Consider the following 121,896-nt stretch of genomic DNA (forward strand, 5'->3'; position numbering starts at 1 on the left):
TGTTCCACTCGTCCTGGAAGAAGGTTCCAAGGAGAACCGAGCCATCAGGCAAGTCACCCGGTGAGGAAGGGTCAGTGCTGAAGTTTCTGCAGGTACCTTGAAGGCCTGGAAACCCAGAGCGAGCCTGATGGATCTAACACAAAGCTCACAAGAGATCCTCAGACTCTGAAAGCACCCACACTTGCCCTTGACCTCCCTTCCACCACCCTGGGAGCCACTGTGGGCCAAGAGGCAAATATTATCCCCACTTCCCAGAGGGGAAACTGACTCCCGGAGGGGCTAAGTGATGTGCCTGACATCCCGCAGGGAGTAGGTAGTGAAGCAGGGGACGAGCCTCTGCTTTCAAAACCAGAGCCGTGGTTTTCAAGATTTGGTAAGTGGGAGGTTGTGCATAAAATGCAGATTCCTAGGCCCCGCCCAGTGATTTTGATTCCGAGGGTCTGGCCGAGTTTCAGGAACAGCTGAATCTGTTGCAGCCAGTCCACGGCCCACATCTGGGGAAGGGCTGTGCTAAATGCTTGTCTCCACAAGGGCGTTCCGTCCGCACCTGGCCGCCTTCTCCAAGCGGCTTGCTGGCAGGAATTTCTCCCTCTGCACATTCCAGTAGTGCATTCTGGGTGAGCCCCCTTTTGTTGAAAGTGGTTCAAATCCCACCTCCTCTACTTATCAGCTCTGCGATATTGTCCTGATTTTCTAATTTGTAAAATGGGAAAAATACCATGACCTGTCTCAGAGTTGTTATAAGCATGAAATGAGTTCATATAGAGAAAATGCTTGGAACAGCACCCAGCACATAATAAGCTCTCAATAAATATTAGCTGTCATTATCATTGCAAACATTTCTGTGGTTATTATTACTACGGAACTATTTCAAGTGTATCTGTCTTGCCTACACAATAAGATTCTAAACTGCTGAAGGGCACAGGGCTTAGCACAGGCTGGGATATACAGCATATACTCAATAAATACTCATTGAGTGCATAAAGTAATCATTAAATGCCTAAGTAATCAAATCTTATCATTAATGTATGGGGGAATATCATTAATGTATGGGGGAATAATAATGATCATGGTAACAATATTATGAAGAATAATATTATTGATCACTTGTTGATCATTTAATACATACAAGGATTCCCACTAAGCACTTTACATGAATATCTCATTTAATCATCCCATTAAGCATGAGGCGGGCACTACTTGCAATGAGAAAACGGAGGCACAAAGACGTTAAGCAATTTGAGCTACTGAGTAGTTGGGCTGGTATTTTACACCAGATTTTCCTAAGCTAAGAGCTCATTAATGCAAGAGCACAACATCGTGTGTTCCTTTTTTCTTGCTAGACTGGAAGCTTCTCCAGGGGAGTAACTGAATCTTGTTCATCTTGTTTCCCTAGGGCAGGCAAAGGACTTCATATAAAGTAGGTGCTCAAGGAAACGTCTGCTGGCTATGTTTGCATGGATGGATGGGTGCATAGATGGATGGGGGGTTGGATGGGTGGGTGGGTGATGGATGGGTGAATGGGTGGGTTCATGGATAGATGGGTGAATGGATGTGTGGGTGATGGATGGGTGAATGGATGGGTGCATGGGTGTATGGGTGGATGGATGGGTGGGTGGATGGATGGGTGAATGGATGGGTGCATGGGTGGATGGGTGCAGGGATAGATGGTTGGATGGATGGGTGAATGGATAGGTGCATGGATAGCTGGGGGGATGGGGGGATGGATGGGGGCATGGATAGATGGGTGGGTGGATGCGTGGATGCGTGGATGCATGGGTGGAATTATGGGTGGATAGCTGGGTAGATACTTGGGTGGGTTGGATGATTGGGTAGATACGTCTTTGGGAGAGCAGGTGGGTAAATGAATGAATGTTCAGACAGAAGGGTGAATGAATGGATGAATATGTGGGCAGATCAGAGAATGAATAAGTGCAAGAATGAGAAGGTGGGTGATTAGATGCATAAGTGAAAGAACACCCTCCCCATATTACTCTGCAGAGTAATACTCATAGAATCATGAGATAGAGAAATGTAGGAAGCAGATGTGTATTTTTGGATAAAAGAAGCTGAGAAATAGTTGTTGGCAATGCTGTTCCTGGAAGGAAGACGGGGACGGGGAAGGCACATCTGGGTTACAGGAAGAGGTGTCCCCTAGTTCGGCATCTTTAGTCTGAAAGGGCCAGGGCTCCACAGCGAAGGCGCTAATTGGATTTCATTGAAGTGAAATAGATTTCCTAGCACTGGAAAAACTAGTTCATTAATTTAATACATGCTCTGCTGGCAGAAGGCACGGGGAGGGGCAGCCAGCCCCAGCTCATCTGGGCTAAGGTCAGAGCTGGGAATGCTGCAGTTTGATGCCACACTGGGGTTCTGAGCACCTGCTCTATGCCAGTGCCTGGGCTGGCCATTGGGTATGCAATGACAAATCCGGCACAATCACTACCTCCAGAAACTCCCAGTATCGGGAGAAGGCAAACACACAACAAGGTGGTTCGTGCACAGTGGCAGGGCACTGGACGAGGGCAAGCAACATAGAATGTCTGGTCTGTGCCCCTGGGGGTCCCGGCAGTTGGATGGAGGTATGGAGTGGAGAAGGATGAAGCTGGCACAGCTGGTATAAGCGTCATGGGTCATGGTTCGCAAGAGGAAAGCTGTTTGCCCAAAGTGGTGATGATGGTACAAAACCAGTGGAAAGGAGAAGTGGGGTGGGGGTGGGACTTCTGTTCATCCAATTGTTCAAAAATATTTACTGAACACCCACTTTGTATCAGACATGCTGTAGATAGTACTGGACATTCGATGGGAAAAACTGACTTGATACCGGAGATAAGGAGAGTGGTCTTGGTTGGAATTTAAAATTGGGGAGTTTTGAACATATGAAAGGTGGTTAATGCCCCAGCCCAGGTGCAGTCACCTGGGGAAAGAGTAGGAGGAGTGGTTCGTCTGAGTTCATTCTTCCTCCCAGAGCGAGAATTACTTCCACAGCATCGCTGACAGGTGGCCGCCCAGCCTCTGTTTGCATGCTCCAGTGACAGGGAGCTCACTACCAGCCAAGGCAGTCCTGCCTACCTTTGGAAGTTCTGGTCGTTAGTAACTTCTTTCGCATATGAGCCCAAGCCTCCCTCCTGATTTTATTCCTAGTTGTCTGAGGATCTACCCCAGCTTGCTTTTTTTCTCTGGGTTGGAGATCAGCTCACATGCAACAGTGGCCATGCCAGGGGCCAAGGATGGCTAGCTGTGCCGTCCACCTCAGCCCCGTCCTGGTTGCCCTTCTTCTTACACAGCATCTTTATAACAACATTTGACCCAGTTGAACATCCCTCCCTGAATGGAGGCGCTTTGGTCCTCCTGAGTGCTTTCTTTTTTTTTTTAACATCTTTATTGGGGTATAATTGCTTTCCAATGGCATGTTAGTTTCTGCTTTATAACAAAGTGAATCAGTTATACATATACATATGTTCCCATATCTCTTCCCTCTTGCGTCTTCCCCGAGTGCTTTCTTGCTCTCAATCCTCCCTTGGGCTAATGCAGCCGCAGGTCTGGGTAAGCAGTTTTCTCCTGCCAGCTGTGGCCCAGCAGGGCCAGCTTCTCTCCTGCCCTCTCTCTCCACCCAGTCTTACCCAGCAGGGAAAAGAAATCAGGCTCTGAGTTCTCTCTGAGTTCTGCTGGCAAAGGCTGACTTGCAGCAGATCAGGGTTGTCCTCACCCTGAGAGGTGTGGCCATGGACCAGCTCCTGGGAGATAACCCGTTCACCCTTGAAATATTCTTCCTGATGAGAGTGTTTTTGGGCCATGCCAGGTAGTCTACACAAACAATATGATTTATGCTGGGGGCTTTGGGCCACGGGGTACCAGTTTGACCTCTGGAGGGGCTGGAGACTAAGGTCAGCCATGCCCACACAACTGATGCGGACACCAAAGCTCAGGTGAGCATCTTTGGTTGCCACACGTTGCTACATGAATTAGCTCTGTCTGTAGGACTCTGCTGGGAGAGGACAAGTGGAAGCTCGTGCCTGGTCTCTCCTGACTCTACCCTGTGCCTCTTAACCCATTCATCTGTGTCCTTTCACTGTTGTAAACCATAACCATGAATAAAATAGCTCTCTGAGTCATGTGAGTCCTAACCCTAAACCCAAGCCTGGCCTTGGGGACCCTTGAATGCTTCTGCCACCACAGCACTCATATCTGCTTTGTTACATGTCTGTACCCCACTCCCACCCCCGCAGCCCATGAGCTAGGACCCCAGGCATCCAGATCTTCATCCCAAGGTCCCACCATCCACGCTGCTCCCTCGTACCTCAAGCTGGACTCCACAGGCAAGGCTCTAGCTTACCAAAGATTTTCCCTAAACTGCCTTCTGATTTTTGCTCGACAAATGATAAACCTGGGTTTCTCAGGCCAACGCTGTATGTGAGGGGCAGTTACACGCAAGCACTGGTCTGAGGTTCTGGATGGAAATCCACAGTGAGCTACGCTGTGCAAGCTCAGCAGAGCCTTGGGGCCTCCATCACCATCCCCATCCCCACTGCTGATTGTGCCGTCTCCCTTCACCTCACAGCTCTGATCCCTGAGAAAGTCAGAGGGCCCTGGGGGCTCTGAGAGGCGCTTCCGCTCACACCCCGAGCCATCGAAGTCCAGAGATGACCATGGCCCTGTCAGCAGGGGGGCCCTTGGGTACCCCCAAAAGGAAGACCGGAACTCCCCTCTGTAGGATGGAAAGAGTGCAGAATCTTCCAAGAGCTGGTTTCCTTGGTAAGACGTAAAAAAAAAATGGAAAAGAGCCAAGTCTGAGCGCAAAGAAAATCTTATTTGGTGACTTCATAGCTGGGCCCGAGCCTGGCCTGGCCCCAACACAGGCTAGCTGGAAAGGACAGCTGTCCTCACGACGCATGGCTGTGATGAGGCTGTGCCCTCCCTGCCTCACCCCCACCCCTTCTCCCCTGCATCCCTAACCTCTCAGGAAGGAGACGGCCTGAAATGGTTTTGCCTGTCCCTGGTTAATGGGGGTCTGGGGATATGAGAGGGGCATATTCAGCTTCTCCTTCTTTCATTTAATTTTTCTGTTTAGGCAACTAGCTCAGCTTCTAGAAGCAAGACTGGAATCTAAATAATATTGGTGTTTTATGAAACGCTTTTCCAACCATTATCCCACTTGATCTTCATCACAATCCTGGAAATTTGACAGGAATTAACACCTGCCTCCCACCCCCGCTTTCCGCCTTTTTCCAGACAAGAAACAGGATCAGAGAGATTATGTGACTGAGAGGGCAGAGTCAGACTAGAATCTGGTGTCTTCATACAGGTGCCATGGTGGACACTGCCATCAGATGCATTGGCTCCAGGAGAAAGGGAGCTGGAGGGGAAAACGGGTCCCAGCCTCCTGGAGAATGCCCCTGGGCTCTGCAGCTCTGCAGCGTTTGCTCATGCTGTCCCCTCTGCCGGGACCCTTCTCCCTGTCTGCAAGTTGGGCTCCTACTCATTCTGCAGAGCCCCAACTAAATGTTAACCTCTTAATAAAAATTCCAGGGTACTTGCGGGCCAGCTGGATTATCTGATTCCCTGGGCCATCACAACTCCTAGGATGACTTTATCACCCTGGACTGTCATTCTTTGACATTTACCTTCCTCATTGGATCCTAAGCTCCATCTTTCATCTCTGCAGCTCCTGCCCCTAGACAGGGCCTGTCCCAAAGGATACACACTCTTTAATGTTTATTGGCTGAATGAGTGAACGAATGAATGAATCAATCAAACATATCAAGCTGCCACGCCCTGTGTTTATTATCCACAAAGCAGATTTGCCATTTTTTGTTATTATCTTATGCATTTATTTTTAATTATTCAAGAAGAACATAATTATATTTTTGCTGTAAGCAATTCAAACTCCACAGAGAAATCCCAATTCCCCCTTGTCAACCCCCCCTCCAGCCATCACCCTATGCCCCCCTTCATTCCAGTCCTTTCCCTAGAGAACGCCATCATCACTTTGGGGTGTCTCTTTCCAGACTTCTTACTATGCGTTGACACACATTTATAACTACATACAGAAACCTAAGGCTTTGTGTGTCTTTTAATCTAAATGACATCCCATTTTACATCATATTCTGCAACTTGCTTTCATCACACAATGATATGTCTTGGACTTCTCTCCTTGTCAGTTTCAGAGAGCTCCCTAAGCCTTTGTAGTTGCTGATCTATTGCTTATTTATCTAGACTCTTCTTGATGGGCACTGAGGCTTTCCCCAATTCTTCGCTCTGGTAAACAAAGTGGCAGTACCACGTTCAAGTCTTATAATTTCCTTTCCCAGGTGAGTGCCTTCCAGATCGACGCTGGAGCCCCAGGTAAACTCTGGTCCTCCTCCATCCCATATGCGCAGCAAAGGCCTGGGCTCCGGCCACACTGGTGGTCTAAGGATGGTCAGAATCAAGTTCCTGAGACCAAAGGCGTTTAGCGCAACCCTCCTCTGAGGTTTGTTGCCATTTATACAACAGCCTGAGTCATGGCTTCCACAGCCCGGGAACGAAGCCCTCGTCACCCCTCAAGGGAAAGTCGCTTCACTGCAGGACCAACAGGGTTTGCATTCAGACACGGTTGGTTTGGGGGACTTGGAGGCCTGGGGGCTCAGCCTCAGATCCCTGCTCTAAAGATGGAGGACGGCAGCCCCTGCCTGCAGGGCTGCTCTGAGGGTTAAGGGAGATGAGACGTCCACCGCGCCTCGCGCTGGACCAGCTCTTCCCAGCTGCTCAGCGCCATCAGCTACTGGATGCATACCCGCCTTCTGCGGCTGCCCATCTGAGAGCCAGCTTAGCCCCACCCTGGGACCCCCGCTTTCCCGGCCCATCCTGCCCCACCCACTCATCCTCATCTTGTCCCTAATGAGGGCAGGTCATAGCTAAGGAACGGTCTTCTGGGATGTTTGGGAATATGAACTTTGTGTTTCCTTATGTAAGACAGGATTGGAAATTCACCTGCCACCAAAGTCGCTGACGGTCAGTGTTCCAGGATCCAGAAAGATCTGTACAGGGGCCAGCTCCTCCTGGCGTAATCGAGCCAAGGCTGGAGAAAAAGAAGATGGGTCAGCAAAGCACCTGCCAGGGCCAGGGTGCGGACTCCCATCCCCACGGCCTGGGCCCCACTCAGCGCAGGGGGCTCTGGAGCCATCTGAGTGTTTGTCCGGAGTCACCAAGATAGGAGTACTGGGACCAGGACGAGGATGAGAGAAGTGACGTTTTCCTCCTAGAGTGAAAGTCCCCTCCCCGGAGGAGGCCACAGGTGCCCCGGGGCGGGGGGAGCTGGTCGGGTTGGCTGACTTGAGCTTCTCTTGTTTACTGAGTGATGTTGGGCAAGTCACTCACTCTCTCTGGGTCTCGGTTTTCTCGTCTGTGAAATGGGAGCAGGGCTGCTCTCTCACTGGGTTGTTGCAACAACGTGTGTAAAGTTCTTGGTGACATCTAAAGTCTAAAGCATCAGGTAGGTGCCAGGCCTTCCTGCTAGGGCACTCTCAGAGGGCAGAGACACGTGAACCGCTTGCAAAAGACCAAGGTAAAGGAAGTAGGGCCTCAGGCGGAAAATAAGGAGAGGAGTTATAGGGTAAGTTACAGGAGAGAGGGGAAAGGACAATGTGGACAGCAAGAAGAAACAGCAATGTGCTTTCCAAAGCCCATTTTCACTCTTCCCCCGTTTTACCGCTGTTCGTGTTACTCCTCGGCCCCTGTGGCCCGGGTTGATCTCTGGCGGTGTCTGTGGAAGCCAGCGGGGCTGGGCACCTCCCCAGTCCTGCGGCAGGCGAGCTGACCCCACGTGCTTCCCACTGCGCTTGCCGCTCGGGACTTGGAAGCACACGCGGTGGCCGCAGCATCGTGATCCTCTGGCTCTCAGTCCTCCGCTGGAGACTCCCCTCCACTTGGCCTCACCCTGACCCACGTGCTCACCACGTCTCCCTCCCAGCCCCCTGGCTTCTGGGAGAGGCCAAGGAACCCCCATCCCACAGCCAAGGCTGTCCCGAGGAGTAGGGGACAAGAGACCGAGAGAAAAAGAGAGAGAGAGACAGAGAGATGGGAGTGGGCTGGGGGAAGGGCAGGTACTGAAGAAAGAAAGAAACAGAGACACAGAGACTCAGAAAGGAAAAGGGAGAACTGGAAAGGCAGAAATATCAATGAGCAGGGCCAGGGCACGGAGCAGAAAGTCTAAGCTTATTCTGCGGGTTGTTCGTAGGTGTTTGCGGGTGGGGATGTGGTTCTGTTTCCAAACAAGTCAGGTGGAAAGCACAGGGTAAAACAGGAACCAGAAAGGCTTCTCTTCTGCAGGGCAATACTGTGCTCTTGACGTGCTAATGTGGGTGTCCTGAATCTCCAAGAGGGGGCTCTAGGGTTTCCCGATACAAGTCACCACCGGGGACAACAACGACCAAAATCCGGCACGTGACATACGCTGACACAGAGATTCAGAGGAAGACATGGACCCAGAGAGCCGGAGGCTTTAAAGGTAAAGGGACAGGCAGACAGACAGAAGGACACAGAGAGACAGACATAAAGGGAGCGGGGACAGGGAGAGACAGAGACAGAGAAACGCACGCACAGGGATTCAGATTTCAATGCAGAGAGAGAGGCAGGGCCAAGACAAATGTGAAGGCACGTGAAGAAAGAGAGGGGCAGCATCGCAGGGACAGAGGAGTCATAGAGAGAGACAGGGACCCAAAGAGAGAGAAGTGATGGGCTGTGCTGCCCTGAATTTAAACCCAGAAGGGCTCTCGCTTGTTCTGAAACGTAACGCCCAGCAGGTCGGGCCCCTCCTGTAGCTGGCCCAAACACTTCTCCTCTCTCAGCGGGCAGCGCAGAGTCTGCGAGACCAGAGGACACACTCCCTGGGGAAAGTCACTTGACCTGCCACAAATTCAGCCACCCCTACGGAGAAGGCCTGAAAAAGAAATCAACCACGCAGCGGACTGAAGACCGTCCCCTGCTTCTGGAAAACTAAGACAATGATCACAGTTACCACCGCAGCTGCGGCTTGGCTTCCGGAGGGCAAGGCTGAGATAAAGCTCCGAGAGTTAACTGAACCGATCGTAAACGATTTGCCATTAATTTTATGGGTTTGCAAGAGCTTTCGAGATGAGAGGTGGACTGCGAGACTTCAGAGACTATATTTCACGGGTGTTAATGCCAATTCAACTCAACAGGCCACCAGCTCTTTTGATCCCTTGAATTCGTGCCTGTTCTGATGAAGAGCGGTCCTAGGGGATTTCTGTGGACACAAGTCCCCGTCACGTCAGATCTATGTGGATCTCTCTCCCCAGCAGCCCCACCTGTCTCAATCTGTGCTCCAGGCAAGGTGTACCAGTAGTCTGCTGCCCTGGGGTGATGGTGCATGGTGGTCACACAGCTGCTCCCTTCCCCTCGTGAGATCTTTCCAAAGCACAAATGTAAATGGGCTTCTCCCCTGCTCCAATGCCTTCCAAGGCTCCCAGTTACCACTCTGGACGCCTGATCGATCACCCGTCAGCCCTGGAGAGACGTTAGGCAGAATTCTTCACTGCCTACTGTTCTCTCACCTACTCTGAGGCCAGCGCCTCCCTTGTGCTCAATAAACTCTGGATCTTTCTTCTGCACTGGCTTCATGTTCTGTGTTATGGATTGACTTGTGGTCCTCTCTTCCTTGTCTCCTGGCCCTCTCAGGCTGGCCCCCTGTTTCTGGCCCCACTAGCCTCTTGGACACAGTGATGGGCACGGTGATGAGGTCGAGCTTCTCTGGCTCTGGCCTGCAGGCTCACCCTTCAGTGCTCCCCGATGCCGGCTGCTCTGGCGGGTATACACTTGGTCTTGTATTAGGCTACAGGCCAAACTACTGTAACACGGCATCCAAAGAGACAGTGGCATCCAAAAAGACATGTGAAAGAGGCTTCATTGTTTCTCACATAATCGTCTAAATGTAGGCGAACACAGTAAATTATTGGCCTATCTGATCACCCCTTCCTGTATTTGTCCTCTTTGCTGTGTGTCTTTACACTTTCCCCACTAGAGGTGCCAGGTATTTTACTGCCTTGCACCGTGACTTAATAATACTCAGTGAGCTGACTTGTCATGACCAATGGCATGTGGGTGGAAGCCACAACGTGAAACAAGCCAGTGAAACAAGCTCATAAGAGGCCTTGCGTGACTCTCAGCCAGCCTGCAGACACATGAATGGAATAAATGCTGATTGCTGAGGGCCACGCAGATTTTGTCGTTATTACAGTGACGATCCAGGATGGGCAGACGGCTGTGCTTCATGGAGTTGTCCGTGGGCCCAGGTTAGCGGTGAGCTCCGCCATCCTAACGTGTGACTTCCATCTGTGTCCAAGGCAGCTGCTCCAGAGCCACTGGGAGGGGAAAAACCGAAGACAGGCAGCTGCGTGGCTTACCTTTAGGGAATTGACCCGGAAGCTGTAGGCAGCTGTGCACAGCACTTCTGTGCACAGCTCATAGGACTGAATTCAGTTACGTGGCTTGCAAGGGGGCTGGGAAATGTAGGCTTGTTATGGGCTGAATTATGTCCCCTTAAATTCATATGTTGACGTCCCAACCCCCAGTACCTCACAATGTGACTGTATTTGGAGGTAGGGCCTTTAAAGAGGTGATTAAGTTAAAATGAGGCCACTGGTGTGGGCCCTAATCCAGAATGACTGGTGTCCTTATATAAGAGGAGATTAGGACACAGACACACACAGAGAAGACCCTGTGAAGACACAGGGAGAAGACGGCCGTCTGCAAGCCAAGCGGAGAGCCGTCAGAGGAAATCAACCCTGCAAAGACCTTGATCTCACACTTCCAGCTTCCAGAATTGTGAGAAAACAAGTTTCTGTTATTGAAGCCTCCCAGTGTGTGGTGCTTTGGGATGGCAGCCCAAGCGAACGAATGCAGGCCACAACTGGGTGGCTGTGCTCCTCACTTAAACTTAGGGGAGCGTGGTGATTCTACTAGAAAGAAGAGAAAAGAGGATGCTGGGAGCAGTTAACAGTCGCCACCAGTCTCCCTCGTGTGTCGGATCTGACACGTCACCCCCACCTTCTCAGCTCTAGGCCCTAATGACATGGGGGTCTACCATGTATCCACTGGCCGTTTACCCAAAGCCAAAGTCATAATTCTCTGCACTTTGCTGTGTGCATTTACAAACGCTATTCTGAGAAGGGGTCCGTAGGCGTCACCAGATTATGGTCAAGTGTCCATTGTTTGTGATGCCCTTCCCGGGTCACAGACAGGCCGTGCGCTTGTGCGTTACTGACATCATCTTTAATTTGGTGACATACGTGGCTTGGGGACCCCTCAGTCATTCCACCTCCATTAGCCAGCCCCAGGATTAGGCAGAAAGAGAAGTTGAACTCTGATCAAGACGCAACAGAGGCCCCAACTGGTCCCACAGGAGCTCCGGAGCTGGGGAGGCCCTCAGAGTGTTCCATATTGAGGCAAGGGGCTGGGCCTTCCTACCCCTACAGGGACAGTCATTGGATGCAGGCTGCCCAGAGGTGAGGAGTGGCCTTAGGGGAGTCACCTCCCTCCAGCTGAAGGCAGTGCCTGGCGAGAGACTCAGCTGTGAGCCCCCAGCATTCGGAGGTCCCGGCAGCCAGGAGAATGAGGGAATGCCTGGGTCCTGCAGGGGCAACTGGGTGGTGCACTGCACAAGCTCTTATTCTAGGCGCTGATTCCAGCTCTGACTACCTGAGCCAAATGTGCTTTCTGTCTCTGTGCCCTTTTCGGCAGACCTGGGGCAAGCTTTGGCCCATGGCTCCAAGAGACACAAAAATACCTAGTCATTAGCCTCTTGGGCCTAGGAGGAAGCGTTCTCTTCTGAATGTCAGAACCCTCGAAGTGTCCACCTAAAGGACTCTTGCTGTTGGAGCTGCCACTGGCCCGGGTGCGGGTGCTGAGAAGGGAGCCTGGCCCAGCTCGGGGCTCTCGGTGATGGGCTCTCCTCTCCTTCCACATCCCGTGAGACTCGACTTCTGTGCGCTGGGCTCAGAGGAGCAGTGGGTGAGAGCGGCCAAGCCAGCCGGGGCTGTCTAACCAGAGCTTAGCTCTCTTCCTGGGCTTCCGGACACTCTGGGGCTGCCCTTGTAGGCATTCGTAACCATCTCTGTCCGTGGACCCCTGAGTAAAATGTGATGGAACCGATTGACCCCTTCTCTGAGTAATATTTGTAAGTGCCGACAGTAAAATACACAGAATTACCAAAAAAAACCCCTACAACAATGATATTGGAATAAACTCATCAAAATATTGTAAAAACCAGTTTTGTGATCTAGTACTATATATGTTTTTTCAGTGCATTAATGGTAAGACTGGACAAGAGTAATCTATATCTCACACTATCTAATAACAATCATAATATTAAAGTAGTGTGGAGCATAAATGATATTTTAAGATACCTGTGACAACTATAATATGATTCAAAGGTATCTGTGATTTTTCTTGGTTTCAGAGTAGCACTAACATTACCGTGGTTCGTTGCCTATGATGTAATTTTTCCCACCAAGTTCATGGACACCCCTGAATTCTATCTTCAGACCACTTGGGGGTCGAGAGAGCCCAGACTGAGAACCCCTGTTCACTAGTGAGTTAATAGCTAGAAGAAGCTGAGCCCAGCCTTGGAGCCAGGAGCTGGATTCTGCAGCTTAGCCGCAGTTCCCTTCTCCTCTTGCAAGGCTCATGACTTGCACAGCAGTCGTTTAGCATGCCTCTACGTGCTGCCTGGGACTGACCGTTACTTGTGCATCCATCCATCCATCTGTGAGTCATTCAACAAATATTCATAGAGATGGACTCTGGGCTGATATCTCTACCCCCAACATGCTGGGGCAAAAAGAGGAGATGTGAGAAGAGAGAAAAGGATGACAAATCCAAACGTTGTTGGATTCCTCAACGGCAGCAACAGAAGCCAGGAATAATGGAGGAAGAGCCTCAAGATTCTGAAGAAAAGTGACCTCCAGTGTAGAAATATGTAGCCAGTAGACTATCACTTAAGTTTACTGCCAGTTACACTATCCGAAATGCCAAGTCTCAAATTGTTTGCCTCCTGTGGTAGCCAGTGCCCAAGATGACCCCCGTGATCCCTGCTTCTTGCTATTCCACCCCCTGCGGGAAGCCAGCTGCTCTGTTGTGAGGGCACTCATGCAGCACTGAGGAGAGGCTCATGTGATGGGCAAATCAGAGGACTTCTGCCGACAGCCAGCAAAGAACTCAGGTCTCCTTCCACAGCCGTGTGAGCGGGCCTCTTGGCAATGCACCCCCGACCCCATGTCAAGCCTTCAGATGACTGCAGCTCTGCCCGACAGCTTTACTGCAACCTCATGAGAGACTGATCCAGAAGCACCCATCTAAGACACTCCTAGATTCCTGAAATGTAGAAACTGTATGAGATGATGCATTGCGGTAATCTGTATTTTATGTATCTATATTTATGATAAAGAATTAGCTCACACAATTAAGGATGAGCCAGTCCCAAGAACTGCAGGGTAAATTGGCAAGCTGGAGACCAAGGAAAGCTGATGGTTTAGTTTCCATCCAAAGGCCAGCAGGCTCAAGACCCAGTCAAGTGTGAAGGCAGGAAAAAATCCAGTGTCCCAGCTCAAAGGCAGTTGGGCAGAAGGAGTGCCTTCTAACTCAGCCTTTTTGTTGTATTCAGGCCTTCAGCTGATTGGATGAGGCCCACCCCACACACCAGGGAGGGCAATCTGCTTTACTTAGCCTACGAAGTTTTTTTTTATATATAATTATATTTATTTATTTTTGGCTGCATTGGGTCTTCGTTGCTGCGCGCGGGCTTTCTCTAGTTGCAGCGAGCGGGGGCTGCTCTTCGTTGTGGTGCGCGGGCTTCTCACTGCGGTGGCTTCTCTTGTTGCGGAGCACGGGCTCTAGGCATGTGGGCTTCAGCAGTTGTGGTGCGTGGGCTCTAGAGCGCAGACTCAGTAGTTGTGGCACATGGGCTTAGTTGCTCCGCGGCATGTGGGATCTTCCCAGACCAGGGATTGAACCCGTGTCCCCTGCATTAGCAGGCAGATTCTAAACCACTGCACCACCTGGGAATCCCCTAGCGTACCAATTTAAATACTAGTCTCATCCAGTTATACCCTCACAGACACACCCAGAACAATGCTGGCCCAAATATCTGGGCACCTTGTAGCCTAGTCATGTTAACACAAAATTAACCATCACAGATACCAATGGGGGGAAAGTCAGCTGAAAGAGTTGAAAGTGCTTGATTCAGGGCATTTGAAAATGGTGGTGAGAGGCCTCAGGGGACTGCCATTTCCATAGCAAGCTTTTTAGAACTACTTTATTTCATAGATTCTAAGACATCTTTTTCACAAGTTAACATCTCTGAAACTAAGATTCTGTTTAACCATCAATGGCATCGGACAGTTACAACTGGTAGCATTATTTTCTTTCTCACTGGTATATAAAATTAGAATTCACCTTGCAATCAATATCATCCTAGATTCAATGAGATACAGCATTTGACTCTTTATGTTCAAGGTATAAATTTAGTATCAAAACAGAAACTAAGGAAAAGAAAAGATTGTGTCCATGAGACAATTCCCTCACGGACACATGCCTAGGCCAGCCTGGACCAGGATGGAGTAAAAGTGACAACACACTACCAGTATAATGTAGAAGAATCGTGACTTCTTTTTAAACCACTGAACTTTGTTCATATTTCTCTCATTATTAAGGGGATCATGTAATTAGCAATCAAACCAGAACCCTTTTGAGAGTAAAGGAGGGCCACTATTAATGATTCACTCCAGGACAACAGGCATAAAGTGAGACTGTCCCAAGCAAACTGGGACTTACGATCACCACTCAGAGTGCTTACCCCACTCTAGCAGTTACCAGCCAGTTACAGATCTGCCTCCCAATCTCTGAAGCCTGTAATCTTTTGTAACTTTCATCTTTGTACTTCTCAGTATCTAGCATGGTGTCAGGTACACGGTTGGTGCTCAATAAATAGTCATGGGATGAATGAACAAATGACAGGGTTAATGGACTCTGGTTAAAGAATTAATGGTGGACCACAGAATCAGACTCTAGCTATTACTTTGCATCAGTTATTACTATGTCGTTCACTACTTAATATTCATGCTCAAATGAAGTCTCTCTGAAAGCATGTATAAATACAGGTACACTCAGTTCTTGTGGAAGTTCAGTTTTTCTCAACTAATTTTCCATGGGTTTCTTTTTCTTTTCCCTTCCTTCCTTCCTTCCTTCCTTCCTTCCTTTCTTTCTTTCTTTCTCCAATTAAAAGAATTGCTCCAGGCCCCGATAAGGCCAGGTACTTCCCTACAGTGGAAACAATACCTCCTACAGATGCCAATACATCTGGATTGCACACCAGCTCTGCCACTAGAAGCCATGTGTCCTTGACAAGGCAGAAGCTCTCTGAGCCTCAGTCTTCCCTTCTGTAAAGTGGTCAGAGAACAGTGCTGGAGCAGGTCATAGGGTGAGGTTGGTGGTGGGTGAGTCGGGGGGCAGCACCCTGCACATCCCCTGTTCCAGGTGAGGAAAGTCCTCAGGCACACGGTTTCTCTGGGCCTCAGATGCCCACAACAGCCGAGCAGTGGCTGCTGGTACCAGGAGTCTTCCTCCACTGTGACACTCTGATGTGATAGAGCTGGGGGAAGTAAGACAAGCCTGGAGTATTTCAGCCTTGGAAACTGTGTCCCAGTTGACCTCGATAATTTGAGAAACAGGAGCATGTCTTTTCCTTGATCTACCCATGAAATTGCCACAGCTTCATTCTTCAAAGACAGGCACTGTCTGAAACCCAGGCTTTACGAAGAGGAAAACCCCAGAGCATTCTCCCAGTGAGAGTCCCTGGTCACCCCTGTGTGAGAAATCTCTGTTCCTCCATCTTCCTTTCCTGCTTTGGGCTATCTTCACCCCCAGGGACTTACCTGCTTAAATACTTTGTGTTAATAGCTCTCAGAATGTATCCTTAACGTGTCTGTGAGCCAGTGTGCCCTATCTTCAGTCTTAATGAAGACTCTGATTTAAACATGACCACAGACCTGGGGGAAGTCTGGGGGAAAGATGAGGAGGAAAACTTCCTTAAATTGTTTAGGCTCTGAGGCCCCTCTGAATTGTATTTGAAAATCTCTTACACTTAAATCCATCTTAATTAGAATGGATTTGGCTTCAAGTAATCACCCAAACTCCCATTCCTTTAGTGAAGCTGTTAGCATATTTGTATCTCACAGCAGGAAGCCCAGAGGTGGGCGGCTCTGGGTTAGTTAATCAGTGGTTCTGATGCTCCCAACAACAGCAGCAAGAACTGGATTCTTCCCAACCTTCCCCTGGGCCATCCTCAGGGCACAGCTTTTGTCCTCAAGCTGCTGCCCTCTGGACACAGATGAGGAAGAGCAGACAGTGGATCTAAGGACAAACAGACAAATCACTGGCTTGGATTACTTTCTGCACTTGGCAGAAGAAGAAACTGAAGCACAGAGCAGTTAAGTAACACGCTCAAGGTCACACAGCAGAGCCAGATCATTCTTCTTTTGAAGACCTCTTTCTACCGGATTATGTTGCCTCCCATCTCCTACCTGTCCTGTCTCCAACCAGAGCTCATCACCCTGCTCCTTGCCCAGGAAGAAGCAATAGAACAGGACAAGAATCTCCGAGGTTTGGGAAATAGGACCCTCTCGTATCATATGACTATGGGTTTAATGCTGAATGTTTTAAAGTATCTCTACAGTTGCTGCCTCCTTTGTGTCTGAGAATACAGTGAGCCCAAATAAGGCCTCAGAGAAATGTAAATACGAACTGAATAGCAGGCTCTGTTGATGAATTATAGTTCATGTTATTAGATGAAACACCAAGGTTACGTAAGAAAATGTCCACACACCCCCCTTTGCTGAGATGCAAATGCAAGTATTCATGAGTGAAATGAAGTTTGCAATCGGCTTTAAAATACTCCAGGGAAAGGTGAGGTGGGACAAAGCTATGGTGGCAAAGTTCTGACGGCTGTTGAAGCTGGGTGCTGGGCACATGGCAGCTCACTGTTGTCTCTACTTTTGAATGTCTGGAAATTTCACAATAAAAATTAAAAATAAATTAAACATAAATTTCTAAATCAATAACAAAAGGGCCTCCCAGTCAAGCTAGGAATTAGTCCTGTGGAGTTAGTCAATGGAAACAGAGGGGCTAAAAATAGCAGAGAGATTTATTTGGTCTCTCCGCATGACATCTTTGATAATTTATCATCCACGTTCACATTTACCACATTTGTTCTCTAGATGTCCTGGATGGAGCTGGGTTTCAAGGAGAGAAAGAAATATTCCCCTATCCCCGCTTAAGTAAGTGCTCCTGCAACTTCTGATGGTGGGATGGAGGGAAGTGCCTTTCTCTGCCCCCCACTACTGTGAGCCTCAGTTTCCCCAAAGAACATTAAGCATGAGGGTACCTGCTTTGACTCTCCAGTAGGGTCCTTGAAAGGAGCAGAGGAAATGCTATAACTGACAATACTTTTTTAAAAAGCCTTAATTTTCTTGTTCATAAGTGAGACATGGCTCATTGTAGAATATTTAGGAAGCAAGATAATCAAAATAAAGAAAATATAAACGACTCACAATACCACCTCCCAAATATAACCAGTATTATTTTAGCATATTACCTTACAGGTTGTTGTTTGCCATGCATATGTGTTTTTGTTGCTGTTAATTCACAAACAGGCTCAAAGTATGTAACATTTTATTTTCTAACTTAACACATTGGGGACATCTTTTCATATTGTTACAAATTCTTCCACAATATTATTTTACATTTTAATCATTGCTATGTTTTCCATTATGTGCCTATACCATAATTTATTTAACCAGTCTCATTATATTAGTTTCCTAGGGCTGCCATTACAAAGTGCCCAAAACATGGTGGCTTAAAACAAAAGACATATATTTTCTCACAATTTTGGAGGCCAGAAGCCTGAAGCAGAGGGTTGATTCCTTCTTGGGTATTCAAAGGGAGAATCTGTTCCATGCATGCCTCTCTCCTAGATTCTGGTGGTTGCAGGCAATCCCTGGGATTCCTTGGCTTGTGGCAGGGTAACTCCACTCTCTGCCTCTGTCATCACATGACTTTCTTGCCTGTGTGTCTCTGTGTTTCTTCTTCTTTTCTTGTAAGGACACCAGTCATACAGGATTAAGGATCTATACTGCTTCTATATCATCTTAACTTAGCTAATTACATCTGCAGTGACATTAATTCCAAACAAGTTCATTTTCTTTATTTTTTTTATTTTTAATATTTATTTTATTTTTATTATATTTATTTTTTTTATTATATTTTTTTGTTGAGGAACGTGGCATCTTTGTTGAGGAACGTGGCATCTTTGTTGAGGCATGCAGGATCTTTCATTGCGGCGCGTGGGCTTCTCTCTAGTTGTGACTTATGGGATCCAGGGTGTGTTGCCTCTGTAGTTTGCGGCACACAGACTCTCTCGTTGAGGCTCGCGAGCTCAGTAGTTGTGGCATGCGGGCTTAGTTGCCCCGCAGGCATGTGGGATCTTAGTTCCCCAACCAGGGATCGAACGAACCCGTGTCCTCTGCACTGGAAGGAGGATTCTTTACCACTGGACCACCAGGGAAGTCCACCAAACAAGTTCATATTTTGCAGTTCAAAGAGTTAGAACTTTAACATGTCGTTCCGGGGATAGAAATCCATCATATTGGTGGGCTTTTTAATTAGCTCATTTGCTTTACATTTTTTTCTTTTTGCTATTACTAATGTCAAATTTTTTTTTTATGACATTTTTTTTAATGTCAATTTTTTTTTTTTTTTTTTGTGGTACGTGCGCCTCTCCCTGTTGTGGCCTCTCCTGTTGCGGAGCACAGGCTCCGGATGCACAGGCTCAGCGGCCATGGTTCACGGGCCCAGCTGCTCCGTGGCATGTGGGATCTTCCCAGACGGGGGCATGAATCCGTGTCTCCTGCATCGGCAGGCGAATTCTCAACTACTGCGCCACCAGGGAAGCCCTAATGTCTGAAATTTTTGAACACATCTATGATTATTTTCTTAAAGTAAATTCTTAGAAGTGGAATTTCTAGGATAAAGACTGTATCAGTCAAAGTTAGGCCATGAAAAGAGAAAGCATAGGTATTGCAAACAGAGGGGATTTAATATAGGGAATTAATTACATAGGTGTTAAGAAGATGAAAAGCAAAAAGATGCTGAGATAACTCAGAGATTAATAACTGCAGGAAACAGTTACCATCCCCAGGACTTGGGGAACCAAAGGAAAGAGTTGATGTTACTAGAACTCAGGAGTGTGGAGGAGGAGCCCCCCTAAAGCTCATGTTAGACTCCTACAGGAGACACTGCAATGTCAGTGCTTGGAACTCTCGAGGGAGCACTGACAACTGGTGCTCAGACATCTAAGAGGAGGGCCCACAAGTGATCTTTGATGGAGCACCACGTGTCTGATGGTTAGACTTCTGGTGCTCCTCCAGGGGGTACAAATGGCATGGCTGCTGCTGGTGGGGTACAGACCTCAGGTGGAAGCCAAAAGACAGTCCTTTCTCTCCTCCTCTCACCTTCCAGTTTCCACTGGTTTTGAGGTCAGGCTTTTCAATTTATATGTGGTCAAACCTATTAATCTTTACTTTTTTATGGATTTGCCTTTGGTTTTATGCTTAGACAGCTCTTCCCCAGGCCAAGATTACATAAATATTTATATTTTCTTTATTCTTCATGGTTTCTATATTTTTAACATGAACTTTTAAAAATTTTAGTCTTTATATGGAATTTATTTGGGGATATATCAATAGTATAAAGTTAGAAATTATTGAACAGTCAATTTTCCTCTATTATTTGGAATGCCATCTTTATCCTTTATTAAATTTATATGCATATACATGTATCTGTGTCTATTTCTGGACAATCTCTTTTATTCCATTAGTCTGTCTGGTCATTACATTTCATTACATTCTCATAAAAATGTAAACTCCATGACAGTCATCTTGGTACCACCAGTGGCTAGCTAGAATGGTGCCTATCAAAAAGTAATTACTCAAGAAATACACATTGAATGATTGAGTGGACTATTTCTGTGCCCGAATCATGTTCTTTTTGTTTTAAACTCAGATTTGTTGAGTATTAATTTACCTATAGTAAAATTTTCCCTTGTTAGTGTCCAGTTTAATGAGTTTGACAAACACATACAGTTGGGAAATCACCATCACAGTCAATGTATAGAACAGTTCCACTACCTCAAAAAAAACTATCAGCTTTTTTAAAATTAATTTTTTTAACTTTAAATTATAATTTAAAAAAACTGACATAACATAAAATTCGCCATCTTAACCATTTTTAAGTGTTAAGTATAGTAATACCATAGTACTAGTGTTAAGTACAGTAGTACTATAGTACTAGTCAGTAGTGTTAAGTATATTTACATGGTTGTGCAATAGATCACCAGGACTTTTACAACTTGCAAAACTGTAACACTGTATCCATTAAATACAACTTCTTATTCCCTCTCCCTTCAACCCCTGGCTACCACCCTTCTACTTTTTGTTTCTACAAATCTGAAGACTTTAGATGCCTTATATAAATGAGATCACACAGTATTTGTCTTTTTGTGGCTGGCTTATTTCACTTAACATATGTCCTCAAGGTTCATCCATGTTGTAGCAAATGTCAGAATTTCTTTCCTTTTTCAGGTTGCATAATATTCCATGCTCTCTACCAAGTCCTTTTGTAGTGAATGCCTTCCCCACCTCTCAGTCTTCTGTCTCAGCAGTTCGGCCTTTTCCAGGCTGTTACATAAATGGAATCTGACAGTTTGCAGCCTTTTGAGTCTAGCTTCTCCCACTCAGCATAAGGCATCTGAGGTTCACCCATGTTGTTGTAACTATCAGTAGTTCATCTCTTCTTACAGCTGAGTAATACTTCATTGTATGCATGCATCACAGTTTGTTTATCCATTTCCCAGCTGAAAATAAATTTGGGTTGTTCCCAATTTTAATTATTATGGTTTCATAATGCATTTTTATAGTGAAACCATTCAGTAAGATGCCAAACATATACCAATTGTAGCCAGAACTAGTGGAGAACCAGTCCCTGGAATGTAGAGATAAGATTTCATTCTGGGATTGAGAGCAGGAAGAACTCACTTCTGATGAATGTGGAGAGCATCAGTGATAACAGAAGACTTGTGGGAAACCGCCAGGTCCTGCCAATAAAACTGGGCCAAGTGAGCTCACCTGCAGTGTCATGAGGAATAAGGCATTAGGGACATGAGCTCTGAAAACAAGGAGCTCTAGATGTGGCTCCTTCCTCTGATGCTTCCTTGCTGGTGATGGGGCAACCTCCTGGCCTGCTGGAAGCCTTGGTTTTCCATCTGTAAAATGGGAACACAATAGCACATTCCTCATGTGAAGTTGTTAGTGCAGCCACTAGTGCAAAGTGCTTACTAATTGCTTCTTTTTGTTAGCTATTCTCCTGGGAAAGTGAGGCTGGATCACGAAAAAGAAAGCCACGTATGGATTTATTCAGCTGTGTTTTTTTTCTGAAGAAAGAATGTACAAACAATGCAGGTGATTATGGTGGTTTTGAAACACGGCTGCAAATTCTTCAACATTCTTCCTTTCAAGACATGAGTCTATATTCTCTCTGCTTGAATCCGGATGGACTTGCAACTGCTTCCACCAATAGAGTGTAGCAGAAGTGATGGCGTGTGACCTCTGAGGCTGAGCCATGAACAGCCATGTGGCTTCTGCCTTGTTAGCTGGGCCTTCTGCTTTTGGAGGCCTGAGCCACTGTTAAAAAGGAGCCTGGCTATCCTGACGCCTGAAGCTGCAGGGGTGAGACTGTAACTGAGCAGGACCCCATGGGGCCTTCCTGGGACAGGCCTTCCCTTATATCCTCTGCTTTAGCTCCTCTCTGTGAAGTACCTAGAAAGCAGGATTTGATGCACATTTCCTGACTTGTTTTACAGAAGGGAAACCATACCCCCACCTGCTCCCCACCAAATGGAAGATGTTAACAACTTGATCACCATGAGCCCATAGCCCCAGGCCTCCTGGAGCCTAAGGACTGGTCATGTGAACCCCTGTGACACTGTTCCCTCACTATCAACCAGTCAGAGGGTTGTGCACTAGCTGATCACATATCCCCCCTCACCTGGCTTTTTAAAATGCTTTGCCGAAACCCTTTGGACAGCTCGGGGCTTTTTAGAACATGAGCTACCCATCTCCTTGCTTGTCCCTGCAATAAACCTTTCTCTCCTCCAAACTCCAACGTTTCCGTTTGTTTGGACTCACTGTGTGTCAGGTACATGAACTTGTGCTAACAAGACCACATGCAGACCACACAGAAAAAGAAACCCAACAGGCACCTCAGCCCAGGAACCAGACGTGTGAGTAAAGAAGCTTCCAGATGATTCCAGCTCCCAGCCATTTGAGTCATCCCTAGCTTTGGGGACTCCCCAACTGAGGCCCCAGACATTGTGGAGACAACCCATCCCCTCTGTGCCCTGTCCAAATTTTTGACCCACAGAATTTGTATTCACAATAAAATAATGGGGATTTTATGTCACTAAGTTTGGGTTGTTTTGTTACAGCCATAGATATCCGGGACGGTGGTCTAGAAGGGATTTAGGAAAAAAAAAAAAAAGGAAGGCAAAGAGGGAAGATTTATCAGTGTTCTGCTAGCAGCTGGCGGAAGCCTCCACCCACCCACTAGAGGAGCCTCACACACGTGGTGGGAGAATTAATCAGGCTTTTCCACGGCCTCAGTGAAACATGCCCCAAGAATGTGTACCTTTGCTTCCTCTGCTTTTGTGCCTACTGAAAACCAGAGGCTGACTAATTCAGCCATGATGGTCAGGAGTATTCCGGAGCCTGGAGGAGTTACATCAAAGCGGTAAACCAATAGCTCTGAGTTCTGGTTTGTACAACAGTCTCTTATGACTTCATATGTGTGAATCCCTTAAGCCCAAAGCTTCTGGACCTCCTCGGCGGCACAGTGGAAAGTCACGGGCTGAGGCTCTGGGTCTAAATCCCAGCTCAGTTACTGTACCACCTTGGCAAGGTGCTTGGCCTCTGTGAGTCTCAGTTTCCCTGTCGGTAAAATTGAGTCAAGAATGTCTTTTTCGGGCTTCCCTGGTGGCACAGTGGTTGAGAGTCCACCTGCCGATGCAGGGGACACGGGTTCGTGCCCCAGTCCGGGAAGTTGCAGTATAGTATAAAAAAAAAACGAAAAGACAACCTACAGAATGGGAGAAAATATTTGCAAATGATTCAACTGACAAGGGCTGAATCTCCAAAATAGTATTTCTTAATTTCTCTCCCCCCACCTCCTAAAAAGCTTGAGGGCAAGTTCTAGACACAGTGATTCCTCCTAACTCCCCCTCCCCCTCTCCAGGCATTAATCCTCAGAAAACCTGGCCATGGGAGCCCGGCTTGCTCCTCTCTGACCCCTCCACCTCTGGCTACAGTGCTGCCCACACAAGTGGAAACTCTCGGCCTGGCTGTTGGAGCCAGGCTGGCTTCCTCGGTGGACCCGAAGATGTGTCTTGACCCTGCTCCTAACCCCACAGGTTCCGACTTGAGAGGCTAAGGGAGAATCAAATAGGAGGCGACAGAGGACACATGGCTGGGATGACAGAGTATATAGTCCCTGAAGGTAAGCAGCCCTGTCCCATCAATTGGTAGGATGGGAGAGAAGACGGGGCTTGGGAAATTACAGCCCCATCAGGCTGCCATCATCTCTTGCCTCTCATGAAAGTGACCAACAGCCCTTCGACTCTCATTTTAAAGATCAAATGGAAGGAAGGATGACTCCATCAGATTTCAGCCCAGGCCGCTGGCAGCCCCAAATGCCAGAGAGTGTGATGGATTGAGTGCCCGAAACACAGAAAGAAAACATGAATCTCCATATATCACTGGAAGACGCCAGTCAGATCCAAGGAGGCACGTGGTCCCTGCATCTTCCGGCCTCAAGACAGATCCTTGTGCTCTCTTGGGGGTCCAGGTCCAGGCTCTGGAATATCAGTTTCAGGAGAGCAGGGGACCAAATCCATTTTGTTCAGCACACATTAGGCACTCAGTAAATATTAGTTGAATGAGTGAATGAACGAACAAACACTTGTTCTGTCTTTCTAGCTATGAGGTTTTGATCAAGTCACTTTGCACAAATCAAATGGCCTGTCTTGGCCTCAGTTTCCTCATCTGTAAAATGGAACCAGGAATATCTACCTCTCCAGGGTTGTTGTGAAGATGAAATGACATCGTACAAAGAAAGCACAGTGGCTGGCATCCAGTACAAGGTGCCCAGGCAAAGGAGAGGCCAGGTGGGAGAGTCAGGTCACGAGGCAAAGTCCAGACGGGTAGGATGAGAGCCAGAAGGCCAGGCAGGGCCGGGGGAGTGGCTCTGTAGGGCACAGTCCTGAGACGTTTTGGGCAAAGATGGCTCAGCTTTGACTCATCATCTTCACTCTCTGCCCAGCTCCGTGTCTGCGTCCCGTCTGCCTCAGAGGAATCATGCAGATGCTGTGACATGTGCTTAGCGGATCCTTCACTCCCGGTGACATGAGACTGGTATTCACAAAGGATTCACGGAAGGGGGTCCCTTTGTCAGGAACAGTTCTGAAGGTGTTGTGGAGGGAGGGACATCTGTACCTGTCTGTAACAGGCAGACAGAGCATGGCTGGTGGGGCTGGAACCCAGGCATGTCTGTGGGCTGGGTGCACCTTCTCTGGAGGCTCCAAAAGGCCAGGCTGAGGACTTCACATCAAGGCAGTTGGGAGCTATGGAAGGTTTTAGAGCAGGAGTGATGACTCCAAAAAAATTCCTTAGCTTTGTTAAACAATTAGTGTTTTGACTCTTCCACAGAAAAGGGTCAGCAGTTCAACATTAGCGCCTACCATCAAGGTGAAAGAAAATAGCAGGGACGTGATGGCAGGAGTCACGAGCTCTGGGTTCAAGCCCCAGCTCTCCTGCTTACGGGCGCCAGTCCCACAGGCAGGTGACTTCACTGCTCCAAGCCTCAGCCTCCTCGTCTGATTACTGAGCTGGCTGCACGAGGATGCTGTGTCAACGCCAGGCAGGCTCTAGCATAGTCCCCACTTGGCTGCAGGAGCAAGTCTCAGCTGGATTTTATTAGTATTTGTGTTAAACAGAGAAGGAGCGGGAAATGTGGTGAAATAAGTTATCTTGAAAGGGGAAAAAGAGGACTTCCCTGGTGGCGCAGTGGTTAAGAATCCGCCTGCCAATGCAGGGAACACGGGTTTGATCCCTGGTCTGGGAAGATCCCACATGCCGCAGAGCAACTAAGCCCGTGCGCCACAACTACTGAGCCTGCGCTCTAGAGCCCGTGAGCCACAACTACTGAAGCCCACACGCCACAACTACTGAAGCCCACGCGCTCTAGGGCCTGCGTGCCGCAACTACTGAGCCCACGTGCTGCAACTACTGAAGACCGTGTGCCTAGAGCCCGTGCTCCGCAAGGAGAGAAGCCACCATAATGAGAAGCCCGCGCACCGTAACAAAGAGTAGCCCCCGCTCGCCGCGGGCACCTAGAGAAAGCCCACGTGCAGCAACGAAGACCCAGTGCAGCCAAAAATAAAAAAAGAAAGGGGGAAAAAGAGGGGCAGGCAGGACATTGAAGTTCAGGTTGTCAGATGTGGGCGTCACCAGGGTGCCTTTGGGAAGTGTCCTGTGAGTGATAGCACCAAAAAATAACTGACCCTGGGTAGGAGGTTAAGTTCTTCTTTGCCCCCAGGATTCTTCTCCTGCCCCTCCAATTTTTCCAAAGCCCTAAGGGGCCTATTGGCTGAAAGAGGCAGTGTGTGGGTTTCTTCTCTCAGTGGGGGATGGGCTGGTTTGTGGTTGAATCTCGGGTTTCCTCTGACCAAGGGCTGCCTGGTTACAGATCCCATCTGAGCGTGGGGTTCCTGGAGATGCACCCTCACTCCCCATGGCCAACATGGCATCAGGATCATAAACTCACTTTGTTTCCCCATAGATGACAAACAGACAGGGGGAAGGGAGCGGGGACGAAGCCCAGGCTGGTGCCTGGAATCTGGGATCATGACTTTAGCCTGTTGGAATGGGATCCTTGGCCCAGAAGGTACACTCTGCAGCCTGGCAGCCACTGGCCTTGGCAGTTGGCCAATGTTCCCAGAGCCCCTGGCACTGACTGCCTTTCTGCTTAAACAGGCTGTGCCTTTGCAGAACGGGGAGAGGGCTACGAACCCAGTGTTCACCTCAGCTTAGCAGGACGTACCCAGTCCACAGGTCCAGGCAAAGTTGGCTTAAATAAACACAATGAGGAAAAAAATCTAACTGGTCACTCATGGCTTCTCACTGGGACCTCCCCGCCACAGCCCCGTAGCTGCTATTTCCTAGCCCTCCAGACTCACTCCCTGCCCCGTTTACACCTGAGCATGCAGCCAGATTTCTCTTCCCAGATTACAGCTCTGGTCAAGTTATTCCCCACCTCAAAATGCCTGCTGTGCCACTGTGGAGAACAGTATGGAGGTTCCTTAAAGAACTAAAAATAGAATTACCGTAAGACCCAGCAATCCCACTACTGGGTATATACCCTGAGAAAACCATAATTCAAAAAGAGTCACGTACCACAATGTTCATTGCAGCTCTATTTACAATAGCCAGGACATGGAAGCAACCTAAGTGTCCATCGACAGATGAATGGATAAAGAAGATGTGGCACATATATACAATGGAATATTACTCAGCCATAAAAAGAAACGAAATTGAGTTATTTGCTGTGAGGTGGATGGACCTAGAATCTGTCATACAGAGTGAAGTAAGTCAGAAAGAGAAAAACAAATACTGTATGCTAACACATATATATGGAATCTTAAAAACAAAATGGTCATGAAGAACCTAGGGGCAAGATGGGAATAAACAATAAACAAGATGGGAATAAGCAGACCTACTAGAGAATGGACTTGAGGATATGGGGAGGGGGAAGGGTAAGCTGGTACAAAGTGAGAGAGTGGCATGGACATATATACACTACCAAATGTAAAATAGATAGCTAGTGGGAAGCAGCCGCATAGCACAGGAAGATCAGCTCAGTGCTTTGTGACCACCTAGAGGGGTGGGAGGGAGGGAGACATAAGAGGCAAGAGATATGGGGGTATATGTATATGTATAACTGATTCACTTTGTTATAAAGCAGAAACTAACACACCATTGTAAAGCAATTATACTCCAATAAAAATGTTAAAAAAAAAAAAAAAAGCAACATGTCTGCTGTGGCTAAAAAGTACCTGCACACTCCTCACTGTTGTTTTCCAGGCATCTCCGTCTCAAGGCCAATCGCAAATGCTGTCTCCTCCAGGAAGTCTCTCCTGATTTATTTTTCTGAACTGTATCTGACTGCCCCCTTCACAATCCCCGTCAGCTTTCACTTATATCAGAACCGGTCCCAAGGCCTGGGGTGTAACACACAGAGCCAAGGAAGAGAAGAGGCAGTCCTTCCCCAGGGAGAGCTGATGGCTTCCCCAAGTTCCTACAACCACACTGCCATCTGTGAAATAAAGAACATGGTCACACAGAGAGTTACCCACCAAAACTGAGAGGCTGGGGAGGCCAAGTGCTGGGCAGCTTTGTGTGTGCCTGAATGTGTGTGTGTGTGTGTGTGTGTGTGTGTGTGTGTGTGTGTGTGTGTGTGTGTGTGTGTGTGAGTACACGTGTGTGTCAGGGAAGCCCGGGGGCTGGGAACATCCCAGGTTGACAAATTTAAATCAAATTAGAGCGTTAGAACTGAAAGAGACCTCAGATTGTTCAGTCCAATGCTTTATACACAAGGAGTCTCCAGAGAGGGGGTGGGATGGATTTCCAGTTAGAGATCACAGGAGTCATCATTTAGTTCATGCAATCACATGGTCATTTGTTCTTTCAGTTATTCAACAACTTTACTAAAGCCCTGATAGATTCCAGACCTCCTGCCAGACTTTGGGAACCCAGAGCTGAAGAAGAAATGGCCCAGCCTGCACGAGGCTGAGAGTCCATGGGGAGTGACAAGTGCCAGTCTGGAGGTCAGCCCAAAGCGAGAAGAAGCAGAGAAGGGAGCAGAGGCCCTGTTGGGGGTGGCAAGGTGGGTGGACAAAAAGTGATTCCGGAAGGCTTCCCAGAGGAGGTGACATCTGGTCTCGGTGTGAGGAATGTTTAGGAGTTTCCTGCAGGGTCCAAAGAAGTAGAGTTAGCAGAACCCATGCATGAGGACTCCCTGCCCACTGCTCTCCCCTACCCTGCACTGTAGGATTTTAACACGTGAGCACAGCCTGAAGGTAGTGGGAAGAAATGGGCCCTCTGTCACCCCAGCTTGGCCCAACCTCCACATAGCCACAAGCCTGAGGCTGAGTAAGGTACAGCAATGATTGGTCCAGAGTGACTCTGAGAGAGCCTCTGCAGGGAGACAGAGAGATGAACAGCAACTCTGGGGCAGACCTTGTGTTCAATGATCCATCCACACTGCAACGCTTGACACTTGGAGTGGAAAAGGCTGGGTCATTTCACAGACAAAGCAACTGAGGTCTATGCAGAGAGATCCGCCTGCTCAAGCTACGCAGTAAGTCAGTAGCAGAGCTGGGACTCACAACAGGCTTCTCAGCTCCTAGGCCAGCGTGCTTCCCTGGCGGGGAGTCAAAGAAATCAGGGAAGCATCCCCCAGGGAAGCATCAGAACACATTATCTTAAAAGTCTTTGTAAAACTCACAACCAAAAAAGACCGAGAGCCTGATAAGAAATACAACCAACACCAAATGTAGAGGTTAGGAGATAAGTCAAGACAACTTGTAAAAAAGTGTTTTTCAGGGCTTCCCTGGTGGCGCAGTGGTTAGGAATCTGCCTGCCAATGCAGGGGACACGGGTTCGAGCCTTGGTCCGGGAAGATCCCACATGCCGCGGAGCTACTAACCCTGTGTGCCACAACTACTGAATCTGAGCTCTAGAACACGGGAGCCACAACTACTGAGCCTGTGTGCCACAACTACAGAAGCCCGTGCACCTAGAGCCCGTGCTCTGCAACAAGAGAAGTCACCGCAATGAGAAGCCCTCCCACCACAACGAAGAGTAGCCCCCGCTCGCCACAACTACGGAAAGGCGGCAGGAAGAAACGAAGGCTCAACGCTGCCATGAATAAATAAATAAATAAATAAATAAGTTTTTAAAGGTGTTTTTCAGGCTGAGGGTCATTGATTCCCCTTCCTTCAAGAAGCATTCTCCCTTGAAGACTCCCCTCCGGTTGCACTGGGTGTCTCCACCAAGCAACCCGGGAACTGAGTACCGTGTATCCTCATCTACACTCGAACTTAACAGACCTCTTCTCCACAGTGAAGGAGAAGCTCCTTGAAGGCAGGAATGGTGTCTCTTTTATTGCTGTGCTCCAATTACTCGGCGTATTGTAGATGCTCAGTAAACATTTGTTAAGTTAATGACTGCATAAAAAAAAAAAGAGTAATGCTTCTTCCTAAAGACAAGGTCTCTGCTGTAAATTGAATTTCCATCCATCATCTCTCTATTCTCCCATCCCTCCTTCCAACCACCATCCTTCCATCCATTCATTCCTCCATCTTTCCATTCATCCATCATTTCCTGCCTAGCCCCTTCCTCCCTTCCTCCTTTCCTCCCTTCCTCCGTCTCTCCCTCCATCACCCATTTATCTATGTATCCAACACCATTTTTTGAGCACCACCATGGGCAGGCCGCTGAGTTAAACAAAGAGAAACGGAGTCTGGTCTCTGAAATGAAAAGCTTTCTGTTGGCAGGGGCCTTCACAGAAAACCATCATCAGTGTTTTGGAGAAGACAGCAGAGTAATTTAGAGATGTGATTTAATCAATACTTTCTGGTCCCTGAAATCCATCTCTGTTAAGTGACCAACAAAAGACGGAGGCCAGGGAAGTACCACTGACAAGTGAGAGGGGAGAAAACTCAGTGTGACATCTGATGGGGAAAAGATCCACCTGCTGGGTTAGGGCTGCTAAAACCGCCAGACACCTTTGTTATTAGTAATCACTGTACAGGGGCTCCCGACAATGAATGCAGCGTCCCCATGCCTGAAGCTCTGCTGCAGGCAGTGACAACAGGTCTCAGATAATCACCTGAAAATTCCTCCTTGTGGGAAGCTTTGCCTCCAGCTTGACTCCAGTCGGCCTCCACACAGCCCATCACCACTCAAGACCCTCTGCCCCCAGAGAACCTGCACAAGGGCAGCAGTGATGGTAGTAGCTGCATATTCTTTGCAGCAGGACACGCCTTCACATTCTTTTCTCCTTTGAGCCCTTTGAGGATCCTAATTGGGAAGTGGTATCAGTCTTCCCCTTTCCCAGCTAAGAAAACAGAGGCACAGGAGGATGAACCGACTTGACAAGGTGATCAAGTTTGCAACTGTCAGCGGGAAGGCAAACTCGGTTCCCTGACTGACTGCTCCCCTCCCCAGGCCTTCTGGGGACTTGACTCAGTATCAGGACATAATTAAAATCCTAAATGGCATTTTCCAGGTGACACCCAGAGTGCAAACAGCCCAGTGCTGGCCTGGAAACTAGGAACATTATTAGGACTTAAAGTTAACACCCCAGCACGGTGTTCTAGTACCCACGCTCACGATGCGGGTGGATGCCCCCTGAGCTCCAACGGCCTTTCAGAGGCTAGTAGAGTCCTTAGTCGGAGTACTGTATCATCCATTTCAAAGCAAGAAGGCATTCGCGAGGGCTGCCAGCTGTCATTTCTATAATGGAATTTGCTTTCAAAGCCCCAGGTCATGCTAATGACAAAATAAAGCACACTCAGGAGAAGTAGGCTCATGCAAGGGGGGTGGGAAACGCCAGGACACCCCCAGCGGGGCGGGGGGGGGGCGGGGCACCGAGAGTCGCGACTGCGTTGCCTGCACTTGTGTGCTTGTGCACACACGCACACATGCACATGTACTCACACACACTCCATGGGGAGGTTCTGGAAACCAGGGAGGGGGGATTTAACCTGGGACGGAGATCTTGGGGGGCACTCGAGAGCTGTAAGTCCGTTAAGGGATTTTTACATGGGAGAGAAATTAGAATTAATTTGAACAAGTGTGGCTGCTCATTGAGTGCTTGCTATGTGCCAAGCCCTGCACTGGGGGCTTTTATCTTCTCAGTCAATCCTCACAGCAAACGCAGGAGGGATCCTTTTCATCCCCATTTTGTAGGTGACAAAGCAGCGGCTCAGATGTCAGACCTTTTGCCCAGAGTCAGAGCGCTGGTAAGGAAGGGAGCTGGGATTTGAAAGCAGATCTGTCCTCCTCTCCTTACTACTCCACCTCCCTGCAGGTGGGAAAAAAAAATACTATAATAAAACAACAGGCTGGTTTCTCCACAGGGCAGAACTGAATCTCATGGGGAGATGTCACAGAGATGAAGCCACTGTCTGAATCCAAGAAAGAACTAAAAGCCAGGGCTGACCCCAAGTGGAACGAGTGGTGAGACACCTGCCCCAGGAGGTATGCAAGAAGCAGCAGAAACCGGTCACTGGGATGACCCGAGGGTCTGTTGGCTCCTGAGGCTGAAGCCAAAAGAGCTGTTTTTCAGCCCCCGCACAGAGCACTGCCGACTAGCCCCCGAGCTCCCAGGCAGAGGCTTCGCCCACATCCCGCGCTGCATGGCTCAGGGAGCTGCCGCGTGACAGTCCGCCTCCGAGGGCACCTCCACCCGTGGGTCGAGAGCCCCCATCGCCAGGGAGTTCCCACGCAGGCTCCGCCCCGCAGCGGCTGAGTCAGGAGCTGCCTGGTTGTCAGCACCGCCGGCAGCCCCGCCCACGGCAGGCGCTGAGGGGAACTGCCGCCCTGCTAACCGCCCCTGAGTGTCACGGTGCCACCCTCACGCACTCTGCCCCAGGCGCTGTCTTCTGCCTCCCCAGCTCTGGAGCACTCTCTGAGTGCCTGCTATATGCCAGGGCGGTGCTCAGGAAGCGGAGTCCGGACTTGGATGGAGTCCACCAGTGCATTGCCGATCCGGCTTCTCCGGGATCACCCCATGACTCAGTTTCCCCATCAGCAAGACTGAGTAGTCACAGCCATGACCCAGGCTGGCAGGAGCACTAGAGGCGCTGATTAACATGAAGGGCAGAGAAGGGTGCCCGGCACACACCAGACAGCAGTCACTACAGCCTCACTTAGTGCCCCCAGCAGGCCAATGAGATCTCGCTTTACAAACGAAGAAACTGAGGCTCAGAGAGGCAAAACCGTGCTCTCAGCTGGCAAGGGGCGGAGCCAGGACGGGAACCCGCAAAGTTCTGACACCAAGTCCAGGCCCCTCATCACTTCTCCTCTGCTCAGTCCCAAAGCCTGACCACACCTCTGCCACATCCAGCAGCCCGCCCCCACCCCAAGCTTCGGGTCACACCTGGGCTGCTGTGACCATTTCCTCTTGGCTCTCCCGATCTGGGGTCCCAGCAGGGTTTTCCCATCCAGCTGGCGGTGGGACTCTCATCAAAGAAGAAGCAGCGTGAAAGGTTTGGGCCAGATAGATGACAACCACAGAGGGCAGACACTGGGGCAGGGGCACCAGGAGGGAGGGGGCTGAGGGCTGAGGCTCCTCCAGTTAGTCACTGGTAACTTGGGACAAGTCATTCCACAGTTTTTTCATCATAAAATGAAGAGAGAAGAATTCTTGCAGGGCTGTTGGAAGGATAAAATGAAACGATGAATAGAGTGCCTAGCACGGGGCCTGGTATAAAAAGGTGCTCAGTAGCTGAGAATTGGAATTAGGGGTGGAACAGCAGAGCTCACCAGGGGATCAAAGGCACCATCCCTTAAACTTGCTCTGCCCCAGAGGTAGGTCCATGGCTGATCTGCTCCCCATAAGTCATTCTTCTCTTAGTCCCACAACCAGGGATTGAACCTGGGTCCTTGGCAGTGAAAGCGCGGAGTCCTAACCATTGGATCTCCAGGAGATTCCCTCCCCGTAGGTCATTCTAATGTTTATTGAGCACCTACTATGTGCAGGGTTTTCAGCAGCTGCAGCGCTCTGCATTGAGGCTACGGAGGTGAATGGGGTGGGATTCCCAGCCTCAACAAGTGTCTATCTGGGGAGCTCAGACACACAAAAATAGCTCCAATACACCGTGTGATGCCTCCGTGAAAGAGGAGCAGGTAAAAAGCAGTGAGTATGTGGCGGAAGGAAAGCGCAATTCCGGCTGTGGGAGGAGGGGGGAAGTGGGGAGCTGGAGGTCAGGGAAGAACTCTAGCAGCTGGGCTTTAGGGGACAGGATTTGAATCAGGAGATGGGCGAGGGGCTTTCATCGTAGCAGGCACAGCCTCGGCAAAGGTGTGGGGGCTGGAAGGGCTGATGGAGCTCCAGGAGGGCAGAGCCCTGCGCTGGGAGTCTCTGTCCTTCCAAGGCAGGTGAGGTATGTTGTGAATTCTGCACGTTCCGTGTGGACAAGGCTGGGCCTGTACCCAGGGCCTGGCATGCATTAGGCACCCCGCAGAGATCTGTGGAATGAGTAAGACGTGAACCAGTGTCCATTTCCTCTGAGTTTCGTCCAGCTGTTTTCTAGAACACGTAGCTGAGTAGCTTACGGATTTTAGTTTCTGGAAAAACTGCTCTGGTCAGAGTTCTGTGTCTGACTACCTTGAAGAGTTACCTAAATTCACCATTAGTAGTGAAAGCTAACATTTATGGAGCCCTGCGATGTGACTGGTTCTGTGCTAAGCGGGTTCAAGGATTGCGCCTTTAAGTCTTTATAACGACCATTTAAAGCAAGGGCTGTTGTTTGGTTTAATTTACAGATGAAGAGATCAAGGCCCAGAGAAGCTAAGTAACTTACCCAAGGTCACACAGCTGATAAAGGCAGGAGAGGAACTTGACTATAAATCAAGTGTTCATGCTTTTCACCATGATATGATGTTGCCTTGTCTCTAAGTTGCTATACTTTTGTATCCAATATTATTTGGACTGGAAAGAAAATGCATCCTCAGAGAAATGTTTCTACAGTGTAGATTTTTAATTATCTTATTTTAGCTGTAAAGTAAAATAGAGGTATATGTAAAATACATAAACATGTAATTATATGTAATATAAGTAAAATAATATGGAATAATAATTTGAAAGAAGAACTAAATGACACTCATTTAAGAAAAGATCGATTCACTCACTCAACACTCAACGTTATTTTGCACCTACTGTGTGCCAGTGAGGCGTTATTCTCAATGCAGTGGTGAACAAAGCAGACAGTGCCCTCAGAGTTTACATTCAAAAATAAATGATAAGTGGATGATGGAAAGAGAGAGAGATACAAAGTGTGATGAGTCAAAAACTAAATAAGAAAAATAAAAAGTAGAAATAAATCTGAAATTTAGTATTGCAAAGTATGAGTCTAGGGTGAAGTAACAAAAATAGGGTGAAGTGATACACAGTGACTCGGTGATTACTTCAGATGGGGTGGTCAGATCAGGGGGGCCCTCTTGGGGAGGGGACAGTTAAGCTGAGAGGTGACGAGAAGGCAGCTGTCTGACCATTCTAGAATACGGGAAAGGGCAGTGCAAAGGCCCTGAGGTCAGAACCACTTGGCACATCCCTGAAAGAGAGAAAGAGTTCTATGTGCCGAGGTTGAAGAGGTGGGCAGGGCACATCATGGGGACTTCCTGTGCTGGGCGAGGGGGCTGGATTCTGGTCCAAGTGCTGGGGGAGGTTTGGAGGAAGTTGATGGGTTTGACTCCCACTGTTTCAAGGTCACGCTGGTGGCTGTGTGAGGGGGATTGGACTGCAGAGGGCAGGAGAGGAAGCTGAGGTCCAGGTGAGGTCCAGAGTAGTGACAGTGGAGATGGAGGACAGGGTCACACTGGGGACACACTGCATTTTGGAGGTGAAGTCAATGGCTCCTCCTGATAGAGGAGATAGTGGACAAAGGGGAATGGAGATATTCTCCATTTCTAGGTGCTTTGCTCAAAAGACCAGGGGGACGGTGGTGCCTCTAAAGGCACAGCTGGATTTGGGGAGGGGATGGTAATCAAGGGGACTCCTTCAGATGCCCACGTAAAGTCCATTCTGGAAATACCAGCCTAGAGCTATGGATCTAGCGGGGTAGAGACGTCCCTCTGGGTGTCATTGGCATATGGATGGTTCTTAATGCTGTGAGCCTGGGTGGGGTCCCCTCAGGAGGGAGGGAGTCAGACAAAGGAGGTGGCCCAGGTGTGCAGAAATAAACAAGAATGAGGGACCAAGATACCGTGTAGGTCTTCTCAGAGGAGGAAGGGCAGCACCGAGAGCTGAGCTGGGTGGCCAGAGAAGTAGGGAAGGCCAAGAGGAGAAGGAGGAAGCGGCCGCTGAACTCACTTGCTGCCCATCAGCAAGATGCTGGCAACGTGCTTGGCTGGAGTGAGCTGGGGGGAAAAGGAGGTACGGAAGCACCAGAGATGGTAAACGGAGACTGAAACAAAGCTCAGCTGAGTTTTTCATAATTTGTGCGCCGTGAAGAGTAGCAGAGAAATGGGGTGACCCCTGCAGGGGGATGTGAAGTAAGGAGAGAACATTTTAAAGCTTGGAGATCCTAAAATATATTCCTGTGCTCCTGGGAATGATCCAGGAGTGAGGGAGGAATTGCCAGTTTAGGAGATCACGGATAATCACAAAGCTGTACCAGGAGGGAAGGCAAAGGGTTTGGGCACAGAGTGTACCCACTGGTTGCTTTGAAGCCAAGACAAGGAGGGAACCCCTGTCCACTTGACTCCTGGCTGAGGCAAGGCTACCAGCTGAGAGAGGGAAAAGTATGCATTGTCAACTTAGAGAGCAAAGAGGAGTGTGGGAGGATTGGGGGCAGGGTGGAGGCACCCAGGGGCTCACGTGTGCCGATCACAGGCTTCAATGTGCTCAGAGCGGTCCCTGTATAAATAACACTGCGGTGAACATCTTTGCATATCGACCCGTTTCTATACTGTGCGCTGTTTTCTCAGAATTGAGTCCTCGAAGTGGCCGTACACATTGTTGTGTGTACAGCTTTTCCATTTATTTGATTCATGTTGGAGTGAAGCATTTTTTCATAAGCTTACTAGCTACTTGTCTTTTCTCTTACTGTAAATTGTCCTTTTGTGGCATATGTAAAGAGTCTCCGAGGTAAATCTCAGTGAGATGATGGCCACACAGCCCATTAGGAGTGAACCAGGGGGTAAGCTTGCAGAGAGGGATTTTCTGACTATTTCTTCTCCTGACAGCTGCAAGGGGGTCAAAAAACAAAAAACCTGTAAACTGAGTCAGGGCCATAAACAGCATATTTTGAAGCTAATTTAAAATAGGAGGCTTCTTTCAAACTGTTACCTCTCTTTCTTTCTTACATAAACACAAACACGCACATATATGATGATGATAGCGAGGAATTATTTACGGAGTTCTATCTCGGCTGAGCTTTTTGTGATGACTTTTATTAATTATTGAATCATTCGATAAATAATTCATGATTTTCCTGCTGGTGAAGGCATCATCAAAAACTCTTGAATACCCGTCAAGCCATCTCCTGGTCTTCCTGAAGCCGCAATAAACTCTGATTGTATTTCCATGAATGTGTGAATGTGTGTGTGTTTGTGTGCGTGCCCGAGTGTGGGCCAATGAGTGTGGAAGCCTGGTGTGAACAAGTGTGCGAGTGGTTATCCGTATGAGTGTATATCGAGCATGTGGTGTGAGTGTGCCAGTGGGGCGGGGCGTCTATAGCCAGGTGAGAATGAGTTGAAAAGGAATTTCTCTGTGACTCTATTCTGCACGTCGTTATCATTTCTTTGGCTTCTGGTGGTGGGAGCAATAGTTCTTTCTTTGTTATCTGTATAGATCGTTCCTTAATAAAAACAGATTTGGGATAGAGGAAATTGTAATAAAAAAAGATGTGTGCCTTGGGGAGCAGTGAGGAGCTGGGGGGGCCGGGGAACGATGGGGAAAATAAGGAATGTCACCTCCACCAGGAAACTTTCCCTGATTCTCCAGGCTGGGCTTCTCAGTGTTTGGCACCTAATAGTTTTGGACAAATCACTGAAGGCTATAAAAGATAAAGAAAAGGAGAAGCTCCTTTAAAAAGGAAGACAGACCCGGCCATCGATCTCATCAGCAGGGCTTCTAGTCTGAGCCCTTTGGAGGAGGGGCCTGGGGCTCAGCCTGGAGATGCAAGGGAGATGGCTACGGTGGCCAGTTTGAGTACTCTGTGTACTGGGGTTGTTAGTTAACATGCCTGTGCTGCTGCCTATAAAATTACAACGAGAAATCCCTGCCCTGTGACCACTGGGGGCTACTGTTAGAGCCTTGAAGAGAAGTGAGTGCTTTGTGCCCAGGGTCCCCAGGGCTTCGTGGGAGTGGAAAGAACAGGAGACAGAGGACAGTTCTCAGTTCCTGCCTGGTCTCTCTACCATTAGCTGGCTGTGCAGTGAGGGGCAAGTCATCTCGTTTCAATTAGGCTCAGTTTCCTCAAGTGGAAAATGGGACACCATCAACTGTGAGATGGGAGCAAATGAAATCAAGCAGGACCATGGTGAGAATTAAATGGCTAACCCTGGCACACAGGGTCTGCACACAGCTGGCTCGTGGTAACAGTTTACTCGTTCCCTGTTCATCCCCAGGGGGCAGCATCTGAGCCCACAGATTGCCGTCTAGTTGCAGCACCAGTTACTGAGAAATAAGCATTACCATAACCAACTCTGTGGATGTGTCCACTTCATTATGCTCTGGCCGGTTTTGTTTTATGCATTTGGAAGCTATTATGTGCCACCACATTTAGGATTGTTACGTCTTTCTGCTGTATAGACCTCTTTATCATTATGAAATGTCTCGGCTTTGTTCTGAAGTCTACTGTGTCTAATATTAAGACAGTCACGTATCAGCTTTTCTTTGTTTAGCATACACATGGTACATCTATTTCTGTCCTTTTAATTTAAACCTATGTCTTTATAGTTAAAGGACATCTTTTAAAGGCAGCATATAGTTGCTCTTTTATCCAGTCTGACAATCTCCGCTTTTTAATGGCCATTTCGATCCATTTACATTTAGTATAATTATTGCTGTGGTTGGGTCTATGCCTACAAAAATAAAAGCTTTTTTGCTTTTCTATTTCTCCAGTACTTTTGCTTTTCTACTTCTCCTGTTCTTTTCTATTAATTGATTTTTTTTTTTTTTTTTTTTTAGTTTTCCATTCTATATCCTCTATTGCATTTTTAGCTATACTTCTTTTCATTATTTCTACTGATGGTTCTGAGGATTCTAATATACATCCTTAACTTACCATGTCCCCTTAGAATCAATATTGTACCACTTCATATTTCACTCTTCACATTTCAAATTTAAGAACATTACAAGACTACAATTACATTTATCTTCTTATCCTTTGTGATATTATTGCCATATATTTTACTTCTACATAAGTGATAAACTTAACATTATAATGTTATCATTTTTACTTTAAGCTGTGACATTTTTTGTTAAAGAGATTAAGAGAAGAAACTAAAAGCTAACGTGTTATATTTACCAACATCTCTATCATTCTGGTGCTCATCATTCCTACCTTCAGATCTGAATTTCCCTTTAGATTCATTTCCATCTAGCCAGAAAAACTCCCTTTAGTGTTTCCTGCAGCACAGGTCTGGTGGTAAGAAATTTTCTCAGCTTTTGTTTACCTGAAAATATCTTTATTTTCCCCTCATTTTTAAACAGCTTTACTGAGCTGTAATTCACATCCCACATGATTCACATATTTAAAGTGTACAATTCAATGGTTTTTGGTATATTACATTATTGATTTTTTAAATTGTGGTAAAATATATATGACATAGAATTTGCCATGTTAACCATTTTTAGTGGCATTAATTACATTCACCATCTGCATGATTATCTCCACTATTTCCAAAACTTTTTCATCACCTCAAATGCAAACTGTACCTATTAAGCAATAACTCCCCATTCCCCACCCCAGCCCCTCTAATCTATTTTCCGTCTCTATGAATTTGCCTTTTTAGGTACCACATATAAGTGGAATCACACAGTATTTGGCCTTTTGTCTATGCCTTATTTCACTTAGCATATGTTTTTAAAGTTCATTCATGTTGTAACGTGTCAGTACTTTACTCCTTTTTAAAACTTAATAATATTCCATTGTATGGATAGACCACATTTTGTTCATCCACTCATTTGTTGATAAATACTTCGTTGCTTCTACTTCTGACAATTATGAACAATGCTGCTATGAACATTAACATACAAGTATGTGTTTGAGTCCCTGCTCTCAATTCTTTTGAGTTCGTTCTTCTTTCTTAAAGATATAGAACTCTATGTTGACAGTTTATTATTTTCTGTGCTTTTAAGACCTTATTCCATTTTCCTCTGGGTTTCCATTGTTTCTGATGAGCAGTCAGCCTTGATTTTTGTTGTCCTCCTGTATGTAATATGTCATTTTTGCCTGGCTGCTTTTAAGATTTTTGTTTGGTTCTCAGAAGTCTGACTATGATGTTTCTAGGTTTGCTGAGCTTCTTGGAGCATTGATTGGTGATTTTCATCAAATTTAGGAATTTTCAACCATTATTTCTTCAAATATTTTTCTACCCTATTTTCTCTCTCCATGTCTTCTGGGACTTTAAGTACATGTGTGTTATACTGTTTGATATTGGCTCGGAGGTCACTGGGGTACTCTTCATCAAAAAAATTTTTTTCTCTCTGTTCTTTAAATAGGGTAATTTCTGTGAACTGTCTTCAAGTTCACAAACTCTCCAATCTGATGTTAAACCCATCCAGTGAATGTTTCATTTCATTTCATGTTGTATTTTTCTGTTCTAAAACATTCATATGGTTCTTTTGCTTCCATTCCTCTGCTGGGATTCCTCATCTGTTTGCTCAATCAGACCATCTTTTCCTTTAAGTCCTTGAAAATATTTATAGTAGCTTCTTTAATGTTCTTGCCTGCTGATTCCAACATCATGGTCATCTCTGGATCTGTTCCTACTCACTTCTTTTTTATTATTTATTTATTTATTTATTTTTGGCTGCATTGGGTCTTCATTGCTGCGTGAGGGCTTTCTCTAGTTGTGGTGAGCAGGGGCTACTCTTCACTGTTGTGCACGGGCTTCTCATTTTTGGTGGCTTCTCTTGTGGAGCACAGGATCTAGGCACGTGGGCTTCAGTAGTTGTGGCTCACGGGCTCTAGAGTGCAGGCTCAGTAGTTGTGGTGCACGGGCTTAGCTACTCTGCGGCATGTGGGATCTTCCCGGACCAGGGCTCAAACGCATGTCCCCTGCACTGCCAGGCGGATTCTCAACCACTGCGCCACCAGGGAAGCCCCTACTTCTTTTTTCTTAATTATTGGACATACAGGGGTTCAAATCCCATCTCCTCCATTTTTTACATGTGCAACCTTGGGCAGATTAACATCTCTTAGAGTATTTCCCCTTCTATCTACTAGGAATAGTAGCAGTTACTTTGCAGGATTGTCAAAGGATTGAATAAGGTACCGTATGTGAAGAGTCTAGCACATAGTAGGCGTTTAATGCAAGGTGGCTATTACTGACCTTCAAGATTAGGCTCATGAGACATCTCTCCCACAGGAAGCTCTTTCTGATAACTCCATTTGGAGTTGGTTGCCTCTTTTCTGTGCCCCTCAATACCTGGGGCTTACCGCTCAATGGCACATTATTGTACTATCTACTCACCCCCGTCTCTCCTGCTAGACTATGATTCTTCCGAAGTAGGAACGGGTTGTATTCAGCTCTGTGTCCCTGGCTCACAGTAGGTCCCAATGCACATTTGTTCCACCCAACCAAAGCAGCCCTTTTCTGAGAAGCCAGGAGCAGTTTCACAGACGGCACAATTTACTACAGTCTGCAACATGGTAGAGAGTGGCAATAGTTCAGGAATTCCCCACGGGCCAGCAAACCTGGGGTCCCTTGTGCCTCCAGCCCTGTAAAACTCTAATTGAAGCTCACGCTGCATTAAGCATTGCTTGTATTAGGTCTCGAGGCAGTGCAGTTGCTCCTTGCCTCTAATATACTACTGACATTTCATTTTTGTAGCATCAGTGTCTCATTATTACTCATGGCTTCTGCCATGAGACCATAAAACCTGGTACAGGCATCAGGCTTTTCTCGCCACGCGACACTCTCACATCTGAAATTGCCTCCAATCCTCCCCCTCCCCTCTAACTCAGAAACCTGACTCCTGGTCCACTGTTCTGTCCAGTGAACTCGCGAGGCAGATAGCAGTGATGGTGAGAATGATGATAAATGGGCTGATGAAGACTAAAGCTAATGAACTGAGGGATTACCATGTCCCAGGCACTGTGCGTGTTACCCCACTTAATCCTTATCAACTCTGAGCAATGGGTGTCGTTATTCTCATATAAGAGAGGAGGACTCTGGAGGCAAAGGGAGATGATGACTTGCCCAAGGGCATGTAAATGGTAAGAGAAAACCCAAACTTGCTGACTCTTTGTCCAGTGCTCTACTTTTTTTTTTTTTTTTGCGGTATGCAGGCCTCTCACTGCTGTGGCCTCTCCCGTTGCGGAGCACAGGCTCCGGACGCGCAGGCTCAGCGGCCATGGCTCACGGGCCCAGCCACTCCGCGGCATGTGGGATCTTCCCGGACCGGGGCACGAACCCGCGTCCCCTGCACCGGCAGGCGGACTCTCAACCACTGCACCACCAGGGAAGGCCTGTCCAGTGCTCTTTTCTGTGGACTGTTGGTGGTGCTCAGCAACCCGTGACTCCGTGGACAGGTGCATGTGCCCAATCTTACCAGTCACATCAAGATGCTCCTGGCTCTGAAAGCTCTGGGGAGTGGTGTTTCTTTTTTTAAAGGGATGTGCCTATCTGTGACGAGTAAGGTGGATGGGATGACCAGGGAGATCTGGAGAGGGTGAGGTTCACAACAATTGTAATGACAGACGTCACTTTTTGAGGACCCATTGGAGCCAAAGCATACGTTGGGCAATTGACTTATATTATCTCAGTCCTCACAGCAATCCTGCAGGGTAACTATTATTCCCATTTCACAGATGTGGAACTGAGGCCTGGAGATATTCAGTAACTTGCAGCTCCCCAGTGGGCCTGCTCTCCCCTATCCCCAGGCCTGTGTCCATCCTCTGCCTCTTTCCCTGCCTGGTTCGCTCCTGGTCACCATTTGGGTGAACTGAGAAGTCACCTTCCTGGCCTGTGGCTTCCCCAGGCTGGGTCCGGGCCCACCTGGCCCCATGGCAACCTTGCCCTTCACCTCATCATGGAGCTTCACATACCGCCCTGTTCTTACCCATTTTCTACCCCGAAATTGAAACTGTGAGTAACTCACATCTCACTTGGCTCAGTATGTTTAAATGAATTAGTAAACGTAAAATGCCTGGCGCTGTCTCTGTGCATAGTTGGGCTCAGTAAATGCTGTTACTTTTTTTTTTTTTTTTTTTTCCCCACGCTGTGTGGCATGTGGGAGCTTCGTTCCCTGACCAGGGTTCAAACCCACGCCCCCTGCACTGGAAGGGTGGAGTCTTAACCACTGGACTACCAGGGAGGTCCCAATGCTGTTACTTTTATTGTCTCTGTTGCTTACCATAATACCAGGCGCACAGCAGGCCAAGAGACATCTGTTAAATTAAGGAATGAATTACCACCACATGGCCATGCATTCACAGAGCCAGGGATATGATTCCTCTTATCCCTGAAACCCACACATTGCCTCTGTCACCCAGGCTGGATATGCGGGATGACCCCCAACTACCTGTTGCCGACGTGCCTTGACCTCCAGGCAGCCCCCCAACTCCTAACCCACCAGCAGAGGCAGGTGAGCACATTGGGAGCAGGGCTCTCTGCGACAGAGCTCACAGAGGCCTGAGACCGCTGCCCAAAGCACCTTGGGAACGGAGGGCCCAAGCTCTGTCCTCTGCAGGGCTCGCGGAGGGAAGGGGACTCTCTGCAATTTTTCTTGGAATTTTCCAACATAAAACGCTGACCTTTCTCTTCTGAAAGAACAGGGTTTTAAGACTGGATTTGTTAATTGGCCTTCCCTGGTCATCTATGAAGGGAAGCCCTATGGCTGCATTTCTTGCCCAAGCTAGGAATCGTGTTCCCCAGGCATACGCCCGGCACTGGGGGTCCAATGGACCTCGTCCCTCAACTCCATTTCGTTGGCCAGTTCCCCTCTTCCTCTTCATCTTCCCCTCACCGCCACCACCATCATCATTATCATCACCATCACTGCTAGCTCTTATTAAGGGCTTACAGTGTGTCAGGCACCGTTTGGAACACATTACATAGGTAAACATCATTTCATATAACTAGATCCCTACACTACTTTGGACAACTAGGGCCTGATCCTAGAAAACAGGTGCACTTGGTGGAGGTCCTGAGACCTCCACTCAGGTAACTAGACACTGTAACCATCATGGACAGAACACCTGGGACTTCATCCCAACTACCCTTTAGAACCGAGGTTGCTAATTTGCCAGGTTCACCCATGAAACTGACTTCTCTTGAGCGTTGGCACTAGACCAGATGGGGTCCAGCTGTGCTCTAATACCTGGATCCTGGATGTGGGTTGTGGGATCTGCCATTAGGGCCAGGCCAGCAGGCCAGGGCAGCTTTGCCTTCCTCCCCTTCCCCAAGTCATGCCTGAGTTCCCAGCCTGCGTCACGGCCAAGCCCACCTGGGTTAGGACATGAATTCTCCATTTGAACACCCACAGTGACCCAGTGCCCCCAGTAACTGATGAACTGCCTACTTGAATTGTCTTGGTGGTGACCGCCATCTTGAGCTGCCTCTCCAGTTCTTCTCCTCCCTCTACCCTCTCAGCTTTTATAAAAGGCAGGATGGAAACATCACGGGTGTGACTCTTGTTAAAGCTGAAAAAGTCCATGTAGAGACACGGTTATCTTGTTAAAGCCGTAAGAGAAAACCTATTCCATTTTATTTTATTTTATTGTACTTATTTATTTTCTATTCCATTTTAGACGGAAGTTGAGGGTCCCCCATGGAGAGGACGGTATTCCAGTTCCTACAGTTGCAAATCAAAGTATAGCAGCATCAAACAGACCTTTGTTATGCTCATGGATTCTGTGGCTTGGGAATTTGGGAAGGGCTCAGCTGGGCAGTTCTTGCCTGGGGTCTCTAATGAAGGTGCCGTTAGATGTTGATTGGAGCTGCAGTCATCTGAGGGCTTGACAGGGCTGGAGGATCCACTTCTAAGGAGAATCATCACATGGCTGGCAAGTTGGCACCAGCTGTTGGCTGGGAGCCTTGGTTTCTCTCCACAATGGCCTCTCCATGAAGCTGCTTGAGGGCTCTCATAGCATGGCAGCCAGCTTCCTCCAGAGTGAGATATCCAAGAGGCCAAGATGGAAGCTGCAACACCTTTTATCACCCAGTATTAGAAGTCACTCACTGTCGCTTTCACCATATTCTGTAGGGGACACAGGCCAGCCATGATTCAGTGGAGGAAGTGTCTACACAGGCGCAAACACCAGGAGGCAATGACCATCGGGACCATCTTGGAGGCTGGCTGCCATGTACACCATTCTCCAGGAGGGAGCAGGTCCCCCAGGTGGGAATGGAATTGGGGGCCAAGAGAAGATGCCACATCCCTCCCTCGGTTCTGGATTTGAAGGTGTCAAGACGTCCAGCCACACTCTCCTAAACTGTGGGTGCCACAGTCCTGTCCACCATGCGAAATAAGACTGAGGAGGAGATAAAAGGACCCTGGGATGGAACCCAAACTGGAAATGGGTAAATGTCACTGACACTTTTGGCACCCGCCCTACCCCCCTCGCTCACCCCTGATGCCAGCTGTAGCTGTGGTGGACAGTTCTGGGCACGCTGCAGAGTGTCAGCTACAGCGCCAGACACATCTTGCTTCCCTGCCTGGTGCTCACTTGGCCCCGACACAGGGCAGCCCAGAAATGCAGACGGGTTAACAACCCCTACCAACAGGGGTGGCATCGGTGGGTACAAGCCCCTGCCTCCTTTCCCTTCCGGGAACGATGCTGAGTTCCTTAGGGGTCCTCAGTGAAGCTGAGCCCCAGTGGCCCACAGCAGTGTGATAAAGCACTTAGTATTGCCTGTTTCTCCTTCCCCGTTTTCTCGCCTTCGGAATAAACACCTGTCACCCAACTCCTTGACTCAGACTCTACTTTGACGGGAACTCAAACTAAGCTTCATCTCACATTCTTTGTGGGCCCCATTTCCTCAATTCATAATATCCTCTGCTGGTTCTTTTATTCAGCAGACGCTTTTTGAGCACTTGGTCTGCACCAGACGCTGGGCGCAAAGGCAATGATCTCGGTCCTCGAAGACCTCAGCCTTGCCCACGGCAGTCCTAGACAAAGGCACCGACTATTAGCACGTTGATGAAGCCAAGGACCCGCGTGTGAAAGGAGCCCAGAAGAGGGGTCTCTAAATCAGACAGGGGTCTGAAGGTCTTCTCAAGATAAATGATGCTTGAGCTGAGAGGTTCAAAGGATGAAAAGTTGTTAATGAGACAAAGCATGTGGTGAGGTTGGTTTGAGCCAAGAGAATTGAAAGGGAACAGCATTGCCGAGGAACTACTGCTAAGGCTCTTTGTTGTTGTTTTTTTTTAACACTTCTGGAGGGCTTTTCCAAGTGCCCAGCCCTCACGTGGATTATTTCATGGAATCCTCACGACACTTTATGCGCTAGGCATAATTGTCGCCATTTTATAGATGAGAAAACAGAGGTAAGAGTTAAGCAATTTGCCCATGGTTGCCCACCCAGTAAGTGGCGGAACCATAATTCAAACCTAGGTCAACCTGATTCCAGATCCCAAAGTCTCAGCCCTACGAACATACTTGCTGGTACGGTTAGTGGTACATGTGGAGGGTGGTGGGGACAGAGCGGGGACAGGAGGCAGGTGCTAGGTCACAGACAGCAACAAACTCCGAGAGCTTAAACGAGGGAGTGACAAGCTCATGTCTGGTATTTTCCAAAGATAATTCTAGGCATTGTTAGAACATTCTCTTCCATGTTCCAGAGGATGAAAGAAAGGTTTTTGTCCATGTTGCGCCCAGAGGGATAAAGGGCAAGCAGCGCCCCCATGAGGCTGGAATGGGGTGGCAGCAGGTGGGTAACATCATCCTCGTCCCAGGCAAAGGTGACTTTCTCCCAGCAAAGCTCAGCAGTATCCCCCCACCTCACCCCAACCCCGACCTTAAGAAAGTGCCCTCCAACGCGAACCTTCCAGGGCCCGGGATTTCATTAAGGAAAGAGGCTTTTTTTTTTTTTTTTAAGAGGCATTTTCTTTCAGGTTTATCCCTCTTGGAAAGCGTAATAAGCATCACCTAATGAGCATCAAGGGCCTCCAGGGCGCAACGCTATACACGATGACTATTTTTGACTCACCCTGTTTTTTTCCAGGACAATCTTAATTAAGTGGAAGGTGCCAGTAGCTCTAAAAGTATTTATCAACTGCCTCTCAAAGTGACTCTGATAAATAGCAGAGGCGCAAATGTGTCGCCATAACCAGGTCACATGACATAATACAAATGACTGTCTGTTGCTATTTTTAAATAATGTTTGTTAGAATCCCTTGGTGCGTAATAAATTTAATTTACAGCAGCTTGAAGCCCAGCCTGCACATGGCCTCCTGTGGCTTAGTTCATTAACACACTCAGGGAAGAAATGAGTTTTCTCCTTAATTCTCCCATTCCATTTCTCCTTTCTAATGAGGCCAGACAGTGAAACTCTTCAGGAGAGAATTTCTCCACTGTCTGCAGTAAAAATCATTCCTAAATGTTCACATTTTTTAATTATCACAGAGGCACACAGCACAAATTCATGTTAGACGGCTCGGGGCAGAGCTGGAGAAATAAACAATGAATCAGCCATTCTCACGTGAGTGGGTGCGGGCCCTCAGAAGGGAGGATAACAAGAGGAGTCCTGTGGGTACCAAGAACATTCCAGTTGGAGATTTGGAGGCTTTTAAACAAATCCAACTAGAAAGTCCCCCTAGAAAGCAGCAGCAGAGCTCTGGACTAGGAGACCAGAGACCTTGAGTCTAATTCTGCCTCTGAGTTTTGATTAGAAGACCTCTGAGGGCCTATCGAGCTCTTAACTGTCTGACTCTTTCCATTTCTGGGCCTGAGGACCAAACTGAAAGACCAAACATCTCAATCAAACTATCATGTAGAACAGGAGTGTACACACTTGTTCTGTAAAGAGCCAGAGAGTAAATATTTTAGGCTTTGCAAGCCAAGAGGCAAATTCTAGGATATTGTATAGACGCCCACATCATAAGAGCAAATTTCCCCAAGTAATGATTGATGAGACTAGAAATCTAATAATTACGCATAAATTTTGTGTAATAAGTCTACCAATGAGAAGAATGGAATTCCTTTTTGTGGGATAGCATTTGTTTAATTGAGGTTCAAAGTAACTGTTCCCTATCATCAAACCGATTGAAAATATTCATCTATAATAACCTTTCTTAGCTCATAGGCTCTACAAAAACAGGGGGCAGACTGGATTTGGCTTGCAGGCCATAGTTTGCTAACGGCCAGAATAGAAGAGCATCTAAGAGTGTGGGCTCTGCAGGAAAACCACCTGGGTTCAACTCCTGGCTGTACCAGTGATTGGCTGGGAATTTACGTAATCTCCTGTTCAAGCTATCCAGTGTCACAATAATGCTGCTAAACCTTGGTGGCGTACAGTGAGAACTACCTACCTAGCTCCCAGATCTGCGGAGGCCCCCTCGACCTGGGTGGGCTCTGCTGATCTGGGTGGGCTCTGCTGATCGGGGTGGGTTTACTCATGCACCTGGAGTCAGTTGCAGATTGGCTAAGTAGCTTTGCTGATCTTGGCTGGGCTCACCCACAGGTCTGAGGTTCAGTTGGTTGTTGGCTGATCTAGGGTGGCCTCAGCTGGGAGTAACTCAATTCTGTTCCATGGGTCTTTCACCTCTGGCAAGCTAGCCAGGGCACCATGTGACCATGGGAAGAGAAGCAAAAGTAAGAAAACCCAGTTACACAGCACCCTCCAAGCTCTGCTTACACTACACTTCCCCATGGGTCCAAAGTAGGTCATCCCACGTGTCCAAAGTAGGTCACAGAGGCCCAGAGTCAGTGGGAGGGCAATACCAAGTCACGTGGCATAGAAGGTGGATGCCGCAAGGGGCACACTCTGGAACCACTGAGGCAGACTCATCATTCTTTCCCAGTTTCCTTATCTATAAAATGGTGACAAGCACAGTAACTACCTTATAAGTCTGCCATGAAGATATAAGGAGGTAACACTGTAATATCTTTGAAACAGAGCCTGGTGCCTAGTAAACGGCTGAGAAATGGTAGTCGTTCTCTTTGCCTGGTTTACCCAACTCTGGGTACCAGCATCTTAATTCGATTCACTGTGTAGAATCTACGCATGCTAAGGGTCTACAGATAAAAGTACCTGGAAAGAATGATTTACTCTGGGCTCTTTTAAAGCTTTCTCTGTGCTCAGTTAGGTATGGACCATGGATGCCAGAAGAAGTCTGGTGGTGTCTGGTCTCAGCCTGCCGCTCCACCCATTAAGGAAGTGCAGAGAGGCTGGGAGAGAGGAGCTGGGCTTTCAGGGAGACATCCCCGTGCATTCCAGGTTGTGTGGCCCCATGCTGTCCATATGGGCTGGCTGCCTCTGGTTTAGAGGCTCTTTCACACTCTTGCAAAACTCAAAGGTTTGCCTCCCTCCGGACGGTCCACCTGGCCTGCTGCTGCCATGGGCCCCTCAGCCCCCTGCCTCTCTGACCTGAGCTCCATGAGGCTGCCCTCTGTCTTGCTCATCATGGTTGCATCAACACGAGGGGCTGCTCAAGCCTCTCCCAAGCAGGTAGGTGTCACTGTCTCCTTGGAATACGATCCAAAAGAGGGAAAAACGGATATCCTTGAACCTCTTATATAACATAATTAAGCACCCTTCCTGCAACACAGCCTCTGGGGTTGCACTTTCTTGTCCGATGTCCTAGGGGTGACATACATTTCACTTTTAAGAAATCTAACATATGAACTCCACAGTGCAAATCAAGAAATTGCTAGTTGTCTAGTTGCTCCCCAATATCAGTATCTCTCTTATTCATCAGTAATGGCATCTCTGATTTTAAGCTGGGCACATAGCTGCTCTGAAATGCTTTTCCCAGCTTCCCTCGCAGCTAGGTGATGTCATGTGATTATGCCCAGGTCTATAGGCTGTAAGCAGAAATGTCATTTGATACTTTCAGAAAGTGTTCTTAAAGGGAGGAACCTACCCTTCTTTTTCTCTTCCTTTTCCCTGCTAGTTGGAATGTGGATCTGATGGCTGGAGTTCAAGCAGCTATATTGGACCATGAAGTAAAAAGAAACCTACATGCTGAGAACTGCAGATCAACAAGCTAGAAAAAGCCTGGACCCTACTCTGTGGAACACCATACTAGCCCCAGGCTTCCTTTTACCAGAAATAAACTAACATGTTTAAAGCCTCCACTGATTACTGATCATGTCTAGTACTTGCATGGTATTTTAGAGTTGACAAAACCCATTCCCATTTATGTTCTCTTGTGATCTTCCCAGGAAAAGAAAGTAATTTCATTGTTCCCATATTACAGATGAGGAAACTGAGGCTCAGAGAGTGTAAATGATTGCCCAAGATCACACAGCTAGGTAAAAGCTGCTATTCAAACCTAGACCGTGTGGCTCTAAGTCCAGGCTCTCAACCAGCACTCGCTTTGCCCACCTTCCATCTGAGCACCCCTTCACTCATATCCCTCTTTCCCATGATGCCAGCATGGTCTTTATAAGTCACAAATGTACGATGCCATTTTCTTGCTTAAAACTGTTAAATGCTTCCCTACTGCCCCCCAAATGAATTCCAGATATGTTAGCATGGCTCACGAGGCCCACCGTGGTCGAGTCCTTCCTTCCCGCAGCTCTTCCCTTGTACTTTCCCACCCTCTTCTCCAGCCATGCCCGAGAACACATAGCCAGGAAGCAGCAGTACTAAGATCCAAACGCAGCTCTGTTTGATATCAGAGTCAATGTGTTTTTCTCCCAAATCGTGCGCCCCACCCCTACGCCATCAATTACTCATTGCTCACACAAGAGGGTAAAAAGGGCAGCTCCTAAGAGGCAGGCTACAGACAGCACAGGACAGGATGAGGTTGGTGGGGCGTTGGGATAGGGGAGGGAATCTTTCCTGGGCAAAGCGATGTAAGCCAGGATTTGAAGGATGACTAGGACTTTGCCATGAAGATGGAGGGAAAGCATTCCAGGTAGAGGAAACTGGACATGCAAAGGCAGGGAGTTGTAAACAGCAAACGTGTGCATAAAATCACAGTTTGGTTAATCTAAAGCAGAAAGTACAATTATGCCGAGATGCTGAAAGCACTAGGTTCTTCCTGAAAGTTTACAGCCTGTGCTCACCTCTCTCACAGCCCTTCTCACACCGTGTTTATAAGCATCTCTTCCCTTCTCTGTCTCCCCCACTAGCCAGGAGCTCCCAGAGGGAGGGCAGGGACCCCGACTCAGGCAATTCTGATCTCCAGTGCTCAAGTCTGGCCCATAATCTGTATTCTATAAATGTTCGTTAAGTGCCTAAATGAGCACAGAGTATCTCAGTTATTTCAGGGACAAACACACCAAGGTAATCCTTCTCATCATACTCTGAGGTAGGCATGCTCTTTGAAAAGTTATAACAAATAGCTGAGCGATGGGCCAGTCAAAGCGGGTGTTAGCAGATCTTCAAGCTCCTGGATGCTTCCGACATTTCTGACTAAAGTAAATGGCAAAATTCCTCATTCCCTGAAAAATCTACAAAGCTCAAAGACTGGCTCCCAGGCAGAAGCCATTCTGTGAAAATCCTAGTGTAAACAAGAAGAAACAGGATTCAGCAAGTTCACCTTGTGATTAAAAAAAAGTCACCCAAACATTGCATCAGAAAGCAAGACACAAAATGGAAAATTCTGTAAGTTGTCTCTCTTTCCGTTCACTCCTTCAACAAATATGTACCGGGCCGTCGTAGGTCAAGCATGCTCTAGGCTTGGAGTGTGCTGGCCCCTTGGTTTGGGTTCTCCCCAAAGCGGTGTGAGACCAGGACTCATGGGGGTGATCTGTTTGGAAGGTGAGCCCAGAGGAGGAGGGAGGAGCCAGTTAAGGCTGTGTTAATGGAGACAGTTACCCGGCCCCCTCACCGCAGTCAAAAGGGCCTCAGTCCACTGAGGGGGGACCCCCAAGGAACTGTAAGAACGAGCTTCAGAATAGTCTTCAAAGCAAGGCAGGCCAGGGTATGTGTCCACAGCCCTACTCCATTGTTCAGGTCCTTCGGGAGGCCTCGCCCCCCGCACTTCTGGTTTCTCCCTGCTTTCCTTGGCTCTCAGGCAGCTTACTGGGCGGGGCGGGGCGGGGGATGGGGGGGGAGGGGAGGACCCCAGCGTGCAGAGGAGCTGTCCATCATGGCTGCGCTGAAACCAGTGGTGTGTTGAGCGGATATGGTGCAGGATACAGGAAGTATCTGTTCCAGGCTATGAACGGAGGAGTCCAAACCCCCTGCCCTCAGGAAGCTTACATCTTAGTATGAGAGGAGACACATACTGATCACAGGAAACAAGTTTTAAAAGTGTGTATTAGGAAGCAATATATACTAGTGAGAAAAATAAAACAACATGGGAGAATGGGGAAAGCCAGCAGGCGTTGGCTATCAAGTTAAATAGGGTGGTCAGCACGGGTCTGGGTAGAAGAGTGACAGGCAAACAAAGACTTGAAAGGTGTGAGGGAGTGTGCCCTGCTGAAATGGGGGAAGGGTGTTCAGGCAGAGGGAACAGCCAGGCCCAGGCCCTGGCCCTGAGGCACGCTTGGGTCTGAGTGTTTAAATAACAAGGAGGCTGGAGGCGGGGTAACAGGAGACAGTGAGAAGGGAGGTTGGAGAGTGAAGGAGACCCTTGCACAGAGGCCCAGTGGCACTGGGTTCTACAGTCACTCTCAAATATTTACGGAGCCCCTGTTAGACGTGGGGGGCTGCCGGGTGTCTGAACTCAAAGATGAATAAAACAGAGCCCCTTCCCCCAAGGCCCGCACAATTAGGAGAGGAGACAAACTTGCACCTAGGCGGAACAGACAGGATTTCTTGAGGGCCTGCGCCGTGAAGGCACTGGGCTCTTCGCTTTACATGCGTTATTTCTAGTATTTCCCCCTGTAGCCCAGCAAGGTGAATGCCAGCACCCTTGTTTTGCAGACAGGAAAAGTGAGGCTCAGAGAGCTGAACGGAACTTTCCAGATTCCTCCCATGGTCAAGCAATCCCAATACCAGAGTTCTTTCCATTAAGTCCACACCCTGCTGCATCCCTGACTGCCCATGTCCTGATAATTCCAGTGCCACGATGGAGAGGTGTGTAAGATCGGGAGAAGGGAGACAGGGACGACTGTATAGGAATTAGCCAAGTTGGCAAGAGGAGAAGGGATTCTCAGCACAGGAAACAGCGTGAGCAGAGCCGGGAGATGTGAAACAGCAGGAAGTGCTGGAGCACCAAGGACAAAGAGGGGAGTGAGTGCGGAGCGGCAGGGCCTGGGGACGCTTGGGTGCTGTGTGAGAGTCTTCCGGGGGCTTGAAAGCAGAGAAGAGAAGCGGTCCTATTTGCAGCTTAGGAATCATGTATCTTCTCCTCCCTCTACTAGAATGTGAGAAATTGGGGAGGAAGATCTATCTCCTTCATCCTGACGGCTCCTGCTTGGCCCAGCACATGGAAGAGAAGAGATGAAGCCAGCTCGCTCAGCTGGGCTGCCATTTGGACTTGACCCACTGGGCCAGAGGGGTGGCCCCCCGAGCAGTTCCAATCAAACGTCCTCTTGGATCATACCCGTGTGGACTCTCCTGTGACACTGGAAAATGGCACTGGACCAGGCGGCACCACCAAGCATGCCCAGTCCTGACAATTTCCCCCAAAGTTTTGGTCCTTTCTTAGGATTTAAGAAAGGACAACAAATGAGGGAAGATACCAGTGGTTTTAAACAGAAGTTTAAAATCCGGGCTTCTTCCTGACTCTCCTCCATGTCCAAACGTCTGGCTGCAAGAAATCTAGACCAAAATGTTCTTGGGGAAAGGGCCTAACTCAGAGTCTGGGGCAAGGCAAATCTGCCCACATAGCCCTTGGAATGAATCCAGCTCAGCTCTTAGGTTACTGGTTGGAGTGTGGGACCAACCTCAGAAAGACCAGTGAGGTCTGGGACAACACCTAGGAGAGACTTGGGTTCCTGCTCCCCCGATACGAGGGCAATCAGGAAAATGTCGTCTCTGGACAGAGTCACAGCTGATCTATCAAACGTGACATAGACGATTCCATATTTCACTCAAGCAGAGGTAATGAACGATTTGGACACCACCAATGTCTTTTTCAATAACTGTGTTTATTTGCAGTATTTCAAGACGCAATTACCCTGCATAACTTCATGGTTCAATAAGGGCTCTTTTACTGGTCATAAAGTGTTTCCTTTGTTTCCTTGTGTTTTACTTAAAAAGATTCCTGATGCCAATTAGCACTTTTGCAAAAGGGCAGCGTTTTTGCGCCTTTATCCATCAAAATAATTAGAGACTCCTTCGCTGAGCAATTATTATGTGCCAGGCTAAGTGTTTATATGAATTATCTCAGTTAATCCTTCCAAGAACTCTGCAATCTCACTCTATCTAAATACTATAATTCCTGATAGACAAAGAAAAGGAGGCCAGCTTTTTTTTTTTTTTTTTTGCTGTACGCAGGCCTCTCAGTGTTGTGGCCTCTCCCATTGAGGAGCACAGGCTCTGGACGCGCAGGCTCAGCGGCCATGGCTCACGGGCCCAGCCGCTCCGCGGCATGTGGGATCTTCCCGGACCGGGGCACGAACCCGTGTCCCCTGCATCAGCAGGGGACTCTCAACCACCGCGCCACCAGGGAAGCCCTTTTTTTTTTTTTTTTCGTAGAGGCCAGCTTTAAAGGTTAGGGTATTCTACAAAGACTCCACAGGTTATAAGAATCAAGCAGTCTGGCTCAAGAGCTGGTGTTCTCGGCCCTCATGAGACTCTTCCCACCTAGAACTTGCCTGGATGCACAGGAGTGGGGACCTGAAGAAGACCATCTGGATGCTTAAGGAACCCCTTTGAATTTGCTGTGAGTCTTCAGAGGTTGCAGTAGGAATGCAGTGTCCTACTTCATTTTATGCATGTGGCCACACCCTCTGGAGCCCATGAACCCTCCAAGAACTTGTCTGAGCCTAAACTCCCCAGGAACCGGAAGTAAAGCAGAGGTAATAACAAATTTGGGGGGAGCGAATTTCTAGGTCAGAAAGAGCAAGGGGAAATTGGCAGGGAGGCAGGGAAGGAAGGAAGGCAAAGAAAATGTGGGCCCTTCACTGGTCTGGCCACAGCTTTGCTGGGGAACACAGCCAACTGCTTAGTCACACAAGACAGACTCGAAGAGGCCAGATGGAACCAGATGGAGATGGAACCACGGATGGAGAAAGGGTGATGGATCATCTCCCACATCTTTCCCGACCCTGTCTCTCCTTGATCCAAGTCTGTATCACAGGGACTTAACTCTCTACACTTTCAGGTCGTCTTCCTTGGCCCCTACAGATAGCTGCTCTGGGAGTCGGATCCCATCCACCATGGTGTGGGGCTTCGTCTGAGTATGGGATTGGTAGTAGGAGCCCAAACCTCCATGAGTCTGGTCCCCTCCATTGCTGTTGGGACCCCTCCTACAGTGGGCATAATGGAGGCCACACTGAAGCTCAGCTCTGCCAAGGCGGGGAGGCTGAGATGGCCACAGCGTTAGGAGATGGGATGGTGGTAGCTCTGGCCGCCCTCTCCAGGGAGCAGAGTAAGGAAGCAGGTGGAGCCAGACAAATCTAGGTGCCTAAATGTGGTCTAATAGAGTCCACCCCCTGCATTACTCAGAACTGTTCACATCCTTCTATGCTATTTGCAAGTGACTTGAGAAGAAAATGCCATCAATTTGAGAGTGAAGGTACAAGTCCAACTGTAACTTCCTAACAAGACAGAAAAGCATAAGCAAGCCAAGCTACAGTCCCACTGCTGCAGCTGGTCCTAGGGCCATAATTGATATTCATCATCTCCCCCCCTACACCTCCCATTCTAGATTTCTATGGCCAGCTTTTCAGCTGGTCCGGGGTTCTTACCTGGACGGTCTTTGGACGTCTTAACTGCCCGTTCATGTTATCTCTGAGCAGAGAAGCTCCAGAGAATCCCAGAGTATCAGCTCGAGCTGCCATAACAACATACCACAGGAGGGGGGGCTTAAAGAGCAGAAATTGGGCTTCCCTGGTGGCACAGTGGTTAAGAGTCCGCCTGCCGATGCAGGGGACGCGGGTTCGTGCCCCGGTCCGGGAAGATCCCACATGCCGCGGAGTGGCTGGGCCCATGAGCCATGGCCGCTGATCCTGCGCATCCGGAGCCTGTGCTCTGCAACGGGAGAGGCCGCAACAGTGACAGGCCCGCGTACTGCAAAAAAAGGAAAAAAAAAAAAAAAAGAGCAGAAATTCATTTTCTCACAGTTCTGGAGCCTGGGAGTCCGAGATAAAGGTCCATAGAGTCGGTTTCTGGTGAGAACTCTCTTCCTGGCTTGCAGAGCTCTTCCTCTGAGCACATGCAGAGAGAAGGAAAGAGAGCTCTCATCTGTCTTCCTCTTCTTGTAAGGACACCAATTTTATTGGATTAGGGCCCTACCCTTATGAGCTCATTTAACCTTCATTTCCTCCTGAAGACCATTTCTCCAAATACAGTCACATTGGGGAATTATGGCTTCAACATACGCATTTGCGGGGTGGGGGCGGGTACAAAATTCAGTCCGTAGCCAGATATACTCTTCCCCGTGCCCACTGCGTAACAGCAAGCCTAGATCCCCATGGTAATCAAGGATGACCACCCTGCCAGTATAGCAACTCCTCTCTCTGACTGCTGGTCCACTGGCAAGAGAAGCCCAAGGTGCCCAGGTAGAACTTGCGGCTTTCAGTTTTGAGCATCCCTTACTGTGTTCACTGGTGGAGGCATCAGCTTCTAGGAGCCAAGACCGCTAACTCCTTAGTGTCTACATTTGCAGGAACAAAAAACACAGAGTCTGCAGGTATCTCTCTGACAGGTGGGCTCAGAGGGGCCAATCGTACTTCACTCCTTTGTTCCCAGATTTCGTGTGTTCTTGCTGTTGGAGACACATCTATCAACTCACATGCAACCAGGAGAACAATGGCCCAACCCCACAGGTTGTTGTCTCCAAGCTGATGCCACGGCTCAGCCTTCAGCAGACCAAGCCATCGTTCAGGGAAGCACTAAGATGGCCAGAGAGAGGGGCTGGCTGACTTCCACAGGATGGGTCATCCTGTCCAACTGATTGCTGAGAGCCTCCTTAGCAATGGATACTCCCTGGTGAGTATGAATATGAGGCAGGACCATCCATACCCTTTGTGTCCACCCCTATGAGTTCATCCATTGACTATTTACCTGACCTCCATGCCCCTGAGTTTTCAGTATTGTTATTTCCATAAACAATTAGCTGAGCCACTTCCCCCTGCAGACCCAAGATTTTCAGGCTTGTTCGCCCAAATATTCCTATTCTAGATCACAAGGTCCAACTCTTTCCCTATCAGAGCCCTGATGTGAACAGCTGGGTGGCTGCACGTGTAGTGTTCTTTCCAGCTCTGCCACCCTTACAATCAGATCCTGGGCCTATTGTTCAGGTGCCTCGTGGATGTCAAGAGATGAGAGTGTCCTTAAAGCTTTCACAAAGTATGCCTCAAGTTGGCAAATAGCTTCCCTATCACTTTCTTTTTGCAAAATCTCCAGTGCTGTCAGAAGAAGCCATCTAACCTCACAGTCTTTATGATTATCATTGATCAAACACAGTGGCCACTTGACCTCCCACAGCCTTGCTTTCTACCCACATCTCATCTCGCTTAGCCAGAGGTGAAGCTTTACAAATAGTAATGTCAAATATATGCGTGATTATGACCTGCTTCCTGTCAGTAATGGGGCCCCTATGGCTTCCAGATAGATGGGAAATCCAGCTCCAACATCTGACCCTGAAGACTTGCTTTCTGGACCACCTGTGGTGCCCATTGTCCCCGGTTCCTTAGGAGACAAAGCATGAAGCAATGCTTGCTTGCTAACACTTTATTGAGGGCTACAATTCTAGGACAAGAAAAAGAAAAGAAAACGGAAGTAAAGGAAGGAAGGAGGACAGTAAATACAAGGCTGTGGGTTATCCAGGTGGCTGCATCTTTGGAAGAAAACATTGCCAGTCACTCAATCACACCTCCTGGACATCTCCTGACAGGCCAAATGGAACTACTACCATCCATATGTTGGTTCCCTCCCATCTCTTGTCTTCTGTTCGTCAAAATTTGCTGCAAGGTTTAACGCCCCTGCATTTCTTTTTTTGTGTGTGTGGTACACGGGCCTCTTACTGCTGTGGCCTCTCCCGTTGCGGAGCACAGGCTCCGGACGCGCAGGCTCAGCGGCCATGGCTCACGGGCCCAGCCGCTCCGCGGCATGTGGGATCTTCCCGGACCGGGGCACGAACCTGCGTCCCCTGCATCGGCAGGCGGACCCCCAACCACTGCGCCACCAGGGAAGCCCGCCCCTGCATTTCTCGAGGAGAGTTACCTGGCCCTGGTAGGCAGATCCCAGGTACCATGGGTTGCTCGGTCTTCACCCTAACAGAGGTGTGATATTCCATGGCGTTAGGAGGGCTGGGAGAATGTGGAGCCAGCTGACACTCAGGCGGTACGTAGACTGGGTCCAGTACAGGAATACTGAAGATCAGAATGGGTGATGCAGGCTTTCCAAGAGGCACAGCCTGCCTAGGTTCTCCTGAAGTGTTGGACCTCTGGTTGGGGCCAGTACTTCTGAATCCCAGGTGAGCAGCTGTGTGGTCCTGGGAAAGTCGCATCTCTGAACGTGTCAAATGGGGCAATTACATTTACCCCACAGAAGTGTAAGAACTGAATTAGAATGTGATTTAAGAACATTTTTAAGTAGCAAAGTGTTCCATATAAACCTCAGGGGCTGCTGTCATATCTAAAGACTGAAGTCGTGGACTGAACAAAATACCCTGGCTAGCTTAAGTGGAAAGGCGTTAAAATACCGTGTTATTTTGACCTCAGCTGACCAACAGGGCTCATTCTGTGCCTCATTCTCCTGCTTCAAACCACTGGTGAAAGCAAGTCATCCAGGAAGTCCCTCCTGCCCCGACACCTGTATTTTCTTCCCGTCCCTCCTCCCACGATGATGGGCCCCTTAAAGGCAACAAGAAGATCGGATTTGTCCACTGTTGTATACCCAGCATCGAATGCTCTGTCTGGCCCTTAGTAGGTGTTCCAGACACTGTGTATGGAATGAATGAACAAATGAACAAGCATCTCCACATCTTTGCCCAGGGGGTTCCCAAGGCCTGAAATACTCCCCCACTCCCGGCTGGTCACCCAATCTTGGAAGCCTTTCCTGACCCTCCCTCCAACAGAAGGACATGAAGCTGCAAACACCTCACATTTCAGAGAGAGTTTTCACTGCTCTCTCCTCCCCTTATAGTGCTTTTGTCACACACAGCTGACAGCAGAATGCCAATGGACAGTGGAATGGCTGGTTTTGTTATCTGTCTCCCAGATCAGACCCCAAGCTCTTGGAGGGAAGGGACAGGGCCTCGTTCACGACTGTGTCCAAACATCTCCTTGGTTCAGATGCGGCTCTACGGAGTTTGCATGGAGAAGAGCCTCGGGTCAGCACTCAGTATGAAAGAGGTCGCTAGGAAATTGGTCTGAAAGCCGGTTTGCAGAGCAGTTTATAGAGTGTGTGTTTACAGGGGGTGACTTAAGGGTGCCCAGAGAGATTGGGGAAAGGAGCTAAGTAAATGCTCCTTCGATGAATGAGCTATGGTGTCTGACTCTCCGCTCTCTGTCCTGACCCCCTGGTTCCTTCACCCAACCTAAAAATAAGATTGTCCCTGCGTTGGGGGCGGGGGCGCTCTGGAGAGCGCCTCTATAAATCAAAGCGCTCGTCAGGTGCTCTCACCCGACCAGCGGAGGCCATGCATACCTATGGTGCGGCCTGGCGGGGCCCGGGGCAGCTTGTTTGAAAGAAACGTAACGCGCTACTTCGCCACCGACTTGTTGATAATCTCGCCTCAAACAGGAGTTTGAGATGGCTGACGAAAAGCAGTGGTGGAGAGGTCCTCCCCGGGGCCGTCGGCAACTCCTTCCAAGGTGCAGCCGTGTGGCTGGAACGGTCCCCCCGCCCGGGACTACAGAAGGGAGAACACAGCACTTGGCCCCGAGAGTGGCAGCCTGCACCTCGAGCCCGGGCAACCGGGGCGCCTTCGGCACCGTCCGAATGGGGTGGAGGAGGGGAGGGATTCCGCAGGGATCGAGCGCAAAAAGGGGTCTCCACGAGTCAGTCCTTACTCCCTTCCCGCCCCCTCGGAGAAACTTGGCGGGGGGGGTACGGCAGGCAAGGAGCAAGACCCTCGGGAGCTGGAGTCTGCCTCGCGGGTGGATAAATAAATTATTAAGCGCCCAATACACAATAGCCTCACTAGATGGAGACGAGGAATCACTGCAGCGGCGCTGGCGGCAGCTGCGGCGGCGGGGAGCGCGGGCGGGAGCGCAGCCCCGGGCGGGAGGCGGGCGAGCTCTGGCTCGGCTCACGTCTGTTTTCCTTTTTCGTGCGTTATTTATTTCGCCTCCGCCCGCGGCCCTGCGGCCAGAACAGGCGCTCGAGGCCAGCGCCTCTAGCCGCTGCTTCTCACGGGCTGGCGTGACGGGCGGCCGGAGCTCGGGCACACCAGCGCCCCGGGCAGCCGCGCGGCGCCACCGGGGAGGGCGGGGACCCGGGGAGGGCACGCACCGCCCGCTCCAGGCGGCTAGGAGGAGACTTTCCCCGCCCTCCGCCTCCGCCTCGGCAGCCCGCCCCGGCCCTGGGCGCGGGGTGCAGCCCCTCCCGCCCCGCGCGCGGCCAGGCGCAGCCCGGAGCCACCGCGCCCTGCGCCCCGTGCGAGCGCGCCCTGCCGGGGCCCCCGGCTCAGCCGCCCCGGAGGCCCAAACCGCGCGCAAACTTTTGCTCCAGTGCCCGGCGCTCCTCCCAGGCATGTGAAGCCCCCAGGCGCCCGCGCAGTCACCAGGGTGAGGACCGAGGCCCCGCCTAGAGGGCGGGGGACTGGGGAGGCGGCTGGCTTTAAATGGGGGCCGTCCGGCCGCTCGGGAACAGATTCTGCCGCGGGGGGGAGCGGGCGTCTCCCTTCCTCGCGCCGAGGATCGGCTGGGGCCGCCGCCAGGCAAGGTGGCGTAAGGCCCCGGAGGGGTGCGGGCGGAGATGGAGACGCGGGGGGAGCTCGTGCCCTGAGGCCGGAGGCCGGGGCTCGGCAGAGCGCGAGGGCAAACGGGGCGCGCACTGAGGTGCATGTGTTGCAGTGTGCGCAGTGAGGGCCGGCGGGGCAGAGAGGGTGCACGCAGCGTGTACATGCGGGGTCAGCGAGCGTGCGGGCAGGAGTCGGTGGGTGTGCACGGCCGTTTCTGTGGGTGTGTACGCAGGGTGAATGGTGCCCGCCGGGTTTGAAGTGTGCTCACAGTGGGAGAGAGTTGTGCATGGCTGTTTCTGGGGAGGTGCACGGGCCTCGGTAAGCGTGCTTGGCTGTTTCTGGAGGTGTGCATGGGGCCAGGGTTTGCGCGCAGGATTCCGGGGGCGTGCACCACGACGGACTGTAAGTTCTTGGATGCCGGCCCCTGTGAGTGTGCATGAAGGGTCAGCGAGGATGCAAGCTGGAATGAAAGGCCAGGCTTGGTTTACGAAGGTGCCCCAGGGTGCGGGGCGTGCCCGCCCAACCTGGACTGCTACGTGTGTGCGGGTGCGCAACCACGGTGGTGCCGGCGGCGCCTGCCTGACCCGAGCTTTGCTCCCCTGACAGTTCGCCCCGGGAGCGGGTGCCGCGGGCCGAGATGCTCCTCCGGGACCTGGTGCTGCGCCGTGGCTACTGCTGGCCCTCACTGCTGCTGCACTGCGCGCTCCACCCGCTCTGGGGCTTCGTGCAGGTGAGCGGTGGCGCGGGCTGCGCGCGCCTGAGGACCTCCTGGTCAGGACCGGGTAGGGGGTGGTTGTCACTTCACTCCCACGACCCTGGCTTCCTGAAATCGCCCCTCTGATTGGTCCTGGGAAGAGTTTAGGAAAAGAAAGGATGCATACTCTCGCTCGGAAAAGATAAGAAACTCCTGAAGGAGGCTTCGGTCCTGGCCTGCTGAGGCCTTCAGGACAGCGCCTTGGAACAGAAAGGGCTGAGGGAATGCCTTCTTGATGATAATATTCTATTGCAGAAATGCAGACAAAGAAACCTTAGAGCTTTTACAAAGTTAAAAAGAAAAATGATACCAAGAATATACCTTCTTTATTTCCCGTCAGAGCCACTAGTAAGCTTCATATTAGCCTTCTTAAACTGGACTTCAACACAGAAGGGGTTGTTACTTGTAGGTAGTAGAGTTGAGGATGTGGACAGGTTTTGCGAGGTGGCCACTGGTGGGGGAATGTAAGAAGGAGCTGTCCATCTATAAGGACTGCCTGAGGATGGAGTCTTCACCCCGGGCCCCCCAGTCCCCAGGGCAGAGACCAGGTAGCCACCAACTCGAGTGACCTGTGTTAGGGTCAGAGAGATGGTAAGATGGGATGGTCCCTAGTCCCTCCCAGAATGCACACAGTCAGCAGTACAGTGGAATGGTGAAGAGGTGGACTTTGGTGTCAGCTCTGAATTTTGAGCCCCAGCTCTGCCCCTTACCAGCTGGGGGACTTTAGACAGTGCGCTTAACCTCTCTGGGCTCTGGTTTCTTCTTCCTCCCTGTGCTATTATAAGTACTTGATGAGATAAAGATTACTTAGCGCAGCTCCTGAACCATAATAAACACTAAATGGTAGCTGTTGCTGCTATTATTGATGTTAGTAGTAGTAACGTCACTCCTCTGGCTAGCCCGGTACTCTGTTGATTGCTACGTAGTCTGATCAACAATTTTGAATGGTTTTGATCAGCATTTTTACCATTTCAGTCATTGAAATACCCACTCTGGGGTGTTTGCAGCTTCATGTCCTTCTGTTGGCATTTTGGGGCTTGGGGACTATTCAGGTAGTTGCCCTGAGTAGGAGGTGACAGTCCAGAGAAGATGGGATTGAGCAACACTGCTTGCCAGGCTGCCAAGGCTCATGAGCTGTTCCAGGTGACGGGGCGTTGCTGGGAACCAGGGTGGTCAGTCCTGCTTGTATGGCAGCCCTGGTGACCCCTGGAGAGAACCAGGGGCTCTAATGCTGGAACCAGCCAGCTCGGGGGAGAGCTCGAGTGGGGGAGGGGCATACCCCCTGCTGCAGCGCCAGGCCCATCTTGCGCTCTCTTCCCTGGCTTGCTTCTGTGTCACTCACAGTTGTTTTCCTTTCGGAATTTGACAGCTTTGTTTAATGTGTGAAGCGGCAGTTATTAAACTCAGCTGTGCCTAGTCGGGATTCAGAATTTTGTCACTTCCAAACACTTGGGTGGTTTGGGACCAGTTTCTCTCGTTCAACTTTTAGCTGAACCTCAAGTGTTAAGCTCACTTCCTTTTTGTATTCGTTTGTTTACAATTTTCCCTCTTCTGGGAGACTTTTTCAGCTAGTACAGAGAGCAACATGATGATGTTGTTAATCTCCAAGGACTGGAATTTTCTGCAGGAACTAGCAGGATAGAAACCGCAGATCCACCACCTCCCTACCCACTCCCACCACCAAAGAAAGGATTTTGTAAAGTAGCTTCGTGTTTTAGCAGTGTTCCTCAGCCAGGCAGTGCTCACACAAGCAAATGTGTGTGTGAGTTTGTGTGTGTGTGTTTCAGATGCTGTTTACTCAATACAAATCAAGTTTTGTGAAAATCAGTTAGAAAAGAAATCCTCCAGGCAAGTAGAACGGGTAAACTCTTGGCTGGAGGCACTGGAAAGATTAATCTACAAATGATAAGGACGGAGAAGTCAAGGGAAAAGGGGCTTTGGAAGGAATGGATTTGGTTTTTGAGCAAAAGAGCCGAAACCAGAAGAGAGGGGAGAAGAGGAAAACTCGAAGTGCACAAAGCCATGTGTTTCCCTTTAATTGGAGAGAGTGTCATTCGTCACGTCATAGGAGTTTCTTGAATATAAAGAAATCTGTCTGTGCTTTCATGAGCTTTTTGCCTGAAGAATCCCTCTAAGTCGTAAACATCTGGAAGGGGGAGACCAGCACAATAATTGGTGAAGCAAGAGGTCTGTGGTCCCTCAGAGCACCAGGTTCCAACCTTGAGATCAGCCCGGAGCCTCTGGCTGCTGCCTGGATGATAAGAAACTTAATCATCACAGTCAGATGACATTAAATGGCCACAAGGTTGGTGGGGACACTCTTGAGGCTCTTCCCTTTTTTCCTTCATGTGTCTGGAGTTGAGATTTTGAGCTTTTGTGATTTAGGGTTCTTCTAAGTTCACTTCCACATGAGTCCTTTTTTTTTTTTTTTTTGCAAGTGAAGAGGATGACAGGCTGGTGAATTTATTAGGTGTGACAGGAGTGTGTCTCATCAAGTTACTGTGGCGCTGTAACAGTATCGAGTTACTGTCTCGATAAAAGATGCCAGAAGCCATCATCCTTGTGGGCGCCCCCCTAAAGCAATTGTCATGGAGACAGGCTCTGATCCGGGCCTGTGGGTCTCTGTGTGGCAATGAGGAGCCATCCCAGACCCAAGCGATGCCGACCCCCTGCCCCTGTGGTCAGTCATTACAGCTTCGCTTATTTAGTCAGCTGCAATTATTGGGCACCTACTGTTTGCCAGGCCTCCCGTGTTAAGTGCAAGGGATCTAGGGGTCCCTGCCTTCATGGCATTGACAGTCTAGCACTGGAGAGATTGTTAGACAAGTCATAATAGGCAGGAGTGCTCAACAGGAGCAAATAGCTTAGAAACGGGAGCTTGTGGAGGATTCAGGGAAACCTCGCGGATGCAGTGCTTTGGCTGAGACACGAACAAGGAGAAATCAGGAGTCAGGACGCAAGCGTGAGTGAAGTGTCCAGGCGGAGGAGGGAACAGCCCCGAGGTGGGAGGAGAGGGCAGGGCATTGGAAGAACGCGGGTGAGGCCTCTGTTGTAAGCCACTAACATCGTGTCTTACAGTTTGGACTTGATCCTGAGGGCTCTGGGGGCCGTGGAAAGTTTTAAGCAAGAGACGACACAACCTCAGATTGGCATTTTAGAAATCTCAGTCCAGCTCCAGCACAAAGTTTGGATTCAGGGAGGGGGCGAGGCAAGGGGCACAGGGGCTGGTGAGAGGAGGGTTGCCAGATTTAGCAAATAAAAATACAGGCGGTCCAGTTCAATTTTCAGATGAACAGTGGATCGTTCTTGAGCGTTAAGTATATCGCATACAATATTTGGGACATATTTATACTTAAACAATGTTGTTGTTTCTATAAAACTTTACAGGGTGCCCTGTATTTTATCTGGCAACTCTAGGAGAGAGGCAGGGCTACCCAGGGGGGATGTGATGGTGTCCTGGTTTAGGGCTGTAGCACTGGGAGTGAGGAGAGGTGGATGGATTCAAGGACCATTTAGGAGGACTGGGCCAGAGAGCTACACTGGTTGGCCAGAAGTGGGAACTGGCTTCCACAGCACTGTGTCCCCCAGACCACGGTGCCAGGGACCAAATCCAGTGACTGCGGAACCTCTCTGTGCCTCAGGATTCTGGCCCCAGGAGGACGCTGCAGAGCAGGGACAGGATGGCAGGAGATGGCAAAACCGGAATAAAACATGGTCACAGGAAGTCATGATACCGGCCTTAGGCGGGTCGTTGACCTCTCTGGGCCTCTGCTCCTTCTTGGTTAAGTCTAGCTAAGAGCAAGTGACTTCAGGGGCAAGTTTCTTCTCCTTGTAAGACTCCCCAGGATGTAAACCAACCAAGCCAGGCATTGAGACAAGCTCGTGGTACTGAGGTTTCCTCTCTGCTTGTCTAAACACAACACTGCCGACCCGCAGAATCCCAAAGTGGACCCGGAGCTGGGGGATGGGGTAGGTCCCATGTCTCTCCACTGCTGGGCAGACAGTCCCCGGCACACATTTTTACTGAGCACCAACGGAACGCCGGGCCCTGTGCAACTTTGGTAAATCACTTAGCTTTTGCCAAGCCTGTCGTCCCAGCCAGTAAGTGTGGATGATAAGAGCTAACTCTCTTGATTATCCTCATGGCGAAAGGAGAGCCTGTTTCCCGTGACTGACACACAGTAGGGCTCAGGAAGTCACACTTCGTCAGGATTGATAAAGCACAGACCCGCCTACCTTTCTGCTCCAAGATGCTCACAACTTAGTGTGGGAGGACATTAACAGTGGGAAAAGGGCCCCAAAGGGGAGGGTTTACGAGGTGAAGAGGCAGCACTGGGCAGCTGGGTCTCATCTGGGGGGGGCGTGGGGTTCAGGACAGATTGCCTGGGAAAGCCATGTAAGAGCTGGGTTTGAAGGATGCATAGAAGTTGGCAAGTGGATAAAGGTCCTGTGTAACCAGCTGTCAGTCTAGGGAGGCTCAGCGGCCACAGGCTTGCACTGGACCAAACCAGTGAGGAGCCCCAGGGGTCCCCGCCTCGGGGAGAAGGACAGCCCACTCAGGCTCGCTAATTTTGTGATGACCTTTGGGTAAGCAGTTATGCCCGCTCGCATTTCAGTGGGACCGTTACACGAGAGACCACAGATGTTTAACACGCCGTGTGTGCCTGCACTTCCCCCACTTCAGCCTTGAAACTTGGCCCTGGTTTCCCTGCCTGTAATTTCATCACATTAAGCACTCTTATCCATATGTGCCCTTACAGCCTCTCACGAAAATAGGTCATTGTGTTGGGCCAGGTTAAAGAAACGTGCTCCCCTTGAACGTTCTTGCAGAAATTGCACCTCGGAGGGTGGGAAAGTAATTGCTTTGGCGATGGCATTGCTTGAGGTTTGCACACTTGGTAGAGTTCAGCGGAGAAGCAATCTCAGAGGCCCGCCGTTGGGAGAAGGGAGATTTTGAGCAACCGCCATGGTCTTAGAAGGTCAGAATCCAGATGGTGATGGGAGGGCTGACAACTACGCTGGGAGAGAAGCCAGTGGATTTGCCATGACATCTAAGGAGTTAATCATCTCCGTAAAATAACAGAAAAGGCTCACGGTCTGAGGAGATGCTCTTCCCGGCGGGAGGTAAGATTGCCTTCCAGAGTTTGAAATGCAGTCAGTGGTCCTTTAAAAACACTAAAAGGTGGTGAGCAGGAGCTTCGTGGCCTCGTCAATATTAAGTCAGGGCTGTGAATCAATCCACCACCTGCTGCCATTCCAGTAGCCGTTACCCATCCTGTTCACACCTGCCAAGTGGCAAGGGAGCAGCCGAGCCCTGCTGGCTCTGTCTGCGGGCCTGGAACACGTGCAGCAAAGGGTCTGCACTGGCCCCCAAAGGCAGACCTTCCATGGCTGGTTGCAGGGAAATTGGGGATCTGGGTTTCTACTCACCGGAGATGACAGCCAGAGAGATGAACTGTGGGCATCACTGAAGTAGGGGGGTGACCACCAACTCTTCCTTCATGTCTTTAAATCAGCTGTTCTCTGGACAGGCAGAAAATGCTAGGTTCAAAGGTTTATGGCACTCTGCCATAGAGAGGGATGTTGGCAGTTGGTCTAAACCAGCCATTCTCTCACTGGCTACATAGTTTAACCTGGGATGCTTCAACAAATACGCATGCGCAGCTCCGCCTGTAGAAATGCTGACTTAACTGGCGTGGGAAAAGCTCGAGCATGGGTATTTTTTAAAGCTGCCTGGAGATTCTGACGTGCAAGAAAGGCTGGGAACCGCTGGGTGAACACAACCCACTTTTGCTCCCCTTTTTAGTTTACAGATGGGGATAGTGGGACTGGTGTTGAAAGAACACCAGCCCAGGAATCAAGAGGTGTGGATTTTGGTGAATTCCAGGCATTTCCTTAGGTGTTATGATGGCGAGAGAAAAAACAAAAGGCCTGACCCCTGACCCCATAGACCTTAGAGTCCAGTGGTAGATAGGCGGCTGAGCTAGGTAAACGCCCCCATGTGGATTTCTGCCTCACAGAGTGAAATCCGGTGCCAGGAGAACCTGTAAAATGGAGATCTGACCTGGTGGGGGCGGGGGCGGTCAGAGATGCTTCCCTGAGGAGGTGATAGCCAAGCTGAGTAATGGGTAAAGCAGAGGGAAAGGTGTCGGAGAAGATTCCAGGCCACTGGAGCAGCGTGCTCAAAGGGAGGGAGCGTGACCAGGCGCCAGGCACCGGAAGGAGGGCTTTGAGAGCAGAGCAGAAGGCCAGAGCAGGAGAGGGGGGGGCCCTCCCTTGCAGGGCCCTGTGGCCCGGTGATTCCCCGGAGCTGTGGGTGAGCATCCGGGCGTGGCAGGGCGGGGGGGCTGCAGGCAGTGTGGTCAGGTGTGTTTCCCACAAGGCCACTCGGGTGGCTCGTGCATCACACTGGGGAGGTTGCTCTGCTCCCCTTCATCACGTGCGCCACCAGAGCAGAGGCCTGGCCGGGTAAGGTTCCTCCCCCAAGGTGGGGGGACCTTGGCCCAGAGTGGACACAGAGAGGCCATCAGGAACTGTGGCCAGAGAGGAGGCGAGGGCTTGGTCCTGCACCGTAGCCGGGCAGATGGGAGAAGCGGTTAGGTCAGGTTACGCAGAAGGTAAAATCAGTGTCCTGTCACCATCTGGGTGTGAGAACCTCAGGCGGCCACTTCTCCTGCCTGGGCCTCAGTTTCCTCACTTGCACGATGGGGAGATTCTAGAAGCCTCTCATGAATGCCCAAGCCAACTGTCCCGGTCCCACAGAGCTGGAAATACAACCTAGGTCTCCATCCCTGCCAGGCCAGCCCCGCGTAACACTGTTCCCTGCGAGCCAGCCCAGTTTCTGGCTCTTCCTCCTGCCTAGGTCTGGGGAGGGGTGCGTGCGTCGGGGTGGTCCCGTTTGGGCTCCCAGATGCCGCATTGGCTTCTCTCGGGCGCCCATGCCCGTTCCTGCAGGTGACACACGGGGAGCCCCGGAAGTCCTGCTCCAAGGTGACGGACAGCTGCCAACACATCTGCCAGTGCCGGCCCCCGCCCCCGCTGCCCCCGCCCCCGCCGCCCCCGCCGCCTCCCCGACTCCTCTCCGCCCCAGGTAAGTAAAGGCTCAGCTCTGGTTCCGGTTTCTCTTCGCGTTTTCCGGGGCCCAGGAAGGACCTGGGAAGCAGGTTCCCGGGAAGCCAGGAAGCAGAGGGCAGCCTTGCTTCCTTTGTAATTTTCCACTGGCCGAGCAGGAGGGAAGCCAAGACCCAACTTTTCCCTGCAGTCTGCAGAACGCCTTTCCCACAGAATGTTCCTGTGAGATGGAGAAGGATGTTTCTCCATTGGTTAATCAGATAAAAGTCAATCTCCATTTGATGAGTGGCTCTGCCTGGATTGTTCCGAAGGCCAGACCTTGAAGGGGGGCAACCATGGGCACTGGTCTGCAATACCCCTCCCGTGAGCATGGTTTCATTTTTTGATTTTAATTCATGTGTAAGGGAGCAATTAGTATAGAACCGAGATGGAGGCTCTGAGAGCAAAGTTACACGGGTGCCGTTCAGCTATTTGCAGCAAGTTCTGCTACACACACACACACACCCCCCCGCGCATCCCCTCCCCCACCCCGGTCACTTGTTTTCCTTGATTTCATCTCTGAACAATCTGATTGCAAACAAAGGAGGGTTTCTTTAGCCAGAAATGGCTTCAGTCCTGACCCGAAGGGGTTAAGTTCCCTGCTTACAATTGCCAGTTGATAAGGTCTCTAACAAGAGATTCTGTATTCTGGTTTGATCACTCAAGTTGCGGCCTATAGAATGCCCAAGCTCGTGTGTGAATCCACCTCATTAAACACATCTCCGTTGAGTTATTTGGGGCATGTTTTAAATAACTTTGACGAGGCTTATTCTCTGGTAAGCCGTGTTTCCAAGCTTGCGGTGTGCAGGCAGGGATGCGGTGTTCTGGTGGAATCTTTTGCAGTTTCCATGTGTTTCTGCAGTTTGTCTGCTAGGCCCCCACCTGTCTCCATTCTTCCCTGACACACGTGGCTCAGTGCTTCTCAAAGTGTGGCCCTCAGCATCGCCTGAAGCATTCGTTTTAAAGTGACGCTGCACAGGGCCACTTCAACCCACTGAGTCAGAGCCTTTGGGGTGGGACTTAGGAAGTGGCATCCTAACAAGTTCTGAGATGATGCAAGTGCAAGTTAAAGTCAAGAACCTCAGCCTACCAGGCCCTGTGCTCCCGGCCTCTGCAGGGTCCTGCCATCCCAAGATGCTCACCCTCCTTCTCTCTCCTGAAGGAATCCCTGGGCTGTACTGTAGGGCCCCGCCTCAGGCCCCTGGCCCCTCACTCCCTCCCCTTCCATGAAATTCCTTCTCCCTCTGCTATTCAAGCTCCAGGCCCCTGCTGCTTCCAGGTGTATTTGTACCTAAATGGATCCACGTCCGCCAGTTACAGTCTGTTCAGTTCATCTTGTGCGAACCGAGCATCTGTGCCAGACACAGACCTGAAAGACCATTCTGGTCTCTGGGATCTCTCGGCCTCAAGGAAGGCCTTCTGTCAGCAACCGGCAAAAAGTGACCTGAGAGAGCACAGAAATTGTTCTCCAGGTGCACTGGAAATCCTTGAGTGGCTGGGCCAAACTACAGCCACAGTAACATTGACTTGGGTCTTCATAATAAATGGAATTGTTCTAGGTCATTGAAGGGGTGGTGGGGAAAGGGCATCCAGGCAGAAGGACCATCGAGAGCAAAGGCTTGGAGGTGTGACTCCATGGGACTTCTCATGGGAGGTCCAAGCCCCTCAGACTGTGATGTGCCTTGTGTGCCTGGCCGAGTAGATCACATTTCATCCTGTGAATCGCTGTTTGCCAAACATTCCCCTATCCAAATACCTCCTGTTGTTTGCCTTATTTTTTTTTTCTTTAAACAGACTCACTGTTGTGTTGATACAAATTAATCTCCAAAGAAAACTTTAATAACTACCATCAGTGAAAAACCAGAATCGCTTGCGTAAGTAGAAGGTGACATAAAAACAAATGCAAACACACCGGTGTTTTAAAGTTCTAGCCTGTCGTGAAAGGTTCTGAGCTCGAGGCCTCCTTTCTTTCTGCTAAAAAGGGAGCGCAGCAGGTGGTAGGTAGACAGGTGGCAGAGCTGTAGTAGCCCCGTGCGGAGATATTTCTCAAGAAAGAAATCAGAAGGTTTGTGAGAGAATCAAAAGGGGCCTAAGTTTCTTGTTCTATGTTTCTGTGTGTCTGAGCACCAGGTCCACGTGTCATCCAATACCAGCTCACTTACCTGCAGGGACACGCACCCCATCCTTTAGGAAACTCTACTCTGGGCAGCGATGAGCCCACGAAGGTATTAAGCAAAGAAGTGACACGATCCCACACCGTCCGCTTCAGAGTCAACTTTCCTGACCATGTGGAGGGTGGATTGGGGTGAGCTACCCGACTGGGGTAAAGAGGGGACCACTGAGATACTTCAGGCCCCAGAACAGCCATGAAGGCCTGAAGCCAGGTGGGGGGCTGTGGAGAAGGGGAGGCGGGTGGCCGTGCCAGGTGTGAGGGGACGGAGGCCTCCTGTGAGCTGGAGGCCTGAGAGCACTTCCGGGTTAGAGGACAGCAGGTGTAGTTTGATTCTATGGTAGGACTTTTTCAGTTACAAGTAGCAGAAACCCATCTTGAAGTGGCTTAAGTGATGCAAAAACTAGAGAGAGCTGTTCGTTTTTTGGCTCATGTATTGGAATATTCCAGCAGCAGGTCTTATATGATGACGGTACTGGGTTTCTGTGTCCATCTCTCTCTTGTGATTTCTCCCGGGTCACCTTTTCTCTCAGGCAGGCCCAGTCTCTGTGGCTCCAGCCTCCAGGATTCCATCAACCTTACAGTTAGTAATCTCCCTACAAGGAGAGCTTCTCTTCCTCAATCATTCAACTAAAGACCCAGGGCTGACTTTCACTAGACCAGCTTGAGTCACATGTCCATCCTTGAACCAATTATGATGGCCTACAAGATGGAATGAGCTGATTGGTCAGGCCTGGGCCATGTGACCACGGTTGACAGTTGAGGCTTATGGATAGAGGTTAAGAGGGTGGTGGCTTCTGAAAGGAAAATCCAGGTAGAGGGGTTGTAACCCAAGGATGAAGACGTGGACACTGGGCAGGAGGACAGTGGATGCACCCCACAGCCATGGGGTTCCTGGCAGATTAGACCAGTGGCAGAGAATGTATTTTGTACACTGTCTTGGTCCTCACTGAGCTCAGCCCAGAACCCCACACACGAGTACTGCCCGGAAATGTCAGACAGAGCTATGGCCACATCCACAACTTCTGCATATTCTTTAATCCCTGAGGAATTAGCCTCTCCCAGAGGGCACGGGGCTTCAGCAGGTGTGCACGGAGCTCCCCAGGTGCTGGCAGGGGCTTGGAAGTCAGCTATGATCAAGAGAGGAGCAGCTCCTGCCCACAGGGAGCTCACGGTGCGGTGGTCCATAATCTGCAGAGGGTGTGTCTAGGAGTGTCCTTTCCTGCCATCTTTCTGGATACACTGGCTCCAGGCACATGCCAGCCTTTGCTCCTTTGGTCATCAGATGTGCCTGCATCCCTGCCGCTCACAAGGGCTTCCGATTTACCTGGTGAACGTTTGCCGAGTGTCTGCTCTGCGTCCAGCCCTGTGTTGGGTGCACTCTGTGGAGGCCCACAGAGAGTTGTTCTCAATGGCGGGGCCCGAGTCATGAAAAGACTTGAGAACACGGCATGAGAGGTTGAGACCCTGAGCCTGGGCTGATGTGCTGGTCCTGCCACTTCCTCTGCATGATGATAAGATGGCTGATAAACTTGTTTTTTTAATTTTTATTTTATACTGGACTATAGTTGATTTACAATGTTGTGTTAGTTTCAGGTGTACAGCAAAGTGAATTAGTTATACATATACATATATCTATTCTTTTTCAGATTCTTTTCCCATATACGTTATTATAGAATATTGAGTAGAGTTCCCTGTGCTATACAGTAGGTCCTTGTTGGTTATCTATTTTATATATAGTAGTGTGTATATGTTAATCCCAACCTCCAAATTTATCCTTCCCCCCAGCCTTTCCCCTTTGGTAACCAGAAGTTTGTTTTCTATGTCTGTGAGCCTATTTCCAGTTTGTAAATAAGTTCATTTACATCATTTTTTTTAGATTCCACATATAAGTGATACCATGTGATACTTGTCTTTCTCTGTCTGACTTACTTCACTTAGTATGATCATCTCCAGGTCCATCCATGTTGCTGCACATGGCATTATTTCATTCTTTTTTATGGCCGAGTAATATTCCATTGTATATGTGTACCACATCTTCTTTATGCATTCGTCTGTTGATGGACATTTAGGTTGCTTCCATGTCTTGGCTTTTGTAAATAGTGCTGCAGTGAACACTGGGGTGCATGTATCTTTTCAAATTATGGTTTTCTTCAGATATATGCCCAGGAGTGGGATTGCAGGATCATATGGTAGGTCTGTTTTTAGTTTTTTAAGGAATCTCCATACTTCTCCATAGTGGCTGTACCAATTTACATTCCCACCAGTGGTGCAGAAGGGTTGAAATAGGGCTGGTAAACTTAAGCCTGAGTTTTAGGTGTGAGGTTTTCACCCACCAATGGGGTTGACTGCAGGATTCATGGAAGTGACAAGCACTTTTGAAAACTGGACCGGTATCCATTGCTGCTAACCATTGTGGGAAACGGTATCCATTGCTGCTAACCATTGTGGGAAAATCATTCTGACAGGGAGCAGCCTCTGAGTGTTAGACTTAGGGAAAAAAGAGGTGCTTTGGGGGAAAGATATTTAATTCCAAAAAGGGCAGGAAGGGAGGATCAGGACAACATGGGAGAATTTCCAAGTAGACCTCGGATAGGCAGGAGCACAGGGTGGCCGGGCAGTCCATGGAGAGGCTGAAGCAAAGGCCCGGAGCTCGGAGCCCGAGGATCAGGCAGGAGGCGCCCTGCTGCAGGAATGTCCTTCTGCAGGAGCGTGGACGTCGGTACGTGTGTCGGGGATAGAGGGAGAAAGAGGACACAGGGAAACCTCTGTACCTACTCACACAGACCTATAAAGTCGCCTGTAAAAGGAAGAGCCAGAAACACTTGCCAGAATTGTTGGGCATCCTCCCTGTGGCCACGCAGGCCTCCCGCTTCATCCAAACAGCACCTGCTGCTGCCCTGCTGCTCCGGGCTACCAACGTATCCCGGGTTGGCCGGGACTCTCCTGGTTTTAGCCCTGAAAGCCCTGCCTCCCGGGAAACCCTGTAGTCCTGGGCAAACTGGGATGGTGGGTCACCTACTGCTGGGCCACCCTTCTGGCAGTGGCAACATGGTCTTTCAATTTATTTCTTACGTTTTATTTTGTTTTACTGTGAAACTTTCAAGAGCACTGTCCCCTCACCCCCTGCCTCCAGCTCCATTCTAGAACGTGCTGATCATGGGGGCAGCTCAGCCCCACATTTGTCTGTGGGTCCCCAGCTCGGCTGCCCCTCCCAGCCGCCCTGGGACGTCTGTTGAGACAGCCTTGCCCTGAGTCCTACTTGCCACCGAGAAGGAACTTGGAAAGGGTTCTTGTGATGTGGAAGATTCTTGACCGGCATCTCCAGTTTCTGCCCTTTGTTTCCCAAGCTCTGCCCACGTCCTTCACACTTTAGGTGGCGACTGCCTAGGGCAGCTGCACTTTGTAAACTTCTGCAAACAGTGGGAGGCACTAGACTGGGTGATTCTCAAATGCAGGTGTGGTCCGAATCCCCTGGAGGACTTGTCCAAACACAGGTTGCTGAATCCCATCCCCAGAATTCCTGATTCAGTAGGTCTGGGGTGGGCCAGAGGATTTGCATTTCTAATATATTCTCAGGTGACACTGATGCGCTGGCCGGCCAGGGCACACCCTTTGAGAACCAGTGTCCTAGAGAACGGCAGTCAAGTCAAGGGGCTTTGGAGTTACGTGCAGCTCTTCCACTCCGAGCTCTGCGACCCTCGGCACATCTCATCCCTCTCAGCCTCAGTTTCCTCATCTGTAAAATGGAGCTAATAATACTTAACCTCAGGAGGGATTGCAGTGAAGACTGGAAATTATACAGCCTGTACTTGGCAGAAGCTAGATGCTTAAAAGTGGTGTTACAGCACAGTGGCTCAGCCTGGCTGTCCTGCCCTCTAGATCTGGGGTCCACCCTTGTTCATGAGCTAAGTGATTTGGGCAACGTGTCCTTAACAGCTTGGGACCTCAATTTCCACATCTGTGAAGTGGGGCTAATGACAATACCCGCTGCATATGGGCTGGGCGGTTGTGAGTATTCCATGCCATGAAGTTAACACAGCGCAGAGCCTGGAACCCAAGTGACACTCACTGAATGCCAGCTAATAAGTAATACTAATGATAACAGTAGTAGTAATAATTATAATAATAGGTCACTGACGTTCAGGTTGGGAGTTGTTTAAACGTGGTTCCGGCACCTCGCTGCTGAGAAAGGAACATCTGATTAGAAACTCAGGGAGGAAATGAGTGCTTTAAGGATGTGTAGATGCCCCTAGGTATTCAACAGGAAAGAAAAGGTTTACTGAGAATACCACTCCTGCCCCAGTAGGGGCAGCTGTCACCAGGCTTGTGATCCCCGGGGTCAGCCCCAGAGTCCCTGGGTGAAAGTATTTCTGGAAGGCATGGGCAGGGGTGAACCCTGGCAAAGCAAAGGAATAGATGTGCTCGAGGGCCCGACCAAAAAGCCCACGGCAGCTGCCAGGGCTCAGGACTGGGCCGACTTCGTAAATGTCAGCGATGGCCCACTCGTCCCCGTGTGTGACTCAGACGCTGCGGCCGAGGAAGGAGCCGTGTACCAGCCCTCAAGGAAGAGCATGTACACCCCCTCCACGAGACCTGCTTCTGAGGCTGATGGGGCCAAAAATAGCTGTGGCAGAACAGAGGCGTGAGCCTGCATTCCCATAGTGCCTGTCTTTAAGGAGCTCAAAGCACTGAGATAGATTTGATTTTTCACGTTCATTTTATTCTTAGAAAAACCCGAAGAGAGGTTGACTCCGCAAAGGTCACACAGCAGTGGTGGAGCTAGGAATGGGGCCACCTGGTTCCCTTCCTATGTGCCAAGGACCACGTTTTAACAGAGAGAAGCACACGGGACTGTGGAAGTTCTAGAATGCTTTTCTACTCAGCCAGAACACTAGGAGGAACTGGTACTCAGCCCCCGGTACTGAGGTGGAAGCTCTGTGCTTCTCTTCTCCTTTAATCCTCACGTACTCCTTTGTAGGAGGTTGTATCAGCCCCGATTTCCCTTAGGAGCCTGGGACTCAGAGAGGGTGACTTACTTGTTCTCGGCGGCCCAGCTGGTAAGGAGGGGAAGTACTTCCAGGTCACCGGATTACTTCCTGCTGAGTCCTCTGCCTAACTCTCCTCCTCCACCCCTGAGAGTCCGCTTCAGGGGTCCCCTTTCCTCTCCTTGAATGGGCCTCGCTCCTTCCTGTCTCGGAGCCTCTTGTATATACTAGTCCTCGTGTCTGCCAGGCATCCCCTCAAAGTAGTTAACCTCAACTCAGGCAGATCTCAGCTCAAATATCCTCCAGGAAAACCTTCCCTGACTTCTACAGAGGTCACTCCGTTGCCTGTTCTGGGTCTCGATGGCTATGGGGTCAGTCGTGCCAAAAGTTAGTGGTTAAAAAAACAACCCAAGTGTACTGTCCTTTCCTCTCAGCAGTTATGGGGGGTGACGGGGCTCCGCCAGGAGGGTCTTGCTTGGGGTCTCCGTGCAATTGTAATCAGTTGGCTGGAGCTGGAGCCATGTCAAAGGCTCCCTTGCTCGTGCCTGGTGGCTGATGAGGGCTCCTGGAGGGGTCCCCAGCTGGTCTTGTTTCTCCACGTGGCCTGTGCTTCCTCACAGCATGGTGGCAGGGTTCCAAGCTTGAGAAGCAGGTAGAAGCTGTACGCCTTTGATGATGTAACCAAGGAAATCATGCGGCATCGTTTCCGCTGCGTTCTGTTCCTTGGAATTGAGTAACCAAGGCTGCTCAGCTTCTAGGTTCAGGGAATTCGATTCCACCTCGTGGTAGAGGAGTGTCAGGGAATTTGTGTACGTTTTAAAACCACACACATACATACACACACTCTTTGAACTTTTTCTTTTCCTTTATAGCAATCATCCTACTCTTTAAATATCTAATTAATCATTTGACTAATGCCTGGGCTTTTTGCTGGATACAAAGAATCGCGTGTGTCCGCCGTGTCCACTTACAGCCCCAGCTTGTTGGCATATGCCTGGCACATCACAGGTCCTCAGTAGCTACTAATTTGTTTCTTTTGCAAAGATTCTTATGCTCTACTGTATGCCAGGCACTGTGCAAGGTTCTGGGCACTGTGCCAGGCACTGTACAAGGTTCTGGGAGTACAGTGGTGAACAGGATGGAAGGGTCCCTGTGTAGGGGACAGAAAATAAACCAAAACTATCGCCAGAAAAATAGAGGATAGCGTATCCTACAAAGGTAATTAAAATCACAAGATCTGATAGGGGGTGACTGGGCGGTCACTTAGATTGTGTGGTCTGGGGACAGGAGATGACATTTCAGCTGAGACCCGATTGAAGGGAAGGTGTGGGCAAGGAAGACGTGGGGAAGAGCGTTCTCAGCAGAGGGAACAGCAGTGCAAGTTCCTCGTGTGCTCGGGGTGTGTGAGGGGCCAGGGCTGCTGGCTGAGGCGAGGCCCAGGGGGAGGGCCTGGGAGGCCAGGGAAGGGGTTGGGGTTTTATCTTAAGTGTAAGCAGAAGCTTCGAGAGGGTTTTGAGCAGGGCTGTGGTGTGGCCTCATTTATACTTTACAGAGCCCGGCTCCCAGCAAGGAGGGTGTCCCTTCGGGCCAGGGGGTGATGGGGGAGCCTGTGAGGTGGCCTGGATGGGGGGAGGGGAGAGGCAGCAGCGTCAAGGCCTGGTCTGATTTAAGATGGTTTTGGAGGTGAGGTGATGGCTGCGGTTGTAGGGAACGAGGGCAGCAAGGATGCTGTTAGGTCCTGTGGAATGAAGAAGCGGGGGAAGCCTCAGGACATCACTCACAAGCTCCCCCTCCTTGGTCCCCTCGGACGTTTGTGATCTCAGCAGCGGGATAATGATGCAGACCCGGGTGGTGCCGGGAAGAGGTGAGCGTGTGACACAGGACTTTGGATATCCAACACAGGCTGTGCCACTTGGGTCGCTTCTTGTTTCACGGGCCATGTTGGTGCCAAGCTGGTCTTCACTGCCGCCTTTGATCTGAACCCTGGGGTATTGGATGTTCATCATTTGCGGGAGGAGGGGTTTCTGTGCTGTTATCTTTGAGCCACTTATCTGGTCTGTGAGTAGTAGGATCTGGTGGCTGGGCCCGGCTCTGTCTCTTACCAACTGTGTGCTGGTCACTCAACCTCTCTGAGCTTCCGTTTCCTCATCTGCCGAAGGGGGTTCAGGATGCCGTCCTCCGAAGGTACTTGTGGGAGCATGAATAATATGTGGGCCTAGCCCAGCACCCGCTACGTTCCCACTCCCAGTAAATGGGCTCTTGTCAATATAATCCTTGCTTGAGCAAATCTCTTATCCAAACCAGTCTCAGCTCTCCCATCCCTAAAAAGGCCTGGCTGGCTCTGCCCTGAGTTCCCCTCGACACTGAGCATCACGTGTATGGTAGCGTGATTTTCTTGTGCCCGAACTCGAGTGTCTGATATCCGTAATATCTTTCATACATGGAATCGTTTGTCTTCCATGTATTTGCTCATATCCAGCAAATAAAAGATTACAAATTGATGTGGACTTTAATTTCTTAACAAACCTATATTCGTTGATTTATTGAACAAACGTTTGCCAAGAGGTTGTGCCCTGGCAGGTCTTGGGGCTGCAGAGGTGAGCTGTGCACAGCCCTGCCCTCGGGTAGCCTGCCTCTGGCCGGACGCCTGAGCCCTGCTGCATATCGGCATCCCCTGGGAGCTTTAGACACGACTGATGCCCGGGCCCGCCCTCAGTGGAGGTGCTTTTTGCATGAATCAAGGTTGAGACCCTCGGCTGGAACCAGAGGCCAGAGGCAGGAAGGGGTCTGTACCAGAAGGAGGAAGACGTGAGGGCCCAAAAGACTGGTGAGGCTTGCACGTGCGTGACCTCCTGGTACGGCTACGGGTGCTGTGATGACCCCAGAATTGGAGCCACACAGGGCAGGGAGGGTGCGGCCCCCATAATGGAAGGGGAGCTTGCTGGGTGGGGGACATGATCCTGGCTAAAGGGCCCCGCCTGTCGCATCGGGATGGAAGGCTGGTTCTGACGCCCTCTGACTCTGGCCTCACGTGGACCTCGTTTTCCTCATAGGGCTGTTGAGAGGGTCACATGAGTTTGAAGGTGACGGTGCTTAGAACAGCGCCAGCACGGGGTGATCGCCCTGCCAGACGTAGCTATCTCGTATTATTACGGAAGTCATCTAGAATGTCCCTCTTACGTCCGGGTCAAAGCGGCCAGCCTGGCCTGTTTAGTTTCTGATCCAGTCCCTGAGGTCGGGGACCGTTGATTCGTCTTTGTCCCCAGAGACAGCTCAGAGCTTGACATGGAAAGCACACACTGAGTGTTTGAATATATGAATGCATGTGTGACTAAATGAGGAAGACAGAAGAGAAACTGTCCAGGGCAAGGGGGTAGAGAGGGGACTGACATGTTCTTAAGCGTCTGTCATTTGCCAAGGAGCATTTGGGAACGTGTCTTATTTAGGGCTCGATGGAGGGTGGGGTGTCGACTTACCCAGGCAGAGCTGCAGCCCTGGCAGTTGGAAGCCCAGCCGGCGAGCCCAGGAAGGGCACCAGCAGCACCTGGTACAAGCTGTCACCTTTTCCCACTGTCATTGCCACAGGTGACCTTGCCCCCGTCAGACCCAGACGGACCCACATCTCCTAGCTAGGAGCCCACACCTCTCTTTAGCACCCGAGAAAGCACGTCAGCACTCAGGCGAGTGCTCTCCTTTCATAAGGATACCTAATTTATATATTTAAAGAGCAGCAAATCACAGACATTTACTCATTCAACAAACATATGGAGAGCTCTGCTGAGGCCACAGACTGAGGAGGACACAGTGGGTAAGACAGGGCGAACCCAGGGAAGCTTCAGTGGGGGACGATCCGGGCTCTGCTTTCTCTCATGTGGAGTCTGGGATGCCTGTGGACAGCCAGGAAAGGCAGAACACACAGGAATTGTAGGCTAAACGGAGCACCAAGTGTCCGCAGGCCATCGGGCCCCTGAGAGGAGAGGGTCTGTCCTAGAGCAGGTGTCCTACACGAGGCACTGGCTGAGCTGAGGGGGGGGGGGTGATTCTCCAGGTAAGGGCTGGGCATGCTCACAGCACAGAGAACGGCAGGGGCAAAGGATGGGAAGCCACAGTGATGGGAGGCATGGTGAGAGAGGAGTGGAGGCGTGGCAAAGCCTGACAGTGTGCGGGAGTCTCAGACTCACTCCCCGGGCGGTGCGAGCCCTGGAGGGTCCGACTGGGTCCGACTGGAGAGCTGCCACCTAAGCTGCCTTTACTCAGCCCTGGCTGGGGTCAAAGTAGAAGGAAGTTGAAAGCAGAGGGTGGGGAGGAGATGGTGGCCTGGGACAGGCAGCAGCTATGAAGCACGAGAAATTTCAGGACTCAGTGACCAGCTGCTGTCCAGGGTGAGGGAAAAGGAAGACTCTGTCCTGGAGACAGGACACGAGGGAGAGGGATGGCCTCAGGAGTTCCAGGCTTTGTCACGAGGCATTGGAGGTGGCACAGGACAGCGGGGGAGATGGTTGGCTGGTGGGTCTGGAGTTGAGGGCAGAGGGCTGGGCTGGCCCTAAGGATGGGGTGGGAGCAGCGGCCTTGGGGCCAAAGCCACTGGAGATCAATCACCTGGGGAGCAGGGGGAGGACAGAGCCTGGGGTTCGGGGAAAGAGGAGCCCGAGAAAGGGCAGCCAGAGGGGAAGGAGGAAATCCAGGAGAGGGGAATAGGCAAGGAGTCGAGCGCTGGGAGGGCTCACGGGATTCGCAACCAGGCGCTGGTATCCACCCTCCTGTATCCACTTACCTTCTCCTCTAGAGTGGAGAAGAGTGAAGGAGGAAGAAGCTTAAGAACTGAAACAAATGCGTGGCTCCCACTGAGGGACCACTGGAAGTCAGGTGGTGATAAAGTTAGTCCAATCCAGGGAGGCTTCAGGGAGGAGGCGAGCCCACTCTGCATACCTGCAAGGTGGGGAAAGGTACGATTGGCCTCAGGAAGATGAGCTGAGTGGGAAAGGGCATGAGCAAGGTAGGGGAGCTAGTGTGGACGTGGCTGGGAGCAGCCAGGGGCCCCCAGTGGAAGATCTGGTCTGCGTTGTCACAGGTGGGTGTGCTGATCAGGGTTCAGAAGCAGAGTCCCCGGGATGCTAGGAGCTGAGGCTGGGGGAGGCGATGGCAAGACCGGGAGACCTATATTCATTCAAACATTTCTTGAGCATTTCTACATTCCAAGAGCTTGGGCTACACCGTGGAACAAAGTCAATGCAGAGCTGCTACTCTGGCAGGGGAGAGAGAGCAGAGAACAAACCTGATGAACCTTTAGGCTGTAGAGTGTGCTAGAAATGTAAGTGCTATGGGAAGAAAGCAGCGAGGGGTGGCCGGACACTGCAGTTGCTACAAGGCGAGCAGCTCCAGTGGGGTCTGCCCCAGAGATGCTGGGACCGGGGCTGTCCTGGAACCAGGACAGAACCATCTGATTTCAGGTCCCAGCGAGCCCCTCAATGAGCACTCGGATTCGAACAAGGCTCTGATGAAGGCCTTTGTGAGTGGCCTGGTACTGGTGTAATTAAAAGAGGGAAATGATTTATACGTCTCCCAGGTGGGGGATGAACGCCTACCACCCAGTGCTTCCGGGTGTGACGCCTGAGTCCTTCATCACTTTCATGGCACTGTGATTGGCTATGCAGCCCAGATCTGCCCCACCTGTATCTCCAGGGCCCTGGGACTGGCATTCCCAAAGCCACCTCTTGGGTCTCAATCCTGGCACCCAGGTCTAGCCCAGAGCAGAGGCCTATTGTGGAGGAACCATCATGGAGGTCATTTCTGTGGGTACAGGAAAAGAGTTGAACTCTGTAAGAAACATGGTGATAGTTTCTCTGAAGTGAATCAATGCTGACAAATGAAAATAACAGTTAAGAGTTTAAATATACTCAGAAGCGAGAAGCCACTCTTTTTTTTTTTTTTTTTTTTTACTGAAGTCTAGTTGCTGTACAATATTATATGTTACAGGTGTACAATATAGTGATTCACAATTTTTAAAGGTTATACTCCATTTGTAGTTATTTAAAAATATTGGCTATATTCCCTGTGTTGCACAGTATATCTTTGTAGGTTTTTTGGTTTTTGTTTAATTTATGGCTGTGTTGGGTCTTTGTTGCTGTGCGCGGGCTTTCTCTAGTTGCAGCGAGTGGGGGCTACTCTTCCTTGCAGTGCGCAGGCTTCTCATTGCAGTGGTTTCTCTTGTTGCAGAGCACGGGCTCGAGGTGCATGGGCTTCAGTAGTTGTGGCTTGCGGGCTCTAGAGCACAGGCTCAGTAGTTGTGGTGCTTGGGCTTAGTTGTTCCATGGCATGTGGGATCTTCCCAGACCAGGGCTCGAACTCGTGTCCCCTGCATTGACAGGCGGATTCTTAACCACTGTGCCACCAGGGAAGTCCCTGTAGCTTATTTTATACATAATAGCTTTTCCTCTTAATCCCCTACTCCTGTATTGCCCCTTCCCCCCACTGGTAACCACTAGTTTGTTCTCTATATCTGTGAGTCTGCTTCTCTTTTGTTACATTCACTAGTTTGTCGCATTTTTTAGATTCCACATATAAGTGATATCATATAGTATTTGTCTTTCTCTATCTGACTTATTTCACTTAGTGTAATGCCCTCCAAGTCCACCCATGTTGCTGCAAATGGCAAAATTTCACTCTTTGTTCTTCTTTCTCTAGTTGCTTTAGATGTAACATTAGGTTGTTTATTTGAGATTTTTCTTGTTTCCTGCGGTGAGCTTGTATTGCTATAAACTTCCCTCTTAGAACTGCTTTTGCTGCACCCCATAGGTTTTGGATCATTGTGTTTTTGTTTTCATTTGTCTCTGGGTATGTTTTGATTTCCCCTTTGATTTCTTCAGTGATCCATTGATTGTTTAGTAGCATATTGTTTAACCTCCATGTGTTTGTGGTTTTTGCATTTTTTTTCATGTAGTTAATTTCTAATCTTGTAGCGTTGCGGTTGAAAAAGATACTTGATATGATTTCAATTTTCTTCAATTTACTGAAGCTTGCTTTGTGGCCCAGCATGGGATCTATCCTGGAGAATGTTCCATGTGCACTTGAAAAGACAGTGTATTCTGCTGCTTTCAGATGGAATGCTCTGTAAATATCAATTAAGTCCATCTGGTCTAATGTATCATTTAAGGCCTGTGTTTCCTTATTGATTTTCTGTCTGGATGATCTGTCCATTGATGTAAGTGGGGTGTTAAAGTCCTTCACTATTATTGTGTTACTGTCAATTTCTCCTTTTATGTTTGTTAACACTTGCCTTACATATTGAGGTGCTCCTATGTTGGGTGCATATATACTTACGATTGTTATATCTTCTTCTTGGATTGATCCCTTGATCATAAAATTGCATTTTTTTTGTGGCTGAGTAGTATTCCATTGTGTATATATACATCTTCTTCATCCATTCATCTGTTGGTGGACACTTAGGTTGCTTCCATATCTTGGCAGTTGTAAATAATTGGGGTACATGTGATGAACACTGGGGTTCATGTATCTTTTAGAATTAGTGTTTTTGGTTTTTTCAGGTATATACTCAGGAGTGGAATTGCTGGGTCACATGGCAGCTCAGGAGTGGAATTGCGGGGTCACATGGCAGCTCTATTTTTAGTTTTTTGAGAAACCTCCATCAAGAAGCCACTCTTGATCTCTGCTATAAAAAAGCTCACAACCTGGGGCTTCCCTGGTGGCGCAGTGGTTGAGAGTCCGCCTGCCGATGCAGGGGACGCGGGTTCGTGCCCCGGTCCGGGACGATCCCACATGCCGCGGAGCGGCTGGGCCCGTGAGCCATGGCCGCTGAGCCTGCGCGTCCGGAGCCTGTGCTCCGCAGCGGGAGAGGCCACAACAGTGAGGCCCGCGTACCGCAAAAAAAAAAAAAAAAGATTATAGAAAAGCTCACAACCCAAACCCCTTCTAACTTTTTGGTCAAGAACCAAATGAAACTAGAGTTGGGATGCCCAGTGGGAGATTGTTGCAGGTGTTCAAACATCTGCTGAACTCTTGCTCTGGGGTGGATGCTGTGGCAGGAGCTGGGGATGTGAGGATATAGTGGTGATTACATGGCAGAAACGGAGGCTACAGAGAGGGCCCCACCTTGGACAGAGTGGCCAGGATAGGTCTCTCCGAGCTGTCTGATATTTGAAGGAGAAGGAACTAGCCTTGTGAAGACCAGGGAGAGCATTCCAGGCAGGGAGAATAGCATGTACAAAAGCCCTGTGGTGGGAACAACTGTTGTGCTGGGTGTGGTGATCAAGGGGGAAAGTGGTTTAAAACGATGTTAGAGAGGTTAGCACCAAATCACACAGGGCCTTGAAAACCATACGTTACATACTACAGAGCTGGATTTTTTCCAAAGTGCCATGGAAAACCACTAAAGAAGTTTGGACCAATAAGGTGGCACTAACAGATTTACTTTTGAAGACAATCATTGGTGGCCGAGTGGAGAATGGGCTGGAGGGGAAAGAGAGTTATAGGGAAGACCAGCCAGGAAGCTATCGCTGTTGTCCAGGTGATGGGAGATGGAGTCCTGGACTGGGGCAGTGGCCAAGGGGAAGGAGAGGTGGACAGACAGATCCCAGACACAGGTTGGAGAGAGAGCCAGCAGGATTGGGTAGAGAAGGATGAAGAGGAAAAGGAGAGAGTCTAAGAAGGAGATACAAGGACGAGAAGTTGATGCCAACCAGTGTCTGCCAACAGCTTGGTGGCCCTGGTACCATCTGCTGAGCAAGGATGCTGATTCACTCAGCTCATTTGTACGGAGCATCTCCTATGCACTTACTGGGTGCTAGGGTGAGCAACATAGAGATAAGTAAGAACTGTTCCCTGCCCTGGAGGAGCTCACCAGCCATGGGAGGGGGGATAAAAAGCTGTCATCCAGCGCAGAGTACGATGGATACGAAGTGCTGCTGAGCCCAGAGGCGGGAGCTCTGAACCATCAAGGATGACTGCTTGGAGGAGGTGGCATGGAATTGAGAGCAGTTAGGATTTTGAAGAGCAGACGTGGGGAGGGGTATGAGGGTTGATGGAAAAGGTGCTCCTGGGGAAAGAAACAGCATGAGAAATGTGGGGAGTCAGGAGTCCCAAGGCCTTCTGGGAACCTGAGCGTGGTCCCACTTGTTGGGAGCGTGGGATACCGGGGCAGGGTGATGAGAGTGGGCGCTGTCTCGGGATGGACCGGCTGACGAGTCTGGATGTGATTCGAGAGGAGCTAAAGCTTTTGAGCAGCTGAGTTAAGTCGACCAGGTGGTGTTTGAAGACTATGAATCTCACAGAGACAGGAAGGAGGCCGAGTCCGCTGCACATTTGTGTGTCTCTTTCTAAGACTGTGCCAAGATGTTGGCCTTGTTTTGTTCCCCTTTACAGCCCAGTGTATGGGGACTTGATTTATGCTGGCTCTCCATCCCATTCCTCTCTCTAAATATGGTTAGGTTGCAAATGCGGATGGTATCTGTTAGTCCTGCAGCGTGGGCCTTCCTTCAGTTTATCAAGATTGGACAGGGGGCTTCCCTGGTGGCGCAGTGGTTGAGAGTCCACCTGCCGATGCAGGGGACACGGGTTCGTGCCCCGGTCCGGGAGGATCCCACATGCCGCGGAGTGGCTAGGCCCGTGAGCCATGGCCGCTGAGCCTGCGCGTCCAGAGTCTGTGCTCCGCAACGGGAGAGGCCACAGCAGTGAGAGGCCCGTGTACCGCAAAAAAAAAGAAAAAAAAAAAAAAAAGATTGGACAGGACCTGACAGTGGCACCCATGCTCCCCTTTGCCCTTTGGCCTCCAAAGAAAGAACCCAGTAAAGGTTCAAGGTGTCTGGGACCAGCCTGTCTGGGATGCTGGGATGCTTGCACTGGGGCCTCTGCCAACATCCAGAGAGGTGGTGACGGCAAGTACTTCTTCTTGGTCACTCCTCTTCCAGGAAGGCCTGCCCTCCTCTAGGTCTGGAAGTTGGGATTACGAATGGGTTGCTCCAGCTGGCTTGTCGGGCTGCCTGGGGAAGAGCTGTTTTTCTTCCTTTCTTACTCGGCCAGGAGAATTGCTGGGCTTAAGAGATTCCAAACTCTGATTGTGCTGGAAATACAGTTACCTTGACTACTCAAGAGCATTTTGATTCTGTGAAACAGGCACTTTTTCTCTTTCCCCTCACCTCCCTCTCCAGCCCTTTCCCTCGTACTCAAGTTCATACTTCTCCAAGTTCAGATGAATCTCCCCCACCCAACACACACACACACACACACACACACACACACAGAGGCAGTGCCCTGCCCTCCGACACCCTCTTTCCCTCTCTCACCTTGAGCTGACTTTGATCCTACCTGTGGTTCTCAGTCAGGGGTAAATCAGCCCCTTAGAGTCCATTTAGAAAAGTGGGGGAATTCTTGTTTGTGGGGGGCGGTGAGTGCTGCTGGCGTTTGGTGGTCAGGGGCCAGGGATAAGAAATGTCATGCAGGGGGCAATTTACACGACAAAGGCCCTCGCCATGATACAGGGATCCGGCTGAGAAACTGCTTAGCCGCCAGGCCTTGTTTTGAAGCAGCCAGTCTTCAAGTCCTAACCCGGTGTCCCCAGGAGAGTTCTCTCTTTCCATTTTTGGAAAACTCAGTGACCCGCATCGCTACCCTGGAAGACAGTTACTGTCTCTTTCGATGATTCTGTTTCACTTTGGATAATGGCTTGAGGCTAGTCCACATTCATTTATCAACCATTTATGAAACACTTTGCGAACAACAGAGAGATGCAGAATAGGCAAGACCTGGCCCAGGTCCTTAGGGAGCTTGTGTTTACGTTGCTGAGTGACTCTAGTGGTCTTTGATGACCCCAGCAACTCACAGTCCCCTGGAAGGCAGAGAAGGGGTCTGCTTCTTTCCCACGTCCACCCCACGGAGCTGCTTTACGTGGCCTGCTCGCAGACGGGATGCCGTTCACGCCTGTCGGCATTCTGGTTGGCTGGAGGACAGGGCTCTTGGTGATCCATTACCAGGGCTTTTGTTCTCCCCTATGCTGTCAGTGCTGATGTATGAAATTGAAGTTTGACGCGTGGTCTTACGTGGTCAGGTACTTGTATTAGGCTGTGTCTTTATAGGCGTCATGTTTTTCTTGACTTTCATTGGTCATCTTGTCTTATATCGGGTGCCCTAGGGGCAGAGCCTGAGCTGGGTTCAGCTGTGTCATCATTGAAGGAGGGTCCTCAGGAGGGAAGTGAGGGAAACAGGACCCGAAACGGAAGGAGCCAATCAAGGGTGTGGTTTCAGGGGAACCCACAGGGAGCTCAGGATGTGAGTGGCTCCAACGAGGAAGCCGTGAGGCAAGGGGGCAGCCGTTTATGCTTCCAAATCACTGACTGCCCCGGTGGTCCATGGGGGACCCCAGCAGCATCTCCTACATCACTCAGAAGCAAGGAGCATCTCCATCAGGTGAGGTGCTGCACAACATGCCCCCAATTTCTTGGCCCAAATCAGGCAGAATCCTTTGCTATAAAGACCTACCCAATTTTGTCCTCCTACCTTTGAGATTTTTAAGTGTTTCCCCACTTTTTGTTCCTTTCATTCCCTTTGTCCCCCATTTCCACTGGTCTCCTGATCCCACCAAGACAGAGCCCAGTGCCCCGAAGTACCCAGCTCACCTCAGAGACTTGGAGAGCTGGAGGGGTGCACACGGAAGGGGATGAGTCACCCCAGCCCTTAGCGACAGCTGATCTGCAGCGCAAAGCCCCCTCCCTCAGGCCCCACCCCCAGGCCAGAACCCTACATTCCTCCACAGTGAGAAATACACGAAAGATTTCTGTCTCATCTCTGAGAACATTCTGGACCTTATAACCAGCAAAGCAGTTTATCTCCTTTCTCAACCCTAAGATGCTTTCTGCGGGCCCCTTAAAGCCCTGTGGGATTACCGGCTCTGACGTTTACTGCTCCTCATTCCGGGGGAGACTATAGGAGGGGGAGCGTGCTGGAGGCTATTTATTAAGTGCTGCTGTCTCCGAGGTGCAGCCGTTAATACCGCTAATTCCTTTCTTGCTTTTTTTTATTTTTTAAAAGCACATCCCACAACTTATCCATCCTCCCCTTGGAAGTTATCCCACTCTGCGCTGGCTCAGGCAGTTCTGTCACTGCCCGGAAAGCTTCTAGATTCTTCCCTATAAGGGTTTGAACCTGCGTGGCCAAAACGGGGAGGAGAGTTAGGCATCTGATTTACAATTTACAAGGAAGATTCCGGCAGCTGTGTGGAGGATGGATGGGGGAAGGGAGAGACCAGTTAGGAGGCTGCTGTCAAGAGGGCAGGTGAGGGCGGAAGGGACGGGAGGCCAAATTCGAAGGAAGAAATGACGAGACTTTTGTTGCATTGAAAGGAGGGAACGGTGAGGGGAGGGGGGGTGTCAGGAAAGACCCCGCAGTTTCTGAATTGAGCAGCTGGGTGAATGGATGATTGGAGAAGGAGGGGGTTGAGGGGTGAAAAGTGAAGAGTTGGGTTTGGGACACAGACAGTCTAAGCTGGTCTGTGGACCACCTAAGTGGAGATGCTGAGTCAGGAGCTCAGGGAAGAGGCTGGGTCTAAACGGTAAATATGGGAGTGGCTGGCACCTGGCTGGTGTTTGAAGCCCTGGGACTGGATACATCTTCTGGGGAGCGAATGGAGAGAGAGACAGGTATGGGAGAGGCCGCCTGCAGCTCCAGGACCTAAGAATGCTGCATTCACTTTCTCTCTGTTTTGCAAGATGACAGCTTCCTTGCCTTCCTTTATTCCCAGAGGAATAAACCTTTACAGCTGATCTGTTACTGAGGCCATCACCTGGGTCATTGCCCCCCAGAAGGATGGGAAAGGCAGCCATATCAGATACCACACTGATGGGCCCGTGGCCGCACGGGCCACACCCAGTGTTTAAAAAGAGAAAGAAACAATATGCAACCATCAAAGATAGTTCACATTTTAAAAATCCTGATTTCGGTGTTCTCTTAAAAATCAGCACCTCGCAGTGCTGTGGAATGGAAGTGTGAGCTAACGCTCAGAGTGGCGTCTTCCAGGTGACGAGGGCAGTTTGAGGCAGTGTGGGGTTGGGAGGGGAGAAAAGTAGAGCGAAGGAGGCTGGAAGGACTTGGGGGGGCGGGGGCGGGGGGGGCCTGGAGGGACTGTAGTGAGTGTTTGTTCTTTGCTAAGCTTGGTGATCCCTTCGTGCTCCTCTAGGGAATCTTCAGTAAATGCTCTTTCCTCATCACTGCCTGTGGGTTGGCCCCCGGGGCTGGGGGCGGGAGATGCTGAGTTGGCCTCAGGGTGAATTTGGGACAGGAGGCAAGGCCCCAGGAGCCCATGGCATCTGGTTTACCGTCTCTGTCTAACAGAAGTACTGGAAAGGCCCCACATCCCTTATCTGAAACTTGGGACTGGCTGTGTTTTGGAAATCAGAATGCTTCAGATTTTCCAAAAGCGGTATCATATATCAATACATATCATGTATCAACGGATTAAGTAACACCTCCAGGCAGTCCAGCACCCAGTAATATTCCTGCAGTGAAACGTGTGGGTATTCACACTAAATGAGACAATCACAACCATGAAGAAACCCACTTCCCCACAGCTCAGGTTTAGCTACCAAATTAATTTTGGCAGCAAATGACAAAGAGTTGAGGTCCTGCATTTGAAAAACATCCTCTTCTGAGCTGGCTAGATAAATCGTGGCATATCCATACCTTGGCACTCCATTCAGCAATTTTTTAAAAAGGCAGCTCTGTTCATACTGACGTGAAAGCATTGCCAAAATATATTAAATTATATCTGACAGCATCCCTGGTGTATGTATAGGATGCTGTCTTAGTCTGTTCTGGCTACTCCAGTGGAATAGACTGGGTGGTTTATAAACAACAGAAATTTAATTCTCACAGTTCCAGAGGCTGGAAGTCCAAGATCAAGTTGCTGGTAGATTTGGTGTTTGGTGAGAGCCCCTTTCCTGGTTCATAGAAGGTGCCTTCTTGCTCTGCCTTCACATGGCAGAAGGGGCGACAGATCTTTCTACAGTTTCTTTTATAAGGGCACTAATCCCGTTCATGAGGGCTCCACCCTCATGACCTAATCACCTCTCAGAGGCCTCAACTTTTAACACTGTCACTTTGGGGGTTAGGATTCTGACGTATGAGTTTGGGAGGCACACAAACGTGCAGTCCATAAATGGTGTTCTCACTTGGAATATATACAAATACAACAGACCTGCTGTCTCAAGGGACACATGAGAAATCAGGTCCAGTAGCCTCTGGGGAAGGAAACTGGGTACCTGGGCTAACCCTTAGGCCTCCATGTCCTTTCACTGACCAGCGTCTTCAGGGTTATTGATCATATTTTACAGTTCAAATTCCCTAGAACTGAGGAAATCTCAGCATCAGAAGAGCTTCTGAGACTCCACCTCATTCTCAGGGGAGGGGGCTGAGGCAGAGCCGGCCTCTGCCCAGGGCCGTGGCTGCCATGGCATTTGTTTGTGGTACCTTGGGTTTTCTGAAGCAGGTGGACACAGCTGGTTCCTAAAGTGTCACCCTGTCTGTATGAGGCAGCCCTTGTTTCAAGGCCCCATTGATGTCCCTGTCAAAGGCAGATGATGGGACAGTTGATTATGGTGACCTGTGTGGCCAGGTGTCATGAAAAATAAAGAACAGGCGACAGTGTCTGGGTTCTTGAGGTGCTCAAGAGCCGTTGGATTTTGGAACAATGTGTCCAGGGAGCTTGTGACTCTAAGGAATTCAAGAGGGGAGGGCTTCCCTGGTGGCGCAGTGGTTGAGAGTCCGCTTGCCGATGCAGGGGACACGGGTTCGTGCCCCGGTCCGGGAAGATCCCACATGCCGCAGAGTGGCTGGGCCCGTGAGCCATGGCCGCTGAGCCTGCGCGTCCGGAACCTGTGCTCCGCAACGGGAGAGGCCACAGCAGTGAGAGGCCCGCGTACCACAAAAAAAAAAAGAGGGGAGTATTTATCCTGAATGTCGTATAAAAAGTTTCTCCCAATCTCTCCCTTGCTGAGAATTTTATTTCCCTTTTCCATCACTCCTGGGGTCCAGGGTGGGCATGACTGCGTTCCCAGGTCTTGTGCACGTCTCACGGATCTTCGGTTGAGTAAGTCCTGCCCTCCACTCTTAAGAGGAGTGAGTAAAGGGGTAGAGAAGGCTGGGAGTGTGGCCAGGGACACTCCGCATGGAAGCCATGGGTCTGAGGTCGAGGCATCCCCCAGCAATGTTCCAGTCTGTTCTTCCAGCTGGGCCAAGGCGCCCTGCCGCCAAAATCCAGTAACAGTGGTCTTTGCCTGGTTGGCAATAGGATGTGGTAGAAAGAAGACGGACTTTGACATCAGATGGTCCTGGAATCCTGGCTTCTCTGGTGACCTCTCCTCACTGAGAGTCTGTAATTGGGGACAGTGACACCCACGTCTCCTGATGGATCAGGAGACCTCAATCAGGTGATACACATGCACGCAATGTGGCTTAAAAAGGGCTTAGCAAAGGAGGGACTGTTATTATCATTATAGTTGTAATAAGCTCCTTGAAATATTTTTAAGACATAAAAGTAGTCCTCCATAAAATTTTCTGAAACCTTAGGCATTTGCTAGTCTGCCAATAGATAAGAAACACAAAACACTAGTGAAGGCCAGAAACAGCCTGGCAGCCCCAGTCTAGAGGTCTGACGTGTGTGAACGCAGGCGACAGTGGCCGTGACTTTGTGTAGATGGCGATCACAGCACCTTTGTGTGATGGGCAAGTTGTTCCTACTTCACCTTGTGGGATTTAATGCATCCTGGACCGTGACCTCCTGCACCCGGACTTTGAGTTGCTCTGCCCAGAACGGGACAGAGACACCCTGCTCCACTGTGCCTTCCACTCTCGAGGGAGTCCTGTTTGAAAAGAGGGTGGTATCATCTCTCCAGTTAAGAAAGGGACGGTGTCCAGTGGCTTTTAAGAAGAATCACTATTGTTAAGTCTTCTCCCCAGGAAAAATGACAGAGTTCTGCCTGGCGGGTCAGGGAGGAACGTCCATTAGTTTCTGTCCCCTTCTTTCAGCAGAGAAAAAACAAGACAACGATATGAACAGTGCCCATTCCCAGCTCCCAAGTTTCTGTGTCACCCTCACCAGCACTCAGAGGAGGCTAAAGGCTACCGTTTCCCGGAAGGGGTGTCGGCCTGCCCTCCGCCCCTCCCGAGAGTGAATGGGCTCCTTGTTCTCCGATTTAGAATGAACTGGACTGTGGGCAGCAAGGGCACATTGTCTCCTGCCTTGGCAGAGAGAATTACGGATGCTTCGGAAAATAATGCCTTCCCCTCTTCTTGGATGCTGTTACGGGCAGTTCCGCTGGGCAGCCTCTCAGTAGCTGGGGGTCGTCGTGGAGGCAGTTGGCTTGGAATCTCAGGTTCCAGCTGGGAGGCCATCAGGCCTGACTCCTTGCGTTGGCTGGGACGGGTGTGCTGGACTCTGGGAGGCGGGTCAGGGCTGCACTATTGGCCGTGCCCGCACTGGAGGCATCCATCTCTGCACCGCGTGGTGGAGCCAGGGAACAGCCCTGGAGACCTTCCAGTCCCCTGGTTTTCAACCGGGAGATTTTGTTCCCCAGGGAACATTTGGTCATCACAGTTGGGAGAGGGACGCTCCTGGCATCCAGCGGGTAGAAGCCGTCAGCTAGTGTGTCCAGTGCACAGGAAAGGAAGATCCAACCCAAAATGTCAACAGTGTCGAGGCTGAGGAACCCAGCTCTAGGCCAAGCTCACCACTCCCATCTGGCATATGGGCATTTGAAGTCCAGACTGATGAAGTGACTTTCAAAAGTTCCAGGGGTTTCCAAACAACGCCACCAGGTTATGTGGCCTTGATCTTGAGAATGAGCTGCTTGTCCAGAAAGAGATCAGAATTCCCAGGCAGGAGCCCGCTGCCAAGTTGAGACCTTCTGCCCAGGGTCAGCTTGCCCCGTCCTTCAGACAGGCCAGCGTCACGGAAGTTGTCCACGGGGAGTGTGATGGTGGGGTTCTCGTGGGCCTGGCCCCATTCCCCTGCAGCGAAACCACTGCACAGCTGCTCATCACGGAGGGCAGAGCCACCGCTTCATCATCTCAAAGACAGAGTGACCACTCTGGGTGACGTGTTCCACTCACCAACCACATGGCTGTTGAGTGTGCCTGCCAAGCGTGGGTGTTAGGCTGCGCCCCAGCACGCTTACAGCTCCTCAGAGAGCCGACCTGTTGGGCCTCCCAGCTGCTGTCATTGTCCTGGAACCTCCCAGCAGTGTCAGCGCAGGCCTTACAGTTCAGAAGCTCTGCCTCGGTGACTCTGCCAGTGGCTCTGTGGCTCTGCCTCTTTGGTCCTTAGGAACCCTCAGTTTCCTTACCCGTAAAATGATGCTCAGAGTTCCTGCCTTGGCCTATTTGTGGGGGAGGAGAAGTGAGAATGAAATAAAAGAGTCTGAAGAAGAAAGGGCTTTGAAAAGAGCACAGCCGTCATACGTGTGGCTGCCGTCATACGTGTGGCTGTCGTCATGTGTGGCTGCCGTCATGTGTGGCTGCCGTCATACGTGTGGCTGCCGTCATACGTGTGGCTGCCGTCATACGTGTGGCTGCCGTCATACGTGTGGCTGTCTCATTTTGCTTTCCATGAGGTATGAAAACTACTCTTGGCTGCCTTTTTGGAAAGCGAAGCAGACGTCTCACCTCTCATCACCCTGGACACATGGCAGTGCCGTCCAGTAGACTTCCTGCAATGATGTAAATGATCTCTATCCGTGCTGTCCAGTACGGTAGCCATTAGCTACATGTGGCTACCGAGCACTTAAAATATGGCTATAGTACAAGCGAGAAACTGAACTTTTAACTCAGTTTAATTAAATTTAGGTGGTTACATGTGGCGGGTGGCTACTCTGTCAGAGCGCAGCCATGGACCATCCATACGGGTTTCTTTCCTTCTTAATACTGTGGTTTTGCCCCAAAGCTACAGACATTGCAGGTTTCTTCCTTTTTTAACAAAGACCAATTGAGCAGCAGTGATCTTTTTCAGCTGTGTCACTGTCCCTTTGTAGTCGCATTCAGGACAAAAATCATCCTTGGGTTAACCCAGCAGGGACCTTTTAAACAGAACTTAGGCTCAGTCCAGAGAACTAGCAAAGGGTGGTTCTGGGAAGGAATCTTCCAGAACATAGAAATCACACATGAATCTCGTTGGGATGTAGTTTTATTTATTTGAGGCCTTAGAAGGCAGGCCACGATCTTTCGGTACCATGGTGACCGCGAGTCTAGGGCTCCTGACGTGGAACCTGTCCTCAGAGATAAGGATTCTTAAAGGAGGCGTTCCCAGGGGAGACTGGAAGGCAACAGAGGAGGGGGGATAGGGCGGGGAGGAAGCCAAGTGAGAGTCCAGGAGGCCTGAGCCTGACCCCATAGGGGGCTCTGGAGGCTTGGTGATGTCTCACCATTGTCCCCAGCCGGTGGCAAAGGCTGACTGTCCCACCTGGTACCTGTCACGGGTTGAGGACTCTCTGGGCTTTGGAGGAGTAAATTCCCAGGTTCTCTGCCTGTGCTCGGCCACTCTAGCAGCCCCAGGCAGTCTTCTGAAGAAAGTACAGGTGCCCAGGACAGTCAAGGTAGCTGCATGCCCCCTGCACCTCAGCGCAGGTGGGAAGCAGCTCCCGCCTTACCTCCCACACCTTCACAGCCAAGTCTGGGCAAGGCAGCTGCAGCAGCTGATGTCCAAATGCCCAGCAAATAAAAAGACCCCGAGATGTACCCATGAGAGGGGCCAGTGGGAGGAAGGAGGGGCCAGAGGCTCTCCTGTGCGCTTAGAACGGTCAGAGGAGGAATGGAACAGAGCCACCTGTGCTGCTGCTAAGCTGAGGCTAAGCCTTTCAACAGAGCAGGAGCCAGAAGCGTCCTGGAGCCTAACGCCAAAGCGGCGGGCAGTCCCAGCCTTAGGAATCAGCCTGCTGCATTGAAGGACAGTTAGTGTCGGCAGCTCCTGGGGGTGTCAGTCCTAAATCTGCCCCCGTCCCATTGCCTCCACTCACGGGCCCTAGACCTGACTTGAAGAGCCACCAACATGTTATGGTGGTGACCCTGCCCTTTGTTGTCTGCCCCTGCAGCAGGGCCGCGGATGGTACCTAGCATATTACCACAATAATGCTCCCCACCCGCCTTCCAGGGAATGTTGTGCCCCCGGCACCTGACCACTTAGCAGGTGCGGTGTGGCCAAGTCAAGACTGTCACTGTTAAAACTCCCAGACAGAACAGAGCCCTGTGTCACATGTCTAGACACCTCCCCACCAGGGCACTGGTGTGACATTTGGAGTAAAGGGACTTTCTAAAATATAAAATAAGGCGTGGAACGTGTACTTGTAACATGCAAATAGGCGGTATAATTTCAGGGGTCTCTCAGATCAGTTTTCTAAGCTTGTCTGAGAATGTCAGCCGAAGACCACCGGAAGTTAGGGAGGGGTGGACACACTCATTCTGTAAAAGGCCAGAGAGTAAATAACTTAGGCTTTGCAGGCCATACAGTCTCTGCTGCAGCTACTCAACTCTGCCGACGCAGCAAGAAAGCAGCCGTGACAATATGTAAACAAATGGGCGTGTCTGTGTTTCTATAAAACTTTATTTACAAAAGCAGGTGGTGGGCCAGATTTGGCCTGTGGGCCCGAGTTTGTTGACCCTTGGGCTGAGTTGATCCTGAACCCCTCTTCACAGTGATGACGGCTGTTTGGACCGAGCAGATTCTACCTGACTGGGCAGTCGTGAGACCCCATCATCTAAGTGCCCTCTGGAAAGGGAGAAAGTTCTCCCAACAGGCACTGAGTATCAACTCGGTGCTGGGGCTCTGCTGGGCGTTTAACATAAACCATTGGGAGCATGCACCTGTCCCAAGGTCATGAGCCTCTCACGAAGATGAGCCCATTGCGCTCCGTCAACCTACGTTGGGTCTTTGTGTTCAGGGAATTCTTATTTCTTTGTTCTGTAGTTTCCTGCTGTTTGTACCTAAGGCACATGCCCAGTATCTTGGTGAGGCAGGAATCAAACGTGCATTTAGCTGGTGGTTAGTGAATTAGTCTCCATTCTTCAGCAGACTGGACCACAAGGGCAGCGTCCCCGTGTGTTTTTGCCAACCTTCCTCTCCCCAGCACCTAGCCCAGTGCGTGGCATGTCGTAGGCTCTTAGCAGATAGGTGTTGAGTGAGTGAATGGATTTGTCCTCGAACAAGGAGTCGGGGCAATGAGGGTGGGCTCACGTGGTCCCCCAGAGCTTTCCCCTGTGGCACCGTCTCCTCACTTCTGGACAGCGCTGCGCTGTTCTAGGCTGGCTGAACGTAGCCCTTCCAGGCAGCGGTGCATCTGCAGTCCTGGGTGGGAACCGAAGGCTCGGCAGATCTGGGGAGGGTCCCCAGGGCCGGGCACAGAGAAAGTGTGGGCTGCAGCTCCTGAAAGACAGCAGAGCTGCTGAGTACAAGTCCCGGCCTTGAGGAGCCTCACAAAGAGGGCTGTTTGGGTGAAGAACAAGGGGAGACGTGCTCTGCAGTCGCCATCAGAGGCAAAATTAATTGCCCCAGGCAGCGGCCTGCTGTTCTCAGGCCTCCACCCAGGCCTCTCCCTGGCATCGGGAAACACCAAGGCTGCCCCCACCATAGACACTTCAATCCAATTCATAATTTTCCTTTCCTAATTAGGCACAGGAACGATGGAGACAATTATTAATAATGTATTGGGTTTTTTCTTAATGCCCCGCCCCCAGGAGCTGATCCTGAGAACCGTGTCCTTTACGATAAGCGGCCACATTGCCACCACGCTGGCTCCATGCCCGGGACGCCGGGCAGAAGTAGATAAATCAGAGGGGTGAGCATCTCGTGGAGCTCAGGGAACCAGCCGGGACTCACAGACGGAAGGGCCCAGAGCCCCTCAGCAGGGCTTTAGCGAGGTGGTCCCATCACCAGGGGGGAAGCAGAGGCTTGGGGCACCAGCTGCCCATTCCCCATTCTTTTCCTTGCAGCCTAGGCCAACCCAGACAGGACCTTGCCGTAGGGCTGTCCCCTGTCCCCAACCCTATAGGGCTCAACCAAAATGCCACTTCCTCAAAGAGGCTTCCCCACGGCCCAAGGTGACACCGATCTTGCCTTTCCACACCCGGCATTGCTCCCTGGATTTGCTGGCTCGCTGGTTTTTGGTCTGTGTAGCAGTTACGGGTTGGCCCTGGAGCCAGAGGTCTGGGTTCAAATCCCAGCTCCACCACCCACCCAAGTGGAGTTGGGCGTCTTCACGTGACCAGGCGGTGTGCCTCAGTTTCCGCCTCTGGTCCAGCACGTCTTCACTCCCTGGGTGCACCCACTTCATCATACACGCTGGGCAAACCCGGCTGCCCCCCGCCGGCAGCTGAAGGCGGCTGGGCACAATGGCCAACCTGGAACTGGACTCGCCCTCACACCACTGGCCCTTCAAGCTCCTCCCTTCCCCAGCCAGACCAGTCACCCACCTGCCCTCCTAGAAAACCAGATCACCTTCTCTGCTCCCCTGGAACGCCCACCCCCTCCCCCATCCTGTTCTCAGCCCTGGCGCTGGCCTGGCCTCCCTGCGAAGGCAGCTTCCACTGACTCTCACCTGTCATCCCCCCACCTTTCCTCCACAGCACAGCTCCTGCCACCTGTGCACAGGCCGCCCCCTCTCCTGGGTCCCGCCCACCAGCACTCACACACGCTGCATCTCCCGTCTTAGAATCCTTCTCTTGCCACCACTGCTCGCCCTAGCTGTGGCTCCATGTTGCTGTTCCCTTTCGCAACACAACTCCACCAAAAAGCTGTGCATACTTGCTGTTTCCATTTCCTCTCCCCACATCCCCTCCTAGATGGCCCCGGTCAAGCTTCCTCCAGCGCTTCCGCAAAACCACCTGTGTGGTGGTCAGCGGTGACTGCCATGTTGTGCTCCATCCAGTGGCTGGCTCTCAGCCTCGTGGCGTTTGTCCGTCAGCTGCAGCGGACACAGCGGACTGTCCCCTCCTCCTTGACGTCCTGCTCTGACTTGGCCACAGGACCCCACATCGCCTTGGCCCCCATCCCTGCTGGCCTCTCCTCCCAGCCTCCTTTGCTGCCTCCTTCTCTGTTCCTTGGCCTCTTCCCGTGGAGCTCCCCAGGGCTCAGGCCTGGACCCTCCTCTCCACTCTGCTCACGCTCCCTCACTTGATGATCTCATCCCCTCTCGGGACTGGGTGCTGACAGCTCCCAAATTTATGCCTGCAGCAGAGCCCTTGCTGCTGAACTCAGAATCTAGATCCCGCTGCTGGGTTGCCATCTCCCTTGGGTGTGTGATGGGAATTTCAGACTTTACTCCCAGCCTCCACGCCCAGCAAGGCCTGTCCTGCCCCAGCTTTCCCCGTGCTTGACGGCAGCTCCATCCTTCCGCTTGCTCAGCCCCAAATCCTTCAAGTCATCCTTACCTCTGCTCTGTCTCTCACACCCACATCCAAGCTTTCGTGAACCCTACCTTCCAAACATATTCAGAATCCACCTTTGCCCACCACCTCCACTGCTGACCCCCATCTGAGCCACCGTCAGCTCTCTCCTGGGCTATCGGCAGTATCCTCCCAGCTTCCCACACTGGCACACACCCCCTGCCCCCCCCCACACACGGTCTATAGTCTACTCTAAACACAGAGTGATTGAGCCAATGTGTAAGTCACACCTCACCACCCCTCTCTCCAGACCCCTCAATTGCACCTCATTTCTCAGTGTAAAGGCCCACACCTCTCTCATGGCCTCCAGACCCTGAGCCATCTCATCTCCTCCCGTCCTCCTCTTGCCCACGTCATGCCAACATGCCAGGCCCGCAGTGACCTCAGGGCCTTTGCTTTGGCTCTTCCCTCAGGTACCTGCATGACGAACCCCCTTACCAAATCCCAGTCTTTGCTCACCCTACTTCGCATTGCAATCCACCCACCCTGCACGCCAGCACCCTCAGCGCCCCCAAAGCTGCTCTGTTTGGTGGTAAAGAAGGGCATGGCAGTGTCCACAGGGAAAGAAGCCTGCCTGTTTTCATGCCTCTAACAGCAAGGAGACAGGTCTGGAAGCGTCCGGCAGACTGTTGCCCCCGTGTCATTGGCCAGAACTGCATGACGTGCCCACCTCTGGCCCAATTAGGAGCAGAGGGCTAGAGCAACCAGGCCTGGCTGAGACCTGAGCTGGTCCCGCCTCTCCAAAGCCTGGGCCCTGTAGAGGGGATCAGGGACACAGCAGGAGAACCGGGGCTCTGCAAGGGAGAAGGGGAAGGATGCGGGGGCAGCTGAGGGGTGTCTGCTGCGAGCTCCCTGATCTCATATCTCATTTAATCCTTGCACCAGCCCGGTGGAGGAGGTGCTGTTGTTTCCTCCCAATTTATAGTGGAATTTAAATTGAGATTAAATCTAAAAGATTAAATGATTTTCCCAGGGTCGGAATCTGGAATTTAACCCCAGATCCTTCCAGGTCCTTTGAAGAGCCACTGTGCTGAACTGGGGCAGGTACCCCAGGGATGAGGGGCCTGGTGACAGTGATAACCAGACAGGGCTCCCCAGGAGTCAGGGAGAGGCAGGTGGAAAGGAGGTCGGAGTGCTCAGCCACACTGGCCACTGGTGGCCTAGCTGTGGAGCAGAGGGTGTGCTGACCCCCAGGCTGGGGCCTGAGCCTGGAACGAGGGCAGGACAGGAAGGGGGCAGCTCACTGATGGTTGCTTCCAGCACAGAAGGTGGGGATTTGAGAGAGGCTGCACACACGTAGCAGTGGCGGAAAAGAAGCCAAGGCGGAGAAGATGTTTGGGGGGCCACTGGTAGCACAGTGAGGGGAGGTCCAGGGGCCCTGGGCAGCCCTCCCTGTGAAGCCCAGTGAGCTGTCCAGCCCACCTGGCCCTTGTGGCTCCAGCCCCTCTGGAGTCCTGGTGGCCAACTGAGGTCTGTCTCCTGGCAGAGCCCCTCACCAGAGGCTGGCTAAGGCCTCCGGCGCTTCCATAGACCAACGAAGTCCATCTACAGAGGACGAAAGCCAGGGAATGCTCAGCTGCAACAGCCCCTAGAGCCCAGCTGGCAGGAACAGGAAGGGGGCTCCCGGGCTGGGTGTGGAAGTCAGTGGAGACCAGCGACAGGACTGCGGGAGGCGTAGCGGGCAAGACAGATGGCCCTCCGCGCCGGCCCGGCACACAGCATTGCTTCCCCGGAACACTGCCCCTCCCCGGCTGCCCTGGAGGCCAGGGACCCCCATTCAGGCTGCAGCGTCCAACCTGCAGGGTGGAGAGGGAGGGGCCCTGGGTTCTGGAAAAGGCAAACTGCTGAGGCCCCCCCCAGGAGCAGGGAATTCACGCCTTCTGCCTGCTCTTACTAGGCAGCCTGGGGCTTCCTGCTGTGGGAACCTCAGGTCTGGGGGAGGAATGGGGAAGACTTATGGAAAAGGGGGGTCTCTGTGCTGCACCCAAAGCCAGATTCCCAGTGGCGAGAAGGAGTGGAAGGAGCCCCCGCGCTGAGGTGCCGATGCTCACTGCTTTCATTGGAGCAACTCAAACGAGACTTCTCCTTTCTCTCCAGAAACGGGGGCTGATTGCAGGGCGTTGTGTAAAGCATCAAGGTCTGAGCTTGTACCTGTGGTTTAAAGTCCGGCCACACACGCTGGCAACGTGCCGGTAGGAAACGAGTGAGCGCCTCACCCCAAGCTGGCCCGGGCAGGGGGGTGGACGCCCCTGGCACAGACCTCCCAGTGGAGGCCTGTGCCGGTGAATGGAGAGCAGCGGCCTGAGTTGGTCCCTTGTGTCCCGCAGACAATGGGCTCTGTGTGGGGCGTGAGAGGGAGGGGCCGTCGCCGTTGGATTTGGGGTCTGTGTCAAGCAGCCCAACAGAGGTGGGGCTGGGGACCCCGAGGCAGTGAAGGGAAAGGGCCGTCAGCCCGTGAAGGAACTTCTGAGAATCCAGGTCCTTCACGGTCCTTGGGGGCAGCACATAAAGCAGGGCTGGGGGACGGGAAGCCCAGGTCTGCCCCTCCCCTCCTCCCGGCCTCGTGTCCTCCTTTGTCTGAAGGGTCTGGGGGCCGGGTGTTGCCACCACACAGATGTACTAGCAAAGTTCCTGGACCCCTTGCTGTCCTCGTGAGGCAAATAAAACCAGCAGGGGTTTTAGGCGAGCAGGCAGAGGCAAGACGAGAGTAACCATCCTCTTAAAGGCTCTTCAAACACTCCGCCAACTCGCAGTGTGTGCATGATTCCTAGACATGCTGGGCCCTCCACGTGGGCGGCAGGGTGTGGAAGTGAAACGGAGCCCACCCACCCTGAGGGCCAGCTGTGCCCCGAGACCGTCCCTGGGATCGGGGCTGTGTGGCCCCCTTCACATCTGCTCCCAAAGCCCAGGGCAGCACCTGATACCCAAGGGTGACGAGTCCCTGGCCTTGTCGTGAGGCCCGGGCCAGCTTCTGACCTCAGTTTCCACAGCGCAAACGCTGAGCGTGTCCGCTGTGGTTTGAGAAGCATGTTTACAGACATCAGCCCCTCAAAGGAGACCGGTCTCTGCAGCCCAGGGGACCCTTGACACTGCAGCCCACGCTCAGTGGCTGTGATCCGCCCAGTGGGCTGGGAGCTGAGCTGTGAGGGGCAGGAAGCAGAGTGGCAGCTTTCTGTGCAGGTCACACCTCCTCACCTGGCCGTGACCAAGGCCAGCTCCTGGGCATCAGTCGGGAAGCCACTCGGGTAACCTGGGCAGGAGTCACCAGACTGTGAAAGTTGGAGACGTCTAAGGATGGCCTAGAGGCTACTGCATGCCCGTGGTCACCAGCAGGGCCTGGCAATCAGGCTGCGCTCAAGGAACACTGAGCCACGTGAGCGTGGGGCTGGCCTCCGCAGGTGGCCACGTGCGGGTCCAGAGGCCGAGCCAGGGATAGATCACAGCCTCCATCTCCCAATGGAAACATCAGGTTAAAACGAAGAACATGGCTCTCACTCCCTTCTAGCAATCCTTGAAAAATACCTTGCAAAACTAAGGTTGTTTCCACCCAACTCACTGTTCCTTTGATTCATTCATGCCCCACTCAGTTCCCCTCCTGTCAATCAGACATCTCCGGTGCACAGCGGGCTCTGAAGAAGAGATGGAAGTGGCAGGCCCCAGGTCCAAGGTAAAGATGCGCTGAGTTGGCCATGAGTGTTGTCACGAGGCACACCTGGTTCAATCCTGGCAGGCCCCTGCCTGTGTGTCCCCACTGCAGAAGGGGGACTAATAGCAGCCTCAGAGTTGGTGCCGAGCGAGGGAGGGAGGTACTCCTGGTACCCTCGAGAACACTGTCTCTGTCGTCCCATTTGATAGACACAAATACCCCAGTGAGGAATACAGGAAAGGCGCTTGTCCCAGAGAGCAGCTGACCTCACGCAGTTCCTCTGTGACACTGGACCTCAGGCAGGTCCACACACCCCAGCAGGAACCTCCTTGGTCTGCTTAGCCCCCGTGATACCGTCCAGATGGGGACATCCAAAGCGACCCCTCTGCCCCCAACTGCTTCTTTTCCAGACACCTGTGGGGGCATCTCGGCCTCTTCTCCATTTCTTTTCTAGCACTTACCATAATCTGTAATTATTTATTTGTGGGTGCTGTTGGCTCCCTCTGCTTTTCTGCAAGTGCCCTTGGGGAGGGGCCTCGTCTGTCTTGCTTCCTCTCGGCCCCATTTCCTCGATGTTCTCCGTGGGCTGGACCTGGGCGGCATCTCCCTTCCAGGACCGATATTTAGAAACTGTCTCCAGGCAGTAAGCTGGGGCAGCCATACCGCTCACCTTCTCTGTTTTTGTTTCGTTTTGTTTTTTGACTGCGCTGCACAGCTTGTGGAATCTCAGTTCCCCCCAACCAGGGATGGAACCCAGGCCACAGCAATGAAAGCCCGGAACCCCCGATCACTAGGCCTCCAGGGAACTCCCACCTCCTTTGTTTCTTGTCTCTCGCTGCCTTTTGTTGCCTTGATGTCCGTTGTTTTGAGACCATTGTTTTGTATATTTGGTACATCTTTTGGATGTTGGGAGGGGATGGGTAGTGATGCCAACTCTGGGCCTTGTTACTCCACCTTGGCCGGAAGCTGCAGTCCCAAATATAAGCTTTTGACGCTGCATTTCTTGACTGAAAAGACAGCAGCTACTGCGAAAAAGCAAAACTGAGTCCGTGTTGTTCTAAATCGCTCTCTGGTTGCCAGTCTCATTATCTTTACAGGCATCAGGGGTGTTTAATGAATACAGCAGACAAAGCCTCATTGAGTCCCAGGAAGGAGGGTGTCGTGACCCCTGAGATATCATGACAGCTCCTGCCTGTCTGTCGTGTTTGCAGAATCTTGGCAGGGAGCGAGGGGGAGTGACAGAGAAGTCAGCTCCGCGGCAGCCTCGTGTCAGGGGCTTCACGCTCTGGTGGCCTCAGCACCCTCCTCCGTCTGACCACCTGCCTCTCACAAGGCATCACCCTCCCCTTGAACCTTGGCGCCGAGTGGCTTCCTCTCCTCGTCCACAAGTGACCTTCACCTTGCACATCAGCACCTCCTGTGTCTCCTCTCCTCTTGGAGCCTGCTGCCTCCTTGAGCAAGGTGATCAGGCCTTGGGCAGCTGGCATGAGACCCGGGAAGGGCGCAGTTTACATCTAATTCACCTCTGTACTCCCAGCTCCTAGCATGGTGCCAGGCACAGAGGGTGATTAGTAAATGTGTGGTGGATGAATGAACAAATGAATGAATGAGTGAGAACCTTCATGATTCTGTCTTCTCGAATGTGAGCCATCCGTCTGCCCACAGGGTAAATGGTCTTATCACATCTGGAAAGTAGTACTGGCCACGCCCAATGAGAAGGAAGTTCAGGCAGGGGCAGACCTGGCCTGCAGCCTAAAGATCCTGGGGTCCTAATCCTGGCCCCTGGGAAAGCTGCTTGATCCCGACCCTCAGCATTTATTCTCTTTTCTGAAATGACACCTCCTAGGCTTCCTCAGACTCCGACATCCCCTGATCTTTTCTAATGTAAAAGGCATGAGTCAAGCAAGGATAAATAAGGATGCATTCTTTGAACACAATAGCTGTTTTCTTGGCAAAATCCAAGATTTATGCCTTGGACTGTTTCACAAAACACCTCCCTTGCTTGGGGTGGTTTCCTCACATGCAAGTGGTGAGCAGCACACTGCTGAATATTAGAGGGGGACCCTCTGCAGAAGGACCCTCTAGAACAAACCTCCCTGCTTTCATTATCAACTGTGTTTGAAAAAAGTCAGCAAGAAGGAAATTCCCACCTCATTAACAGCGAATATAAAGGAAAGAACATCACGAGACGCACTCTGAAATTTAGCGTCTAATTCCAAACGAAGTTTAGAATCAACCCTTTCTTCTGTTTCAAGTTGATGGAATTTCTCAACAGGGGCCCTGGTGGCATTCTGGAGGGACAAGTCTACCTTGCGTGGGAATATCCAGGTCACTGTTGTTAATATCCATAGCTGCTAGGCGACCACAGACAGCCCCCACACCCGGATTTCCAAATGCCCCCGGGAGGGATGCTGCCCCTGGCTGAGGCCACACACTGGTAGATGAATGCCCCGGCCATGGGAGTGTTGGGTAAATTGTGGGCCACTGGTGTGAGGGTTACCATGGGCTGCAGGCTTGGCCCTGGACACTTGCCCAGAGGTGTCATAGCCTGGGTGGTAGAATCGACAGAAAACAAAATCGCTTCCCTTGGCAGTGAAAATGCAAACCATTGGGGGCCGGGACCCCGTGTATCTGGTTGCCCTTCTGATTCTCCAGCAATGACCACTGTTGTGGGGAATATCTGTCCCCAGTCACCCTGGGGAGACTCAGCGAAGCCAGAGGCACCCCCAAGATGAACAATGAGGGGGAAGGATTTTGTGTTTGATATTTTACAGAAAAAGCACTGAAGAAGTTCATCCTGGGGAAAAATGAGAATCCTTTTGGATTGTCTCTCCCTTATTCTAGACTGTATTCCCCTTTTGAATTCTATATTCTCTGTCTTTTCAGTGTTGCAGTTTCTAAAGGCCGGCTTTCGCCGGGCTGAGAGCAGCCATGTGGCTCAGTGACATCCTGTTCCAGTCATTTCTTAGGATGCGTTTCTGAATCTGCTTGGTCTCTGTGTGGATCTGAGCTCCACCTCTGGGGACCTTGCACCTGTTAATGGGGCTTTAGCACCTGTTCCCTGGGAAGCACGTAAAGGCTTCCTGGATCTCCTAATCCAGATGCAACAATGCCACAATTTGATAACAGTTTGGTAACCTGTAACCACTCCCTTCTCTCCATCTTTCCTTGTTCCCAACAGGAGTATACAAGAGTACAAGCACTTGGGGAAAACAGCACGGCAATTCCTTACAAAGTTAATCATACACAAACCACAGGATCCAGTGATCCCATCCCTAGGTGTTTATCCGAGAGAAACAGGAACACATGTCCATATCAAGAAAGTATGTCTATACCATGTGCGCCAATGTTTATAGGAGCTTTGTTCACAAAAGTTAAAACCCAGAAACAGCCTAGGTGTCCATCAGCAGGTGAACAGGATAAACAAATTGCGGTATATACATACAACGGAATACATCTCAGCTATAAAAGGAAGCAGTTACTGAAATATGCAGCGATGTGGGTGAATCACAAAACCACTGCTATACAAAGGAAGCAAACAAAAATACACACGGCATGATGCCATTTATGTGAATTTCAAGAACAAGCAAATCTAATCTGTGACTTTAGAAAGCAAAACAGGGTTTTGCTGGTTGCCAACAGGGTAGGGATTGATTCGAAGGAGGCACAGGGAAGCTTTCTGGGGTGATGGAAATATTCTATGTCATGATAAGAGGTGTGGCTTACACTGGTGGACGCATTTGTCAAAGCTGATCAGATGGTACACTTAGGATGGGTGCATTTCACTATATGTAAATTACACCTTGATGATTATAACAATAACAACATCATCAATAATAGTAATTTAATAATGAAGCCACCCATGGTGTCCTTTGGGAAATCTGTCACTATTCCCTGTTACTATTCCCTGTCATTTTCCTTTGGGAAATCTGTCACTGTTGTACCCTTCGAGGTGCCTATTATTTATTTTTTTTATTTTTATTTTTTTGCGGTACGCGGGCCTCTCCACTGTTGTGGCCTCTCCTGTTGCGGAGCACAGGCTCCGGACGCGCAGGCTCAGTGGCCGTGGCTCACGGGCCCAGCCGCTCTGCGGCATGTGGGATCCTCCTGGACCGGGGCACGTACCCGTGTCCCCTGCATCGGCAGGCGGACTCTCAACCACTGCGCCACCAGGGAAGCCCTCGAGGTGCCTATTATTAAGTCTGGGGCATAGTTTTGATTCTTTTGCATATATTCACGTCTTGAAGAACTGCCCCAAACTAGTAATGTCTGTATGTCTGTCTGTCCATCTGTCCTCCCTTACAAGCCCCCTGTCTCTTTCCCTCCCTCCCTCTCCCTTTTTCTCTCTCTCTTTCCCTCACTTCCATTCCTTTTGCAATTCCAGGCAATTCCTTCCAGTTGGGTCTAGGTCTTCCAGAGCCTCTGGGATAGGCTGTGTGATGTCTCTGCTTTTCTCAGAGCCGAGTAAACCGGCTCTGTTGCAAGCCTCATCTACACCCGTGTGTGGGTCCACCCACACAGCTCACGCCAAGGGGGAGGACAGGTTCACCCCAAGGACCCCACGGACTGAGTAACGACAAGGGTGCCCTGCAGCACCCGTGTCATATGCTTTCCAAATTGTGGCCACCCTGTGCAGGCTGAGACAGCTGCGGAAACCCACCACATGGACCAACCCAAGAAGGGAGAAAATTTGCCTCTTGCAAAAAATTAGCTTACGAAACGGAAGTTGACAGGCCTCCCTTTCTCTCCCCCGCCTATCGTGCTCTGCGGGCCCTGCTCATCACCCTCACCTTCAGAGGAAGCAGATTTAATGTCCCAACTGAGAGAATGAGATGTTCTGTTACTTTTCATGGGAAATTAAACCCGACCCTGCTGTCAGTTAGCTCATGCCAAGGGAGGATGGATGGCCCCGGGTGCGGTGCTTGACCCCAGCTCAGAGCACGTTGCCTGGCTGGAGGCCAACCATGATGTCACCTGCCGCTGGGCGGGGGTGGGGACAGCAGGACAGGTTGGAGAGCCTTCATCTGGGTGATGGATGGCGGTGAGACCAGCCTTGGTGTCACCCGCAACGGTCCAGCTCTGATGCCGGCTGGGACCCACTCATCCAGGGGACACTCAGGCTGCTCCCGTCTCTTTCAGCTCCCAACGCTACCTCGTGTCCCACTGAGGAAAGCTGGTGGTCGGGGCCGGTGATCATCATCGCGGTCTGTTGTGCCTCCCTGGTGTTTCTCACTGTGCTTGTCATCATTTGCTACAAAGCCATAAAGAGGTGAGTGCTCACCCAGCTCTGAGCCCAGAGGGGAGCCCAGCTGGGCTCAGGGGTCCTCTGCCCACCCCCATTCTGTTTTTGGTTGTTTTTTAATAATAAAAATTGTTAAGTGTTTAAGAAGCAGAAAGAATGTACAGTGAACGCCCATCTACCTTCACCCTGATTCAACAGTTACCAAGATCTGGCTAATATTTACTCTCTTTCCTTTTCTTTGTACCTTTTTCTTTGCTGAAGTATTTAAAGTTGATCTCAGATATTATGCCCCTGTCCTTTTAGGGGGTTCAGCGAGCAATTTGATGAGCGCCAATTATATGTCAGGCTCGATGCAGTATAAAACTCCCCTATCTGTAAGTCGCAGGCCCTGCTGTGAAAAGCTCTCTCCAGGCCTGGGAGCATGGAAATAATCCTTGCAGGGTGGGTGATGGAGGGGGTGCCATGCTGGTTTGGAGTGGGAACTGGGTTTCGGAGTCCGATCTAAATTCAGACTCCAGTTCAAGCTGTGTGACCAGGAGGAAATCAGCTCTCTGGCCCTCAGTTTCCCTATTGGTAAAATGGGAGTCAAGAATAACGGTCTCACCCTGGGGAACGGTGAGATGCCTTCTGTGAATGGCCTGCATAATATGTATACTCTGCAGTGCCTGGCATACAGTACGTGCTCACCAAGTACTGCACCAACTTTCGCTGTTTCCGTAGTCAAAGACAGAGGAAGAAGGCTGACAGAGGAGGGAGCGAGGTTCTCTTGGGAGGAGAGGTAGTGATGCCTCAGAGAAGGTTTTCCGTGAATGTGCCACCTCAGCTGGGTTTTGAAGGATGAATAGGAGTGTTCCAGCAGGATCATGAATGATCCAAACAGCAAATTATCTTTCAGTAACACTCTCTGTCATTTCTGTTAACTACCATCTCACTTGAGTTGGGGTGTGCAGCTCAATATGGTTATTGTTGGGGCCTGAGGAGGTTTGAGGTGTGTCCAGGGCCCTAAGTACGGCAGAATAGGCCACGGTGTGACACCCCCTGCACTTACAATACAGTAGCTCTGGCTATGTCCTTTGATTTCCAGTTCTTAGCCTCCTCCAAAAAAATGGCCTCCCTGGCCTTGGGGAATGTTAGGGGAAGATAAAATCAAAAGACAAACAATAATGTTGCAAAACGCCAGCGGGCCATAGGGATTGTTAATATGTTTTTAAGAAAGTTTTAAAAAAATTCCCTAAGGCCCAAAGTTAGAGGATCTATTCTGAGCAATCATAAGACCAAAGTTATTTAACTTTACCCTTTTAGTCGGTTGTTCTGTGTGATTTTACTTTAATAATTCAAAAGCAGAAAGAGTAAAATATCAAAAGTCTTAACATGCATATGGTCAGGGCTGCATCAGGCCAACAGCCTGGGAGCGTCCTGGTGACCAGGCAGGAAAGGCAGAAGGCATGTGAACTCTGATGGGGATGAAACAGCATTTGAGCTGAGAGCCTGCTGCAGCGGGAGGACGATTTTAAGAAGCAGAGCAGGGGAGGCATTCCAGGCACCAGGAAGCCCCTGTGACGGGGCAGATGAGGCTGGAGGGAACCCTGAGCCCGGCGGCGGAGGCGTCTGTCCCACCAGGCGGAGCTGTTGGCCCGTGATGCAGTAGACACAGGGAGCTACTGAAGGTTCTGGGGGAACAGTGTGCGGGATCCACCTGGGGCACTGCCAGAGAACGGGGCAGCAGTCCCCTCAAGGACCCTCCTTCCCCCAGAGACAGGCTGCAGCATCTTCTTAATAAGCTCAGGCACTTCCAAAAGGTACAGCGTCGCTTCTGCCTCTCTCTCTCTGCCCCAAACTCTCCTGAAGAAATGGGCTACCTGCTCCAAGGGCAGGAGGGCAGGGCGAACCGATCAGAAGAAGCTGACGGTCACAGCTCCGCACCGTGGCGTTTCGGCCAGCGGTGGCCTTGTTTCGGCGGAGCGGCGGCCCTCACAGGTGTGTGGAGGCCCCGCCTCACCGCCCTTGGAGCAACCGGAGGGGCCTCCCGTCTCCTTCCGCTGGCTCTGGGCTCTTGGTTCCCGGGTCTGTCAGTCGCCTGGAAAGACAGAGAACTCACCCCAGACGGCTCAGTGGATCCCTTCCATGGTGTGGCTGGGACTCCTTCCCGGAGGGTGGGCGGGGCTTCCTCCCAGTGGTGTGGGCAGGTCCACCGAGCGGTGGAATTCGTGAAGCATTTCAGGACTAAAAGCGGTGGAAGCACTTAGCACCCCTAGGACAACGGAAATAATACAAGGGGGAACCTAGAGAGCCCGGAGACTCGAAAGAAGGGCTAATCATCAGGACCTGTGGTTGGAACTGTGGGAGATGCAGCCCCAAAACAGCAGGTGGGGGGAGAAAACTCCCCACCCTTTCTTTCTCCAGGCTCCCAGGTCTCCTGGAGGTGCCTCCCATTGGCCAAGCCCAAGAAACAGAGGAGCCCAGGAGATACTGCATAGGTGTCAGCCTCCCGGGCCCACGTAGTAAATGGAGCACAGTCCCTTTTCTGCCCCAGCGCCCAGATCAGCAACCTCCGCTGGGTGAAGACCCAGCCCTCTGCCGTCCAGACCCTCACAGTCCAGAGAGGGCATCCCTGGCGCAGGAGGACAGATAATCAGTGACAGGAGGGGCTGCTACTCACGGTCAGTGGGGGCAGAAATAGAGGCCAGTTCTCCCAGAAGCCTCCTGGAAGGAAGCTTGACCTGGGGAGGGTGGGTTGGGGGAGGAGCAGCAGAAGTTACGCCCGGTGTAGGAGAGCAAATGCCCCCTCCCGGCTCCCCCAGTTGACCCTGTAAGAGATAGCCTGTCGCAGGCAGCTGTCTGTGTGCTTTTCTCTCCCGAGTAAATGGAAGATTTCTTGCTCACAGTCAATTCTTTTTGGTTAATAATTCATCTGAAACATGCCTTTTCTCTCAGGAAACAAAAGCATTGCATGTCGCTATAAAACCATTAACAGGAAAATTCAGTGATAGACCCTGCTTTCTTAAAAAAAACACTGTCACAGCCTGGAGTCCTAGGGGAGGGTTTCCAAGAGATCTTTGTGAATGGCCACATCACAGCCTTTTGGAGCCAGGTTGCTGGGAGGATGGTTCTAGGATCAGCTGGAACGGGAAGGAGATGATTCTGGAGATGCCAGCTCGGCTTGGCATGTGGGTTGTGGCCGCAGGGATGAGAGAGAGGGGGCGGGGGGGGCAGATGCAGAAGGAGCACCCCCATGGTGCCCTCACTGGGCATTGACCTTGATGGGAGGTGGGGTCTCCTTAGCACTTTCCACACACACACTCAGTGACTCAAACGTCATCCTGTGACTCAACAAATGTTCCCAAGGTCCCAGCTCTGTGCTGGGAGGTAAGGTGCTCCAGGCATCCAGGTTGGGAGATCCCAGAGGAAGGGGCGCCTCACCTAGACCTGGGGGCTTGAGAAGTTTTTTGGAAGGAGATGGGCATCCCATGTGTTAGTCAGTGGGACTAACACGTACAGTGGCCCCCAAGTCCCCTGTTAATAACCCAAATTCTGGAGGGTTCCCAGCCGTGGGGCGCCCACGCGGTCTGCATTTCAGTGGCTCCTTGCTCTGAGCTTGCTGTGACCACGGGATGGTCAGGCCCCAGAGCCCTTGGGCGTTCTGGACCTCGTGCTCCATCCAGGCCGCTTCCCCACCCCAGGCCTGGCATGTACCCGTCATCAGACAACAGGACAGCCTGGAGCTGTTAAAAGAACCCAGAACTGGGAGTCAAGACCCCCGCGTTCTGTTCCCAGCCCCAGCCCAGCTCAGTGGGTATCACTGCCCTCATCTTCAAAGTGAGGGTCCCTCAAGCCTCTCTCCGGTTCCCTGAGCCTTTGTTTCTCTGTCCTGGCATGGCAGGCGGACCACTGCCGCTAGGTCCTTCCACCGCCCAGACGTGTAAATACTGGGCCAGGGGCCAGGGCTGTGCTTGGCCTGGGCGCTTTGGCGGTGGGCGCTTCAGTTACAGCCCCTGTCTTCACTGCACACATCCCTAGGGGGAGAAGTGGGTGTTAATCAGATTGCCCCCCAAAGGACCAGGGATTACAATGGGAGAGGCCTGCCTGCAGGGGAGACCAAGGCTCTGTGAGCAGGGACGACAGAAGAACCTCTTGGTCCAAGGCGGGACAAGGACCTCAGACAAGCCGGAGTCAGCGAGAGGCATGGAGATCAAGCTCCAAGGTGTGGGGTGCCCAGTGCCTGGGTAGGAGGGCCAGGTGGCACCCCACAGGCCTGTGGGCCCTCAAGAGTGAGGTCGTTCTCCTAGGTGGGTTTGCAGCTTCTCTGCCGGCCACACCCTTCATGCAGACACCTGCGTTGCAGAGATGGCCTCACCCCTCCCAGCCCCCTCCCTTGAGCTACCCCCACTCCCAAGGCACAGGAAGAACACCCTGCTTCCTTTGCTGGTGCATGGCACGGGTCTTTCACCCTCTGCCACCGATTTGCCATTAAGCCACTTGACAACCATTTCCTTCTAATTTACAGGGTATTGGCTGAAAGACCAATAAAAGGCTGCAGAACAGTTTGGCCGATCCTGCAGGCTGCTAATTGCAGACAATAAGCAAGCATGCTGCTCCCTGGGAGTACGCTGCGTTTGCACACGTGTGCCTGAGAGCGCCTGGGCACCCGCATCATTGCTGGGCTCCCGTGCACATCAGCTTTTCGTGGTTGAGTTGCTTCCAGGAGAACAGACACTTTTGAACACCCAAGTCTCCTTGATGGGCCTTAGAACCCACTGACCGGCATAGGCTGCTCAGTGAGCCAGTGCTGGGCCACACATATTTATCGAGCAGCTACTGTGTGCTGGGACCTAGACTAGATGTCAGGGATGTAGCGATAAACAAGACTGGGTCCCTGCCCGCCCCCTCCTTCTGGGGGAAGCAGATCAAACATACACACACTGGCAAATTAATAAATGAAGTGCTTTAAAAGACTGAGTGCTATGAAGAGGAAAAAAGAGAGCCTTGGGGTAATGAGGGAGAGGAGGAGAAGGGGGTGGGAGAGGTGCTTCCCCTACCCCAAGTGTCAGGAGTGCCGTGCGTGCCTCTTGAGGCAGCTTTATGGTTAGAAAGTACGGTTAGGGCTTTGAACGTTCATTATCACTTTTTAATTTAATTTTAATTTTTATTAAAGCAACACATGCGCATAGTTAAAAATGTCAAATGAGTCACAGCCTACTAAGAAAACCAGCAGCCCCCTGATTGTCCTTCTTTCACCCCAAATCTCATTCATAAAAGGCAAGCACTTTTTTTTTTTTTTTTTGGCTGTGTGTTGGGTCTTCGTTTCTGTGCGAGGGCTTTCTCTAGTTGCGGCAAGCGGGGGCCACTCCTCATCGCGGTGCGCGGGCCTTTCACTGTCGTGGCCTCTCTTGTTGAGGGGCACAGGCTCCACACGCGCAGGCTCAGTAGTTGTGGCTCACGGGCCTAGTTGCTCTGCGGCATGTGGGATCTTCCCAGACCAGGGCTCGAATCCGTGTCCCCTGCACTGGCAGGCAGATTCTCAACCACTGCGCCACCAGGGAAGCCCAAGGCAACCACTTTTGGGTGTTTGTTGTTCCTTCTGGTATTTCCCTGCATATTCTAAATGATATGGATACTCTATTTACCTTTTCTTTCAATCTGAAACATTATCAATTGACTTTTCACTATAGCAGACACAAGGTTCAGGACCCTAACACTACCCACAGACGTACAAAGCACTTCCCCGCTTCCCATCCACTTCCTATAGGTGTCTCCTGTGAGAGGTTCAGTGACTAGCCAGTGTCTCCCTTAGTAAGTGATAATGTAAATATTGATCCCAGCTGAGTGTACTATGATTCGTTTCCTTCCCTGGAGTGAGCAATGCCTCTTCCCAATATGGTCAAATACATCAGGTGATCAATCTGTCAGTTCCATGTTTGTCTTGGAGAATCCGTCCTCCTCTCCAGGTGGATGGTAGCTCTCTGGGCTTGATGCACAGCTGTTGCATTCTCCAGCAGCCTTCCAAGCTCCCCTCTGGGAACTTGCTGCCCTCAGCTCTCTCCCTCTCCTTCTCCCACTCCAGTTCTTTATTTCTTTAGCTTGACTCCATCGTGGAATTTGTCCAAGATCTTTCCTGAATCATAGACTCGATAGCGAGTCAGTTTAGTGAAGTTCGTTTTCTTTTTAGAATTGACGTGCTTTCTGGAGCTTTGGGATGGCCCAGAAGAGGGTTAGCTCTTACTGAGTGTGTGGCAAGTCAAGAATACCTGGTTCCCAGGCAGCTGGAATGCCATGGAGGAGGGCAAAGGAGATTCCTGTGATGTCTGAGCCCCAATAAACCTCCGTGGTCGTAGGAGGAAGCTGAGACCTGGATGGGGACGAGACGTGGCTCAGGTCACAGAGGGGTCCAGCCCTCGTCTCACATTCTTTGAGGATGCAGGGAGCGGCCCTCCTGGCTTCCAGCTGAGTCCTTACTGCTCACTCAGGACCCAGCTCAAACACACCTGCTCGGACATGGCGCCCTGGGCTGGGGTAGATCTTTCTTCCCCGCCAAGTGCTGAGTTGTAGCTCTCCCTGGATTTACATTTCTGCTTTCTGCTCTAGGTCAGTTAATGTTGGTGTTTGCATGTGCATGTGCTCGTGCACGAGTGCGTGAGTGACTGTGCACACGCACGCACACGCACACAACAGGCACATTAGACGGGGGAGTGGTCGTCCTGTCTCACTCATCTCCTCTCTCTCCTCCACAGCGCCTGGCACACGCCCGGCACGTGGTACTCTTCCATGACTTCCTGTGGTGCTAATGGAGGCTTGTTTGTACAGACTTGCCAGAGTCTGCCTTTAAAAATGACAAACTCTATGTAGAATTTCAGTAAACTTAGTCGTTTTGTTCCTCTCCCTCTGGGTGAGTGAAGTAGAATCTGCTCTTAGAGTGAATAATGTGTGCACGGTTTTAATGCCTGGCCTCACCCCTTCATCAGCTTCCTGACCGTCTGCCGTGTCTGCCCCCTCCCGCCAAGCCCCTTCCCGGTACCCAAGATCCAGTGCTCGCACACTGACTCAGCAGCCCCCTGTCACGCCCGGAGAGGCCTGGCCTCCCTGCCACACGCACGTGACACACTCTCAGGCTGAGACTGCCTCAGAGGAGGCAGGCCCTGCCATCTGCCGCCTCCCCTTCCGCCCCAGAGGAAACGCCCAGCAGCCCAGCCCTCTCTTCCCTGGCCTCTGCTGAGCTGCCTAGTCAGGGTCAGAGCAGGAGCCAGAGGAAGACCAGGTGGGCTGGGTCCAGGATTCGGAACAGGAGTGGAACCTCCTCATCCAGCCTCAACTTGCCATGAACTTCCAGGAGCAAGAAATTCACCTCGAATCCATCTTGCATCCCTGGGGTCTTGAGACTGAGGTTATCTTTTGCACCAACACCTCTTGGGACAGGTGGGGGCCCAATGCAGTGATTGGGTGCTTGAGACCCAGCCTTTCCCATCTGCCACTTCTATAGCAGTGCCACTCCCCCCAGGCCCCCAAATCCAACCTGTCTGGCTGGAATTTGAGACTCTCATGTCTGGCTGTACCATGAATTAAGTTAAAAGTAGTACGCTCCAAGGAGGGACCCTTTGGGCATCGGTGTTGAGCACAGATGCATGGCTGTGCTCAGAAGCCGGCTGACTTCCTTTGGGACCTGGGCTGGATTCAGAGAGCTGATTCCAGTGCTTTGCGGCAGGACCAAGACTCAACCGTCTAACTCCTGGGCCAGCACTCCTTCCCCTGAGCCACGCTGCCATCCTCTCGGCTGTCCCAGTGGTGGGACCAACACACAGATTTCTTCTGAGTCCCAGGTGCCACAGGATCTCTCATTATTTTTACCATCACCACACTTCTCCCTCCAGAAGAGACTGGGCCCAGAAGGGGCTGGGGTGCAGGGTGTCCTGACCTGCCCTGGGCTGAGATACTTACTTGGGCTTATTTTTGCTTCTCCCCTGCCCCATAGGGGTCCACATGCTGTGGCGGGTGATGGAATCCCATCCTGGCGGTAGGAGGCGGGCTGTAGGGACCAGCTGCTCTGTCTGCCCGGGATCCTCGGGTCAGGAGCCCTGTGGGGTGCACCAGCGGATGGGAGACTCAGACGGGTCCCTGCTTCTTAGGCCTTCTTTTGTCACCAAGAAGCTCCATCCTCCCTGAACTCGTCTCTCCAGACATTGGGACAAGGCTATGGGGCAGGGTGCGGGGTAGACAGGAATCCCCGATACAAGGAGTCCTCTGATGGCTCCCACTGCACTCAGAGTAAGATCCAGATGCCTTGTCCTGCCAGCCAGGTCCCGAGGAGGACATGAGTCCCAGAGCCTCCCCAGTGCCATCCTTCGACTTGCTCAGCAGATGTGGCCGAACAAGGAAGCCCTGGTGGTTGGTGGGGGGATGGTGAGCACAGGGGACGCGACTGGAGTGCGAGGTCCCTCAGCCACATGGCTGGCTCGCCGTGCCCTGGTGGTGGCGGAGGGTGCGGGGCGGGAATGGGGCTGCTGCTTCTCACGGTCAGGGACGCCCTCTGTGGCCCAGAAAGGCTTTTATTTGGCTTCTTGACGAGGTTTGGAGAAATCTGCAGTCTACAGAGGCGTCTCATGGTAGAACCCTGTGTGTGTGTGTGAGATATATGTGTGCATGTATGTGTATATGTGTGTGTAGTGTGTGTATGTATGTGGGGGCATGTATGAGTGTGTATGTGTGCATGTATGTGTGGGTTTGTGTAGTGTGTGTGCATATGGGTGTGTGCATGTGTAGTGTGGTATGTGTGTGTATGAGCATGTATGTGTGTGATATACGTGTGCATGTGTGTGTGTAGTATGTGTATGTATGGCTGTGTGTGGGCGTGTATGAGTGTATATGTGTGCATGTGTGGGTTTGTGTAGTGTGTGTGCATATGGGTGTGTGTGTGATGTATGTGTAGTGTGGTATGTGTGTGTATGAGCATGTATGTGTGATATACGTGTGCATGTGTGTGTAGTATGTGTATGTATGGCTGTGTGTGGGCGTGTATATGTGTGCATGTATGTGTGGGTTTGTGTAGTGTGTGTGTGATGTGTGTAGTGTGGTGTGTGTGTCTGAGCATGTGTGTGTGATATACGTGTGCGTGTGTGTGTGTAGTATGTATGTATGGGTGTGGCGGGCATATATGAGCGTATATGTGTGCCTGTATATGTGTGTTTGTGTATTGTGTGTGCATATGGGTGTGTGTGTGATGTACGTGCAGTGTGGTATGTGTGTGAGCATGTGTGCGTAGGTATGTGTGTGTGTGTCCGGAGTGGGCTGTGGGGAGGATGAATGCCTTTGGAAGAGGGGGTCTGAGACCTCTAACCTCACTTCGCTGAGAATGACCCTCCGTGGGGCGCGTGAGACAAGAAACTGGCCAACAGCCTCCCCCTCAAGCCCTCAGAGCTGTTCTTCGCTTCCAGTTACCCCACAGAGCAGGGGCTGCGGGTGGGGCCCGTGGCAGCCTTGCCAGCGTTGACCGAGAGGGCTCCGCCCTGCCCAGGCTGGACCAGCCGCTGCTCTGCAGGCAGTGAGGTATCGGCGCCGCCCTCCAAGCAGAGAACGGGGGGCCCCTGTGCACCAGGCCGGGGTGGGGTGGGCGTGGGGTCTCAAGGTGGGAGACCTCACCCTCCGACAGCTGGGAGTCGGGCACAGAGCCAAGGAAGCACTCACTTCCCTTTCTCTTGGTTTTAGGAACCAGGCCATGTAGGCAGCCGTTTGCGCCCATCTCTTCCCACACAGACCGGGTGGAAAGGCCTTTCTTTGGTTTAGCGGGACCTCCCCGGCTGGCTCACGGAGGGGCCCGGCTGGGTCCGCACGAGCCTCCCTAGCACTTCAGGAGCCCTGCAGGGTGCACACTAGGTGGGAAGTCTGTGCGGACTGGAGACCGCTGGCTGCTCCCCGCTGACCCCTTTCCAGCCGCAGTACTGAGAGCTAACACACACTTACGGAGCGCTTACTGTATGCCAGATGCTCATCCAGGGGCTTGACACGCATTAACGTATTTAATCCTCCCCACGGGCCTATGAAATGGACACCATTATTGTGCCCATTTTATAGACCAGGAAACTGAGGCCTAGAGAGGTTAAGTGGCTTGCCCAAGGTCACACAGCTAGAAAGTGGTGGAGCTGGGTTTACTGAGCCTGATTCTTCCTCCCAGCACTTCTGCAGCGTCACCCTGAAGAGCCGTGCTTAGAGAGAGGACGGAGATGGGGTTCAAGGCAGAGGCTTGTCCTGCCATAGGTAAAACTCCAGCATCCACCGGGCTCCAGTGAACCCCGGAAGGGCTTCAGGACTGGGCTGCCCAGGGAGCAGAGTGAACGGGGGCTCAGCTCCAGCGGGGAGGGGGGCAGACCAAGTTCACTTCTCAGAAAAGCCCCTGGGGCAGGTACTTCTCCCCTCAGCGCACCCAGGCTCTAGGACTGCTCCTGAGGCAGTGTTGTGCCAGCCAAGTGTTGCCTTCTTTGCCTGGTGGAGCCCCTGCCGAGACCCCCTTTCCTGTCTGGGAAGCTGGCTGAGTCACTGAGAAGGCCCTGGAGCTCTCTCCTGGCCCTGCCCCCAGTGTCCCTCCAGCCACTCCCTCTGAGCCACCGTTGCCCCCAAGGCCCCGGGAATGCAAAGGGGTCTCCCAGCCAGCAGCCTGCGTTAGCAATGTCTCCTCTCCTCCTGACAGAAGGAATCCTGCTCAGTTCCTACCTACTCCCTGAAAAGGGCAGGAAGGGCTTCCCTGGTGGCACAGTGGTTGAGAGTCCGCCTGCCGATGCAGGGGACACAGGTTCGTGCCCCGGTCCGGGAAGATCCCACACGCCGCGGAGCGGCTGGGCCCATGAGCCATGGCCGCTGAGCCTGCACATCCGGAGCCTCCGCAATGGGAGAGGCCACAACAGTGAGAGGCCCACATACAGCAAAAAAAAAAAGGACAGGAACTCTGTGCCCTCCAGGCTTTGTCCATTTCCCTGTGAGTTCCAGGACCCCTTCATCTCTTCATTATCCACCCCGCTTTTTTTCTTTTTTTTGGCTGTGCCATGAAGCATATGGGATCTTAATTCCCTGTCCAGGGATCAAACCCGTGCCCCCTGCAGTGGAAGCGCAGAGTCTTAACCACTGGACCACCAGGGAAGTTCCTCATTATCCACCCTTGAAGGCCCTTAAGCCTCATCTCCCCTGCCCTGGACCCATTGCAGCTGAGTTTTCAGACCTAGCCCAAGAGTGAATATTTATTAGGGAGAAAAACAGAAAAATCTTTGGGCCCAGAGATTTTTGCCTCTATTTTCTGGAACCCTGATTCTGATGAAATCTCTCTATATTAATGATAAATTTAGGAATCTCACTTAAGTCCATCGGTGGCCTCATGTTAGGGGCAACAAAGGATCCTACTGTAAGAATATGCATGCCCACACCCGATTTTCCAGGCTGGGTAAAACTCCCTGAGTCAGAAATCAAGCCCACCCAGCGAGGTCAGAGCTGCTTGAGGCCCCTGGAAAGGGGTGGGTGGGACAGGAGGAAAGGTAAAGGAGACGGAGGGAGAAAGGCACAGGGGAGAGGTCAACTCAGAGTCCGTCATTTCCAGAAGCCCATCACAAACACGGCAACTTGTCTGAGCCCTTTCTGAATTCCAGAAAGTGTCTGTAAGCATCTACATAAATGGGGTGTTCAGACCCTAGAACAAAGCATGTGCTGGGTTAAAGCAAAATGCAACAGGCTTCTGGGAGGACTCTTGAGAACTCTGGGGAATCTCCAAGAGGAGGACGGAGGAGGGCCTTCCTAAGGTGATTGGACCACGGAGCCCTTTTGGCAGGGGGCGGGGGCGGGGGGAATGCCTGCTTTATCATCAGTAGCAGCAGGATGCTGATTCAGCAGAAAGATGTCTGGACCAGGACATGGTAGTGGGTGGTGTTCCAGGTCCCACCACAAACTAGCTGGGAGGTCCTTGGGCAAGTCACAGCTCTCCCTAAGCCTCAGCTGCCCCATGAAATGAATCCCATAACTTCAGGCCTGTCTTCTTCAGGGGGCCGTTGTGAGAGGGGACAACCACAGGGGACATGTGATAACCATGTCACCTCTGAACAGGCCTGGTAGTCCCACCCCGTGAAACTACTGATAAGCTGCTCACAGACCCTCCCTCCCCTAAACTAATCACCAAGGCCTTTATCCCATAGGCATCAAACAGTCTCCACCTACCAGGCCTTCTCCTGATGGGTTTGGGGAGGCCCTGAGGACATTTGAGAAGGCAGATGCAATCAGTCCCTAGGCTTTCAACCATGACCGCAAGAGTTCAACTTAGACAACACACAAAGCCAGTTCAGGCGCAATCTCAGCATTATTGGGGATACAGGAGGTGTCTGAGCTGCTGCCTCATGGGCCTCAGATCCACCCAAGAGACAGCAGGATTGTGGCATGGGGTTGGGCTATGCAGCATGTATGGCATGGACCTGTTGGGGGACTGTGGCCACTCAGGCCTGGGGCTGGGGGCCGAAGGCCTCCTGAGCCATGCAAGAGAGGAGGTGGGATTTGAGCCAGGCCAGAAAGCAGTGCTGTGAATTCAGAGTCTCAGCGGAGTGGGCACGAGCCTTCTCAAAGCCATCCTCCCAGCCTTCCCAATGCCCTGCGTTTGTAAGACGAATGGCTCCTGGGGTTAAAGGGCCCCTGGAGTGAGTTTCAAATGGCTCGATGTGAAGTGTTTGAAAACCACTGGGGTGCACTAGTTTAGTCTGGACATTCACCATCACCACAACCACCACCGTTACCATCTCTGCCGTCATCATTATTACCACTACCTTCAACTGCACCACCATTACTATTACCACTGTCATCATCGCCATCATCACCACCATGACCACCACTCTCATTTCCACCATCAACTCCACCAGGACCTCCACCCCCATTACTATTACCACCACTTCCACCCACCATCACTACCACCTTTACCATCAGTGCCACCACCCGTCATCACCATCACCGCCTCCACCACCTTTACCACCATCCACTTCATCACATTTTCCACCTGCCTTTGATCACACAGAGATAACATTATAAAGTCCAACTACTGGCACCTCTCCTGTCTTAACCGTCTGCACCCCAAATATTCATCGTCATGTCTGTCGGCTCATAATCAAAGGGACCAACCCAAGCCTGATATCATACTAGGCTGAGCGTACATTCTGGTTTGTCCAGAACAGTTCCAAAGCCTGCCTGTTGTCCCTGCTTCATTATTCACGGCTCCCCTCTTTCACTGTCAGCTACGTTTGCATGACATTATATTGTCACCCTAGTTTAAGACCACATCCCGCTTCTGATTGAGTCCCACGAAGATTAGCACCCCAAGGATGCTGACCTGGAACAGAGCCTGGCGGGAAAACTAGGAGGGTGAGATACCCCTCGCCAGGCATCGTTAACTAATGGATACCCCTGCCTCCCCCTCCCTTGCCTTCCCGCTGCTGCACCGGCCCCCAGGAAACCCCTGAGAAAAGAGGAAAACGGCACCGGTGTTGCTGAGTATCCCATGACCTCCTCGCACAGCAACAAAGGGGTGGACGTGAACAGCGCCGTGGTGTGAGTCTGCAGGCCCTGGGCCGCTGGCCAGAGGGGCACCTCGGCGGCACTAGTGGACACAGGAAAGCAGGTGGACACGAGCTGACACTGGGCTTGTCGGGACTTCATTGCCTTGCAGGCCTCGAGCCTCCCGAAGGAGAAACCATACTCTGCCCAGCCTTGCGCCCTGGTCAGGCCGTGGGCAGGGGCAGCGGACACCATGCTGAGCCAGGCTCACCTGCGTGCAGCACCCGGGGCAGCGCTGCCACCCGCGGCCCCGTCTCTTCCTTGTCTTGCGTTTGATCCGTTGACTGTCTCCGGGCTGCTGTCTAAAGCACACGCTCTGAGAAGGCAGGGAGTCTGTCTGCTGGGGCGGGGAGGCATCCCCCTTTAGCCAAAAGGAAACCTCTCCTCCTCCCCAGGAAGCCCGCCTGCTTCTTCCTTGACCAAGCTGTCCCCAGCAGAAGCCATGGGCGCATCCGTGAGACGTCCCCGTTCAAAGGTGCTTCCCACACATCTGTCCGCCGCCCTGTCTGCAGCTGTCTCAGTCTTCAGGGCCTGCCTTCTCCCTCCCGTCCCCACCGACGCCTGGGGCCCCTGTCTGCTGACCCCCTGCCACAGAGGGCCGTGAGCCCAGCCTACAGAGTCCCCTCCGGACCCAGCAGAGGGGCCCATTCACACCCCGGGGTGGAGTCTGGCCGTCCAGGGAAAAACGACTCACTGAACCTCAGGCCTGGGGCCTGGGAAGGGCAGGGGCCACTACGCCTGTCCTCAGGTTCATTTCCTCACCTGACCCTCAGACGAACCAACGCTTCCATGTGAGCCAGGCCCTGCCTTTCCCTCGGCAGAGGCCGCCACTTGTGCCAAACCCACCGCCGGACCTCTGGGCTGGGCCCACCCTGCCTGGCGCTGGGGCCCCTGATGCTCCCCTGAGGCCTGGTACCCAGACCCTTCCCTGAGAGTCTCCAGGCCTCCCGTCACCCGGAAGGAGGCAGTGTTCTTCCTGTGGCTTGCTTTGAATGTCTTTTATGTTCTAAAAGTGCTGAACCCTCCAGAGTGGTTGGTAGATGAAGGGAAGAAAAGGAGATGTGAGGAGAGGGACCCTCCAGGCCTGGTGACCCCCATCTACTGGCCCGGTGACCCCCATCTGCCAGCCTCTTTGGCAGTCGGCCACCTGCCCCGTGGGCACATTGCTAGGCCCTTGGAGACAGCAGCCTTGTGGTTCTGCACAGCCCATGCGCTGGGAGAACACGCCCCGCGGTTCCCTCACTACCCACACACCTGCTGAGAAGGGACCTGACCCAGCCAGCGGCTCCACTGGCTGGCTATGTAGGGACTTAGCCTGGGGACCCTGACCGCCTCCTAAGCCATCAGTGTCGTTCTCTGGGGGGTGTTTGGGCCACAGGTGAGACTTTCCCATCCAGGGGAGACTGATAGACTGAAAACCAGTCCCCATTTGGGCTGAACCTTGAAACATCCATTGTCCAGGAGCCCTGGTGCCCACGGAGTTGTCTGTGGGCCGAGCGCAGGGGAAAAGATGAGTGTGCTGTGACCCTGACCCAGGTCCTGCTCCCAGGTCAGCGGGTACAGGCTGAGGACAGGTCCAGGGCAGACTCTCCCAGAAAGGATTTTTCCTGCTTTTCCATTTTCCCCGTGCGTTGAGGCCTGAGTGTGGGTGTGGATTGGATTTTGCTCTCCCTGTGCACCTTAGCACAGGGCCACCTGTGGCCTGCATCCCTGCTGAGCGCGTGACAGTACTCATGGTTC

The 121,896-nt window shown here is 51.1% G+C and overlaps 1 protein-coding gene across 1 annotated transcript; it reads left to right on the forward strand.

The window, feature by feature from the left end:
* Nucleotides 1–60,895: 60,895 nt before the first annotated feature.
* On the forward strand, nt 60,896–120,154 carry PRIMA1 (proline rich membrane anchor 1; the record flags this gene model as incomplete). Its single annotated transcript, XM_082833857.1, has 4 exons — nt 60,896–60,988; nt 67,967–68,102; nt 106,497–106,626; nt 120,052–120,154. 4 exons carry the CDS (start codon nt 60,896–60,898, stop codon nt 120,152–120,154), a joined length of 462 nt encoding a protein of 153 aa, XP_082689983.1.
* Nucleotides 120,155–121,896: the final 1,742 nt, after the last annotated feature.

This window comes from Leucopleurus acutus (genome assembly GCF_964270905.1).
Source record: "Leucopleurus acutus genome assembly, chromosome: 1".
In the NCBI taxonomy this organism is placed as follows: Eukaryota; Metazoa; Chordata; class Mammalia; order Artiodactyla; family Delphinidae; genus Leucopleurus; species Leucopleurus acutus.